This window comes from Cucumis melo, chromosome 6 (genome assembly GCF_025177605.1).
Source record: "Cucumis melo cultivar AY chromosome 6, USDA_Cmelo_AY_1.0, whole genome shotgun sequence".
NCBI lineage: Eukaryota > Viridiplantae > Streptophyta > Magnoliopsida > Cucurbitales > Cucurbitaceae > Cucumis > Cucumis melo.
In genome coordinates, this window is record NC_066862.1 from 9,002,386 (window position 1) to 9,130,569 (window position 128,184).

Genomic DNA, 128,184 nt, shown 5'->3' on the forward strand with positions numbered 1-128,184 from the left:
TCCATCCTCCCTTCTCAAACCAAATACCATTTGTATTCTCTAATTCCATAAAATTTAAAGAAAAATATATGTAATTATAGGTTTAATTTATTGATAGACTAGTTATTGATTACTACGTATTTCACGTGTTATATATACAGCTTCGAAAGAAAGAACTAAATTATATATACAGCTTCTAATGAATATAATTTTCAAATTTTGAGCTTGTCCTTTTATTTATTAGTTTTGATTTTATATTCTTTTAATGTATAATATTTACAATCAATGCCTTCATTTTCAGATCAAAACCTTGTTTATTTTCTTCTATATGCTTAGCAAAAAATTGACCATTACCTCTGCATTCAAATCTCACGTATATGTCTAATATAATAGAAAATATATTTCATATATCATCTGATATGTAAGACAATATATTATATAAATGATCAAATATATCATTTTTTTTTATAAAATCAAATGCATAACGATATTTATATCAATTAATGCCTTTCAACAAGTGGGGGTGTAGCTCATATGGTAGAGCGCTCGCTTCGCATGCGAGAGGCACGGGGTTCGATTCCCCGCACCTCCATTTTCCTCTTTTTTTTTAGATTCCCAAATTTTTTTCCTTCAAACGCACCGTTTAAGTAAGATTCTTTCGCTGGACCGCCGATTTTCTACACTTTTGGACCGGACCGAACTCTGAGTCGTGGACTCGGCCCTCTTTTGCTTTTTTTTTTCTTCTCCAAAATCATTTTTTGCATCAAACTTTTCAAACCCCAATAAGCTTAAGGTTAAAATTAATTGTATTTATTACAAATGTATTTATATATATATATATATATATTTTTTTTTTTTTGGCAACACTCGCACCCGTGTGAAATTGAGTTGACTGTGGATTTCATGTCTAAGAAAAACAATAAAATGAAAATATAAATGGAAGATAAATCGGTATATAAATTTACATGATTCACTAATAATAGTAGTGTGCTAGCTATATTTATAGATAGAGAAATATCAAATTTTATTAGAGAGAAAATATGATAACATAGATTCAAAAGGTGATTTCATGCATTACAATACCTAAGTAATTAATACACAAAATCTTCGATTGGAGAGAATTGCTTACCCTGTTAAGACCGCTAGATTAGTTTTCTTTATGTTCACTTGTGATATACATGCAATATTGACAATGTTAGGATATATGTATCCACCATGTGACCAAATGATAGAACAAGAACACAAAGTTCAATATTAAAATAATATTCCAAAAGTTTTAATTACCTTGACTAGTTCCATTATGACCTTGATCAATAAGAGAATTTTTGTTACCACATATTTAAAAAGAAAAAAAAAAGCGTCCATCAATGGAAATTTCCAAACCAATAATTTTGAAAGTTAAATATTCAATCTATCTTTTTTCTTTTTCTTTTTAAACCTTTAATATTAATTATTCGTATAATTCCATATACCAACACCATACATTCATACATATATATTATTGAAAAGTAAGACGAGACTAGGAATTGCATGGCCATTGTCAGCTCATCTTGTCAGGTGTTTGGTCAAGTCCTAAAATGACCAAAACCTTCGTTTTAGGGGGAAATCCAATCCTTCATCTTCATCTTCTAGTAAAGAATGTCAAACCAACTATTATTTAGTTATATTCATTATGATATATAATTATATATTAATCTATATATTATCACACATATTTGTATATATATTAACCAATCATTGATACATTACCCCAATTAATTTCGTACTCAACAATTCAAATACATCTCATTTGTTCCATCATCGTCTTTTATTCCCATTTGTATCATAATAAAATTGGTCATTTTTTAGTTTCTCACTACCATAAATAATTATGTATCACATATGAAAATACTTTTAAATTTTTGAGGTAAAATAAAAGATAGTAAAAACTACTTTTTTTTTCTTTTTATAGATATGTTTGTAAATATAGCAAAAATAAACTAACTTATTTACAAATATAACAAAACTTTAATCTCTATATGTGATAAAAAATATGTAGCTACAAAATAAAAATTTTATTATATTTATAAATATTATTTTTAAAATAATTTGTCATTTAAAACTATTTTCTTTTTATAGAGAAAAAACCCGAAGTTTATTTAAAAACTAATAAGAAGATGGTTTTTGAGACCAGCTTAAAAAGGATAGGAGGTATATTATGATAATAATTAATAAGATTATGATTGTATTTGGGAGATTTTATGATTGAGAATATATGGTTGGAATTGGAAAAAGATCAAAAAAGAAAGAGAAAAATGTGTGGCAAATCATGTGGATGAAATTGGTGAATTTGGTTGTTTGTCCCCCAACACAAAGAACCAATCACATGCTCATTAATATCTCTCTAATTTCCTTTAATTTATGGAGCTCTCTTTCCCAATCCTAACATGGCCCTTTACTATATACTAATTATATATATATATATTTTCTCTCTTTTTAAAGTCAAACTTCCTGTCTTTTAATTATTATTATTTTTCTCCATATGTTTCTTTGACTTTGGAACAATGGATATATATATATATATATATATTTCATTTTCAATTAAGTAAATTGCTTTCACAATTTGTTTTCAATGAAAGGTTTTAATAATAGTGTATGGTTGTCATAATTAAACATGTTTCAATTTACACTCTGAAATTCTATTTTTTTTATGTTTTAAAAGGTAATGTTTTGGAATCTTTTTTTTTTCTGAATTATTTTTTTTTAAATTGAAGCCAATTTTATATATTTGTTAGTAATTTATACCATTATATAAATTTAACCTTTCAATTTTAATTAATATTTGTATATGTTTAAGGATATAATAGCAAATATAACCGTATTTTATTAGTTTTAGGAGTGATTTTATTGCCAGTTTTTCCTAATTTTTTAATAGAAAAGTCTAGGAGTTTAAAATTTTAAGGAAATTAGTTTGAATTTACAATCTTGCTTTTTTTTTTTAATTTAAAATTTAAATTAATTTAAATTAATTGAATAGTGGCAAATGTAGCAATTAAATTTAGAATATTAGTATATATAGCAACATTTTCAAGAAAATAAAGTATATATATAGGTATTAAATTCAAATTTTCAAAATTTATATTTATAATTTTTTAAAATTATTGATATATATTTAATTATTATTCCTAAAATTATTACCAATTATTTGCTTTAACTTTTTCTAAATTTATTTTTAAAAAGGAAGCAGTTAATATAATGATTAGGTTAAAAATTACTCTTCAACTATTTGCTTAACTTTAATTTTGGTTTAGTTTATGGTTAAAGGTTTCTGTTATTACAAATGAAGATAACTTAAAGATATCTGAATTAGTAAAAAATAATTTAGAACAATTTGGGTGGAGTTTTGTTTTTAGAAGATCAAATTTATAAATTATTCTACCTATTCTAAAATTATGTTGGTAATTTCTAAGGATTAGAAACAAGTTGTGTCATAAAAAATTTAACTAATAAAAACTAAAAAGACAGATTTAATTTCAAAATTGTTGATTTCCTTATTCAATTCATAAACCATACCTAAGTTTTATGGAATAAGGTTATGTCATTGATGTGTTTAAATGAGGTAGAAACCAGCTATATTTTGAGTTGTTATTACTTTGATATTAACCAAGTTAATTAAGAAGCATGACATTAAGGAAATGTAACGACCCAACTCTTTATACTAAGTCCAACTTCTTATACTAAGCTGAGTTCATTACTAATTAAAAGATAAATAAATTTTTTTAAATGAATTATAGAAAATAAAACAAAACCTCAAATTATTTATTAAAATCATAAACAAATGTATGTAGAAATAAATTTAAATAAAATCTTAACTTAGGCCCTATATAGTTTTAAAAGGAGAAAATTAATAAAAACAAATACTGAAATAGTGAAATCTGAATAGATAACATAAGGCGGAAGCAAAAGTATTCCTTATGGCTTGTCACAGTTATTTCTTGTCATTCGTCAGCTTCCCTCTGCCCCTTACCTCTACCTCCGCCTGTAGAATTAAACAAAAAAGAGTGAGTATAAAAATATACTCAGTAAGAGACCCACTACTAGTCCCGCTAGGTGTCTGTTAACTTCCTATTAGAGTTCTGTAAAGTGGTACCCCTAAACTGACACGTTCCTGAACACGTGCGATCTGTGATCCTATAGAAACATCTCTGGTATTCAGTGAACCCAAAGGAACACTTAGGACAAACTGGTCTTTAGTATACGCGGGGAAAATACTAAGACAATCGGGCTGTGAGTGACCCCGTTGAATCATTCATAATCATGTCTATGTCATACTAGACTGGTGATCCCGTCGGACTACACAGTCATAAAAAGGTGGTGATCCTGAGGGACACCCATGTGGGTACGACTCTAATAGTTAAGGCTAACAGTACAACATATCCATAGCATGTAATATAACATACATCAGTATAAACATGGTATAAGTATCGATCATATCATTCTTAATCAAACATCGTCATCAAAGACATAACACAGTCGTCATCATTGATATACTACCAGTTATAAACATAATATCAGCCATCATCATCAATCACCCATGTAATGATAGTCATTATCAATAGCATCAAGTTATACATTTTAGCTACCATCAATGCATAATCATAATTACATGCGGTCTCTTAAATTTAGTTTGAATATCTAGTAGGAGAATCTCTTACCTAGAGATTAGTTAAAACCAAAATTATCCTAACCGTCATGGTCAAGCTTTCCAACAGTAAAGTCCTATTCAACAAGGGAACCCGATAACTAAAGTAAATAAATTAATTAATAGTTGTTTAAGGATTAAAAATTTCAATTATTTCAACTTATCCAAAGTTGAGGTCGAATCCGACTTACCTATAGTTTAGGAAAATTCTTCAACTTAGACTTCCCGTTAAAATCTAACCAATTTAATCCAAAATTAAATTAGTCAGAATCCAAAAATAAATTAATTAGAGTCTAAAAATTAATATTTGTTGGGTATGACCGAAACACAATCAAACTTACCAAAGCTTACCAAAAAATAGGTCAAATAGGGTTAAAAACAAGCTTGACAACTCAAACGGCTAGACTAAAGGGGTAAAATTGGCTAGCGGCTTGGCTGAGGGAAGGAACCCGGCTGGTCGACTCAACGACTTGTGCAGGCGCGGCTCGCTGAGGCTGGAAGTGGCTTGCGGGTTAGCGGCTCGGGTCGCGGCGGCTTGAATGGAGTTACACGTAGTTCGGGAAATTGTGAAACCGACGACCCACGATCGATGAAGCTCGTCGACGACTGCTGAACGTAGCGACGCGACGAACGACGAAGGAGACACAGACAAGAGTGTGGCTGACGGAACGACGACGTGTGTGACACGTGAATCGCAACTTCACGTGCGCGGCTTGCAAAAACGGTCGGCTAACGACGCGACTGAAAAAATGCAAACGATAATGATGGAGGAGATCAGACAGAGACAACTGTTTGACGGAGGAAACACGACGACACGGGACGTAGGTGAGCGATAACGATGGTGGCGCAAGGGGATAGCTATGGTTTTGCTACGTGGAACTAAGATTTTTTTTAATGAAGGAGATGAAACAACTCTCCATGCTAAATTTAAACAAAATAATAATAATAATAATAATAATAATTTATTTTTAATTTTATCCTTTTTCTTTTTCTTCCTTTTCCAAATGATCCCATATTTTCTTTCACTCCATTTAAAACCTAACAAATCCATATTTTAAATCAAATATTATCTTTTTTTTCCAATCACATCAGTTTTATCTTCTCAAACTATAATAACCTTAAATAATTACATTATCTTTATAAAATAATAGTTTTATCGTCAATTCAATTAATTATATATCCAACATATAATTTATTAAAAAATTTTCAAAGAATAACATATATCCTTATTTCACAGTCAATTAATTATACAATCAAATGTACAATTAATCAAATTTCCACAAATACAACAATTGGATATTTTTTTCAAAATATCCAACAAGTTCTAATTTCTACCAATCAAATATTTCAACGATTAAATAACAATAAAAAATTCAAAAATTAAACTTAAGATAATTACAAATAAATTACTCTAAATTTGGGACGTTACTGAAAAAATCAAAACCAATGTTAATGATACCTTAGCAACCATAAACCCAATGTTTTATGCCCAATAACTAAACATATACAAGTCCATAAACAAGAAATGAAAGTAGAATAATAATATTGAAAAACAATGTCATACGTACGGGTACCACGTACAATATCCACAAAAGGTGTAAACAATATTCAAAACCTATGCATGAACAAGCTCATTATCAATTATATTACGCCCTAGAACACAAACAAGTGTAGTAGCTCATTGTTGTTCAAAAATGTTAGCCAAAGCCTTGATTTGCAGTTTGCACATCAGGAGGGAGGAACAAACAAGCACTCTCTTTGCTTTTTGACCTCTGCTTTAACTTGTATATATCCAAAACACGTTTTAGGTCTACAAAATATAATTCATGCTTTCAATGAAGTCACAAAGATTATCCATTATATTCTCTACCCTAAACTTTATTTCAACTTTTCAATAAGACAAAAGAAAAAGTAAAATGTGTTTATATCCAAAGTAATTCATATTTTCAAAGTGACCTTTGACTTTTACCACTAGGAATAAGCATAATCAAGAAAAAAAATATATATATAATTCTTTTTGTTTAAAAACAAGGGTTTAGACAAAATCAAAATTAAGCTTAATTATTAAAGCACAATTAACACTTAAGCTTTTATCATAATTAAAAATATCATCAACCAAAACCCTATTTCCCTTATTCATGGTCCATAACAACAAACTCAAATTCTTCATAATTAAATTCATAACCCTATCTATCAAGCTAACTGTATTGATATTCTTCCCAAAAAAAAAAAAAAAAAAAAAAAAAAAAGAGAGAAAAAAAGAAAAAAATCTTGGTCTTGGATCTTATCAACAATAATGTTGCTACTTGCCATCTGTCATATTTTCTCCACAAATATAATCTACAACAAATATAGGTCCCTTATTTTTATTTATTGAGAAAATACAATAAATATAGGTCCAACACCTTCACTCAATTATGCAACAATCAATATGTTTAGAATGAATATGTTACATCATCATACCCCAAACAAAGAAAACAAGCTAATATTAGGATGGCCCAATCAACAATGTTCATACGCCATAAAACCGCGTTATGTTAGAATTATTCGATGACTATTTCAAACTTTATTCAATAAATATTGGATTTATGAGTCTTTAGTTTTTTAAATTCAAAATTCTAATCTCATTTTCAACATTCAACTACTTTGTTACGTTTATGATTTTCTTTCGACGTAGTTAAAACCAAATCATATTTTTAAAAAGAAGAATGACTTGATTTTTACAAGTTTGTTGTCTTCTTGAGGAGCTTGAGCTAAATTAAACATATCAATTACGGACCACTTGCATAAATGACATTTAATTAAGTAAAAAAAATTAATAGAATATATTGTACAAGAATAAAATAATTGCATATATGACACAAAAATTAATAAAAGATTAAAAAACCAAGAAGCACCCACTATTGTTTAGGCACTTCTTCCCGAATTTCTCAAATTTAAATCTATCACATATAGCAATTATAATGGATAGATGTTATCACTAATAGTAAGTTACCAATTACTATCATCGATAGTTGTTATGGGTGATAACTTTCCATTTGTTTCCATTATAAATGCTTCTTTCTGATTTTCTCAAATAGAAAGTTATCATTGATATATAACATGATAATAGCTATTAGTGGTGAGCATGATACATACAAAAACCCGGCCGATTGACCAAAACCAATCAAACCGAAGACACAGTCGGTCAAAGATAAGGATAGGTTCGATCAGTTTCAGTTTGGAAAAAAATCCAAATGACAACAATTTTTTAAATTACAAAGGCATAAAATCGAAAGATTGACTGGCCAACGATGGGTTTGTACTCCTCATGGTTGGAGTTGTTTGAACATTATTTACTAAGTTGAGCATAGTTGGTTCAGTGTGATTAGTTTTATCGAAAAACCAACTCCGACCAATCGATGCTCACTCTTAGCTTCTATCAATAATTGTTATTGAAAGACAAAATTGAAATTGAATATTTTTTTTTTATTTGTTAACTAGTCAACGTAACGGTTGCTATATTTACAAATATTTTATCATTCAATTCTATTTTAGTTTATTTCTTAAATTATGATACTGGGTGGAATTTGACATTAAATATTTAGAAGTATGATATGTTAAACCATTTTCTTAAATAATTCTAGGCAAGCTAGCTTGAGCTTTCTAAAACCCTTTTAAATAAGATCATCTAAATTTACAAATTATATTTTAGTTTCATTATTTTCTTTCCAATGTGTTGTGTTACTTTTGTTCAATAACCTTTTATTAACACTCAATAGTCAATAGTATTATTACACTCACACAAAAAATATATATATATATATATTTGTTAGCTATTAAGCTCAACTCTGGAGATATTAATTAGAGGTAGATGGGTTAATAATAAAATAAAACCACATTTTAGTCTGTTGAATTATGATAAAGATAAATTATAAAAGAACAATATTTACATTTTCTTCGTTTTATTTTGAATACTAAAAAGTTATATTGATAGGGGAGAAATAAATAAATAAATAAATGTTTAGTTTTATATTAAAAAAAAAAATGTAAATGGAAAAGATAATTAACAATATTCGATTTGGATGAGAGTGTCGGTGGATTCCTTTTTGGACCCAACCTTTTTTTTTTTTCTTTTCTAACTTTGGTGTGTGACCAATATATTTCATCATTCTTTACTAATCAAACACTCGATTAAATGCAAACTCTAAAGTTTCGTTTTTTAAAAAAAAAAACAAAAAATAAACACTTAATTAATACAAAATATTTAACCTACCTACCTCTACTTCGTTTTATTCATTTATCCATCTCTTTACAATTAACTCCATTCTAATTTTAAACACTAACAATTTTCAAATATATTCAATTCAATTCGTCTGATTTAATTTAGTATGTCAGAAATAATTTAACCTAATTTTAAAGTGTCAGATATATTTTTCAATCACTTTCTCTTTTTTTTTTTCTTTTTCTTTTGCATTTAATTAAATGTAGTATCAAAGTGTGCTATAATTGTTTTTTCCAAAGACAAGCAAGCAATAAATTATTGAAATTTCCCCCATCTTTTATTGTTATTAATTTAGCCTAAGAAGTTTAGACTTAGATATATATATATATATATATATATATATATATATGAGAAATGGAGTTATGGTTTTTTTTTCTTGCCACCTATATATACTTCAAATTGATGACATGCTTTTATTTGTCTTTTTTTTTTTTTCTTATGGTGAGTTATGATATAATATATATATATATATATATATATATATATATATATATATATATAGATTATTCTTCACCTTATAGACTTTATTCTAAAGTAAGAGAATCTATATATATATATATCTATATATGTTATTTTATAAATGGAACAATATCCTTTGACGACAAAGAATGTCATTTTTCATTTTTATATTTATTACAATTTCACTCTTCTTAATTATTTTTTACTTTTTAATTCTTTAAAACAATGTTTTGAACTTTTTTTAAAATTATGTAAATATGTTTTTATTCCATTAACAATGTTCCTTATTATTCTAATCTCAATTATTTGCATTTTCTAGGCCCAAACTTACAAAGATTACTTCATCATCACATGAATACTTTTAGATGATTGACCTATAGGCTATATCCATAGAATTAAGCTTCCCATTTCGGAATTAAATTATTCAATTATAAAACTTTTATTAAATATTTTAAATTTTTGTCAATAAAAGTTTAGTTCAGTTTTTATTAATAAGAGTTTAACTCAATTGACACCTATTTATACCTAAAAACAAAAGGTTTCAAGTTTAAATTCCTTACCTCCAATCCTACCATACATTCATAATCATAATATAAATACTAAGTTTATCGAAGATGTGAATAGTAAATATAATTTGTATTTAGTTGTTTATGCTAACCTATTACTCTATTTGAATCTATATATGTAGGGTAAGTTAAAAGTACGGAAAGTATTATTTTGAATTTTGCGTAAATAAGTATTATATCAATACCGATCCATCCTTTTCATTTTACTATGTTTGAAACTACGCCTTAAATAAACTTATACAAACTAACCTTTCCAATCTTTTGGTACAATCATCTCAATTAAATACCCACCTAAATATTTGACAAATAAAAATAATAATTAAAAAGGTACATAAGAAAGGAAAATTTATAAAAGAGTGAATGAGAAAGAAAGAGAACAAAAGCAAGAATATATATTGTTGATGTCTTTCAATAGAAAAAAAAAAAAAAAACAAAGTAGGCATGATGAAATGGCATTATATATCACACAATGACATTTTGAGTTGGAATATAATTTTAATTTTGGATGGTTTGGAAACAATATATACATAAGAAGTTTCTTTGCCATTAAGCTTCTCATATCAAAGTAGAATCCAAAAGTTAATTTAAGAGACCTTTTTTGGACTTTGCCTCAAAACAATTGGACATGTATTCTCTCTCAGCTCTAGAATTAAGTGGAAATTTGAAGAAAACACCCCTTTATAAATTCATATAAATAATTCCATGCCAATATTCAAATTTATAATTAAACTTTAACACTCTAAAGTCTACTTTCTTTGATTCCCACTAATATATCAAAATCCTCTCTCTCTTTCTTCTTGTCAAAGTAAAACCATCATCTTGAGATGAGAATACCAAATATAACAAACACCAAAGAAGAAAAGTGAATTAGTGATATGAAGTGGAATAAAAAGTACAAGCTGAAAAGGGAGGGAATAAAAAAGAGGGTGGAAGGTGCTTCAAAAGCGTACTACTTTTAGATCAAAAATTGGTAATTCTTGTTCAATAAATCAATCATTTGAATATAATACCAATCATCCTGATCTTATTTTAATTTATTTATATTTTTAGAAATACATACCTAAAAAACTACAAGGATTGCATCATACTCATACTCATAAAGAGAATCATTCAGATCAGTAATGGGAGAAAAGTATAGAATAAAAACTCGCCCTTTCAAATCTCTTCTTCTAAAGATGTGAGCCATGAGATTCAGAAATACAGATATATATATATATATATATATATATATATATATATATATATATATATATATATTCTGATAACCTACGTTATGACTTTAGCCTCATAATTAGAGAAAGAGCCTACAGTTATATCAACATTGTTGAAGGTTGCCAAAAAAAAGGTCCAAATTACTGGATTGATCCTAGGAGGAGGCATAGGAAATTTTGCACCCCAAAAAGGAGAAATCAGTGTCTAAGGGTTTGGGGGTACCAACTAATATAGTAAATGTATATACCAATATATCATCAAATAATTTAGTTGTACCCTCAATTTGGCACACTACAACCTCAAGCGTCGAAAACAGCCAAACATCGTTTGCAGCCACTCATAACTATACACTTGTGTGCTAAGATGAACTATACACTTCATGTACTAATTTAGACAACAGAGTGTGGTAGGCTTAACACTTAACTGTTGTGAGAATATCTTGCATAAATTAGCTCGAAAGCAAGAGCAAACTTGGAAAAGCGAGTCAAAAGTCAAGTCCAAGAAGAAGCCACAATGACAAAGAATGCGGACAAGATCTAAGGTCCAACAAGTCCATGCCACTTAATTAGCAACTTAACCACTTCCAAGCAGTCATATATTCGACTCTAATATGACGTAAATTGATAGACAAAGCCTCGTCAAATCCTTCACATATAACTTGTGCCTCGAAGGTCATGACTTCCTTATAACTAGGAACGTATCGTAGATTGATAATACGAAACACGCACCAAATGATCCAAATTCTCTGATTTAAACTCCAAAAATGAGTAGCAAGATTCCAAGGGTATGTATCACAACCACATCCTCTTAACTAGGGGTGAGCATTGGTCGGTTAGTGTCAGTTTTTCAACCAAACCGATACCAAACTAACTATGACTGATTTAGTAAATGTTCAAACCGACTCCAACCATGAATGGGTACGAATTGACCATTGATCGGTTGTTCAGTCGGTTTAGGTCAATATATATATATATATATCAATTGGTTGGCTTAGGTCTATTTAAGCCTTTAATTCTTTTTAAAAAATGTCGCTTTGTATTTTTCTAAATCAACACTGATCGAACTTCTCATTATCACCGACTGACCACCTTCGATTCGATTAGTTTTGATTGGTCGACTTGGTTTTTCAAAACTTATATCATACTCACACCTAGTCTCAATAACTTGTAAGTTGTGGTTTATTTAATATAACGTTTCTTTTGTACTTTTTTGTTTAAATAAAAATATATTAATATCAATCGATCTTGAGATGATATGGCCTTCTAATTTAGATGCATGTATTAACTTCTAAGAATTGAAAATATTAAAAACCAATAAATTATATATTTAGGTATCTTCTCTACATCATTAATGAAAACGTGGCCTTCATAAATTATTCCCAACCAATTCCAATTTGCCTTTAATTGAGAACCTTAATGATTGTTGATTAAGCAATGAGTAAATATACAACACATTTATTTCATTTATTCCCAATAATTTTGCATTCATTCATGTGATCAACTCATTATATTATTTTATCTTATTGGAAATTATAACAAGGGTAAATATTAATAATTATTAAAATTGGGGGCTACTTTCCAAAATTATGGATTAAATTTAAAAAAAAAAAAAAAAGGTTCTTTTCTTTTCTTAATTTCTAGAAAAAGAACATAAAAATGGTAAAACTAGGGGGAAAAGACACCTTTTATATGTATAAATGATTTCCTTTGATATATGAAAGCATTGTTTTAGCTTTCCAAATATGTTGATTTGATACTAAGAACAAAGTGTGCTTAGCTTTGTTAAAGGCTTCACTTTTAATATCTTCCAAATATGCTCCAATAATGTCATTAAAACACCTAAGTTCGAACATATGTCAATTTATTCAATATTTAGTGATGAAAGGGAGTTTAATCGGACTTTTATCCTTGTTATTAACAGTTAAAAATATAAGATTGTTTAATGTTAAAGTTGGCTAATAATAATTAATATACATCATGCATGTTTAGTAAGAATAATAAGATTGTTTGTTAATTAAGGTACACAAGTTATATATATATATATATATATATATATATATATATATATATATATATATATATATATATATATATATATATATATATATTTCCTATTGTAGGCCAAAGCAAAAATTAGGTGCTTAATCCACTATCTAAAATTTCCCATTTGCAAGATGGTGTAGGAGCACTAGTAAAAGGGAAATTAAAGGTCTCTATCAATTATCCATTACAAAGTTGGAATAGGCATTCATTATTTGAAGACGAATTATATATATTCAAGAATCATAAATATTAAATGGCAATTTGGTAACCATTAAATAAAATTTGAAAACAAAACAAACCAGTATGTTACGTTATGGATTGCGTCTTTATACCTATAAATTTGTTAAAAATGAGTTTAGTTTAACAATAAATAAAGTATTTTTCTTTCCCAAATATTGAAGATTTGATTTCTTATTTTTCTGTTGTTGTATTAAAAAATACAAAAATCTGATTGTATAGTTTCATAATTTAATATTAATGTCAACTTTAAATCTTTATTTGAAAGGAATATTACATAGGAGAAATTGATATGAATTCATGGGACTGATATAAAGCCTTGAAAAGTGTATTTGGATTTAAAAACATACCAATCAAGTTGAAAGGGATAATTGTTTGAACATTATGATAGTTTGGAATATAAACATTTCTCAAAAGTGGCAATTAGCTAATAAATAGTGTGATGTTTGAAATTTAGAAAAAAAATATGTATTAATTCACACGAGAATCAATCGTTATCATAAGTTCTATCGTTGAACTTGATTTTCGGTTTGCTTTTTCTTACATAGTTTTGCTTTTTATGTTAATTTAAAATGAAAGATCTTTACACCGATGTAATGTTGACCGTGCAACATTTCGATGCCTAAATTATTATGAGTGTATAGTTTAGCTGAACGTAAAAAAAAAAAAGAAAAAGAAAAAAAAAGATCATACTCTAAAATTATAGCTTATTCTTCACTTTTACACCATGGAATGAGACTATTTATTATACTCTTTTTTCCTGTAATAGCGTTCGAAGTAGCAAGTATTAGGATACCAAATACTGACCCAACCAGTCAGCCTATAATCAAAAGATTTTGACTTTTTATTTTTGAAATGTGTCTTCCCTTTGTAGCTTCTAATTATCTTGAGTTTAGAGCAACTCATGGATTTTGAGGCTTATTTAGAGCAAGCTTTTAATAGAACAACATAAGGTGGATTGAGTTAGGTTGAGAGAGGAAGTAATTTGTATTTTGATGGTTTAGTTTTAGCTAAAATAAAAAGTGATTAAAGAATAAACTAACATACTAATAATCAATGGGGTACTTGAGAAACATAAGTAGCAGCCAGCTATTTTGTTCATCATCCCTTCTAAAGTTGACTGACTCATCACTCTCACTCTCACAATTCACAAACTCACACCCACCACTTTCTCTCTCATTCCATATATATTTACTCAAAATCTTCCCTTCATCCCCATCTCCACCGCCCATCACCACTCCCCCTTCTCTATCTCCTCTCCATCTTCATCATGGGCTACGGCAGGCTCAACGAAACCGACCCCGGCGGCCCTTCCGACTCTTCCTCCGTCGCCTCTGCCTTCCAACTCTCCGCCCACCACCCCACTCCCAATCGGAGCACCACACGCCTTCTCCTTATTTCCTTCCTCTCTCTCCTTCTCATCGTCGCCGCCGCCGTCTCAGCTACCTTCCTCATCGGACTACGAACCGCCTCCCCTGCTCGATCCGACCCAAATCTCCCTCGTAAACCCACTCAGGCAATTTCCAAAGCTTGTAGCCGAACTCGCTTCCCCACTCTCTGTGTCAACTCGCTCCTCGATTTCCCTGGCTCTCTCAACGCCAACGAACAAGATCTCGTTCACATTTCCTTCAATATCACTCTCCAACATCTCAACAAAGCCCTCTATTCATCCTCTGAGATTTCCTCTCTTCAAATGGATCTCCGTGTTCGTTCCGCTTACGATGCTTGTCTCGAACTCCTCGACGACTCCATCGACGCTGTTTCTCGTTCCTTGCAATCCGTCGCACCGTCTTCCTCATCCTCCACTCCGCAGCGGCTCGGCTCATCTGAAGATATCATTACCTGGCTTAGCGCTGCCCTAACTAATCAAGACACATGTACGGATGGATTCTCTGAACTCTCCGGTACTGTGAAAAACCAAATGGCAGATAAACTTCACAATCTGTCTGAACTTGTTAGTAATTGCTTGGCGCTGTTTTCCGGAAGCGAAACGAGCGATTTCGCCGGAGTGCCGATTCAGAACAAACGACGGTTGATGAAGGAGGAAGGAGAGAATGAGGATAGTTCCGGTAACTTCCCGAGATGGATGAGGGGGAGAGAGAGGAGGTTACTGACGTTGCCGGTGGGAGTGTTACAAGCGGATATTGTGGTTTCTCAGAACGGTAACGGAACGGTGAAGACGATCGCGGAAGCGATAAAAAAGGCGCCGCAGTACAGTAATAGAAGGACGATCATTTACGTGATGGCAGGAAGGTAATATTGAATTTCTTCCTCATGACTTAGGTGTCACGATCGGTGAACTGTTTTCACATGGCATGCCGGTTAATTTACGGAAATGCCCTTGGCGGTCGTCTTTTCCTGTAGGTACGAAGAGAAAAACTTGAAGGTTGGGAGGAAGAAAACTAACCTCATGTTTGTTGGAGATGGGAAGGGTAAAACTGTCATTTCGGGTTCTAAAAGTATCTTCGATAATGTGACAACTTTTCACACCGCATCCTTTGGTAATGTATCTATTTTATTCATTTCTTACTTTCCATTATTTTTATTACTCTTACTCTTACTCTTACTCTTACCTTTTTTTTTTTTTTTTTAGTACCGAATAATTTAGGAGGTTAGAATAATTCCTTCCTTTTTATTTAAAAGAAAAAAAAAACAACAACCCACGTGTTTGCAGCCTTGAATGTACTCTCACGTGCCGTCTCATAATCCCTACTTCTTCTTCTTGTCGGATTTTCCTAATTAGACCAAATTATCCTTCCATTATTTATTGCCTCTATTATAATCAAGCTTTCAACCCTTGAAATCACACACACAATAATGATAATATTAATAATAACAACACCAACAACAATAATTTTTTAAGGTCTTCATTTTACGAAATATTGGTCAAAAAGTTGATTTTGATATATATATATATATATATTTTTTTTTTCTAGAAAAATTAAAAAAAAAAAAAAAGAATATTTTTAAATATAACAACTAAAAAATTTATAAAATATAACAAAACAAATAATAATTGATATTGTATGAGAATAGACATTATCAATGAGAATTCGTAATTTTACTGTATTTTTTTTTATAAATATTTGGAATTTCTTACCAATTTGCAATAATTTCTTTTAATAAGTGTTTTATAAACTTTGAATAATTGAACATGGCTATTATATTGTATTTATCGTTTTCTTGCTTATTTTATGTTTTGTAAAATTTGTACAAATATTGATATTGATGGGAAAGTATGTTTATGACCGAAAATTTACTATCTTTTGATAAAAATAAACCCTCTATGTCTATGGGCAAGAAGTGGAGGTTCAGAATCACATGGGACAATTTCCGACAATATTTTACAATAATTTCTCTAATTAAATTATCTAAGTAATCATATATCAACAATATAATAACCCCCACTTAAATTAATAATCCATTGGTCTATAATTCATTCTCATCCCGTTTTGTTTCTCATCTTCACAGCGGCCACCGGCGCCGGAATAATCTTGAGGGACATGACATTCGAGAATTGGGCTGGACCGGGACGGCATCAAGCAGTTGCGCTTCGAGTCGGCGCCGACCATGCAGTGGTCTACCGCTGCAACATAATCGGGTATCAAGACACTCTCTACGTCCATTCGAACCGTCAATTTTACAGAGAATGCGACATTTACGGGACAGTGGATTTCATCTTCGGCAACGCGGCAGTGGTGTTTCAGAACTGCAGCATTTACGCTCGCAAGGCAATGGCACTCCAAAAGAACACGATCACCGCCCAAAACCGGAAAGATCCGAATCAAAACACCGGAATTTCAATACACGCCTGCCGAATATTGGCGACCTCCGATCTACAATCGTCCAACACCTCTAACCCGACGTATCTGGGGCGTCCGTGGAAACTATACTCAAGAGTCGTGTTTATGTTATCGTACATAGGGGGACACGTGCACCCACGCGGTTGGTTGGAGTGGAACGCCACGTTTGCATTGGACACGCTGTATTACGGTGAGTATATGAATTATGGACCGGGGGGGGCGGTGGGACAGAGGGTGACGTGGCCGGGGTATCGAGTGATAACGTCGACGGTGGAAGCGAGTAAGTTCACGGTGGCTCAGTTTATTTACGGCTCCTCGTGGTTGCCGTCCACCGGAGTTGCATTTCTGGGAGGGCTAAACGTGTAATTTCGCTAATTGTATTATATATTAAGGTGGGAATAAAGAAATATGGAGAAAGAAAGAAGAAAAAAGAAAAGAAAAAAGAGTTGGTAAATGGACGATAAGGGGAAAAGGTGGGTAAAAGGTGTCGGCATAAAACAACGTATAATTAATAGTGAAGATATTTATATATATATATTTATTTTTTTCATTTTTGGTCAATGTATGGATAGTAATTTTAATTTATGTTCCATTCTTTTTTTTTTTTTTATAATATTTTTCTCTTAATTGTATTGTAAGTGTAACTGATAATTATTATCTGATTTTTTATAAATGTTATTAATAACGCCTTACAATGTCAATATATTTTGTAAATTTAATTCCTGTTTTTATTTCTTATTTCTTTTTCTTTTTTTCTTGTCTTCAGTTTCTTCTTTGTTTTTGGATTAAAAGTCGCGCTCTTTGGAAATTTAATTTATCGATTAAAAGAGTTTAAAACTAATAAAGTAAAAGAGTTATAATTTGAGTGATTCCATGTTCTGAGTTCATATATTTCCTCTTTTCTAAATTCTTTTTAACATTATTGTCTTAATAAAATAGAATGGAGATAGGAAGATAAAGAAATAGGAGAAAAAAATTAAAAAGGGAAGCAGGAGAACACACAAATAGTTTCATTTTAGAGGACCTCATGCAAATATGTAAACAGTACAAATTGTGAGGGAACAAAAGAAAAATATGTTTTATTTTAGAATGGGAAGTTTAGAAAGTTATGTTAGTTGTGTTTAAGCTAAGTATAGGGTAGTCGAAATATATTGTAAAATCACGAGGGAGGAGGTGCATGTAAGGAAAAGAGTAGTAGGGGGTGGGATGTAATTGGTTGAAATAGTTATGACTAAAATGAGAAATTTGAGATGAAAGAGGCAAAGGGGTGTGTGTGTGTGTGTGTGTGTGTGTGTGTGTGTCGGTGACCATAATTCCAATCCCTAAATTAAATGTCCCTTTTGAAAGAGAGAGAAAAAGAAACACAAACCCCTAATAACTCTTCTATTTATTTACTCCAACCTAAACCCCCCCCCTCTCTTCCTCTACCTATCACATCAATATTTATTCCATTTTTACTCACTCCTAATTGTGTTACACTACGTACTCCAACCATTTTTGACCCATTGATCTCATTTTGTTTCCAACGCATACATTTTTGTTGCCATACACATGTTTAATAATTCTCCTACCATATTTCCATTCTTTTTCTCCTCATACATCTTTACGCCCTTTTTTTTTCACTTCCCAAATTTCATAACTTCTTGATTTTTTAGTTTCTTTCAATTTAATCACATGTTTCTAATCTTACCCTCTTAACTTTCATCTCTCAATTTTGTTCCAATTTAGAGCTTTTAGATTTCAAGATTGATAGATTTGGTCTTGATTTTATACTAAATACTCACTTTTTGTTTTTAGCATCGGGTTTCTTAATTAATTTAGAAGAATTATATTTAATTGACTTTTCATTTCTTTTTTTACATTATTATTAAAATTATTTTAAATTTTTACTTCATAGTTATTTAGATTAATTAATAATAGTAACATAAAAAAAATTAGTACAAAAATAAATGTAAAAAAGTATTAATTTTGAAATCTATATATTAAACTGAAACTATAACATTTTTGGAACTTAAAAACTAAATTGAAAACGAACTCCAAAACATTTTATCAAAACCTATAAATTAGACCTACAAATTAGGGAGGTAAAAGGTCTTTTTCTTCAACCTTAAGCTTTTGATTAGAAAAAGCCAATTTTGATTTCCAAAAATTGAAACCACACAAAGTTCATGTTTTTTCTACCTTTAGTGTTTATCGTTTTCCTCATTTTTGTAATAAGCTTGCTAAAAAATTTGTAACAATTTGATCGAGCAGATTTGGTCATTTAAATTATGGTTAAATAATTTAACTGAAACACTCCACAAAAATTAATTAGTTTAGTTGTGAGTTTAGGTCGAACATAGAAAGCACAAATAATTTTTCAAAAAAATAGTTTTCAATTCAAGAATAACTAACTGCACAATTTGTAAATGATTTTGATTGCAAAAAAATGTGAATGGTAAGGAAAAGTAAATTGGAATGAACATGAATAGGTTAAAGCAATCTAGCTTAGACTTTTGAGTTATTTCTCTTATCAAAGTCTAGGTCATAGGAAAATCAATTTATTCTTACATATATATCCATTACCCTTAGCATTATGTCCTTGAAAAGCTTGGATTGTACTTGTCCCAATTATGTAATTAAAGCTAGATGAAAAACACCCAAACTAAGATTTAGGAACATGCTAAATTAAACATTCAATTGGAAAAGCAAAATTAAATATTCAAGTCAACTAATTAAACAATATTTGTTAAAATCACAACCACAACCCAATTTAGCCTATTTCTATTTTGATTATTCATGCAAATAAATGTCAAGACATATAAGAAAATGTAGATATCCACCCTACATCATAAGCTGCAAAGTCTAATCAAATTCTCATTCAAACATGAGAAAAGTTATAATGAAAATACAAGAATCCAAAACAAAGATGTTATCCTCACAAGATGTAAAATGGGGAATCAACTTGATGCCTAAGCTAGAAAAGATTACCTTAGCTCCTCGTCGATATGTTGATTGAATGGGGAAATACAAAAGTGCATGAGTTGAATTAGAAAGATGTGAAAGATAGAGAAAAAAGTGTCAATGGTTTGGTATAATAAACCAGGACTATAATAACCAACATCTAGAACAAAAATTATTATAATAATCAAACTATAATAAACTAAGACTATAATAGCCAATTCGAAAGAAAGAAAGAGACAGATTATGCTAATCAAATTCATGCCTTTCATTGATTTTAATTGCGGTAGGCAAGAAGATGATTCAAAATGCAAGACTTTGTCTTTATTTAAATTTAGGGATTTGGACTTAAAAGACCATCACCATCCACTTTTCATTTTAACTTTTTGTTGTTTTTGTTCCATTGATTGTGTTTAAATTAAAAAAAAAAAAAGAAAAAGTGGCATGACTATGAAAAAAAGAATCCAAATGTAGAATTTAATATCACTCCATTAATGTTTAACCACATTTATAAATTGAATGTGAGTACATTTATTAATTAATTTTGTGGTACTCCTCTTACAAACTTTTCTCACCATTAAATTCTCCAGCTGTCTATCAATCTCATCTCTTTCTTTCACACATAAATAAATAAATATATATATATATAAAAGATTTGATGTTTAAATTGTTGAGTCAATGGATGATGATGACCAAAGTTAAAGTTTTGTAAACATTATATTTCAAGAAATTTCATGTATTTTGCAAGTTAAAACATTGGTAGTAATGTCTTCTTTTTATGGTGTATACAAAACTAATTAGTTTTTGTGGATAATTATGAAAATTAGATCTTTTTATGTATAAATTTTGTGGCTCTCCCTCTCCCTCTCCCTCTCTCATTGTCATAACACATTGGTAGGCTTAGCCTATATTATTTCTTTCATTATCTCTCTTAAATTGTGTAAACATTTGGTTTACATGAAATTGACATATTTGTGATTCCCATCCATTATTACACTAGATTTAACGTGTTCCTAAATGGATTATAAATTAGTTTATGTTCTTCTCTTTTAGGAGAATGTATCTCATACCAAATTGATTTTGAATAGAATATTAATTTAATGTTCGAAGTGACTATAGTTATTTTTTTCTAAGAAGAAAAGGCGAAATTAGGAAATACATTTTTTTTTTTTCAAAACATAGTTGAAAGCCTAAATTTGATGGGAATAGAAAATGAAAAGGGGAAAAAGCTTGTAAGAGTACCAATGTAATATCTATAATCGATACATATTTGTCTGTTTGAAATAAAAAGAATTCAAATATGTATATAAAATATTTTGTCATACTATAAAGAAATTGATGTAAGTAAGGAATAAGAAATGTTTGGTACTTCTACCACAATAATTTTTGCTTTACTCTCCTTTTCTGCCCACCACCTCTCTTTTTGTCCAGTTTCATTGTCTTTTTGGTCTTAAAAGGTGAATCTCATTAACACAAAAGGAAATTTCTTTGCATTTTACTACACCAACACAAAACAAAAAACACACGAGATTTTCAAAAGTATCATTATTGCTTTTGAAATTGGCCTAAAAATTTTTGTTCTTTTCAAATTTTAAATTACATTAAATCTATGAGACATTTTGCTATATCTATAATTGTTTGTAAATGTTGTTATACACCAAATTATTAATTCTAAAAGTGCTACAAATGTAATTACTATTTTTTTTCAGTTCACACTTTAGAAAATGTAGTACAAAAAACTAATATAAGTTCATCTCAACTAACATCTATATCTAATTAATAAGATACCAGATTCAAATTTTCCGATTGTAATTAATAAAACCTTTTAAAAAAAGAGAGTAGAAACAGAGAATCAAATTTTATTTTCTACTTGTACACAAATATTAATGGGTAGTTTGGTTAAAGCATTTTGTTTTAGTACAACAAAGGTTAGATATCAAGATTTTAAACTCTAATTTTGAAAGAAATCATTTAGTATTGAGCTATGTTCTATATTCATTACGTAACGTTTGAAGATGATCAATATACATGTAGAATTAAAATATCATAAGTTGATTTAAGCCCATTCATAAACATCATAATCTATTAGACCGTTGTCCAACAAAATAGGATTTGTGGGATCTCTTCTAGTTTCTTTAATTCTTGTTGTACTTGTATTTATTTCATATCATGAATTAGATGTATATACATCATTATTTGTCAACAGTATTATGTATTAAAAAATGGCCTCAAAGTTCAAACTATTAAGTTATTGTATACTTCGAACTCATGAATATATAAACTCTTGATAGTAAAACAGCCTAAATCAAAGTTTCAACACTTTTATGCACATAATGAAACTCTAGAGATTATCTACAATGAATAACTCAGATCTTCCCAAACATGGGGTTTGGCTTGCCAACATACATTTCAGAGAATACCTAATTCTATTGTTGCAAAACCACATCATTTGGATTGGGCCCGAACGACCGACAATTCTGTTAGCAATTGGCTTCTGGAAAACAGATGGACTATTGGAGCAAAATGACTAGAGTTCACCAATTGACACTTCTTTAAAGTGAGCGATCTATGGATCTTTCGATCGTCTTTGGAGGCATTCTTGGTTGAACCACGAAAACTTGTTGGATTGATGAAAGTCTACTAAATATCTGAATCTTCAACTTCTGTACTTGCAACAAAACTTGGGAATGCCATGGTTATATCCCTGAATCCATGGAAGTGGTGTTAAAGAATTGCAAGAGAGCATAATGGCTAAACAAGCAAACTCAACACTACGTACTTTAGATATGGTAATGTCATGTTCTTGATCAATGATGGATACTTCATCACAAACTCCCTCCACTCTTCTTGATCAATCTTTCCATCACCGTTCGTGTCTGCTTCATTAAATGTCTGCAGTAGAAGACCAGAATTAGATGATGATTTTTTCACTCTAAATAAAACAGGAAAAGTATGAGAGGCAGTACAGCATTGGGTGATGAAGACCTTTTCCACAATTGTTTCAATAACATCATCTGAGAGAGTCAACTCCGATTCATGAAGAAGTGCCAAAACCATTTCCTTCAACTGTGAGAACAAAAAATGAGACCATAAGTTGGAGGTATGTATAGAGTAAATATCCTGTTGACGTTGAAGTTGAAGTTTGGTCCAAATTTCATTAGTTAGCCATGCAGAATGTTTGTCTCACTCAAGGATTTGAAATATATAGAAGACCCAACAAGTGGAAATCAATAATAAATGGGGAAGAAATAACCTACTTTGTTGACCAAAGTTTATAGTTTAATAAAAATAATCTAGAAAAAAAATGTGAAAAGCAAGGCTTAAACCAAAGTCGAGAAGGGGCTGAGAGACAGTACCACCGGACCAACTTCTAATAATACCCTTTATGTATCTTATATAAAGAGAACAAAGTACAGGGCGGAGTCAAGGCCCCCGGGGCTATACAAAATCTATCGGTGTCTATGGTTTGAACACAATACTTTTTGAACCATTTGGTCTAATATAATTTTAAATAATTGATTGACCCAAAAACTTAAGTTGATAGATGAAGTGACAAATTTAATATTACATCATATAACATAATGAAATGATAGCTAAGACGAAGCAAAACGTTGTTGAAAATGATCCAACAGAAATTATTGCTTTAAACAAAAGGATTCTGCATACATAAACTTAAAAGAAGTAAAAGGGTCACCTCTTCTTGCTCTATAAATCCTGTCTGCCTCAAATCATATAGCCTAAAAGCAACTGCAAACATAATGATCAGCAAGTCATTGGTTTAAGAACATAAATAACGAAAATAGGTGATGTACAGTACAAAAGCTCAGCAATAAATCTCACAAGTAATTTTGTCTTTAATAGATGCGTTTGGATGAAAGATGCCTAATGATCTGACAAACTCCCCAAATTCAATAACCCCATTGCGCTTCACGTCAAATAAATCAAAAATCTACATTTAAGGAAAAAAAACAATAGTTTCTTCAGCAACTAAGACAAAAGACAGAGGTAAATGAAGATTTGAAGCATAGAGGGTGTTAAAGAAGGAAGCTACATACTCTATCTGCAAATAGGTTTTTCATATTTCTATTTCTGAACAACGCAAGCTGGAATTCTTCCTGTGCATTCGATACATATGTTAGTATAGAATGTCAATAATACAACCACCAATGATAAAGAAAGACAACTCAAGGTGTTACATTGGTATTTGCCTCAACTTTTTAGATCTTTTGGAAAGGGAAGTATTAGAAATAACTAGTAAACAATTAGCTAATACAACGTACCCTATGAATCAACCCATCATTAATAATTGAGCTGCTCAGTTTCTTGAAAAGCTCATACAATGCCTCTACCTCGCTCACTGTAACTGCATCCAAAATACAGAAAATTTTGATAAGGCCACCATAGTTAATAAACTAGTTTTTGGCAAGCAATAGAGTTGTATTCAAAATCATTAGACGACGAAGATTCAGGTTCAACTGTGAGATGTTTTAACTGAGGTACTAAGCTTCCTGGCAGAATTGTTGTAAGACACTTTCTATCTTATCTACCTTCAAATAAAACACAAATTTAATCTACAAATTTTTGTGAACCTGAAAGGAAGTCCTTGAGGACCTCCCTATGAGTGGAGAGTGTTGGGGTGAACAAAAGCTATCCAAGATTAACAGAGATGGACCATGTTCATTATGCAATGAATGAAGTTCTTGACACTCTGATTCTAAAATAGAATACAGAAGCGTAATACTCAGAGAAAACACTCAAAATTCAAACATAACTAAAAGAATTCCTTATGCCACTGTTATATGGTAGAAACAAAATGAAAAGTCTTGAGACTCTAAACAATAAAGAACGACACGAGATTTATGTAGTTTATTAACAATGTGTTAGTTATATCCGCATGCAGAGTGAGAGCAATTTTATCATTTGAGGGAAGAAAAATACCAATACAGTTGCACCACTGAGATTAGAGGGTCTATATATAACACTCGATAAATCCTGGGCTCTACATGGTAAATTAGATATAATCTATAAACAATAAAAGTTTTGGGAGCATTCAAGACCCCAGATAACAATCAAGTCATTCCAACAGACACAAATACTGAAGCAATCCCATTGAAAAATGAAGATCGTTTCATGGCAGAGGCAGAGAAGTTCTGTTCATTAGATAAAAGTAGAAAAAAAAAAAAAAAGAGGCTTATTTTGATACTTACAAGGTGTTTCTGCAGCAAGAACAGTAGGATCCTCGTACCCTTGAGTTTTAGGTTTCTTTGAATGATAGCATCCCATGACAAACCAGAACAGCATAAAGCAGTTGGAAACTTCCAGTCAGCAAGCAGAAGAAATCTTCCACGTACTAATCAATAGAAAGCAGCTCGTTTTCATGCCTATATTTGTGCAAGATTTGAACAAATTAACTGTCTTAGTGAGAAGACAAAAGTGAGTAAAACATGCAGCAATGTGCATACCAATAAAACCCCAAAATCTAAAATTCAAACCACTACCGACAAAAGAACATTGAACGAGCAGTTCATCTGCAAAAGTCTCCATAAAAGCAGGTTTGATTTCCCTTCCCCACAAAAGTCCACCCATTAAAGCTGTCTCCAAGCATGTTGAAAGAGAAAGAAATGGAAGGACACAACTTCTAAATAAACAAATCTACAACTTAATGTTTTTTTATTTCTGCAGAAAGTGTTAAACTAATCATAGTTGATTCTGGATCGCATCATATGACCAACCCTTCATCCTTTTTTTCTTTTTTTAAATGATCAACCTTTTACTTTTCCCTTTGTCATGTAGCTCAATTGAATGAAATCCACATTTACATTTTAAGACCCCACTTAGCTTCCATTTAGACCCCATTTGGTACCATTTTGTTTTTTTGTTTTTGGTTTTTGAAGATTAAGCTTATTTCCTAGTATTTTGTTACATTAGTTTGTATATTTTCTAAGTACAAGAGTTGAAAACTTGACCAAATTTTAAAAACAAAAACTATTTCTTTTAGTTTTCAAAATTTGGCTTGGTTTTGAAAATATAGGTAAAAAGTAGATAAGAAATCAAGAAATTTAAAGTTAAAGTGATGTTTATAGGCTTAATCTTCAAAAACTAATAACAAAAAACCAAATGATTACCGAACAAGACCTTAATTTTTGGTTCCTTCTTTTAGAAAACTTAGTCTATAAACATTCGTTTCACTATTTTTTTTCGTTTATCAATGTTTTCAAAAACCTAACCAAACTAAATAAAAAAAAACTAAAGAAACTAAAAACTAGTTTCAACTCTTGTAAAGAAATATGTCAAAGCCTAAGAGAAAACAAACTTAATTTTCATTAAACAAAACCAAAAACGAAATGGTTACCCGTGGGTAAATTAAGGAGAAGGGGAAGTGAACATCATGAATGATGAAATCTAGAAACAAAACTTTGCATAATAGGGAAATGCCTCTTTTTTCCTCACAAATCTCACAGAAGAATACAAATGTTGTTTTTACAAGCGGGAAAACCCCCAAAAGAGATAATATATTTTTATATCAGGGGACCATTAAATCCTGATGTAAGCGGATATTTTCAAGGAAACAAGACCGAAAAAAAAATTATAATAAACTTCCTTTTAGTTATCTCCAAGCAACTCACAAGAAACTCCACAAATGCAGAAAAATAGAAAGGAAAATAAGGCAATCCCAGTATTTGTTCGTAGTTTAGATCAAACAGAAGAGAAATAATTAGGGGTCAAACAAAGAAAAGAAACTTGCATTTCAATGGAGAATAGCATAAAAGAAACAAGAACCCCGTTGGAGAAAGAAGAAAATAAAACAGAAACAATACCGAAATCCTATTAGAGAGATTGTGAAGAAGCTCCGGCGACCATTTGAAAGCTTGATTTGGTGTTGATAATGGGTTGAAAGTTTGGAGAGTCCCTTTCTTCAAATTTATAGGCTCCGTCCACTTGATCTGCTCCCCCATCTTCATCAATCGCTCTACCTTTGTTATTTCAAGTCAAAGTATTAAATTACCCTCTCTTTCTCTCTCTCTTTCTCTTTCTCTCATTTTTTTACTTTTTATGTACTATATATTTAATGCTATTGATTAATGATTTTTATGAATTTTTGTCTCTTTAAATTACCATTTTAACTTTATGATTCTCAATTACTTTAATTTTAGTCCACATGATTTTTCTAAAGGGAAAGGGTTAAAATTGACTAAATGAACAAAGCATTTATACTTTTTTTTGTTATTATAGTCATTTTTTACTACGAATAAAATGTTTGTTTTTCAAAACCCCTTTCTTAACTTTCTATTTTGTTTATTTTTTTTAATCAAATTATCAAAATGATCGATTTTGGTTATAAATAGTAGACCATGCCAAAAATATTTACATAATATAAAAAAATTTAGATTATATCATTTTGGTAGATTTGAAAATGTTCAAATAAAGAGAGTATAATTGTATACAAAATTATATTAATATTAAAAAAAATGTATGTCTTTATGGTACGATGGTCGATAGTGAGAGATTTGAACAAGTTTATAGAAGAATATACTTTTTTTCCCCTGTTTTTGAATTTACTTTTTGTTTTGTTTTTAAGTTTCAAAATTTTAAATTTTAAGTTTGATTTCATTTTATAAAGAAAATGTTATTGTTCGCATATGGTTTGTTTTGTGAAATTGAGTTTGTGTTTATATTGATTTGATATAATGTGGTTTAATTTTTAGTATTTGATCATTTGATTCGGAGCATGACCAACTGTGTCTTCTTGTTGTTGGGTTGATTCTCTTTGTGTTTTGAAATTTGAAAATTTCATTATTATTCTCAAGTGGGTTTTATGGCATCGGACTTGGTTGGCTCATGGATCATACCCCTAGTCCAATTAGTTGGATTTGGACATTATTAGCATTTGAGCTAAAGTAACCCTACTTTCGAGCCCAATTGGACTTTAGTTCAAATAATAATATTTAATAGTTAGTTTGATCCAACCAAAATATTTGGGACACATGTCAACCTTTAAGTGTTCCCAAATTCAATAATTTGTGATTTTTCCAAAATTTCTGTTAAAATTAATCGATTTTAATGTCAACACCGAAAGTGGGTATTTAATAAACAGTTTTTTTAAAAAAAATAGAACAAAACGCAAAAATATTTATATCGTATAGAGAAATAACAAAAATACCTCATGATTAATCGACTACACACTTGCACGAAAGGTTTCTAATTTAAGTGATCATATAATCTAAAAGATCATTTAGATATTTGTATACGATTATTTAGATATTGATAAACGATTATTCGAACCTATCACTTGTCAATCTTGTATAAAAATCATTTAGATATTGGTAAATGATCTCGTACGAAGATCGTTTAGATATTGGTACACGATTGCTTGCCAAGCATTAAACGATATTTTCATCTTTTGTTCTAGGGATATAAATTAACCTTTGATAAAAATAAAAGTCGAAAGAAATTTTAAAATTTAAGGAACCAATTTCTCGAAAGTCAATCTAAACAAACGAGAGGTTAAAATAGCATGAAAAGGTATAAAATTTTTATACGAATGCATAAATATATTTTCAAATCTTCGTGAATCTCATTGGTCAAAATGATTAGGTCTATGAGTTGATTTTGAGCAAACCATCATCATTATAAGGGACGAATTTATATATGAAGAAAATTTTGTACAATGTAACATAAATAACGAAAAAAATATTACTAACGTAAATATAATATTAATTAATACGAAATTTTAAATTAAAAAGATTTTTAAATATAATAAAATGAATTAAAATATTTATAGAACATTAAAGTCCGAATACGATGAATCAATAGATCAAGTTAGAGTACTATGCGTGTCTAATTTATATAATGATACAATAGTAGTCTATATCAATCTATCATAATCTAATCGATTGTGATATTTTGTTATATTTGTAAATACTTTCAAGAAGTTTCTCATCATTTAAAATAATTTTCTTTTAAACTTAAAAAAGAAGATATTTTATTTGTGATTTAACTTTTTATATAAAAAATTAGCGAGAGTTTCATTGGTAGTGGATTGTCGAAAAAAAGCTTTCTTTTTTAGGCTTGAATAACTAGCATCACCATTTTAAAGTGTTAATGCTATACTTAGCTAGTCATTTAAACTTCCAACCTCTAAAGATTCTATATGTTGGCATTGACGACGTATATAGAGTATGTTATGCCATTGCCCATGTCTAACATTAGTGGAATTTTTGCCAATATTAATGCGATATAAAAATCAACATATACACTTGCAATGTCATGTTATATATGATAATTATGGAGGTTGGATTTGTTGATGATCATAGTGTCAACAAAAGGGTTTTCCCCCAATGTTACGAAAAGCTTCAACATAAGTTTGCCTTGTCGAGGTGTTGCGTACTACATTAATGGAGGTTAGATATATTGATGACCGTACATAACTTCTACGTATAGAAATTGAAAACTATCTATAATTTCGTCAATTGTCACTCTTGTTATGAAATAAAGAATAATGAAACAAACAAAGAGAAGAATAGAGAAGAGAGAGAGAGAAGATAATACAATTGAACTCAATTGTGTTGTGTCTTACAAAGGCACCACACTCCTCTATTTATAGGACATGGTAGGAAAATTGGAACATATACTGCATAATCAAAAATTCGTAAATGAGAAATATTTGGTTCCTAGCCATAAGCTAATTGTGTTGGGGAATACTTATGATAAGATGTCGGTCTTATGCGTATAAGTGACGCTGCATGCAAAATAGCATGACCCCATATAGATAATGGAAGTTTTGCTCTCATAAGTAATGGTCTGGCAATTAATTGTAAACGCTTGATAAATGATTCTACCAAACCATTTTGTGTATGAATATGAGCTACAGAATGTTCAATATTTATCCTAGTTGACATGCAATAATTATTAAATGCTTGGGATGTAAATTCACCAACATTATCAAGTTGAATGTTTTTTTATTGTATAATCTGAAAACTGTGCTATTAATTTGATTATTTGAGCAAGTAATCGTGCAAATGCAAGGTTTCGACTTGATAATAAACACACATGTGACCATCTACTTGATGTGTCAATTAAAACCATGAAATATCTAAATGGTCCACTTGGTGGATTGATTGGTCCACATATGTCACCATGTATTCGTTCTAAAAAATGTAGGTGACTCAACTCCCACTTTGGCTGGTGATGGTCTAATAATTAATTTTTCTTCAGAGCAAGCAATACGTGATAATTCATTGGATTAAAGAATCTTCTGGTTCTTTAGTGGATGTCCGTGAGAATTTTCAATAATTCTTCTCATCATTATTGACCCAGGATGACCCAATCGATCATGCCAAACAGTAAACATATTTGAATTCATGAACTTCTAGTTTATGGTGGCATATGTTTCAATTACTCGTATATGAGTATAATATAATCCAGAAGAAAAGGTAGGCAATGTTTCCAATATACGCTTCTCATGTGAAACAATAAATGTAATATAAAGATATTCTATATTATTTTTATTGTTAGTTTCAACATGATAACCATTTTGACGTATATTTTTGAAACTCAATAAGTTTCTTTTTGACTTACTAGAGAACAAAACATTACTAATTGCAAATTTTATTCCTCTAGGCAAAATAAGGTTTTCTCTACCAAAACCTTCAATCAAGTTTGTAGAACCTGATCTTGTATTGACATTTGCTTCAAGCATTGTCAATGTAGAAAAATATTTTTTACTTTTAAGTATTGTGTGCGTAGTTGCACTATCTGTCAAACATAAGTCTTCATTATTCATCTTTGAATCAGCCAAAATATGAAAAACGTCCATAACTCTTCATTAAAAAAAAACGATTACAATAAGTCTCTTGGTAAAAAGGAAAAAAAAACTAACCTTGAAATGTAAATAATGTAAATAAACTGGTAAATGTTAAATACAGAAAACATAATGCAAATATTAGTTTTGGACATTATCATAATTAAAGGAAGTATTTGTTACTCCTTCATTAACATCATTTTTCTCTTCAGGAGACTCAAAGAAGTTCGTAAACATCTAAATGGGTCATGTTGGAAGGGTCAAATATATCATCTTGATAGACAAAGTTTACTTCCACATTCTTCCCTTTTTTCTTCAATGAGGCTTGATAGAGGTCGACTAAGTGCTTGGATGTACGACAAGTACGAGTCCAATGACCATTCATACCACAATGGAAGCATTGATTTTCACCACTTTTAATTTTCTTATTTTGTAGAGTCTTCCTTCTATGATCATCATTTGTGGTTTTCTTGAAATCTAAATGATTATTACCACGTAAAGTATAATTACTTCTTCCTCTACCACGGTCACGACCTCCGCCACGATTACGACCACGACCTCGACCTCGACCATTAATATTATTTTAAAATACAACATTCGCTTCAGGGAATGGTGTTGCTCCAGTTGGTCGAGATTCATGGTTTTTCATTAATAACTCATTATTTTGTTCAGCCACAAGAAGACATGATATAAGTTCGGAATACTTTTTAAAACCTCTTTCTCGATATTGCTGCTACAGGAGCATATTCGAAACATGAAATGTTGAAAAGGTTTTCTCTAACATATCTTCATCAGTAACTTTTTCTCCACATAATAATAATTTTGAACAAATTTTAAATAATGCGGAATTATAATCACTTACTGATTTAAAATCTTGCAACCTTAAGTGCATCCAATCATATCGAGCTTTAGGAAGAATCACACCTTTTTTATGATCATATCTTTCTTTTAAACTTTGTCATAGTTCATAGGGATCTTTTATCGTAAGATATTCAATCTTTAGTCCCTCATGAAGATGATGTCGAAGGAAAATCATGGCCTTCGCCTTTTCTTGACTTGAAGTCGTGTTTCCTTCTTTAATCGTTTCTCCAAGATTCATGGCATCCAAATGAATTTCAGCATCAAGCATCCATAATAAATAATTATCATCATTGCTATCAAGAGCTAGAAATTTTAATTTGGTAAGACTTGACATGGTAAACAAAGAACAAATAAACTAACTTATATTAGAAATTTAATAAACGTGTCAAACATGCATTCTAAGACAACTTAGATAAGTATCATATTATGCACATGATACAAAAATCAATGGAACCCATATATAATTCAAAACATGCATGTTAATGTACAATAATTAAAATTACAAATAAAAATTACATATATATATTATGGAAAATTAACAACAATACACATAGATCTTACAACATACTTAAGTAAATTGATAAAAACATTTAGATCTAAAAACAATTACAAAACTTATACTAATAGAAAGTAAACAACTAAATTATAAAGAACTCATAAACTATACATAGATCTTAAAATAATTGATATAAGAACCAAACATAAACGATCATATAAATCATAAAAAAAATTAAAGATGAACTAAATCATAATCTTATCATGAACTAAAAATATTTTTTAACAAACAATAACAATGTAAACGTAATATGTAAAATTACAACATGCAATAGGTATAAAATATTACATTTTCAAACTCAAACATTTAAATTATACATGATGTATACATGGATTGTTTCATGCAATATTCACAAATACAAAAAAAAAAACTAATATTATAACCTACCTTTTACAAATAATATAATTGTAGAGTGTCGTGTTGATAACGTGTTATGAAATAAAGAATAACGAAACAAACAAAGAGAAGAATAGAAGAGAGGGAGAGAAGAATAAAATTGAACTCAATTGTGGTGTGTCTTACAAAGGCACCACACTCCTCTATTTATAGGACATTGTATAGATTACATTATGGAATTCAATAGGATGAATGTTACAATATGAAATTGAATGTGAGAGTTATATGAAAATTGTAACCTATGTAAGTTATGGATATCTACATTTATAATATATCATTATATTTACAATAACTCTCAATTTCCACGTCATTATATTTTGTATTTCAAAAGCCACCTAAATTAATTTTCTACAAATAATAATATAATTTTAATTTTATATATCAAGCCAAACTTTTTCTTACAATTTAGTCTTTCAACTTAAATTTTGTGTTTAGTATTTATTGATCGGAAGTTTGAGCTCAAAATTAAAATAAGATTACATCATTAGTTTCACATATCATCATAATCTCGATAAACTACAAGGCACTATTCTATGTATAATCATGAAAGTGAAATACTAAACTCATAAACATGTAAACATTTACAACAAATTTTAACAAATGTGACCTTTCATAACTAATTAAGTTGGCATGTAAGAACATGCACACAAGAACTAAATTTAACTAAAAGTACTTTACAAAGCTAATGGGTTCTAAAACTCTAAAACGTGAACATATATAAGCAGCCTAACTTAAACAAATTTATCATGAAAATGTGAATAAGCATAACAACAAAATTTAACTAATTTGTCGAATCTTAAATTTAGTTGAACGATTTGTTTATTGTTGATTTTTTTTTAAAAAAAATGTTTTCTAGGGAAATTGTTAAAAATGACAAATTTGACGTAATGTTTACATGATATAGCAAATTTTTATATTATTGATAGACGTTGATAGAGATTGATATGTTTCTATCAGTCATATTGATAGACATTGATAGACTTCTATTACTGATATTTAAATTGATAGAATCTAAAATTTTGTTATATATTGTAAATATTTTAATTTATTTTACTATATTTAAAAATATTCAATTTTTTATATATTAAAATTATCACACAAAAATTAACATATTTTGATAATATATTTCATCAGTTTAAATACTATTTCAATCCATATACTTTGTGAGTGTTCATTTTATACTTCTCACACTTTCAAATAATTTTGGATCATTTTGGTCCTTGTACTTTCAAATCATTGTTCATTTTGGTTCTTGCACTCTCAACTTCGATTCACTTTAGTCTAGTAAACTTTAAGAAGTTGACCATTTTAATCCTTAAAAACGAAATGATGAAAATTAGGGACAAAAATGAACACTTTTTTAAAGTATACGGGACTAAACTGAAGATTTAATATTACAATAACAAAAAAGAACCAAAATTAAAAGTATGGGAACTAAAATGAAGTAAACCCGAGAGCATAAAGACCAAAGTATTACTTAAACTTTATCGTTATTATTGCTATTATTATTGTTTAGTTTGCTAATTTCGGTAAAAGGAATTAAAATTTAAAGAAGGAATCATAAGATATAAATGAAAAAGGATTAAAATAAGAGATTTTAAATTATATAAACTAAAATTAACGAATAGAAATAGGAAACAAATAATAAGAAAGTAAAAAGATGAGGATTATATTCTCGTAGCATGATTTTAGGTAGAGATGGGAAAGATAATTGGACTCCAAACAAAAGATAGCATTCAAATTGGCCAAAGTGAGTGTGTAATTTCACAATAAGAATTTTCTTTTTTTTTTTTTCCATTTTTAAGAAAAGAAAAGATATTTAATAATAATAATAATAATAATAATAATAATAATAATAATAATAATAATAATAATAATAATAATAATAATAATAATAATAATAATAATAATAATAATAATAATAATAATAATAATAATAATAATAATAATAATAATAATAATAATAATAATAATAATAATAATAATAATAATAATAATAATAATAATAATAATAATAATAATAATAATAATAATAATAATAATAATAATAATAATAATAATAATAATAATAATAATAATAATAATAATAATAATAATAATAATAATAATAATAATAATAATAATAATAATAATAATAATAATAATAATAATAATAATAATAATAATAATAATAATAATAATAATAATAATAATAATAATAATAATAATAATAATAATAATAATAATAATAATAATAATAATAATAATAATAATAATAATAATAATAATAATAATAATAATAATAATAATAATAATAATAATAATAATAATAATAATAATAATAATAATAATAATAATAATAATAATAATAATAATAATAATAATAATAATAATAATAATAATAATAATAATAATAATAATAATAATAATAATAATAATAATAATAATAATAATAATAATAATAATAATAATAATAATAATAATAATAATAATAATAATAATAATAATAATAATAATAATAATAATAATAATAATAATAATAATAATAATAATAATAATAATAATAATAATAATAATAATAATAATAATAATAATAATAATAATAATAATAATAATAATAATAATAATAATAATAATAATAATAATAATAATAATAATAATAATAATAATAATAATAATATATAGTCGGCAGAACTGACTTCATTTATTGGACTTCCAATCAGTCCATTTATTTGTTTTCCAAGTTTACTCTCTGTCTCCAAATGTCCTTACACTACATTCCATTCAAAGGTATTACAATAAAAAAAAATTAGTGCAAATTTGTAAAAATCATCTCTCAAACCATAATTACACTTTCAAACTCTAATAATAATATAATAATTCGATTTCTAAACTTGTAAAAGCGTTATAATTGAGCTCTCAAACCTACAATAAGTACAGAAAAAAAAAATCATCTTATATAATGAGTATGATTTATACAATTATGTAAATTTTGAGAGTTCAATAATATTAATGTTTGGATAAGTTTGAGAACTTAATTTTAAATTTTGAAAGTTTTGTAAGGATGTAATTACAACTATTATTATACTTAAGGATGATTTTTGTAATTTGTCTAAAAAATTATATATACACATAATTGTAAAGGCATTTTCAAATATAATAAAAATTTAAAACTACTTACAAAATATAACAAAAACTATCAAATTTTATAGTCTATTTAAGTTTTTCTTGGGATGTTTCGTAAAATAGTTTCAATTTTTTTTTGCTATGGATAAGGATTTATCTTTTTTTATAATATAACATTAAGATAATTAGAATTTTAAACTTAAGTACAAAAATGTTATAAATGTCTATTGTATATCCTTTTTATTTACCGGTCAAAATTACATTTTACATAACTTAGGTTGCTTGGTGCAAGAAATTCACAAGAGTCTTGCTTGTTATCTATCAACTTGATCCTATGATCTATTGATCTGTGCAAGAGTACTTGCTTTAGTGCGGTGTGTCAAGTTGACTATTGAGATGGCTAAGATAGTGTAGAGAATGTATTGTTTAGCATAACACAAATCGTAAGGTTAGAGTTCTTATTTGGATCTTACATATTTCTTCCACTTTTGATTGTTGAGTGAACCTATTTATAATTATCCCTTTCTATGATGTTCGTTTGTAACATGTAACATCAACAATGTGCAGGAAGGTTGTGACCGGACTTAAGGTTATAGAGCGTCAAGGTCAACCTCAACTTGGTTATTTCTAGATTAGTACGTATAATTCTTTTGGCTTGCCTGGTTGACTTGGAACTTAAATATCTAACTTTTTCCATTTGAGATATGTGTTTTCCCATGCCTCCTCCCAATTCCCTTGAACTTGGATCCACCTGGAGGTTTTAATTTACTTAGGATGACCCTCAACAAAGTCTATTATTATTAAGATTTCCTTCAATAACGACTTTTCTATGTTTTATCTCTTTAAAATATTAATAATAATAAGAATGTTATTTAAATTACCAAGACTAAATCGTTATTCATTCTAAAACGTACATATGGATTAAATCATTATTTACTAGAGTTCATGAACTAACTTCTTGAAGATGTGAAATATAAGTCTAAATCGTTATTTATTGAAGTTTAAAGACTAAATTACAAAAATACTTTTTAACCTAAAAAGAATCTAATCATAGGAAGGAATAGGGAGAAAAAGAAAATTGAGGGTATAAATTTTCTATAAACATAGGGAAGAAGGAAGGACGTACCGAATAGTAGAGTAGAGTGTAAATTCCCCAATCTTGTCCATCATAGATAAAACCACAACTTCAATCAAGCTCTAACTTTTTACGGCATAAATAATAATAGAGATAATACTAAACACATCCCTTTCCTCATCCACAAGCTTATAATATGGGCTTTTATATTAGGAAAACTTCAACTTCTTTCTCTTTTCTTAACTTTTGGTCACCAAGGTGTTGGAAATGAAAGTCATGCATGGAGCTCAGCCTAACTATTTTCGATGAGATCCAAGTTTTGTAATTCGATTATGTCACTTGTGGTATGAAGATGTGATTGCTTCTCTGAATGACATTATTGATTATGACTTGTCGAGGATCAAAAGTGTTGTTAGTAATGTTCTTGAACATTGTCGGCTCTTTAGGTGATATTAATTTTGTTAAGTGGCTCGCGTTCTAGTAACTTAGTCTCACACCAGCTTGCTAGTTGCTAGAGCACTTTTCCTCTGTTCTTGTTTAGGTTTGCTTGTGTGGTTGTATTTAGTTTTTTCTTTAAATGAATTCTATTCAAGGAAAAAAAAAAATTGGTTGTCTTCTTTTGAAAAATCTCATGGAATAATAGGTAGGAATTAGGATAGAGCACCGTTGTCTTATTATTGGGAAAAAGGTTTCCAATTATCATCATAGTAATAAATTGAGAAATTAAAAGAAAGCTACACAACTAGTAAACATGATAAGTTACTGAAAAACTCTCCATTTAATTTGAAGAAAAATAATGACCCACAAAAAACAAAAAAAAAAAAAAACAAATCAATGTGTGAAAATTTGTTATAACCGTAAAAGAGAACGCTCTCTATCCCAATTATACTCTCTCCCATTAGTAGATTTAGTATAGGTTGACCCCCTAAATTTTATGATCTTTATTATATATAAAATATCAATACCACAAGGTAGTTTTGTAGTAAAATTGTTTTTCCACACTCCCTAAACCCAGGTTTTGTTGAAATTTGTGTCATAAAACTCGTACTTTGTTATTTGATTCAATAAATACAATTATTGAATGCTATAATCTTAAAACGAATAAATTAAGGTCCCGAGGCTATTTTACTGAGTTTGTCAAATACACTTGAACTTTATGTAGAGACATAAATATGGATTAAGTTCAAGTTAATACCCCAAATAGTCTATAGTGTATGGATAAGATTGGGCACCTTATTCTGGATAAACACTATGGATGTGGTCTGCTTCATAGTTAGTACAAACGATGTAATCCTGAATCGTTCATTTAAGACATGGGAGTGGGGGCATCATATGTAAATGGTTTGCATAAGACTGGAACCACGAAATAGTCACTTTTAGTTATAACACCGTAAACTATAAATTGACTATTTCATTTATGATGATCTAGGTAACTTGATCTTAATCTTGAGCTAACTATGAACTTCTGTTCATTCAGTAGTATCCTTAGATCTGCATAGGTGAGGGCAGCTCATCATCGCTGGCTCAATAAACCTCCCATTTCAGGGATAAGACCGAGTGGATAGCTAGGGACATAGGGTGCAAGACAGAATTCACTCCTACCCATTTCTAGGAGAGTAGATAGGTTGTTTCCTTAAGGACTGAATCCAAGTTTTGAACAAGGGGTCCCACCTTCTCATTGGCCCGAGAAGGATTCAGGTTTATAGGTTGGACCTTAAACCAATTGTTCAATAGTGGATCAGTGGGTTTTAAGGAGCAAGATGTAATCTCGGGGTAAAACGGTATTTTGACCCAGCCAAGATTACGAACAACCTGTGAAGGATCAACTTACTCATCAAGTTATATCAGGTGGACAGAAATATATCTATAGTGAGGGGAGTGCAACTATGAGTCTATAGTGGAATGACTCATAGTTGACGAATGTTGATTAAGCTTGGCCTAAAAGAGATTAGCCAGTTAATCTCGATTCGTTGGAGCCCATGATTTATAGGTCCATTAGGTTCCCCAACTAGCTCATATGGATTCAACTAAGAAAAAAATGTTGAAGTAACTCGAATTGTTCGAATTAAGAAAAAAAAATAAACCGACAAATATATAAGATATAAGTCGGTAGAAATAAACTTTAAGCTTTGTGTTTAAATATGATTTAAATAAATATGAATATAGATTCATATTTAAAAGCTTGAAAAGTTTTGAAACGGTCAAAGTTGTAAAAGTCAACTTGTTGACTTTTAACTTTGAGAAACAAAACTTTGACCGGATTTATATTCAAATATGATTTGAATTTTAAGAAAATGAATGCGGATTTATACTCGGGAGGTTAGAATTAGGCAAGACGAAAAAAATAGTAAAAAATAAAAGGTTGACTTTTGACTATGAAAAGTCAAAGTTTGACTTTGACTTAATTGGTCAAATGACCAAAACGCTCCTTTGACCAATTACTTTATTAATTAACAGTCAATGGGAAATGTGGCAGATTATTGTGAATTTGAAGCCACTAATTCCATTAAGAATTAATGGATTAATTAGGTGTTGAGAATGTATGAAATAATTTGCATGCAATTTGCATGTAAATTTCGTATAAAATTTTTCTCATTATAGAATGAGAGAGGATGCTGTTTTTCTGAAAAACTAGCTAAACGATACACTACCTCCCTTCTCTTAAAAGTTTTACTTCACAAACCGAGTCCCACAACTCCGTTCTTGGTCCTGAGCTTAGTAGGTCAATTTAGTGGTTGTCCTTGCTCGTGATATTCAGGCAGAGAAGAAAAAAGGATTGAAGAAGAAGTTCAGAACAATAAAAGGTAAGTTCATCGTTTACCTTTTAGGCTCTTTGTTTAGGTCCATCGCATAGCACATGCATGTCTAGCAATGCATATAGAGTAAAGCTTGATCCTTTATTTCCGCTGCAGCATGTCTCTTGATATTTTTTCCATCAAGTTTAAGCCTCACTCCTTACATTTTTCTGTCCCTCTTAAAGTTTTTGTACTACTCACACCATTTTTTTCTCTTCGAACTACAAAATACATAAAGGAAATTAAACTAAAATTAGCATGCCTGATTAAAGTATTTCTAACAATAAAAGTCGTAAGCTTTTTTTAAAATATAATATTAAAGTAGGCAAAATATTTACCCTTTATAAAAAAAATCAAAATGAGCAGATTTTTGTCTTTTTGTGGTTTCTAAATAGTTTTTTTAATTAGTATTTTAGTTTAAAAAAAACCTTAATAATAATGAAAGCCTAGTAAATCTTATATATATATATATATATATATAAAAGAGAACTAAATGATTATAAAAATGTAATATAACTGCTTAAAATAAATCAATATCCAATAAATTTCAGATAATAATTAACCTAGAAATAAACACAAGGTTAGATTTCTTATCTTAAAAAATGTTTCATTCTATAGGGAGAAAAAACATTTTTAAAAAGTGAAAGTGATTTTCAAAAAAAAAAAGGAGCTATTTATCACATTTATGGTCTCCTCTCTTCTTTATTATCTTTATTATTTCCCCTTCATTTCTTTCATAAAGGCTCAAAAGTAAGGAAACCTCCATTATGGAAAAGATCACATCTTTAATGCTATCTATTCTCTCATCTTTTTCTTTTTCTTTTTTTTACCAAAAGTCATCATCCACATTGAGCAAAACACAAAAATCAAAATAAGGTCACAATCCATTATCAAAATAACACTCTCTTCAACCAAGCCACAAATCCTCTTCCTAAGTCACTCTTACTAATTTTACACAATAATTATATAAACAAAAAGGTTAAAAAAACAAAAAAGAACGGTTACAAATATAGTTATTAGCTATTCAAAACATCATCATATATATCATCATCTTTAAAACAATTACAAATATAACAAAATTTATCAAAGTTAGATCATAACCATGTTGTAAATATTGATCTATTACTAATAGATTATAGTAAAAGTTTATCATTAAATAGATTTTGTTATATCTATACTTTTTAAAAAATATTATTATATACTTGATTATTATTATTTTTAAAATTTGTTATCCATTATAATTATTATATATATATATATATATATATATATATATTCTTTAATGTACATTCTAATAATATTGTTTTAAATAATAAAATGTATAAACATTAAAATTAATCTAAAGCGGCTTTGAAATTCTATCAGGACAATCCTAGGTCAACAACTCCTCTAAAATATACATCATTATAACTCCTAGAAAGACTCCCTAACTTTTACATATTCTTTCACTCTTTGACTTATGTATCAATAATATATATATGTGACAAGCACCATATACTAATATGTAAGTTTTCTTTTTTCTAAATCACGTTTTTTTCCTTTTCAAACAAATTTACTATTAGTTGTAACTTTGTATGCAAGATGTATTATTTACTCTGCTCGAATTTATGCATTAACAACCATTACATCCTCATTAGTTTATTTTTTTCACAAAATTTTTTATCTCTACTCATTTGACATTATTTTTGGCATTTGATATTTTGTATCATTATCAAGGAGATTGTTGATTTCTACTATAATGCATGATTTTTTTCTTACAAGAGGATATGGTAGTTTTCAATAAATTAAAAAAAAAAAAAAAAAAACTTGATCTCCAACATATATTTTCCCTTTGAATCTACCTAGACCTTTTAATTAAGAATTCAACTAAAAAGTAATTTGATTGACCGTTTATAAACATTTTTTTGCCCCTTGTAAAAACTGATTTAAACCCTTAGTAAGTTGATTCAAACAAGTGTGCTAACAAATGATAAGAAAAATTACTTGTTCTGTTAGCATCCAACTTCGAATGAGAACAAAAAGACTTAAGATACATATAAGAACATTAATATTCTATCTTAATTAATTATATAGTACCTAAGATAATGTTATCTTAGTTGGAAAGATTAAAGGAAGGAAGGAGAGAATACTTGAACAAGTAATTCCTCCCTCTCATATATAATATACATCCTATATAAACCACACACACAATTCAATCCGATTTTCTACATAAAAGCAAAATTAATAGTAAAAAACGACTATATCGTGACTTTATAATTCAAGAAAACGTGTTGTGCAACAAAGAGATTAATTTGAATATTGATGTGACATGAAGACAGGACCTTTTGTCGATTGAAAATTTGGTCAAATAAACTCACTACCACTAAGAGTAAATTTAAAGTTATATTAAAGAAGGAAAATGAACTTACCTTATACTAGACTTCTATGCTCTATCAAATTTATATTGTACATCAAAAGAAAAGGCTTGTCCTTGGTCTTGGTTGAAGCCAAGATCTTCTTTTTCGATGAAGAGTCACGTTCCGTCCCCCACGCATCCTTAACCATGCTATACGAAACGGAATGCAACTAGAAACTTTGACCTTTAAACAATTAAGCAATTTAAAACCAAACTTAAGCAACAGAACCATAGTAATTTTAATATCACAAACCACTTCTCATAACTTAAAACCATGAAGTCTACAAATATCTCTTTCCAAACTTCCTTACTACTTGAAATATAACGAATAAACTTAAACGTCTTGCTTGGCTTCCTCGTCTAGAAATCCATCTCATCCTTCCTTGCTTGGTTTTAAAGCCTGATCATTCGAGGAGGGAAAACTTAAATCAGAAGTCGATGACTTAGTGAGTGATACTTTGAAAACCTTTTGAGAAAATACATAAATCATTTTCACTTTACAAATACAGGCTCAACGTCTAATTTCATAAAACATATAAATACACATTAGTCCTATACTATTCCTTTCGCAAAAAACATGAATCCCTCCCACGTATAGAATACTATGATGACTGCATCATCATCAGTAACTCTTGGAATTTCACTGATTCACTTCTTGTTGCTCATGCCACTAACACAATCGCATTGGTTAGTCTATCACTGTGCATGTGGTCAGCTCACCCCATAGTTGTCTTGACTCATTATGTGCACATAATTAGCTAGCTCATTGATAGAAATGTGACTAATGGTTTACTCTTAAGCGAAACATACAATACAAACAAATAATTCATCTTTAGGAAACATTCAAGCTTTCATTAAGATCAAATCATTCAGAACTTTATTAAAGACATTAACAAAGTATAACACAAGCTTCTTTTAATCATTAACAAAGTAATACATGCTTCAAGATTAGCATAACAACATAGAAAACAGAAAGAAAGATTTTAAATCTTTGAACAGTCTTTTGAAAGTTCACTACTAGGTATCCTTTCTTTCTCTGAACACCTAACCCAAAAGTTTTCTTCTCCTCTGAGAGCTTCTCGGTAACACAATAATCCTTAAGTATTTTCTTGACAAAAACTCATAATAATACTCATTTTCTTCTGTCTTAACTCTTATTAACCCTAAATTGGATTACTCATCTCTTAATTTTCCAAAACTCGTCAGCTCATGCTTGGTCTCAAAATGCATGTAATATGCTTAAGACACCTGGATTCTCGGCCAAGATCGATTCGAGATCCACCGAGATCATCAACTAAACACTTCCCTATCACCAGTCCTTGACCGACATAACCTTGAGATAGCCTAGAGATCCTTCAAATTCCTCTTTTACCTTCAATCTCGACCAGCCTCGTGTACGAGATTCCTTAATAATTTCCTTTCTGCTTCTAGTCTCGATCGAGTAATACCCTGAGATGGCTTGAGACCCACTCTAAAACCCTCATATTTTTCATCTTGGTAGTCCTGCACCGAGATGCCCCTGACATACCACCGGGATTTGCTATTTGCTTTCTATCTTGCCTGAGATTACTCAAGGTTGCCTCGAGATTCCGTTTCAACTTTTTTAAGCTCGGGTCACAGAAGAGCATGCTCCATTCATCAAATAGAGAGGATTGACCTTGATTGAGGTCGAAGTTGAGTAGGTTAGTTTAGACTTTTAACATAACCATCTTTTTATGCTTCATTTGGCATATGGGATGTGGGTTTCTAGCTCTGAGTTTTACACTTTCTTAATTTAATGAACTCCACAAAGTCAATCCTGCCTTTTAGTCCAAATCTACCTATAATAATTACTGTATTTTAAAAAAAAAATAAGGAAAATATTAATTTGTGAAGTGCTTCATTGTATTAGCTCACCTACACTAAACCCTTCTACCTCTAAAGAGTGTTTGGGGAAGGAAAGAATAAAGGGAGAAAAGAATAAAGAAAAGGGAGGATTATGAAAAGAAAGGATTATAGTAATTCTTATTTGAAGAAAGGAATAAGTGGAAATATTAAGAGAGATTATTTCTAATATTTGTTTGGGGAAATGAATATGACAAAAAAATTATTATTTCATTTTTAAAATTAGTACAAATATATTTTTTAAAAAAATTCATATCGTAAATCAAATACACAAATATTCGTATTTTATTTACCAAAATTTGAATTTTTTATCGGAAAACATGTTCCATTAGCTTTCGTAAATACGATGTCAATTTTAAACATTTTATACACAAATTTTCCATGCCAAAAAATTAATTTATGCATTACATGTGAAAAAAATTACATGTATTTTTTTAAATTGATGTTGTAAGTGCAATATCGGGAAATTGCATACCGTTAACAATTAATTTAAAAAAATTATTATTTCTTTTTTTTTTTTAAATTTGTACAAAAGTATATTTTTTAAATTCGTGATGTAAATCCAATACATAAATATTCATATTTTACTTACCAACATTTGAAATTTTTATTGAAAAATGTGTTTCATTAACTTTTGTAAGTACGGTGTTAATTTTGAACGTTTTCTACGCAAGCTTTTCGTGTCAAAAAATTAATTGATGTGCTACGTGTGAAAGAAATTATATGTATTTTCTTTAAATTGATGTTGTAAGTGCAATATCGGGAAATTGTGTATCATTAACAATTGATTTTAAAAAATTTATTAATTTTTTAATTCGTACAAATGTATTTTTTTTTTATTCGTATTGTAAATCCAATATATAAATATTCACATTTTATTTACCGAAATTCAGAATTTTTATTGGAAAACATGTTTCATTAGCTTTTGTAAATACAATGTTAATTTTGAACGTTTTATACGCAAGCTTTCTGTGTTAAAAAAATCAATTGATGCATTACGTGCAAAATAAGTAATATGTATTTTCTTTAAATTGATGTTGTAAGTATAATATTGGAAAATTACATATCGCTAACAATTGATTTAAAAAAACAACGACCAATATAATGGCATTGAAATGAAATGAAATATGGGAAACAAATGTTTTTTTTTTTCCGAATGCAGTTAAATGACGATATCGTAGAACTATATTTTAAAATATAATATTAAAATAATAAAAATATTAATAATAATAATAATAAATTTATTAATTTAATAAAAATAAATTTCTTAATTTAAAATAATAATAATAATAATAATAATAATAATAATAATAATAATAATAATAATAATAATAATAATAATAATAATAATATAATATAATATTACATCTTTTGAAAGAAAAAAGAGAATGATCAAGAAGGAATAAGAAGGGATTGAGTGGAAGAAAGAGAAAAATTAAAAAGAAATTGAGAGGAAGAAAGAGAAGGATTAAAGGATTAAATATATTTCTCTCTCCCCTTATTCCTTGTCCCATACATAGAAAAAACTATATAATCATTTTCTTTCCTTCTTCCAAGTACAGCAAAAAAGATTTAGTTCCCGTTTAATAATCATTTTATTTTTAAAAATTTTAAGTCTATTTCCTTCCCAAATCTGATGTTGATTTGAATATTTCTTAAATATAATGATTGAATTCTTAGTAAAAATTTAAAAATAAAAACAATTTTTTTTTTGGAAGTTAGCACATTTTTTATTTTCTAAAATTTGGTATTTTTAAATGATTAGTAGAATATAGACAATAGAAAAAGAAATTTTAAAAAACTAAATGATTATCTAACTAGTTTGGTAAAAAAAGAAAAAACCATTAAATGTTTTGTTTTTGTTTTTAAAATAACATTTGTTCGTTTGTTTTACATAAAACAAAATCCTACAAATAAATTCTAACTGCAATCTGATTCCCATCAAAATAATTATGAAAGAAAGAAGATTGGAATTGGAAAAAAAAAAAGGAGAAATTATTCACCAGAAATATTTACAGAATTGGGAAATTAACATTTAAAATGATTTTGCAAATTTGTTAGTTTGTAAATATTTCAATAAATTTGTCTTTCAAAACAACTTATTAATTAATACTTTTTAATATTGAATAAAACCCTTCTAAAATGAATACCTTTTGAATTACACATTAGATATATAATTACAGGATGATTATTTGCAACTTCTTAACATTTGATAGAAATTGGTATTAGATAATTCTTCATAGCTTCATTTTCTCTCTCTTTTTGCACTCTTTCGAAAAACTCTCTTGATCTAACTCTTTATTCCTTTTTACTCCAAAATTAATTTAGTGCTTCAAATATTATAATTATATCTAGATTTAATAAATCTACTTATAATTAAGGATGGGAAAATATGCATTAACCATCAATTTGCAAAGCCATGTTCTTATTATTTTTAAATTTTTATAGGGAAAATTAAAGTCAATAGTCAACAATGTTTTTGCTCTCTAAGATTTAAAGTTAATTAGATATATGTTTCTCTAAAAAAAATTGCATTAAATTGAACATGGGAAAAACTTTAGCCACAAGAAAGGTTCACCTTTTACATGATTTTAGACCCAACAATATAATCGAACTAGAGAGAAGCAACAACCAAGAAATAACAAAGCTCGAGTAAATATAGTTATATATCTTAGGCCCATTTTGGTTTGGTTTAGAGGAGTGAGTTTAATTATTTCGTGTTAAATTCCAAACCAAAAATGTACTCGAACTTGGTCAAGACCAAGATGGAGCTTAGCGCGATTGCTAAGGAGGGGGCATTTTCGTTCAATTATAATCTTGGAAGAATTTAGATTACGGAAAAGGAAATTATTTTGATGATAATTAATTGTTCTTGATTTCGAGATTTTCCAAATTGCATGCAAGGGTATATCTTAAATAACTTAGCGTTAGTTATAATTTAAGTGAAAAATGTTAATATAGATTAGAAGAAAAATTACCTTGTTCTATTATTAGCATGCAACTTTGAGTGAGAAGGAAAAGATATATATATATAGATAAAAGAAGATTAATCACTATATCTTTAATTAATTGTATATGTATGTGTGCTCTATGCCAAGATATATATAATCTTATTTTTTAAAAAAAAAGATTAATTAAAGAAAAGATTAAGGTTTCTCTACAAATGCATAAAGAGCAAATAGATTATTATTCCTCCCCCATATATTCCAAGAATATTAATTAGAACTTGTATGTATATAGGGATTTTAAATCATATCAAGAAAATTTTCAAGTCAATTGACCAGAGGCATGTATTTAGCGTTTTCCTCGAATGGGGAGGTTTGACCTTGATTCTCGTTAAAGTTGAGGAGGTTACTTTATATTTGTTGGACTACCTTAAATATGTTTGTATGATGCTTTGAAAGAAAGACAATCAAGTACATGTAAAATTTGTGTCTTAACATATTTAATTATTTACAATAATGCATTACATTTATGACTCTAGGATTTAGAGAAGTACATTATTCTGTAATCCGTAAAACTTTTTCTTTATTTATCTCATTATCATAGCTAACATAATCCTCATAAATTTGTGTACCAATTCTTATCTACTTTACGTTTTTGTATATTCTACCTTTGACAAGACTTTTGGCTCAAACTTTCCTCTTTCGTTGGAGCAGTATGCTTCATTCATAAAATGGGGAGAGTCAGCTTTGACTAACGCTGAAGTCGAATTGGTCAATTTAAACTTTAGCCAAACTATATCATCTTTTCATGCATTTTAAGTGTCATAACAGTTGTCAATATGCAAGAAATTACAGATAGAACTGCCATAAGATATAAAGTAACGATATTCATTATTTATCAATACTAATGGATATGTGACATTTATTTTTCTTCATGACAATTTTTTTAATCTGTCATAGATAATCATAGTTTTACTCCAACAAACGATGCAATGACAGCAAAAAAACGTAACTATCAAGAGTTTTAAATCTCACAATTTTTAAATGGAGTGGTAGGCCTTTTTTTTTTTTTTTTTTTTGTTTGTAGTGCACCGTACGGTTGAAAAGATAAAAGAGAGGAGGAATGAGAAGAGACAGAGGAGAAGAAATGACGTTGAAGAATGGGAAGAGACTATGCATGAGAGAAAAATAAAACATCGATGATGAGAACTAAATTGTAAATAGCCACCAACATGGGTGTGGTATGGTCCTCTTTCTAAGACCCTTTATGTAGAAACCCTATCTTTCTTTTTCTTTTTTTTTTTTTCTTTTTATCTAATCAAATCAAATTAGAAGGATGTAAATAGTGCATGTCGTCTTCCTTTCTTTTTTATTCTTTTTAATCTCTTTTCATTTATTTTCTTTTGAGAAATGCCTAAAGCAAAACTGTAATATGTAAAAGGAGATGAAAAAGAAAATCATGAGGATTGGGTGTTAAAAAAATTTGGTTCATGAAGTAGATTGATTTAATTTTATAGGGAAAAGTCTGTGTCTCAACAGATTTTGATTCCCTTTTAAAAGATCAAGAAGGTACACTCTTTTTGTTTCTCCAATCTCAGCTCATGTATTCTTCAAACTTGCTGAAATTAGGTGCCAAAAATTGGTTCTTCCAATGGACTGATCATGTAATATTTTCTAGTGGAGTCTTTGTCTATGATTCCCTTTCAAACATTGTTTGTACACCTTTCTTTCTCCAATCTCTCATCTGCCTAAATAGATAAATAAATCCACTCATCTCTTCTGCACTCCTAACCCTATTTACCCTTTTTTTTTAACTAATATTTACTCCTTGTCAAAATATAATTTTAAGAAAGAAATATATCTTTTTTACTTTTAGTTAGAGGGAAGCATGCAAATAGCTACCCGTATATATGTATATGTGTACGTATATATATACTTAGAAATGGTTTAGATTCTTACCCTCACTTGAGGCCTCGCTTAGAGGTTCGTCCAATATTTTTTGATTCATGTAAAAGGTTGAACAAAGTTCAATTGACAAAAAAAAAAAAAAAAAAGGAAAACTTTTAAATGTTAAAATTAATTTATAGTTTGAACTAATAATTATAAGAAATCAAATCTTTATAATTTTATCTAAATATATTAGTTTTACGCACTCCATTACATTTCATTTGAAAGTACCTTACGTTAGGCTTACAATTATATCGATTAAACTCATAAACGTTCACAAATGAATCAAATATTTAGATTTTTAAACAAAATTTCCTTTAAATTTTGTTTATGTATGTACTCACTCTAGTAATCCATTTTATTAAATCGACATTCGAAAAAATCTACATATATTTGAGTATTCATGCATGAATGATACTCAAAGTTATTCATAACAAATGAACTAAATTATTGTTTAACATATAAAAGCAACATGATATTGATCAATCGAAATCATAAGAAAAGTATAAATTTTAACAAAAGTTTAGAATTTAAATTAATAAAATTATTAGCTTGAGATTATAATGTTCTGTCAACATCTAAATAATATATACACTAATAGTAAATAAAAGTACCAATGAGTTATATATACATATTAAGAAGGTTGAAGAGAAGTTAACTTATGAAACTCAATAAAATGAAAGTTAATTTTTGTATATATAGTCTAAAATGTAAATAAATAGATTTTATTCATCAATCTTATCCCAAAGTTGACGTACTGAAAGTGAAATGAAGAATAGAAAGGTAGATTTTATATTTGGCGTTGAGACAAAATTGGACATTAATTGTTATGTCATGAAAATGATAATAATACAACAAAGTTGACATTTCCTTTCATTCATTTATAATATTGGTACTGTTTTTTGGAAGAAAATATTTTAAATGCCTCTTTGTTTCAATTAGTAGGCCATTCCATTTGTGAATAATTAACATTTTAATTCATTTAACCTTTTATTTTGTCCATTTGTTGAATAATTGACATCTTTTCTTTCTTTTTTTTCTAAATGTAATAATTACGATATCTTCCTATCAAATTTAATGAGTTATGAACTTAGTTGGTCAAATAAAATATCCAAATTTGATGATACTATAGTATTCTACTATAACCCATTCGTAGAAAAATTCAAATAAGCCATTAGTTGATAACTAAATATCCAAATTTGCTCTGTACAGTTACATTTAATTTTATTCATCTACAATGCAGCAAGTGTTGTAACACATGTCTGATTTATAGTAATTCCCGGTTCCCCAAATAGCCCTTAGTTATAAACAATGAAGTCTAGGCATGCTTTTTACTTTATACTGTTTCTAATATATTGTTTTTAGCGAGACAAAATGTAAAATTGGAGGCACATTCATCAAACCTTTTGACTTTCATCTGCCCAAACCTATATATTTCTTGGTCAATATAAAAAATATTATTCTTAGTCTTCTAAGCTTAGGCAAATATTATTATTAGGGTAAACTTAAAATGTACACTAATTATCTCTCTCTTTCATATGTACCCATCTCATTTTTTTAATGCAACGATTTGAATCATTTTCATTCTTTTTCAATTTAAATTCTACTATATCAATTGGAAAAATAGTGTAATTTCAAATAAAATAAAAATTAAGAAAAATAGGTTATTTTAAAACAAATTAAGTTTAGGGTTATTTCTTCTTTCTTCCTCCGAACACATTTTATTTCTTCTCCCTTTTTCTTTTTTTTTTTTCTTTTTATGCTTTTTTTAATAGGACATTGTTGAAAAAAAAAAACCCTTTTTTTATATTATTTAACTTTTTATCAAATTTATTTTAATTTTTTTAAAAAAACTAAATTTTAGAATTAGGGTAGATTTGAAATACATTTTAATTTAAAAATTAATTTATTTAAAACAAAATAAGGGCATATGATAACCACTAAGAATAGCGTTTTAGGGTATATTTTAAATTATTATTAAAAAAATTAAATTAAAACAGTCTAGTGGGTAAAATGGATAATCAATTATAATTAAGCTGTGGAATACTCTTTTTAGTTACACATTAGTAAAGTTCAATTTGGGTGACTTACGAAATTTCATATTTAATGTTTTTAGTTTTTTTTAGTTTATATTAGTCAAATCAAACTAATTTCTTTTGTAGTTTAGTGGCTAAAATGAATAATTAATTCAAATATAAAGTACATTTCATCAATTATGGACTAAAACAAAATTGTTTTTATTTCAAATATATTATGATTTAGATAAAAACTCAAAATAGTAGATGTGATATGAAACATCTCAGGAAAAAAAAACAGTAAATGATTTTGAAATTTTGTAAAAGAAAAAAAAAAGGATTGAATTTGATAAACAAAGTATTACCCAAATTATAGAAAAGCACGTTCACAAAAATTAAGAAAAAACTTTATTTTAAACATTAATTATAAATTTTGTTTTTTAAAAAATTAAAATAAATTTGATTGAAAAATATAAATAATATAGAAAACGTTAAAAGAAAAAAGAGGAAAAAATAAAATGTATTTGGAAATAAGTTAAAAATAAATTAATTAATTAAATAAAAACTAAACTAAAAGAAGAATGACAAAATAGAAGATAACAACAAAGAACAAAGAAAAATAGAGTGTTAGAGATACTTTGTATCAACGTGAGCTTAGTTCAATTGACAATATGTATGTTTTCGAAAATAAGGAATCACGAGTTCAAATAAAAGAAATTCTATTTGTCTAATTTGTTTTTTTTTTTCTTTTTAATAATCTTTTCCTCCTAATTTTTGTTTTCAAAATCATAGCATTTGTTTTATTCTATCCCTTAAACTTTGAAAAGGACAAATATCCGAGTCAAAATTAAGTTACTGACTTGTGAGGATTTGAAAGAATTAACTACACCCAATGGCCAATACAATACTGTATGGTTAGTATAAATCTCTACGACAACCTTTTTATTTAATGTAATCACTTTTGGAAATCAAAACACCATATTCTCACGTTTCTTTAAATGTTTTTTTGGAAAAACTATTTTTATAAAAGAAACAAAAGTCAACATTTTGAAATTCATAGTCCTTATTAATTAACAATTGTAGACTTTACCCTTTGAAATTCTTTGCTTTCTTACACTGCTTAAATGGAAGCGCTTTTTGTTTGAGACTCTCTATTGTTAATCATCAAAACTTTGTCCCCCTACCTAATCAATTTAACTTTTAAGCATTTTAATCATGCTTCAATTCAATGACATGACACTACTCAAAAATATAATTAAGAAAATAGTTTAATCAAATTATATTTAAGTTTGACTACATAACTATGTGGTTCGCTTTGATGTTCATTTAGATTCGTTGCTAGAACTCACCTTCATAGGTGTATTCATACTAGTGCGGTGTTGTTGAGTCGAGTACACTTAAGTGTCTAAGTTAGTAAATAGAGTATTTAGTTCAGTCAAGCACGAAAAAAAATTTACTTAGTTTAAGATTGTTTGTGTGAGAATTTATAAGATTCTTCCTTTAACGCCTACTTGAGTATATATCCAATGTCAATATTGTCGAAGTAGGTGTAGTCCTTGAGGTTGTAGAATGTCAGAATAATTTTTTTTTTTTTTTTTGTAAAACTCCATTAGTTGGATTGCTCAACTCAAAACTCTAGAAATTGAGTTTCCCTTTTGGAATACGCCTTGGAGCAATCCTAAACAAACAAACACATCATTTAGTTAAGTAAGTATATATTTATTTCTAGTAATGATCACTTTCGAAATGTAACGTTTCAAATAGGGCACGGGCTTTGTATGAAATGGGTACATGGGCCACCAATGTGGGCTTTTCAAAATCTCGATTATTTGGGGCTTGAAGAAAATAATGGAAGCGAATGAATATCGACGTGTCGACTTTTCGGAGACGATTAGTCGATAAAAAAATAAATTAATAATAAAAGCCTTCTATTATTTCTCTAGTTCTAAACCCTCTCTTAATAACCCTATCGTCACCCCTAAAGGGCCAAAACCCCTAATTCCTCACCGTGTCTCTATCTTCCGGTGAAGCTTATCAATGGCATTATCGAAGCCGGCCTTCTTCACGCACCTCAAAACCCTAACCGGTTCCCACCATTTACTACAGCGCCAAGCTCCAGCACCACTTCCCATCGTCACCTTCCGATTTCTCTCTTTTGCTTCGGCCGAGGAAGCTGATGCTGAACGACGCCGTCGTAAGCGCCGCCTCCGCATCGAACCTCCGCTCTCTTCTTCCTCTGCCGCTCGTCCACAATCGCAGCCTTCTAGATCTCAAACCCCACAAAACCCTAATACCCCGAAAGTTCCTGAGCACATCTCTGCTCTCTCTGGCAATCGTCTTAACCTCCACAATCGCATTCTCACTCTCATTCGGGAAAATGATCTTGAAGAAGCCGCGCTTTTCACTCGTCATTCAATTTATTCCAATTGTCGTCCCACCATCTTCACTGTCAATGCGGTTCTCAATGCACAGCTTCGTCAATCGAAATATGCCGATTTGCTTTCACTTCATCGTTTTATTACACAGGCTGGTGTCGTCCCTAATATAATCACTCACAATTTGATTTTTCAGACGTATTTGGATTGCCGTAAGCCTGATACTGCAATGGAACATTACAAGCAGTTGATCAATGATGCGCCTTTCAACCCCTCGCCGACGACTTATAGGATCTTGATTAAAGGGTTGGTAGATAATAAAAAGTTGGAGAGGGCAATGGAGCTTAAAGAGGAAATGATTGTGAAAGGTTTCGCTCCTGACCCTCTTATTTATCATTATCTGATGGCCGGATGTGTGAGAAGTTCAGATCCTGATGGAGTTTTTAAGCTTTTTGAAGAGTTGAAAGAAAAGTTGGGAGGGACTGTGGAAGATGGAGTTGTTTATGGGAACTTGATGAAAGGGTATTTTATGAAAGAAATGGAAGAGGAAGCAATGAAGTGTTATGAGGAGACTGTGGGTGATAATCCAGTGGTGAAGATGAGTGCCATTGCATACAATTCAGTGCTTGATGCATTATGCAAGCATGGGAAGTTTAGTGAGGCTTTGACATTGTTTGATAGGATGACAAAGGAGCATCGTCCACCCAGGCATCTGGCAGTGAACTTGGGAACCTTTAATGTAATGGTTGATGGGTACTGCATCAAAGGGAGGTTCAAAGAGGCCATTGGAGTATTTGAGGAGATGGGTGATTATAGGTGTAGCCCAGATACATTATCATTCAATAATTTGATCGAACAATTATGTAATAATGGAATGTTGGCTGAAGCTGAGATGCTTTACGGAACAATGGGTGAGAAGGGAGTAAACCCGGATGAGTTTACTTACGGTTTGTTGATGCATTCTTGCTTTCAAAAAAACAGGGCAGATGATGCAGCTGCATATTTTAGAAAAATGGTAGATTCTGGACTCAGACCCAATATAGCAGTTTATAACATATTAGTGGGTGAGTTGGTTAAATTAGGGAAGGTCGACGAAGCGAAGTCTTTCTTCGATTTGATGGTGAAGAAGCTCAAAATGGACGCCTCGAACTATCAATTTATAATGAAAGCGTTGAGTGAATCAGGAAAAATGGACGAAGTACTAAATGTGGTTGATACCCTTCTCGATGATGATGGGATTGAATTTTCGGAAGAACTGCAGGAGTTCGTGAGAGGTGAGCTGAGGAAGGAAGACAGGGAAGAAGATCTAGCTAAACTTGTGGAAGAGAAAGAAAGACTGAAAGCTGAAGCTAAGGCAAAGGAGGCTGAAGCAGCAGAGGCACAGAAGAGAAGTGCTAAAGCTGCTGTTTCTTCTTTACTGTCATCCAAGTTGTTTGCGAACAAGGAAGGTGAGAAAGAATCTGTAGTGAACGAAATGCAATCTGGTCAACAAGAAGACGACGGTGGTAAAACTGAACTTGCGGAATCAAATCCTTGAAGAAGTTGCATAGTGGAGGGGAAAGTACTGAAGAGCGAGAATTGAACTGTTTAGATAGGAAGAACAGGTGAAATTTACATCAGATTTTCTATTATTTGTTGCTTCTATCTACATGGGAATGTGATCTGTTTTCCTCCGTTTCTGTCAACTTAAATGTGATCCGATTTCTGGTTCTCTTAACCAATTAGGCAAAGAGAAATCTGTACGACAAAAAGAAAATTGATAAAGATTTTTTGACCTTGCACTTTTGCTTATAATGTTAATGTAGTCGGTAATTGTTTCCACTTCTATCGTTTTTAGTAGATTCAAATCACAGTCCTAGATTAACCCCTTGTACTTTACTCCTGAAGTTCCAAGCAAGGATGCACGAAAATCTACTTATAAGTTAGTGAACGTTACAACTTTGGCACCATTATAGATTGGAAGATCAAGAATTCTCAAGTATATACAATTAAAAAATATCACCCGTTACAATATATGAGAATAGGTACAAAGCAAAATACTGTCAAAAACACAAAGAAAGGCGGGCATTAAGTAAACACTTCAATTTTAGCTACAAAGGTTTGGTATGCAAACACCAGCTTCCGGGTTTTGTTCCTTCCATATCCTTCCCGTAACCCTCAGCTTCAGTTCCTTTCTGTCCCCACCAGAGAAGAAAAGAGCCATATTTCTTTGGATAATTAATCCGTCATGGCTGTCCCTAACTTTTCGATGACTATCTCTAATACTTCGTGGTGTACCCTCCCATATCAGTTTTCGCCCATATCCACCAACCTCGAGACTGTAGCTGTACGTTCGGGCGTCATTCTCATCGCCCATGAAACGGAGGAAAGCCATGTACACTGGAGCCATGCCAAGCTGAAAAGCCTCAAAGTGAAGGCAGAAATATTGACCAAAACAATGAAAAACCTGCAAAATGTGAGAAGCGGAAGCCACAAGAGACATGATTAATCTAAAATATGGGATAAGACCAACGGAATATCCTCATGCTCCAAGGCCTCATTTTGATCAAACACATAAATACCCATATTTCAGTTGCTGGTAGTTTTGGCATCCCGTGACCAAACTAGCCGCTTCATTTATAGAGATTTGAGAAGAACACTTGAACCAGAAATGCAAAAGTCCATCACTTTGATAAAAGGAATCTTGAAAAAATATCCATAAAAACATGTACCCTTAAACCTTAGATATCCAAATCATACTGCTATCTTATTGCATCAGATCAAGTTACCTCTAAGGGAACAAACAAAATCAAGGCCAAAGTTTCATAAAATAAAAGAAAAAGATAGGTGAACAAGCTTATAATCAACTTGTCACAGTTCCTTCTACGCATCATCAACAAAATTTATTTAGCTGTATGTATGGTGTCGTAGAGTGTGGTTAAAGAGAAACCACGGGAGGTTTAGAAGGTTGGGGAGAACCAAGGAAGATCGGTAGACTCTTAGTGACTTCAGTTAAGTTTTCGGTTTTATTCAGCTTGATTAGAGCCTTTCTTTTTAGTTTGGCTTGTTTTGTTCAGGTTAGCGACACTTCATCAAGGAAGAAGACAAGAAAAGGAAAAAAAAAAAGATGGGAATATGAAAAAACGGAAAGACAAACACAAATTTCCAGCGTGCTTATATTAGTGGACTTTCATCATCCTTAGAGGTGTTTGGGAGTGGTCCTGAAAGGACTAAAATCATTTTTGTCATTTCAAAAATTATTTTAAAAACATGCTTTCAATCCTTCAAAACCAATTCAATGAAAATTGTATTAAAAAAAAATGATTTGCGTGATAAAATACATGTTTTATAGTGATTTTAAACATAATAAGAATAATTTGAATGATTTTGAAATCACTCTCAAACATGTCTTCTTTAAAAGAAAAAAAAAAAAAAGAAAAAAAAGAAACATTCCCAAACATGTCTTTAGTCTGTTTTCAACTGGTTGGAGTCCTCTAATCTCCTGAGTTTCATAATTGGGTTTGAAACCCTTGTCCTCCTCTTACCTTAATAGATACCGAGTGAAATAACTGATACATACATACATATTTACCTAAGCATACATACACAAGCGTGCATATAATGTATCATAAGTATCAATTCAAGAAGCAAGTGCTATGAAAAAGGAGAGAACGAGAATCATTTGAGAGTTAAGGTAAAAAATATCAAACTTACAGTAAGCATCCAAGTGGCATTCTCCACTTCCCTTGGATTGGACTTAACATAGCGATGGTTAAATGTGCAGCCAGTGTGCATGTCCACCTTATGATCGTCCCTCAGATGTGCAACAAGCAAAGGAATGTCCCCAATAGCAGAGCATTCTGACCCAGCATATGGACAACTATAGGGTCTGTAGTTGCACAAACCCTCATGCTTAAGTTTACTGTAGTATGGAAATATCTCAGTGCAACCCAATGAATAATACTTGCAAGGCAATTCAAGTGACTCTGCCACCTTCTCCAGTGCCAAGCACCTAATATCTCCAAGCTCTTGTCTACAAGTTGGGCACCGGTTATGAACTCTCGTTTTACATGTGGAACATAAGGTATGTCCATTGTGGCACTGCAACATTTTAGTTGGTCATAAGGTTAACCGACATTTACATACTAACATTGAAAATGTCTATCCAACAAGACTTGTACACACCCTAACTATTCTAACCCTACAGCAATGGGTCGTCGTAGGAACTGACAGGATATTAAATTGTAGGTAGGTAGGTGGGGTCAAAACCACTCCCTTCTAAATCCTCTGTTACACTTACGGCAAACAATATTATGTTCTAAGAGGATTATTGGAATACAGCATGCAATATGCATATTCTCAACTGTATATAAAGGTAAGCTCAAATCATACATGAAGTAGAAGAAAATCTACGAGGATGGAAAATGATATCCCAAAGGAAGAAAGGTGAAAGGTAAAATTTCATCAGTCTTCCAAAGTAACGTTTATAAGTAAACCAAATGAAATTTCCTTAGCAAATTGGTAGAAACTACAAGCATCTTATGCTAGAATTTAAAATATAAGCTTTTAGGAACGGGACGAGTAACCTACTCTCTTTATACAATTTAAAGCTAGAAAACCTTCATAAGAGAGAGAGAGAGAGATTGATGGTTTATGACTGATGCAACAACATAAAACAGTTTTATTAAAACTACCAAAAACCAAGATATTTTCTAGCTTACGAGAAGAAAATACAGTTCTGAAACCAGTATACCACAATGCCAAATTTTCTAAGACCAAAGTTCAATGAACTTCACCACATACATACATCAAACACTATAGAAGGAGCCTATGCCTTTGCTTTCAAATTGTAGGGGCCTATGTCTTTGGTTTCCAGTTGTCTCTAATTTGTAACACTCAAGTTTAGATGTGTTAACTCTAGTTAAATATTTTATTTTGTATTCTCAAGTTTAAGGGTGTGAGTAGTACAAAAACTTTGAGAAAATGTAAATGTCATCAGGATTGGGAGAGAGAGCATTGTTTTGTGTGATTGTAATAATTTTTCGCTGGTGTGGAGTTTCTCTACTTAGTTTCATTGCTTTCTTTTAGTTTCTCTATTATTTTTCCACTAATTAAATATGCACTCCAATCTTGCCTTACATCTCCGGTTTGATGCAGTACTCCATATGTGATATAAAACATATGAAGAAAAGAAAAACAAGACATCTTCTGAGCAGTTTCAAGCAAACCACTAGTTCAACCCCAGCCCAACAATTGATCAATAAACCATAATCCAAATCCCCATCAGAGAAAAATTAATGAGAACCCCTTTTTCATACCCAAATAAAAAGTCCAATTATGGGGTTTGCAGGGCCAATTCAAACAATCTCCATTATGTAAGTAATTAGAAGTAAGAAGACAAACCTGATGGATGGGAGGGTACATAGAATTAGTACACACAGGGCATTCCAGCAATTCATGAACGTTAGTTGCCGGCGCAGTTGCAGTGGGACCACCGTTCACAGCGGTATTATTGTTTCCATAACGAGGCTTAGATGCGGACAACTCGGGATGATGATGAGATTGGGAATAAGGATGAAGGGTGTGGTGCAGATGAATCTCATCCTCATCGAGACCATCAGAAGACGATACACACTCAATACTATCCAAATCCATTTACAGAAAAAGAAACCCTATAGAACTGAAAACAAGAACCCACTTATCCAAATCTAGAATCGATCGAGACCTCAGAAAAATTTCTGGGTTTGGCAGAGTAGGAAAGAAGCAAAGAATGAAAAGGGAAAAAAAGGATGATTGATTTGATGGATACCCAGAAGGGAATAAGCCCTTTTAACCCGAAAAAAGAGGTTCTTTACTTGGTTCCTCTAACCCCTTTGTGTTGTTCCTCTCTTGTTCTGAGGTCTTTGAAGTGTGTGTGAGAAAGAGAGAAAGAGAGTAAGAGAGAGAGCGTGAGCTAATAATGGCACCGTTGATTCGGTTCTTTGATGAGTAAAAATTGATATGCCAAGGCCAAGATATTGGTTTGGACAACTATAGACATATGTAATCATTATAATTTTAATGTTCTTTTTCTTTTAAAAGATGTTCTTTTTTACTTTCTTTTTTTTCTTTTCTTCTCTTTATTTAAATGGAATACTTTTCAAATGGGATATATATGATTAAGATACCTTCTTATGATATTTGAATAATTTATAGTTTCTTTCATCATGGTTGATATTTTTTCTTTTCCCTCCATAAACCTTGCGAATGATCTTTGTTCTTCTCGGTTTTTTTTCTATTGTTTTCTTGTTGACTATCATCTAAATCAGGTTTATTAATTCGTAATAAAAATTGGTGTTTTTCGAATGAAATTTCGTGATGGATTGTTTGTAATGAATCTCAATCTCAAACGTAATTGGATTTTTTTTAATCGTGTTTACTTATAATTACAAATCTATCATATTTTACTTGATCCATAATTCTCAATGAGAATGTTTGTAATAATAATGATAAAGGTTATAGGCTTCAAGTAATTTCTAAGCACAATCAAATTGAGCATCATGTATGTTTTGATTATAAATTTGAAAGTGAACTCCACAGTTTCATTACAATTATAGAACATAAGCTAACAAAAACAAACGTAATCATTCGACATCCACTAAGATTATAATCAAGATTATTAATTGATTATGTTTTACTTGTGATAAACGTGACATTAATGATGAATGATCGAAGTGGTGCATAAATGGATACAAAAGATTGTCTTTGTATCTACGAGAGTGTTGAGATCAATTTACTAATATTACGAAACGACTTATTTAATCCTACTACAATTAGGTAGCAAAAAAACTCGTAAGATAATGTCTTAAATAGATGATCAATATAAATTGAACCCATCTTCCCCTACCCCTTTATCAAACCCAATAACCTTCATTTACCATTAGGTTAGTTGTTAATTATCAAGATCAGGAGGCTGGGAAAGAATATGCACAAGGCAATCGTGTTGATATTCCACTTCTCTATAAAGTTACAAAGCAAACATCCATTACAACTTCAAAAAACATACTTCTTTGGAAGATTAATAATTATCAATATGACTACTATTTAACAAATCATCCATTACAATATACCAGGAAAGGTAAAGAGAGAATAGGTACAAAGCACAGTAGCTCCAAAACACACAGAACCGTAGGCCCTTGAGAAAGAGAATACTTGTCTTTCTTTAGCTACACAGGTTTGGTATGCATACTCCAGCATCTGGGTTTTGTTCCTTCCATATCCTTCCTGTAACTCTAAGTTTCAATTCCTTCCTGTCCCCACCAGAGAAGAAAAGAGCCATATTTCGTTGAATGATTAGTCCATCATGGCTGTCCCTCACTTTTCGATGACTATCTCTAATACTTCGTGGGGTGCCCTCCCATATTAGTTTCCGCCCGTATCCACCGACCTCAAGACTGTAACTGTATGTCCGTGCATCATTCTCATCGCCCATGAAACGAAGGAAAGCCATATACACCGGGGCCATGCCAAGCTGAAAGGCTTCAAAGTGAAGGCAGAAATATTGACCAAAACAATGGAACACCTGCAAAATGTGACAGAGCAAACAAGAAACAGAATCAAACTAATATTTGGAGTAAACCCAAGGAATGTCTAGAACCTCTCAGTGTGAAGTCATTTGATTATACACAAAACGAGCCATTTACAGGTAGCAGTTCAGCATCCAGTGACCAATCTTTCAATGAAATGGAAATGGACAGATCTTTCAATGGAACGGAAAATGCGATAAACTTTACAAAAAAATAATAAAATTAAAATCCAAGCTGTCAGAAAGCACACTAGAACAGGAAATTGAAAACATTAAATAAAAAGGATTATCTTGATCCCTTGATATTTCAACCAAACTTTTATTTCATTGCATCACATCCATTTAGCACTGGAAAAAGGTAAATAGTAAATCAGTTAAGGTCTGTGTTATATCAAATAAAAGAAAATGATTGATTACCAAACTTGTCACTAACTTGCAGCTATACCCATTTCACACGATGAGAAAAACTTCTGAAGCATCTTCAATAGTTTATAAATCATAAACTTGTAGCAGGCCATCTAATATCAATGATGTTGTTCATCATACATATGTGTTGATCTGTAGGAATCTTTCTAATCTACCTAGTGGCTTAATTGGGTGTGTAATCCTAGCCTCCGTAGATACAAAGGCACATATGACATATGCTCACATGAATTTGTAATTATATCACATGTAAGATGTGTAATTGTGTCTGATAAAACAAGATCTACCTAAGAAAAAAAAATCATATAAGAATTAAGGTCAAATACATAAGACTTACAGTAAGCATCCAAGTGGCATTCTCCACTTCCCTTGGATTGGATTTCACATAGCGATGGTTAAATGTGCAGCCAGTGTGCATGTCCACCTTATGGTCATCCCTGAGATGGGCAACAAGGAAAGGAATGTCCCCAACAGCAGAGCATTCCGACCCAGCATAAGGGCAACTATAGGGTCTGTAGTTGCACAATGCCTCATGCTTAAGCTTACTGTAGTATGGGAATATCTCAGTGCACCCCAATGAATAATACTTGCAAGGCAATTCAAGTGATTCTGCCACCTTCTCCAATGCTAAGCACCTAATATCTCCAAGCTCTTGTCTACAAGTAGGGCAACGATTATGAACCCGTGTTTTACATGTAGAACATAAGGTATGTCCATTGTGGCACTGCACCATTTTAGTCGGTCATACAGTTAACCCTCATATACATTCTTTGGATATATATCAACAACCAAATATACATCTTATGAAAAGTATTAAATGTTTTAAGACAATATATTGGAATAAAACAATCATCTTCTTAAATCTTAACCGTAGTCATCATCCTTAGGGTACCAACTCAAATGCTGCCAATGATACAGGAAGAAAGATAAAGATAAATGCAATGACAGGAAATGGTATTCTATTCTGAGAAAGTAATGGAAAATAAAATTTCATCAGCCAGATAGCATCATGTTTATAACAAAACCCAAGAGATCCCCTTGGAGAGTAGTTTAAAAGAACCAGCATCTTATGCTAGAAAAAATGCTTTCAAGCAGAAATAGGACAAGTACTAATCTCTTAATTATACAGTCTAAAGTTAGAAAACCTTAAGAAGTAAAAGAGATATGATGGCTAATGCTCAATGGTTACAATATGATACAACACATCTAACCAAAGATTTGCCATATCTCAATATAATCTAGTTCTAGACTTTACATCTCACAATTTTAGTACTCAATAACAAGTTCCCATTTGACACATCCATCCAAAACAATTCATATCCCCAAACTTCCAGCCGACATCGAATGATCGACGATCAGCCCAAAATAAAAACAAAAACCCAGCAGGGAAGATAAATCAAAGGAAATTATGTAATAAAAAAAGAGCCATCCCCCACCCCTCCACCCTAGTAAATTGAAAATCAAATCAGCCCTCTACATTCTGAAAGTAACTAGGGCAACAAAGACAAACCTGATGGATGGGGGGGTACATAGAATTGGTACAAACAGGGCACTCAAGCAATTCATGAACGCTAGTAGCAGGTGCAGTCGCAGTGGGGACTGCTATACCGCTATTATTGCTTCCATTACGAGGCTTGGTCGCTGACAACTCTGGATGATGGTGAGAAAGAGAATAAGGATGAAGAGTATGATGCAGATGGATCTCATCTTCATCAAGACCATCTGAAGATGAAACACACTCAATACTATCCAAATCCATTCACAAAAAACACAAAATCTGTAGAAATTAAGACAAACCCACTAAGCCAAAACAAAGAACCGATCAAGATTTTAGAACCCTCTTGTTAATTCCCACAAGGGATTCGTAAAGAAGGCAGAAAAGAGGAAAAGGGGTAGATCAATGGAAGGGAAAGAACCCTTTTTTACCCGAAAGATGAGGTTCTTTTCTTCGTCGTCTCTACCCCCTTGTGCTGTTCCTCTCTTTGCCAGGTCTCTGAAGTGAGAGGAGAGAGAGAGAGAGAGAGAGAGAAGGGAGAAAGAGAGTAATGGCACCGTTGATGTGGCGATGGGGAAGAGTAAAAACAGGGGATCATACGGCTAGAAGATTGGTTAAGAAGAAAACTTTGGGATATGTGATCATCACAGTTTCATTACTAACAAAAGCCCACCACGTGTTTTTATCTCCTTTTTCTTCTTCAATTAATACTTCACCTTATTATTTTATATCTTTCGATTTCAAATTCTCTTCATTTATCTATATTTTTAATTATCTCAAAATAAATTAAAATATTTATAAAATATAATAAAAAGTTTCGATTTTTAGCTATAGATATCCATAAAATCTAAAATTTAGTTATATGTTGTAAATATTTTTACTTTTTTATAATTTATAATAATTTCTCTTTACTCATCTATTTTACCGTTTTTTTAAGAGTGGTTTGAAATTACAACTTTCTATTTTAATGATTTTTTTTCTTCTACAGTAATTGTTATCATGATTCATAATATCTATTTAAGATCTATGATTATGATAGTTTGGATGTATCATTATCATTCTTTTCTACTTTTTGATTTGGGAGAAATTAGTATTAAGAGTGTTATCCACAAATCAAAGAGAGGTTCAATTTGTAAAACTAAGATGACCATTTCATTAGGAGATAGTTTGTTTTGAGAGAATTGAAGGATTAGAGATTTTTGGACATTATAGAATATGTTTGAAGGGTATTTTGAAAGGTTTTGTAATTAAAATACACATTTTCAGCATTGCTTTTTTCTTTTTTTCTTTTTTTTGTTATATAGTAGTTGTTTATCTTTTTATAAAGAGATCAAAAAGAAATTCGACTACATGTAATAGATATAATACATATTTTATGGCTTATTGATTTTATAATATGTAGCGTTTTATAGTAAATGGAAATATAGTTCTTTATTCTAATAAAAAAAATAAATTAAAAAATACCGCCTGTAATAGAGTTATTTATTAGAAAAATATTACTTTTTAGTTAAAAATTAAATAAAATATATGTTTGTGTCAGATTAAAATTAGTGATTTAACAACAAAAGAGATTTTTCTCCATAAATTTAATATCTATTTATTTTTAAAATGTTAGAATATTTTGCTACCAAGTTTAATTAAAACATTATTAGTATATTAGTTAGATTTAAATTACGTTCACATAAACTATATGATATCAACAATTAAAGTATAATATATCATATGGCCTAAAAAAGCATTAACATAATATACATTAAAAAATGGTATTATATTATAAAAATATATATAATGAATCGAGATAAATTTTAAAGTAAATACTTAAGTATATTATGTAAAAATTAATAAAAATATATTTTTATTTTGATTCTTATAAATTAAAATGGACGTAGTAAGAACTAGTTTGTACTAAACGAGGATTTCATACATAATATCTTAGTAATATGAAGTAATTATATGTTAACGTGAACTTAGCTTTAGACTAATGCAATTGATATCATGAGTATATTTTAACTTGACATATTTTAAAAATGTTCTCAAAACATTCTCCATTAATCAAATATATTTGATTTTTCCAAGAATAAATGACAACCAATGAAGTACATTAATGAGTGTATGACCTATTGAAGAACCTCAAAAAGTGTACTAAAAATCATACTTTTCCAGAAAAACAGAAACCTACACCCTAATGGGAGTTTGAATTTCTAATCTCCCAAGAAAATTCTATCTACAAGCCAAATATTCCCTAATTAAGGGTTGCAAACATGTTTACTTAAGAAAGGACAATTATATATATAGTTTATAGTGATTTGTAGGCTTTTGCCATCCCTAGACGGAGTGAACATCCAATCTGAATTGAAAATGTTTAATATCAATTGAACAAAGCACATTCTTAGAAATAGCAAATTTGAAGAAACACCTCACAAAAATTCATCTTATAAGGTAAGAATTGTTGTATATATTACCTTTATTCATTGTTTACCGATAATAAGTGTGAAGTTCATGAAATAAAACATATATCATACAACATGTACGAAAGTAAACCTAACTAAACACTGATTAGCATAAAAACTTGAGCTTTGGGTTTTTATGTGAATAGAGAAGTTGGGGTTTGGAAGAGTCATAAAATGATATGGCTGAAAGTGCTTGTGAAGCTACAAAATGATATTGGAAGTCATAACTATGTAAATTCTAGCTTTCCCCACCTATTCTTCCACTATGTAAGGTGCAAAAATACCTTCCCCACCCTACATTATGGAATATTAACGTTTTCCCTTCTTTTCTGTGGGGGAGTAAAAATTCATGGAGCATAAAAAAATCCAGAAGAATTAAAACAACTGTTGGAGATAATTCATAAACAAAATACATTGTTGCCTATAAGCCTAATAAAAGATGTGGGCTTTCAATGTATTGGAGGACTTTGAAAACGAAAGAACACTTTTTTTTTAAGAGAAACAGTTAATCTTTATAACAATAATTTTCCACTTGAATTATTAATAAATATAGACTAGTAATATGTACAACATTACAGGTATAACACATAAACTTCCACAAATTCTTGGTTACATGCCGCTGGCAACAACAGAAGGAAGATCTGTTTCGCCTTCAGGTTCTGGCTCTCTTTCTGAATCCTGACTTGTTGCCTGCAAAGTGAATTTCATATTGTTACTATCTTAAGAAGAAGGATATATAAACTTAATGGGGTCGATAAAAATTCTATAGCTGGATTAAAACCTTTCTATCTTCTACCTTTTGTCCTGAAAGATAGCGATCCAATGCACCCTTTCCGTAAAGAATTTTGGCGCCAAAACCGGGGCTGTCTGACCCAACTGATTCTTCGTCAACAACGACAGCATCAATTATATCTTTACCTGTTCTAATATCAGGAATCTGCAATAGCGGTATGATAGGTTAAAGCATCAGACACTGCTGCTTGTCAAGTTACTTAATGCACTGGAAAAACAGAACCAAGTTGATTTAAAGTAGATGCAGCTTATTTTGGGTGTCTAATGGCTTCCAAAGTAAGAAAAAGAAAACTGTTGTTTCAATACTCCTCTTGAATGCACAACTGTCATTTCTGCACGTGTCATAATCTTTTCAAAGCTGTCTCATCTTTACTAATTTGATTTTAGTTTAAATACTATTTTGGTCCTTGTACTTCTACTTTTTGTTCATTTTGGTCCATGTACTTTCAAAACGTTTATTTTAGTCCCTATACTTTTAAAATATTCATTTTAGTCCTTTCACTTTTCTTTTTAAATCATTTTCAATGGATCAAAATGGTCACTTTTAAAGTTCAAAGACCAAAATGAATATTTTGAAAGTATTGGGATCAAAATGAACATTTTAAAAGTTAGGAACCAAAATGAACTAAAGTAAAAGTACACAGACTAAAATAGTATATAAACCTGTAATTTTCTACTTGGACTTTTTTTTGGGTTAATTTTAATCTTGTGGAGACCTATGGAAAAGGCCCAAATTCCAAAAACATCTTTTATTCCTAGAAAGGGGCATTTTTCTCTAGGGTAGAAGTTGGTTTTGAGAAGATGAGAAATTTCTAGTAGAAGTCGTGACTCATAACAAGGTGGGAATTGTGTGGGCCAGGCATGGGAAATTTGGGGCTTCCTCATCGGCCTTATTACCAAAATGGTTGCAGCGTTTCTATTTGGAGGCGAATTGCTTTCTAAAATCTTATTGTGACTTGTGAGAAAAGGGTTCTCACCTTTTTGGGAGGGTCTTGAATTTTGTGGGGGAAAAAGGCGTTGCTACCTTTACTTTTTTCTTCTTTTTCTTTTTTAATTCGAAACAACTTTCACCAAGAATGAATGAAATAATACAAGATCATACAAACAAAAAAGAAAGGAAACCCTCCTAAAGGAAAGGGCTCCCGTTGGAATTACTGCCTTTACTTAGAAGCAAGCTCATCTTCTTTCCCTTTCTTTATATTTGATAAATCTTCAGTTGGGACTCAAGTACTTAAGTATTGGTTGGGCTGGGCGATAGTCCCGTTCCCCATATTATTTGATTCCTCGTTTCCTCCTGCTCTTTAAAATATGAAATTTCTTTATTTCTTAGTTCTCTTTTCTTTGTTTGGTCCAGTTTCATTGTCGTCGTTGGATTATGGGAATCCATTCATAGACCACAACTGATGTAATAATAATTTGGTCAATCTTGGGTAATGCCTGATTAATTACATTTTAGATTCCTAATTAGTTTTTAGTTCCCTTTTAGTTATCCTTTTAGCATCCTATCTTCCCTTTTAGTTATCCTTTTAGAATCCTATCTTACATTTAATTTTCTATAAATATAGGACTAATACTTAGGCTACATCAACGACTCTTCCAAAGGGTTTCCTTCAAGGTTTTTCCTTCTATTCTGTATGACTTTAAACCTTTCTGGACATTTTTTTATTCTTGGTATGGGAAGATTAGAATCCCATGAATGTAAAACTTTCCTTATTAGCTAGCCTTCCCAAGAGAATTAACAATAATGATCCAGTCCATTGGCATTCTACTTTGTAGAATGTTCATGAGGAATTCAATCATATATTCAGGAAACTGCAGTACATAATTTCAATTTATTGCATTTTTAAGATCTTTCTGGGGTGTGTTAGTTGGTAACTGAGAGTTTCCTGATGATGGATGACAATGGATATTTAATGCCACCTTGACCACCAAATCAATTTCCATCTTTTAATTTGAAACGAGTTTAAAGTTAAAGTGATATTTTTCTAGAACAAATTCAAAAGCTTAAAAAGCAATTTTCCAAAGTTTTAAAAAAGGTTAATAATATTACTATCATATTAAAATCAAAATTATTAAAATTTAAATGACAAAAACTTATAGGCCAAGTACAATATATAAAGTTTAAAGTTTAAACAAAAATTTTGAAAGCCTCAATAGTATAAATAAATCTGAATTTAATTAATTAAAATAGCATTTAAACATTCTTAGTCCGATTTTCATTTTTTATCTTTACGCTCAAGGTGATCTCATGCTCACCAAGAAGCCATAAATTGCCTTTAACCCAATACTCTCATGACATATCATGAATAAAATTCCTTCAACTTATGTAACAATGATCTTTTTTTTATCATTAATTATTGTTTTTCATACAAAAGAAAATATTGTTATTTGAGTTATTTTCTTTTTAGCATTTATGTTTGTTGACCCTTCCTATGTCCAGTTCCCTGTACACCAATTAGCGGCTCACGATAGTGAAAAACCCAGTTTGAAGTGAAATTTATTAAATGAACATACTGGTTAACCATTTGATGAAATCAATTGAAAAAAAATATGCATTTCATGTACGGTATATATGTATGCAAAAACAGAGTAGTGAAAAACCCAGATTATAATAGTTTTCATCCCAAACACAGATTATAATAAAACAGACTATAATAATCTGCACCCTAAAGACGACTATAATAGTCTGCACCCCAAATGCAGACTATTATAATTCCCAGACTATTATAAGTCACTCTTTGGTCCAAAAGCCTCCTAAAATTTTAAATGTTATTTTAGGAGGCTTTAGGGAAAGCTTAGTCTTTGCCAAGTTCAATGCCTCAAAAAGGAAATGTTCTAAGATTTTGTCATTTTTGTTTTGGCATCATTCATATTATGCTATCCTTTCTTCGGCAGTTGTATTCTTTTAAGTTCATATGGAAAAATAAGGAACGACATACCTCATACATAGAATCCATCAATAGATTCTCCAATATTGATCGCAAACCCCGTGCTCCAGTGTTCTTTGACATTGCCTTTCTTGCTATTAATCTCAGGGCATTTTCTGTGAAGTGAAGCTTGACCTGGTGACACGTTATCCCGGGATATCAGTGTTTAAGTCGAGCAGAAATGGTAACTCCTCCAACGAAACAGGAGGAAGCATGGTACACATTGATTCTATAGGTATAAAAGCTCCAATTTTCCCTTGGAATCCAAGAAGAAATCAAGCATAAAAATAACTTTTTTTTAATAAAAAGAAAAAACTTACATCATTCATTTGGAACATCTTCCTATACTGCTTTCCTAATGCATTTTTTGGCTCTGTCAAGACCTGCAAATGCCAGTATTGAAGTTATGTTGAGTTGGACAGATAAAATTCATAGTAATTAACATCAATAAACCTTGAGAGCATAGAGAGATAATCAACTTATATATGAAAAAACATTATTTTACTAACCAAATATCAGAGAACAGATCTTTTCCAAATGTAGACGCATCTTATAAATTCCACATATCTTGCGAGTATAAGATTAAGAGAATGTGGATTGAAACTACAATAAATTTGTGCAGCTAAAAGAATGTAAACTGAAACTACAATCAACTTGTGCAGGTAGCCTTTGTCATGCAATCAGTGAATCTTGAATTTTACTCTTTAAAAACAAATTCACATGACCCGACACTGGAAATATATTGTGAGTGGGCATCTTGTAAAACAAATGGTTACAAGAATAACAAAATACAAATATACCTGAACAAGTTGGTTTTCTGTTAGGGCTGACAAACTGACAAGGATTGGGAATCGGCCAACAAACTCGGGTATCAACCCATATGCAATGAGATCACTACTTTCAACCTGCCAAAATATAAATCCTCGATTAAAAAGAAAAAGAGAGTAGAGAATGATAAAAACAAGCCACAAACATGGGTTGTTAGTGTTACTTATAAGTTATAAACTGAAAGTGGCATGCACTTACGGTCTCCAACAGAGAAGAGGTAACCATGGCGTCTGTAACACCGCCAGCCCTCATGTTTGCACGAACCGGGGCCCCAAACCCTAAAGAAGAATCTTGCCGCCTGAAATAAGGAAAGACTTCTCTCCAGTTAAAAAGTTGTGTATATAACTAGAGCTGTAAGGGGTAAATGTAGTAGCTATTACATGGAGATAACCTTTCTGAGATTGTTTTTTCCAAGTCAATGAAGGCACCCCCGCAAATGAAAAGAATATCTTTAGTGTCAATCTGCAGTGCACCATTTCACAAAGATTATGTAAGACACCAGGACCTCTGGCATTTTACTAGTCAAGAACTACATAAAATAAGTACTGCGATCATGTAACTAAACATGCAAGTCATTTATTTTCCTGTATCATTATATTAAAGAGAAATGGTTATTTCCTGAGGAAGAGAAACACATCTAGAAGCCTAGCGTTCTGTTTCTTCCTTGCTATGGAAGCAAATTTCTTAAAGGGTACGGCATTACCTGGATATTTTCACCCCTGGGATGCTTCCGTGCACCCTTCTCAGGCACATTGACAATCTAGTTCAGAAAAAAAAAAAATATATGTATCACATATGAGCTCACCATGAACAACTAGAGAACCAAAAATACAAACAACAAAGATCTCTAATCAAAGTTGAGAATTCCTGATTTTCAGTCTCACCATCTCATAAGTCATTGTGAATGCAGCACATTATCATAGAACTTCACCTACAATGAAATGCAAAACTTACCGTTCCTTCTAGCATTTTCAATAATGCCTGCTGCACGCCCTCTCCTGACACATCTCTGCTAATGTTAAGGCTCTCTGCCTGGCTCATGAAAATGAAGTGAAGTTATCAGGTAAAGAAAATCCACACCAGTCCTTCCACAAAGGGGGGAAGGGAGAGATGAATAAAAGAACCGAGGAGAACCTTCTTGGTAATTTTATCAACTTCATCAATGTAAACAATGCCCTGCTGTGCAGCTGCCACATTATAATCAGCAACCTGGTATTTAAATACAATTGGGAAAAAAACAAGAGAGAAGAATGCTGATGAGCAAAAAAGTTACAGTTTCTGAATTAAGTATTGAGAAACATTGAGAAAGAGGTATTTGGGGATATTCAGGTATAAAAAGGGTCGTAAGGATTGACAAAATTGACAATTTTAAGTTGGATGGTCCGCTTGACAATGGCTTTATTGAGGAGAAGTTTAGCTTAAAAAGGAGCCTTGAAGAAGTGATTAGAAAGACTGATGTGAGCTGGCTTCAAAAGTGTAACATGAAGTGGGCCAAGGGAGGGGATTGTAATACAGGTTTCTTCCATAGGATGGTTAACAGAAGAAGAAACAAGAATCATAGGGGAGGAAATTGAGGAGGAAATTTTAAAGTTTTTCTCTACTCTCTATAGCCTTGAGGTGTCGAAGAAGCTGTTTGTGGAGGGTATTGATTGGAGCACTATTTCGCCTAGGAGGACGAGGAGTTAGTGGTCCTTTTTGCGATTGAGGAGATCGAGAAGATTGTTTTTAGTTGCGATGGAAACAAAGCTCCTGGAGCTGACAAGTTTTCTATGGCCTTCTTTCAGGAGAATTGGGATCTAATCAAAGGCGACTTGAGGGAGTCTTTAAGGAATTTTTGAAGGAGGGATGATCTTGAACAGATTGGTAGTCAAAACCTTTGTTTGTTTGATTCCTAAAAAGGGGAATGCAAATAAGGTGAAAGAATTTCGGTCTATTAGTCTCATTACCGGTGTTTATAAGATTTTGGCTAAAGTTCTTGCTAATCGACTATTTCTGAAACTCAGGGGCTTTTTTGTCTGGAAGACAGATATTGGACCTAGCTTTGATTGCAAATGAAGCTATTGAGGAATATAGATTGAAGAAGCTGGAGGGTGTTATGTTAAAGCTTGACTTTGAGAAAGTGTAGGATCACGTGGACTGGGACTTTTTGGATAGAGTGATGATGAAGAAAGGTTTTGGTTACAAATGGAGAATGTGGATGTGGGGATGGGTTAAAAATGTTAAGTATTTTATTCTCATCAATGGAGCCCCAAAAGCGGCGATTCAAGCTTCTAGGGGTCTTAGACAGGATGATCCTTTGTCTCCATTTTTGTTCTTATTGGTTGTGGATGTTCAAAGCCGGTTGATAAGTAAAGGTGTTGAAGGCAATATTATTGAGCCTTTAAAGATTGGTAGAGATGAAGTGGCCTTATCGCACCTTTAATTTGCTGATGATACTTTGCTCTTTCGTTCCGAAAAAGAGGTGTTTTTCCACACTCAATTTTACGGTCGGATTCTTTTAAGAGATGTCGGATCTGAAAATCAATAGAAACAAGTGCACTATCTATGGTATTAATTCTAACCAAGTTAAATTGTAAAGGTGGGCGAAAGCGTTTGATTGTGAGGTTGGCTCTTTCCCTTCTTGTTACCTTGGTCTTCCGTTGGGGGTAATTCTATAGCTGTCTCTTTTTGGAATCCAATATGTGAGAAAATTCGGAAGAGATTGGCGACGTGAAAGAAAGGGTTCTTTTCTAAAGCTGGCAGACTTACTCTGATCAAGTTGGTCTTGAGTGGCATCCCAATGTATTATCTTCCGTTGTTTAGGGCCCCTAGCAGGGTGTGTAAGAGGATTGAAAAATACATGAGAGACTTTTTGTTGGAGGGGGTGGACGAGGGTCATGACTCCCATTTAGTTGGTTGGTAGGCGGTGGGGAACTCTGTGCTTGGGGGGATTAATGATTGGTAATCTTAGAACCCGTAACAGAGCTCTATTGGCAAAGTGGCTTTGGTGCGTCCATCTTGAGCCTGATTCTCTTTGGCACAGGATCATTGTGAGGAAGCATGGTTCCAATACTTTTGAGTGGATTACAAGAGGGGTTAAAGGCACTTTTTGAAATCCTTGGAAGGATCTTTCGTTCGAGCTCCCTACTTTTTCTCGGTTTGTTTCTTGTTTTGTGGGAGATGGTAAGGACATCTTTTTCTGGGAGGATAGATGGGTGGGGGAGGCCTCCCTTTGTTCTGCTTTTCCACATCCGTATCATCTTTCCTCGTCCAAAAACTGTACTATCTCGGATTTTCTAGTGAGTTCTTAGAATTCTGTGTCTTTCTCTTTTGAGTTCCGTCGTAACTTGACCAATAGGAAAACGATAGATGTGGCCTCTCTTCTTTCCTTACTTGAGGGCTTCACTGTTAGAGAGGAGAGGAGGGCTACCCGTGTTTGGATTCCTAATCATAGTCGAGATTTTCTAGTAATTTTCTTTTTGGTCTATTGTTGGATCTCGCTCCCCCAAAGGAGTCGATCTTCGATGTGGTTTGGAGGATTAAGATTCCTAAGAAAGATCTTTATCTCGCAAGTCTTGCTTGGTCAGGTTAATACTGTTGATAGGCTTTTCAGGAGTAGGACTTTGCTTGTCGAGCCATTTTGTTGTTTGATGTGTCAGACGGCGGAGGAAGATCTTCATCACCTATTTTGGATTGCCAGATTGCGATAGCTGTTTGATGCTCTTTCCTTCAAGATTTTGGTGTCAGCTATGCCGGCTGGAGGAGTGTTAGAGCGACGATCGAGGAGTTCCTTCTCCATCCACCTTTTAGTAATAACGGAGGCTTTTGGTATGCTGGTGTGTGCGTTGTTATTTGGGATATTTGGGGCGAAAGGGTGTTTAGGGGTAGAGAGAGAGGGCATAGTGAGAGTCTTTAGTTAGATATCATGTGTCTCTTTGGGTTTTGGTTTTGAAGAACTTTTGTAACTATTCTATAGGCAAGATTTTGCTTTCCCTTTCTTTTAATGGGGTGGTTTCGTGGGCTGGTTTTTCTTTTTTGGTGCCTTGTGTTCTTTCATTCTTTCTCAATGAAAGTCTTTTTTTCATTAAAAAAAAATGTATTGAGAAACATAAATAAACCGAATGAAAAAGAATCTGCTCCACAATAAATGGTACAAGCAGAAGAAAGAAAGGAATGAAAGGGAAATTTATTAATTGATATATTGGATATGGAGTGAAAAGTCCAGCTGTACTCAGGTACATACCATCAGAAGTTTGTATAATATAGACTCCACATCCTCTCCAACATATCCTGCCTATACAGACCAACAATAAGTATCAAACTAAAATATTATAATTTCAACCAGAAAATAAAAAGGAGTATCCATGACAGCAAAGATTACTTGTCCCAGAAAAACACACAACTTCGACTAATATGCACATACCCCCCCCCCCCCCCCCCCCCACACACACACACAACAAACAAAAACACTGGAGCAAGTATTCATTAATTTACCTGTGTTAAGGTAGTTGCATCCGCAATAACAAATGGAACATTAACAAACCGTGCCAAGGTTTTGGCGAGTAGTGTTTTCCCTGTCCTTGAAACAACATTAAAGTAGAATAAGAAAAAATCATACAAAGGTTCACAATAATTGGCGGCAATATTAGACAGCAAAAAGATCTATTCGAACTGCGTTTTATCAAGTGGAAATTAGTTAGGTTTCAGAAAAGTATCATACTTTTTTCAGGCTGATAGCAATAATGAGACAAACTCTTGGAATAGGACTCCCCACGGGGTTTCTATGGGGTGGAAGAATGCCATTACAATAAGAAAGCCGAACTCCTACTGGAGTTCTCTCCAGCATGCCAACTTATTACATGTCTACTAATCCAAATCCCTCTAAAGCATACAGACTCGGGAAAAAAACATGAGGCTACCTTCACGCTAGAGTAGGCATCGATTCTGGGAGTAATATTTAGTTGGAGGGCAGAAAAGCCACTATCCAGTTAATAAGGAGAGAGGCCTTGGCATTGGAAATCTTAAGAAAAATATTGCTCATAATGAATTTGGATAGATCTTTGCTAGAAATTATGAGTAATGAAAAATTAAATTTCAAAAGCCGTGGTTATCATTGAGCTTCACCAAAATCAAACACTCTACAAACATGAATTGAAATGCACAATGGAAACACAGTAATTACCTGAGCCTGTTGGCCCCATCAGAAGGATGTTACTTTTCTCAAGTTCCACTTTATCATCATCAGCGGCATCAGCTTTGTTATTAAATGCATCTCCTGTTGGCCTAGCTCGCACAAGCAAAACAAAACATATAAAGGTTCTTGATATCTTCATGTCATTAAAAGAAAAACTCAAATATTTGATACATATTGAAAAGATAGATGCAAAACAGACGCTCAAAAAGAGAGCAAAACTTCTTGAAGAATTATGATGGAACTGGACTTCTGACTTAACGTTTAGCTCATGGTTTTCAGTTCCCAATACAACCATCCAATAAAGTGTATCCTTTCTTGGATTAATAACAAGCCAGATGCCTAAAACTAGGCTATGCAGGATTTAGACGACAAAAATGCCATGATTCAAGTACAGGCATTAGGAAGTGTGTCTGTGTTTGGGGAGTTACCTTAAGAGTCTGATGATTATGTTAGCCACCTAATTATCAGTTTATCACAACCAAACTTCGCAAGAGAGAACAAGTAATGAAGAAAACTAGGACCAAAGATACATTATTGTGACTTCTAATTCCCAAGTAAAACCATTGACCTCATCTAAAGCCACCCCTACCAACAATGCCATACTTAAGTCAAATATCCGTCGTCATAGACAGGAAGTATCTAACATTCAAATTCACAACCTTTGTAGCGATTCATGATAGATGCGCTTGTAATGATTGTAAACACCCACAGAGAGCACCTGCAGAAGAGGGAACAAAAATAACACACTTTCTTCAGACAACAAAACGAATGTAGCTAAATGAATCGACAATGTCCAGCCACAAACAAGTTACTACCTTCTTAGCTCTGTCCTGACCAATCACAAACTTATCAAGCCCCTTAGCGATTTCCTTTGGAGTAGGGAAATTAGGTCCCAGACTAGAGCCACCCCAACACCCATCATTGGAGTTCGAGCCAAACCCACCACCAGAACCGGGATTGGAACTACCACCGTCACCTCCACGACCATTCAAGCTTGAGTTACTCCCACGAATCACAATCCCATCACCAGACCACACCTCCGGCGGGTCTCCATAAGTACTCATAAAACAACCCTTCTTGCTCAACCTGTGATTCAAGCTCTTAGTAGAATTTTGGTAAATCCTCCGATGATCGAGAGGTTGAGTCCCGCTGTCAAAGAAGTCGCCTCTGAGTGAGACGGGCTTGAAAGAGACCAAGTGGTAAGGTGAGTTGAGAAAGCAGTCGTTGGATTTTTTGGGACTGAAAGCAGCGTGAATAGAATTGGAAATACAGTGTCTACAACGAGAAAGGGTTAAGGTAGCAACTTCCTTGGAAGACCTGGACCTGAGAGCAGCGGCCGCGGCCATGGGGAAAAATGATTAAGGGGGAAATGGAAGGGAAGGGAAGAGGAAAGAGCTAAATGATTTGGGTCATGGAGAAATGAAATTGAAATCAAAGAGAAAGAACTGGGATTGACATGGAAGGGGGAAGAAGAAGAAGAAGAAGAAGAAGAAGAAGAAGAAGAAGAGGAGGAGGATTGAAGAAGAAACAGAGTAGTAGACGGCAAAACCGCAGAGAAAATCACGGAGCAAGGTGAAGTTGTGAGTTGCGAGCGAGAGAGGCTTCAAGAATATCTACTTTGGAGTATTCTAACGAAAACGACGTCATTTTACTTGGATGCACAACAAAGTCCAAATAAAAAAACAAATATCTTTTTTTATGTATATTAAACAAATGGCATGTAAAATTAATTAAAATATTCACAAACTATAGCAAAATTCAAATTCATCGATAATAAACTATTTAGGAAGATAGTGTAAAAATATATAGTATGAGGTGTTGGTTGAGAAGATAGTGTAATATTGACCAAAGAAAAGGTATAATATGACTTCATTTATCGTTCTAATATGTTTTCGATTTGAAAATTCTTACATGCTAGACATTTTTGTAGTGTCTTGAATATGCAAGGTAAAATTCCTCGACATTGTTTCATTTCAGAACTTTTTATTGAAAATGTGTTATAGATATTATGATATTTTTATAGATTGTGTTGATGTACTAACTCTTCTCATGGGGCCCATTCTCTTGAATTGTATGTGTTTTTTTTCTCCTATTTTGTTTGGTTTTTGTTTTTGCTTGTTTCATTCTTTTAAGTGTTGGTTTATGGTTTGACTAGTAGTTGTGAGGCTTCTATCTCTCTTTAGCAATTTAATGTTTTTACAAAAGAAAAAATATTTATATATCTTTTAACAAACAAAATAAAACATGAGAGTGATAGTTTTTATATTCATTATATCAATCCTATATTCAATCAACAATCACTATATTGGTAACTTAATTAACCAATCTATGTTTTTGTTTTCTTAAACAATTGAACATCAACCATATAGATTATTATATTAAAAAAACAAATAAGAGTATAGAACCCTAAAAGAAGCATGAGAGATTTCAACATATGACAAATTATTATAATTCAACAATTAAATGAAATATTTAAATATAGATATGCCTTAACGTATACTTAGAAACATTTATCATGTTTCACAATCTATCTATATCTAATATTTTGTTATATTTTATAAATATTTCAATTTATTTTCTTATATTTGAAAATAACTCTATTAAAAATTATCCAATTAATACTCTGTTTTCCTTTCTATTATATTTTAAAAAATCCAAATTTGAATACATGATTCTGGAAATAAATAAATATATATAAAAGAAAGGCCACTCACTATTATTTTTCATTGGTCGTTTCTTAAAAATGTGTTTCTTCTTCACTTTGTCTCGGCTGAGCTTATAAAATTATGACCAAAATTCAAATCTACAAACACTTGGATCGAGTTAGCCAAAAAGTCGTGATAGAAATGTATTGAGATACTCAACTTCGATTAATGAATAATCCACATCACCTATAAGAGAATTTCTATTTTCTTTTAAGTGAATTATGTTGATAATGTTCATAACAAGAGAATATTTTCTAAGAGCGGCAGTAAAAAGAAATGTTTTTATACATGGAAAACTATGAGTGCTCTAATTCTTCCTCATTTTGTTATATCAATACAAACATCAATTTACTTAAGATCACTGTCATGTAAGGGATAACCAAACATGAAATCAAAGATTATTAATTCCTACAAAGTGATATACCGATATCTAATCCAAAGTATAGATAACAAAACCAATATCCCCATGCATGAGAAACCAGCAAGAAACCAACCATCTATAGTTGTCGGGACCAAGTAAAAAAAACAAGAACATATCAGTTGTCTTGCTTTTTCTTCTCTTCTTCCTTCATCTTCTTCTCCCACCTGCGCTTCTTGTATTGAAGTAACATATCTGGCATTTTCTCCATCAACCTGGCAGTGTTTTCCCGTTTCTCTGCCGCAATACGATCGCATTTGTGCCCTTTCCTCTTGGTTCTCATCTCTTTCCTCTCTGGATCATATGGCCAATCCTGCCCAGCAAGAAGTACTTCCTTGCGAAGCCTGGCTCGATGACGTGCACTTATGCCCAGGTGCTTCCATGCCCCTAGTTCCCAGTAACCCCAAACCCCTTTCGATAGCTCATTCTTGTATTTTGCCAACTTCTCCTGCCATGGATACTGATACTCGCTGATGGCCTTCGCCACAGATTTGGCAGCCTTGCCTGCCATTCTTTCTTGGGAAATGTTTCTGTACGTAAGATACCCAATGAGAGATCAAATAATCTAGTTATCCAGCAGAAGAACAAAGGCATAGAGAACAAATGTAGAAATTTTGGTTGAACAGAGTGGAAAAACATCAAATTGTGAATTTTAACGGTTTAGCAAGCATAGAGGCATCAAATTCCTAAATAATTAACCATTTCCATGTGTACTAAAACTAAGCAACAGACGCACAGAAGGGACACCACAAACCCTTTAAGGAGGATTAGAGCTAAACTTTATCGCTTGAGTTTGATGAAATAATAAGTGTGTCTTCACCTATCAGCTTAAAATTAAGGGTGTCTTCACCTATCAGCTTAAAATTTTGGATAAATCAGTGATTTAACATAGTATCAAAATAAATGGTCTAGGAGGTACCTCGTCGAAAGCAAATCCTATAACAATATTTTCTCTACAATTAATATTGATTTCCACAAAGAGAGAGAATGTTAGATGATTTAACATTAAATTTACTTTCACCCATCAACTAATATAACATGAAGTTGGGAACTTGAGAAGCATGAACACTGACACGCAACATGACGATTCGCCCAATTTCTAGAAAAGTAGGACACGACATGTTAGAATTTCTTTTTTTAAATAATTTATGTGATAGTACTTATAGAAAAATTACTCATATATGTTAGAACATAACAATACTTCTTTAAAACATAAATAAAAGGAACAATAGTTGTCTGAGTTCATTAAAAAGTTCCAAACTACAATACAAATACAAAATCCTAAATAAAAATTACACTTTCATCCAAAACAAAATGGAAGAAATCGAATAGCACAGATTGCAATCCGATGAATCAACACCCCCTCTCTAAACCGTAACCTTATCTCTCAAGAGTTCACAGAATAGAACTTCTTCAAATGAAAACTAACTTTTCTCTCTCTCTTCTCTATTTATACTCCCTCAGTGTGGTCCCCCCTTTCCTTTACAGTTATATTTGTTTTTTCACAATTAGTTACATTCTCCTCCAAAAATTCATAGTTTCAAGATTGTTGAGCAAGCACAACCTTCTGCATCCGTCCAGCTGTCGTCAAAGCACACTATGCCTCCGCCGAAGCCAACTCCACCACCACTGAAATCAAACAAACCAACCCCAATCCCTAGTAGTGAAGGCTACCCACAATCCAAAAGGGAGGCCATGGTTGTGATCCAAAGATCTGGACTCTGCAACTCTCTGGCAGTAAGGTGCACAGGTCAACCCCTTTTGTGAAGATAAGGCTCTCCTATATACGTATGATCCTCTTATCGCACAAACCTACTAACAACCACTAATTGGCACAAAGTTGAAGAACACCACATTAAGTTTCTGGATGCTACGAAGTTAACATCTTTTCAATCATTATACATAGCCTTTTGGCAGATGGATTGATATTTATAACCATCTTCCTCCACTTTGGAAAGACGAGATTTTTCAATTTATTAGGAACCAATGTGGCGTTTATCTCTGACCAATCTGATCGTGGCATCAAGCTCATGGCAGCTCGATTGAAGATTAAGCCAAATACTCATGGCCTCATTCCAAAACAGCTCACCTTGCTCGCTAATTAGTGTGTCATGGTCTGTATTGTGGATATTAGGGACGTATCTACTGGAAAATTGAACAAGTAATTGAAAGTCTCCAACCAGCTGACTGTCACTAATCAACCAAAGACATCTGCACCGATAGACCCTCAACAATCGACGGTGACATCAAACCCGACTGTTCTTACCTGGCCACTTCACCAACCAGCAGCATCATCAAATCCAACAGTTACAACTAGGTCTCCCGAACTCCCTCCAATTCCATCAGAATCAATTCCGACATTAATGCCAATAAATTGTGACAATATCCCACCAAGAAAGAAGCAAATAAAATTGAGCTAGTCAACCCTCATGGAACCTAAACCAACTAATTTGCATCCCTCTCTTCAATTTACTAAAGTTTTTCCTGATTTTGTGGGACAGATCACGTCGCCCACATCTGAGCAACTCCCTCCTTTAAACTTTTCATTTTTAACTCCAGTCCCCCACATCACCACCTTCATAATTGTTTTCACACACTACCTCTAATGTTGTCACTTCCCAAGATGGGCCCACGAACCTTCAAACAGCCACTGCCCATTTCACCAGCTTGTATAGCCCGACCCATTTTGCCTCAGATTCTGAAACTTACCTTACTAGCCCAAATCCTGATTTTTGAGACTCAATCTCTTGATGTTGCCATTTTTGGAGAAGATCCTACTGAAGCCCATCAACTCCTTTTGATTCTTCCACCTATTCCCAAAGATCTTAATCGGTTGGTTCATAGCTCTCCAACTCCACTAACGTCAACTTCCTCGCAAACAATAAATGTTCCACATCCTCCAGCAAACTCTTTAAACCTTCAAGGTTTGCCGCAATCCTTGCTCCACATGGACTTAGTATTATGGTTGTTCCTCCTCTTCCCCGGGCAAAAAAATAAGAGGATGGCCTCCACTGCCAGTAAACGTGCTAAATTACAGAGAGAACTTCAAAATCTTCATTGCTCAATCAACTATGACAAATCAGCAACCCTTGCCATATCTGAGGGAGATTATGGTGATCAATGAAAGTTATCTCTTGGAATGTTTGCGAACTTAATTCCTGGAGAAAACGAGCCTTGGTTAAATAGTTGATTCAACTTTACAACCCTAATTTTGTTCTTTTGCAGGAAACCAAGTTATCTAGCAACTCTTACGATTAAATCCATTAGGAGCCCTACCTTTATTGGTTGGATAAATCTTGACGCGATTGACTCTTCGGGTGGCATTCTTATCCTTTGACCGGCTCGTGATTACCCTATACAGGAGGTCGATCGAGGAAAATACATTTGTCTCCATTCATGTTACCTTGGTAGATGGTTTCTCTTCATGGATCTCTACTGTGTATAGGCCTTTTGTTCATGATTTTCATGTTGATTATTGGAAAGAACCCTATGATTTGGCTGATATGGATCGTGACTCATGGATCATTGGTGGTGACTTCAATGAAACTAGACGGTCTTGGGAATAATCACAATATTACACTATCTATCACGGTATGCAAACCTTCAATCAATGGATTAATTACGAGATATTCCATTAAGCAATGGTACTTAAACTTGGTCTAAGAACGGACACTTACAATCTTCCTCCCTTCTTGATAGAATCCTTATTATCGATGCAGTTCTTGACAAGCTTCTAAAACTCAGTGTCTCAACCGTGTTACTTCAGACCATTTTTCTTTGGCACTTATATCGGCCAATTGACTGGGGTCCTTGTCCATTTCGTTCTGAAAATTCTTGGCTCCAAGTCAAGGATTTTCATCATTTGGTGGACTGCTGGTGGTCGAATACACATGTATCTAGTTGTCCTGGACATAGTCTTATGATAAAGCTCAACAACTTAAGATCTTTCTTCGTTCTTGGGCTAAAACACAGCAGCCCATCGTATCCCAACTATCAAAGTTGTTTTTTTATCTTTGTAATTTGGATACCTTAATGGATCTTGGTCAGTTCACAAATGATCAAATATCTTATAAGCATGAGATTTGAGAACATATTGAGAGTTTAAATGCTCAATATGATATTCAATGGCATCAGCGATGTAAGCTTCAATGGTTGACCGAGGGAGATGAAAACTCTAAATTCTTTCACCATATTGTGGCAGCCTGTAAGCGTAAGAATAGAATAACTGAAATTCTCTCGCCATCATTGCAGTCTATTGACTATTACATTACAGACATTGAATCTGAATGTTGTATTTCTATACAAATTTATTTAAAAGGAGAAGTAGAGCTTTATTCCAATGACTGTTCACTGGAGCCCTATCAGTGGTGAACAATCTGCTAACCTTGAGTGGCCTTTCTCTGAATATGAAGTCCACAGTGCTATTTTCTCTTAGGGTGTGAGTAAATCCCTTGGTCCCAGTGGTTTCCCTGCTAATCTTTTTAAGTTTTTCTGAATCACTTTGAAGCTTGACATCATGAACATGATTTCTGATTTCCATTCGAATGGCATTATCAAATGTTTCATAACATTGAATGAAATCTACCTCTGTCTCATCCCTAAGAAAGTCGATGCCACAAGTGTCTGGGATTATGGGCCATCGGCCTCATTTTGTGTGCTTATAAAATTATTGCTCGTGTTGTATCTAATCGTCTAAAGAAGGTTTTTCCTAATACTATTGCCCCAAATCAGCTTGCATTTGTTGAAAATAGATAGATTACAGATGCCTCCCTTATGGCCAATGAACTGATTGATGATTGGTCACGAAAGGGGAAGGATGATGTGGTTCTTAAATTGGACTTGGAAAAAGCGTTTGATACAATGGATTGGGACTTTCTTGATGTTGTTCTTGAAATCAAAGGCTTTGGACCTATTTGGCTGTCTTGTACTTGTGGGTGCATCTCCAGTGCCACTTTTTCCATCATTATTAATGGTCGACCTTAGGGTAAGATTATCCCATCGCGTGGCAACAAACAGGTGATCCTCTTTCACCATTTTTATTCATCTTAGTTGCTAATTTTGTTAGCCGTCTTATGGATCATAGTTCATCCAAGGGCCTCATGGCAATTATGATTTTGTTCTTAGCTGTTTACAGTTTGCTGATGACACTTTAATCTTTTTCGCTGCAAGCCCAATTTCTCTTCAGCATCTTTTTGAGGAGATATATATCTTTTTTGTCCCTTAATCTTTCTAAGAGTGAGCTTCTTAGCATTTAATTTGGATGCTTCTACCATGGACTCTTTGGCTCGTTCGTTTGGTTGTAAGCTTGGTCAATGGCCATCTACCTACCTTAGTTTGACTTTAGGTGGTAATTCCACATCTACTGCTTTTTGGCAATCCATTGTTGAACGTATGCATCATAAACTACACAATTGGAAATATGCCTACATATCTAAATAAAAGGGGACGCATATGCTGATTCATAAACTACACAATTGGAAATTTGCCAACTTATTATTTATCTCTCTATCATGCTCCATCTGTTGTTATCCAAACTTTGGAGAAGTTGATTCGCAACTTTTTCTTAGAGGGTGAAGGCATGGAGGATATGCACAACGTTAATTTGGAGACTACTCAGTGTGCTCGTCTGATGGGTGATTTGGGTATTGGTAATTTGCGTGCTTGCAATCGCTCCCTCCTTGCAAAATGGGCCTGCTGGTTTTTGCATGAATCTACTGCCTTGTGGAGACGGCTCATAGTGGCCAAATACTATTCCAATACTTGTATTTGGCCTTCAACTATTCAGGGATCTTCCAGATCTCCTCTCCTTGGAGCCTGGAGGTTCATTTGTCATACAATATATGGCGGCCAATCGCACCCGACATCATCTTGGCAATGGTTCGTCCATCTCTTTTTGGAAGGACCTCTGGCTCAATTGTGGTACTCTATTCTCTTCTTTCCCTTGCCTTTTTTGTTTGGCTTGCTATTCGGATATTAAGGTGGCTCGTGTTTGGGTGCAGGATGTTGCTGCTTGGAATTTGCACCTTTGCTACAATCTCGAATGGATGGTCTTATCACAGCATTTACAGTCTGTCAATTTTCGTGCCGCTGCTGATTCTTGGATTTGGACGATCGACCCCTCATCTTCCTCCTCTGTCAAGTCTCTTATCGATGATTTGGTGGGAGCTGATAATAACCATGTTGTGAATGTTTATTCGGCTATTTGGTTGGATCGTTTTCCAAAGAAAATTAAAAATTTTCTGTGGGAGTTTAGTCTAAATACTGCTGACCGCCTTCAACATCGTATGCCATACATGGTCCTCTCTCCCTCTTGGTGTCTTATGTCTCACATTGATTCAGAATCTGCTGCCCATCTTTTTATTCACTGCTTCTTTTGCATCCTGTTTTTGGCATTACATCCTTAATTCTTTTGGTTGGTTGTTGGTTCTTTCACAAAATATGTTTGACAATTTGTCTTCTCTTTTGGTTGGTCACCCATTTACTGGATGCAAGAAAACCCTCTGGCTGGCGATTATTCGTGCAATAAGCACCCTTTTAAACTCTTAAGTCGTTCTTATCTTCATTTGCATCTTTTGTTCGTAATCACCTATGGGTGTTTGGGCTTTACCACTTATTTCATTCTATCAATGAAATGTCCTCTTTTCTTTTAAAAAAGAAAACTATTTTTACAATGCACCACAAAAGCCCAAGGCCTAAACCATGTTTCAGATAAATTTCAACATCTCTGTTGGGACTATATATATGTGAGTGTGTGTTCTGTCAAACCAGTTGAAACATTCCTCAAACATTGATACACAAAAAGGAAAAAGCAAAAAAAAGGGGGAATAGGGAAAAACCTTTAAACCGAGACAGCAAGTAAACAAAACGGAGGGCCAACGCGGCTGGTCAGATCGGAGTTGCAGTCGCCGGCGCCGTCTGATCGGAGGGGATGGGCGGACGTCGAAGATTGGGGAAGACCGGAGGAGAGTGAAGAGTGTTTAGGGCTTGATTTTGACGAAAGGGGCTGAACGGTCAACAATGAAAACCAAAGGTGAGTTTTATTTGGGAAATTAACAAAAAATAAGACAAAAAATTATAAGTTTTACGTTTTGAGATTTTCTTCTCCTTTAAATCCTATTTTCGTTTCCTCTACTTTATTTTTATTTTATTCGATTCTATTTTTAACACTTGAAAATATTTATTTTGATACTTGATCTTAAAAAAAAAAAAAAAGTTTATTTTGGTAATTCTCGTTAAAATTTTATTTAATTATTTAAGATAAGGTGACTTCCATATTTAGATCCATAAACTATATATTCATCCTATTAATTAAGGGTTCCTACACATTGAAAAAGAAACCTTCTCCTACTAGGGCTTCCTTTTCGTTTGCTCGAGATCTTATTTAAATTTTATAATAACAAATAAAAACTCATATGGGCGAGTGATGTACAGAGGTTTGTTTGTACTATTTATCTCTCCCTTCTTTGTTTTCTTGTAGAGCTTTTGATAGAATGGTAGTAAATATGGGTTATAATCGGTCGGGTTGGTCGATTTTTGTACAAAAATCAAGGCCAAAAATTGACCTAGTCGGTTTATACTAAGGGAAACTGAAAACTTGTCAATGTTTAGTGGGTCGGTTTCGATCGATTTTTCGAAACATTTTAATTAAACCAATCATCGACCCTAATTTTAATAAAACCGATTATCGGGTGTCGGTTTAGTCGATTTCGATCATTCGAATTGATTTTTAGGTATCCATGTTCACCCCTAGTAAACATAGTCTCGTTTTGCACTCCTTTATAGTTGTTTCGCGCCTTCGCACCTCATCAACTAACACTTCCCGATTTCTATTATGATAAGACAATTCCAAAGTAAGATGACTTCGGGTGAAATGTGCACTACTTGTTGATTTATGAGAAAGCTACCTGTCACTTATCATACAGAGTAATGAGACTCGAGAGAGGCCATTCCAGAATAGACTCTGCTAACCAAACTCATCCACTAACCTCGTAACAGTCGGGGCATAACAAAAAAAACTTATTATGAGCAATCGAAAACGGAAAGCAACCACTTAAAAACGATTTAAAAAATATATATACAAATCAAATAGCCATTTTTGAAAACAATAAATTGCCTATTGTAAAATATAATGATATATTATAAATGTAGATATCCATAACCTACATAGATTACAATTTTCATATAACTCTCACATTCAATTCCATATTGTAACATTCATCCCATTGAATTTCATAATGTAACATATACCATAATATGTCCTATAAATAGAGGAGTGTGGTATCTTTGTAAGACACATCACAATTGAGTTCAATTGTCTTATATTCTTCCTCTCTTCTCTATTCTTCTCTTTGTTTGTTTTATTATTCTTTATTTCACAACACGTTAATTTCATAACACGTTATCAGCACGACACTCTACAATTTTATTATTTGCAAAAGGTAGGTTATAATATTAGTTTGTTTTTATGGTATTTGTGAATATTACATGAAACAATCCATGTATACATCATGCATAGTTTAAATGTTTGAGAATGTAATATTTTATACCTATTGCATGTTGTAATTTTACATATTACGTTTACATGGTGATTGTTTGTTAAAAAATATTTTTAGTTCATGATAAGATTATGATTTAGTTTATCTTTAATTTTTTTATGATTTATGTGATTGTTTATGTTTGATTCTTATATTAATTATTTTAAGATCTACGTATAGTTTATGGGTTCTTTATAATTTGTGTTTATAATTTAGTTGTTTACTTTCCATTAGTATAAGTTTTGTAATTGTTTTTATGATCGAAATGCTTTTATCAATTTACTTAAATATGTTGTTTTAACATATTATGTATAAGTATGTTGTAAAATTAACATTTTTGGTGTGTATTGTTGTTAATTTTCCATAATATGTATATGTAATTTTTATTTGTAATTTTAATTATTGTACATTAACATACATGTTTTGAATTATTATATATGGGTTCTATTGATTTTTGTATCATGTGCATAATATGACATTTATCTAAGTTGTCTTATAATGCATGTTTGACATGTTTATTAAATTTATAATATAAGTTAGTTTCTTTGTTGTTTGTTATAGTTTTACCATGTCAATTCTTACCAAATTAGAATTTCTAGCTCTTGATATCAATGTTGATAATTATTTATCATGGGTGCTTGATGCTGAAATTCATTTGGATGTCATGAATCTTGGAGAAATGATTAAAGAAGGAAACACGACTTCAAGTCAAGAAAAGGCGAAAACCATGATTTTCCTTCGACATCATCTTCACGAGGGACTAAAAATTGAATATCTTATGATAAAAGATCCCTATGAACTATGGTAAAGTTTAAAAGAAATGTATGATCTTCAAAAAAATGTGATTCTTCCTAAAGCTCGATATGATTGGATGCACTTAAGGTTGCAAGATTTCAAATCAGTAAGTGATTATAATTCCGTATTATTTAAAATTTGTTCAAAATTATTGTTATGCGGAGAAAAAGTTACTGGTGAAAATATGTTAGAGAAAACCTTTTCAACATTACATGTCTCGAATATGCTCCTACAGCAGTATTCCGAACTCATATCATGTCTTCTTGTGGCTGAACAAAATAATAAGTTATTAATGAAAAACCATGAATCTCGACCAACTGAAGCAATACCATTCCCTGAAGCGAATGTTGTATGTTTAAATAATATTAATGGTCGAAGTCGTGACCAAGGTCGTGACCGTGGTAGAGGAAGAAGTAATTATACTTTACGTGGTAATAATCATTTAGATTTCAAGAAAACCACAAATAATGATCATAGAAGGAAGACTCCACAAAATAAGAAAATTAAAAGTGGTGAAAATCAATGCTTCCGTTGTGGTATGAGTGGTCATTGGATTCGTACTTGTCGTACATCCAAGCACTTAGTTGACCTCTATCAAGCCTCATTGAAGGAAAAAGGAAAGAATGTGGAAGTAAACTTTGCCTATATATAAAGATGATGTATTTGACCCTTCCAACATGACCCATTTGGATGTGGCAGACTTCTTTGAGTCTCCTGAAGAGAAAAATGATGTTAATAACAGAGTAGCAAATACTTCATTTAATTATAATAATGTCCAAAACTAATATTTGCATTATGTTTTCTCTATTTAACATTTACCAATTTATTTACATTATTTACATTTCAAGGTTAGTTTTTTTTTCTTTTTACCAAGAGACTTATTGTAATCGTTTTTTTTAATGAAGAGTTATGGACATTTCTCATATTTTGGCTGACTCAAAGATGAATAATGAAGACTTATGTTTGGCAGATAGTGCAATTACGCACACAATACTTAAAAGTAAAAAAATATTTTTCTACATTGACAATGCTTGAAGCAAATGTCAATACAATATCAGGTTCTACAAACTTGATTGAAGGTTTTGGTATAGCAAACGTTATTTTGTCTAGAGGAACAAAATTCACAATTAGTAATGCTTTGTTCTCTAGTAAGTAAAAAAAAAAAAACTTATTGAGTTTCAAAGATATACTTCAAAATGGTTATCATGTTGAAACTAACAATAAAAATAATATAGAATATCTTTATATTACATTTATTGTTTCACATGAGAAGCGTATACTAAAAACATTGTCTGCTTTTTCTTCTGGATTATATTATACTCATATACGAGTAATTGAAACATATGCCACCATGAACCCGAAGTTCATAAATTTAAATATGTTTACTGTTTGGCATGACCGCGATTAGGTCATCCAGGGTCAATAATGATAAGAATAATTATTGAAAATTCTCATGGACATCCACTAAAGAACCAGAAGATTCTTCAATCCAATAAATTATCATGCATTGCTTGCTCTCAAGGAAAATTAATTATTACGCCATCACCAGCCAAAGTGGAAGTTGAGTCACCTACATTTTTAGAACGAATTCATGGTGACATATGTGGACCAATCAATCCACCAAGTGGACCATTTAGATATTTCATGGTTTTAATTGACGCATCAAGTAGATGGTCACATGTGTGTTTATTATCAAGTCGAAACATTGCACTTGCACGATTACTTACTCAAATAATCAAATTAAGAGCACAGTTTTCGGATTATACAATAAAAAACATTCGACTTGATAATGCTGGTGAATTTACATCCCAAGAATTTAATAATTATTGGATGTCAACTGGGATAAATATTGAACATCCTATAGCTCATGTTCATACACAAAATGGTTTGGCAGAATCATTTATCAAGCGTTTACAATTTGATTGTCAGACCATTACTTATGAGAGCAAAACTTCCATTATCTATATGAGGTCATGTTATTCTGCATGCAACGTCACTTATACATATAAGACCGACATTTTATCATAAGTATTCCCCAACACAATTAGCTTATGGTCAGGAATCAAATATTTCTCATTTGCGAATTTTGGTTGTGCAGTATATGTTCCAATTTTCTCACCACAATGTACTAAAATGGGACCTCAAAGAATGTTAGGAATATATGTCGGATTTGAATCCCTATTAATTATTAGATATCTTGAGCCCTTGACGGGGATGTATTTACTGCACGATTCGCTGATTGTCATTTTAATGAGACAAATTTTCAACATTAGGGGGAGGAATTAAGACGTTGGAAAATGAAATTGTCTGGAATGTATCGTTATTGTCTCATTTAGATCCTCGTACAAAACAATGTGAGCTAGAAGTTCAAAAGATAATTCATTTACAAAGTGTAGCAAACTAAATGCTAGATGCATTTACAGATACTAAGAAAGTGACCAAGTCATATATTCCAGCTGCAAATGCTCCATCTAGAATTGAAATCCCAACTTAGCAAGTTGATACAATTAATGAATCAGCGTTGCGCCAAAAGCGTGGTAGACCGATGGGTTCAAAGGATAAAAGTCCTCGAAAAAGAAAAGTGACCAATAGTCGAAATGACTTAATTGACAATAGAAACATTCAAGAAAAAGTCATGGACACGACTAGTGGTAAAAATGTTGAAGAGACTCAAGTATAAGAAGATAACAATGAGATCTCGATAAATTATACCATGACAGGAAAAAGGTGGAATAGAATTAATGTAGTTGTGGACAACATTTTTGCGTATAATGTTGCATATAATATCATTCATGAAAATGAGGATTATGAACCTAACTGTTGACGAATGTCGTAATAGAAAGGATTGGCCCAAGTGGAAAGAAGTCATCCAAGTATAACTAAACTCACTCGCGAAACATGAATTTTTTGGACCTGCAGTCCATACACCTAAAGGTGTAAAATCTGTGGGATTTAAATGGGTATTTGTGCGTAAATGAAATGAAAATAATGAGGCCACTAGATATAAAGCACGACTTGTTGCACAAGGATTTTCTCAAAGACTAAGCATTGATTATGAGAAAACATATTCTTTTGTGGTGGATGCTATTACATTAAGATATTTAATTAGTCTGATTGTATGTGAAAATCTTGATATGCATCTTATGGATGTAGTTACAGCATACTCGTATGGATCCTTGGAAAATGAAATCTATATGAAAGTCCCCGAAGGATTTAAGATACATGAATCATATAATTCAAACTCTAGAGAACTATGTTCAATCAAATTACAAAAATCATTATATGGATTGAAACAATCATGACAAATGTGGTACAATCGCTTAAATGAATATTTATTGAAAGAAGGTTATCAAAATATAATTCAATTTGTCCATGTGTTTTTATTAAGAAATCACAGTCAGGATTTGCGATTATAGCTGTATATGTTGATGATTTAAATATAATTAGAACTTCTGAAGAGCTTTCAAAGACAATAGAATATCTCAAAAAGGAATTTGAAATGAAATATCTTGGTAAGACAAAATTTTGCCTTGGCTTACAAATCGAGCATTTAGCCGATGGAATTTTTATTCATCAATCGACATATACAGAAAAAAATTTAAAAAGATTCTACATGGACAAAGCACACCCATTGAAAATTTCAATGGTGGTTCGATCATTAGATGTAAAAAATGATATCTTTCGACCTCGAGAAGATAATGAAGAATTACTTGGTCCTGAAGTATCGTACCTTAGTGCAATAGGTGCACCAATGTATCTTGCTAATAACACAAGACCAAATATAACATTTTCAGTAAATTTGTTAGCAAGATATAGTTCTTCTCCAAAAAAAAGACATTGGAATGAAGTTAAGCATGTACTTCGTTATCTTCGAGGGACAATTGATATGAGTTTGTTTTATTCAAATAAATCAAACTTTGATTTAGTTGGTTATGCAGATGTTGGATATTTATCTGATCCACACAAAACAAGATCTCAAACAGGTTATCTGTTTACATGTGGAGGAACTGTTATATCTTGGCGGTCTGTAAAGCAAACCATGGCGGCCACTTCATCGAATCATGTAGAAATTCTTGCAATTCATGAAACTAGTAGAGAATGTGTATGGTTGAGGTCAATGACTCATCATATTCGAGAAACATGTGGTTTGTCTTTCAATAAAAATTTACCAACAATATTATTTGAAGATAATATCACATGTATAGCACAAATCAAAGGAGGGTATATAAAAGGAGATAGAACAAAGCATATCTCACCAAAACTCTTCTATACGCATGACCTTGAAGAAAATGGTGACATTAGTGTTCAACAAATTTCTTCAAAAGACAACTTGACAGACTTATTCACAAAAGCATTACCCACATCAACATTTGAAAAGCTAGTGCACAACATTGGAATGCGACGACTCAGAGAACTTAAGTGATGTATCCATAAGGGGGAGTAGAAATATTGTCCTCAAGGAATAGAAGTACTGCACTTTTTTCCTTGACTATGATTTTTCTCATTGAATTTTCCTAGCAAGGTTTTTAATGAGGCAATTATTAATGTATAAAAATGATGGACTCTTTTTCCTTCACTAGGATTTTTTTCCATCGGGTTTTTTCCTAATAAGGTTTTAACGAGGCATTTAATTTTATATAATATGGATATCTAAGGGGGAGTATTGTAAATATAATGATATATTATAAATGTAAATATCCATAACCTACATAGGTTACAATTTTCATATAACTCTCACATTCAATTCCATATTGTAACATCCATCCCATTGAATTCCATACTGTTACCTATACCATAATATGTCATATAATTAGAGGAGTGCGGTGCCTTTGTAAGACACACTACAATGGAGTTCAATTGTCTTCTCTTCTTCCTCTCTTTTCTATTCTTCTCTTTGTTTGTTTCATTATTCTTTATTTCATAACATGTTAATTTCATAACATTGTCAATTTTATTTGTTTTCACAAATCGTGAACATGAGATATCCTATTGCACTCTCAAATCCACAACCAAACACAAATTTTGAATTTTGAATCAAAATTTCAAAATTTTAAATTGAAACCATAGTGTTTTCGAATCCAGGGAAAAATAAGATTTTTTTTTTTGTTTTCTACAAAATTCTTTGTTTTTCAAAATAATTTTCGAATCACGATGGGACTTAAATCTAGATAACTCTTATCCCTTCCCCAACTCCCACCATCTATTTATTTGTTTTTTCAAATTGGAACCTTAAAGCAAATCACAATAATGACATCGAGTAGATTAAAAAAATAAAATAGAATTGACACATCTATATTAATATCTATGATAAGAATAAATTAGAAAATTAAAGCAATTACAACACATGTATAAAATAAACTTTACGAAATTGGAGATAAATATTTTCGCACTAATCATGGACATAAAAAAAAAGAAATTGGAAAGAACAAAAAAACAACTAAATGAATAACAAAATATCCCAAATTTAAGGCACTAAAAAATTTATAAGTTGATGAATTACATCTAGCATATGAGTTGAAAAGTGGAGTAAAATGAAAATGGGCCAAAACAGTGACAATTAAAATCTTGAAATCTTTTTTGAGTTTTTCAATAAAACATCAATTTATCATCCAACCTTCAATTAAAAATTAAAATTCTAGATTATCAAGAGTGATTATCTTATCTAGCAGCCTAGTTACCAAAATATAAAACTCATCATTTCATTAATGATTTAATAAAATCTAAACAGGAACTAAAATATGTTATTTTTAAAGTTTAGAGGCTAAATAGACAGTTTGCAAAGGTTAAAAGGACCAAAATAAAACAATGATAGTTTAGGAATCAAAATATGATTTAAACTTTTCTTCTTATCAAAAAGCTTCAAAATACATTGATTAGAAGAACCCCATTCTTGGGCTGACTTGTTCGTTGATTTAATTTTGAGAAGGCTCAATCCAATATAAGTTGCCGTAGGTTATAGGTGGGAGACCTGACGATCAACCTATTCTTGCAACTGAAAGAGCATAAACTCGGATTTCGCCCCCTGCTTTATCGAGTTTGAATCCAGCTTCTCTCATGGGAGAATGAACTCCTTCAAGTCTGACCTTTTCATCCAACGGTTACGAGAAAATGGGAGATGGAAATATGAGGTTTAGCCTAAAAAATCTAACATAGAATACAATTCCAAATCCTCCCCCACACTTCATGGAAGCAAAACTAGCTAAAGTGTGAGCTACTTTTGGGGACAAATAGACATATAAATTGTCTAAATTGCCCCTTAGAAAGAAAAGGCCCTTCAAATCGATCTTTGATAATTGAGACCTCCCCTCACGTGCAACTGATGCTGCATCGTACATTGTTCAACGCTTACTTCCATCGACGGCAGCACCACGATCTGACAACGGTGCACCATCAGCCGATGGGCGTTGGTACACCATCGACCAATACTCTGCTGATTATTGTTTTTTTCTTTCTTTAGTTTTCTAATTGGGGTTTTCTGGATAAACAAATCTCAACTGCGGAAAGGTAAGAATTGAGTTTATCTTGGCTTCATTTCTGGGAAGTATTGTTGTTGGTTAGCTTTATTTTTTCTAAAATAAAAGGTGCTCACATTTATTTATTCATCTGGGAAGAAAAAATTGTTTTGTTGGTTATGTTTTGTAAGGAAGTTTTGGATTTGGTCTGATGGAACTGTATTTTGGATATTGGTTTGAAGTAGGGTTGGTAATAGGATTCGGCCAGCGCGGGGCACTACTTCCCATCTCATCCCTCCTTTTGGGTGAAAAAAATTTCATCTCTTATTATAATAATAATAATAATAATAATAATAATTTAAAATTTAGTTAAAAAATATGTGTCAACTTAATTATTAAACGAAAATTTTTAAATAATAAAAGAACTAAGAAATCGTAAAAAAATAATTTAAATACAAACAATAATAAAATAAAAAGTATTTGGGGGTGGGGTCGGGACGAAGAAACTGGGAACCTGATTGGTGTATGGGCGGGGCGGGTACCTGCATGGATTTTTGTCTATCTTTGGTTTAAAATGTTGGATACAATATACATTGCTCTTTCTTGGGCTTTCACAAAAAGTAGTGGGATCTCCTTTTAATTCTACTTTTCTCACTTTGTGATTCAACTAATTCCTTTAATTAATAACTTACCGGTCGCTGTATTTTCGGTGGTTTTAAAGCCTATTCTAATTTTCAAATGTCTAATCTTAAATCAATTATATATTCTTTTACGTGATTCATGGAAGTTTCAAACTTGTTTTAGATACTAATAATCTTTTTATCTCATAAATATCTAGCGGACATCTCCTAAACATCTTGCAACTTCCAAACTTGAAATACCCAATTGATTTGGAGTTAAAAATTTCACATTTGGACATTGTGAGATAAAAAATAGGTAAAATAACACCTCAAATATGTTGTTAAATCACCCTAAATCACACAAACACAAATATACAATTGATTTGGAGTTTGGTATTTCACATTTGAACATTACGAGATATTTCACACTATGTCCTAACAAGAATAGTAGCAACAGCGCAAATAACAAAAATGTAGACCATAAAAACACACAAGAGTTGGTTACCTAGTTCAACGGTCAATATAACAACACCTATGTTTAAGGGACTAAATGTTAAGGAAAGATAATCCACTAATATCAATGAGTTGAACAATTACAACAATATATTTATATGTAAACTCAAGATTACAGAATGGTCGTGAGCTAATTCATTCGACACCCAAGCTCCTCCCATATGTAAAATTTCTTTTCTTTGAAACTTAAACTCCCTGAGTAGTAGATATTAGTGAGTATGAACTTAGATTCCCCATAAGTGAATAAAACTTCTTTTGTCTTTCTATATCTTTTCTTGTCGCATGTGAGCTACCTTCACGAACGTGACTTAGGCTTCCCCTAAGTTGATGAGAACTTTCTTTTCTATATTAAGCTTTAGGTCCTCCTAAAGCAAATCAACATTTCGTATTTGTGTAACTCGTCAACAAATCAAACACACGAACAAATAACCACACGCACCAATGAGAACAAATGCTTGCATAACCTTCTTGAATCTCAAGGATGAATAACACACAAAATCATATGCGGCAACCCTAGTACAAAAACGTTCTTGAGCTTAAATAAGAGGACATAGATAATGAAGGAAACCTCAGAAGGAATCGACATGAAAAAGAAAAGAAAAGAAGCCTCAGAAGGAATCGACATGAAAAAGAAAAGAAAAGAAGCTTAGCGAAGTCAATCTGTAGAATGTTATAAATATGAAAAGAAATAAACTATAGGGTCCGCAACTTCTAGTACTACAGCCGAAATAAGATCATCCTGAAACAACAGCCCAAGCAAATGGACTAGAAGACTTAAAAAGTATATTTAGCCAATAATAGTGGCAGTAACATTCAATGTTGAATGACATCGATTGTGCTAATTGTAGACCATCAGATCTTCGTTGCCTACTGCCCACAACAAATAGGTGATAAACTAGGAGTTGAAACAGACACTAAATTCGTTAGAAATGTGTTAATAAACTAAATTTCAAACCCTGCTTTTCCTTTATGAATTTGTAATAAAACTGAACTTCAAAGTTTTGTTACTTTGTAACATCATTTATATTCAGCAAACGACGGTTAGACATTATTGAGTTGCAATTGCAAAACAACGGTTAAGGCATATACTCTCGAGCTTGGCTGAGATTTGAACTTTGAATCCAGGGTCGAAGTAAACATACAGAATACATCCACCATTCTGTCATACAGATAAATAGCCCATAAAACAGGAAGGCAATAGAGCAAAGCAAGAGAGATAGAGGATGAAAGAAATGGCAACCATCATAGAGCTGTCAAAGGAAGCGTGATACACAACACAAACTTGGTATTGCAAAATATTCCCATTTCCTTCAACCCCCTGAAGAAGCTATCACCTATCCAACGCTGATGCATATCATACAACAAAACAATTCCATCATGTGAAATGTGACCGACAACAACAAGCATCGACCCTGAAACTTCCAAAACATTTAGCCATTCCTTCGATGATTGGTCAATTCCCTGTCCGGAATCATCTATCGGCTGGTCTCCCCATTGCAACTGGAGTTTGTGGCTGCCAGTATGTAAGAAATGACTTAAATACAAGTTAGAAAACTGAAGAATACATGACAGTGGCCACATTGAACTAACCGACTTTGTAAAATACTCATACAAGTTCAAAAGAGATAATAATAGCACATTCAAGACAAAGACAGTTGGTGACGGTTTGTTTAGAACACAGTTCATTCTTGATTTTCAACTAACTCATTCAACAGTTTAATGACGGCCATGTCACATGAACAAGATTCCGGTACAAGCAAGCAAAAAGGAAAGTAAATGATGCCAAAGAAAATCAAAAGACAGAAGCTAGGTTGTTGTAAATTAAGGTTAAATGCAAAGGCCATTTTTCATAGTTTGTGTCATGTTTGTTAGTTAGATTGGTGCTTACCCGAGCAGCAGCTTCTGCTAGAAACTGCACAAACTCTGCCTTCTTTTTTTCGAAGTTGAGCTTCAAGCTATCTAGCAGCGCCCGTTCTCTCCTCATATCTTCGAGCATTTTTTCCTTTTTCCATTTCATTTCTTTCATTTGTCTTTCAGATTCCATGTAATGGTCAGGTAGGCTCGAATTTGTTGAGGTCTTAGAAAAGGTCGCCTTCATGTCGCCCCTAAAACAGTTAGCCGGCATAAAGTAAATACACCATAAACAGAGAAAGCCAAGTGTTTGGACAAGGACCACAACCCCACAGGTAGAGATTTGAATCCATAACCGACTAATCATTGAGGTTGTCAAGAACTGCTTCGTACCTATTGCCAAGACAAAACAATCCACTCCTCTTGATAATCCCACCATCCAAAGAAAGCGCTCCGTCGGTTATGCAAGGAACAGCTTGCAACATTTCTGTCCTAGTTTTATAGATTTGCAGGCAGAAAAATAGAGAATAAAATAGAGTCTCTCTAAGACCATATCCACTAGCTGTGAGGAAAAACAAGTGTGTTCTGTCTATGTTAATCATATTAACAGCATAACCAAGAAAACCAGCTGGACAGTCCCCATTAGGCAATCTTGGCTTTGGAATATCAAGCCTTCTCTGCGGATCATCGGCCACAAATTCACCAGAATATGGTCTGCAGGCAAAAGAAACCAAAAGAGTGTGTTGAGTACTCAGTAAGAGAAGGGTTCCACAACATTTATGTGCTAGAATGTCCAAACAACCGCTCCATGTCAGAAAGAAAAATGAATACCTTAAAGTTTCGAGAGAGATGACATTGAATCGTCCCTCTAAAGTTTTCCCGAGTGAAGTGCCAAATCCGTGAAGCCCGGATGTTTTATTTATGCCTCCATCCGTGTCATACTTTTCCAGAGATTTGACTCCATTGTATGTCTTGCAGACAATAGCCGACATGGTCTCTGTTCCTAGGTACTCCGATAAGAGGCTGTAACCCAAACCAGAAACCCAAAAAGAAAGAACATGTAGATCAAATTATAGAATGGTCACATTCTGTGTTAACTATCTTCAAATATGAGTTATTCTCCTAAAGAACACTAAAATGAACAAAATCCAATATCCATCTCTCGTTAAACGGTCTATATCTACAAATCTATTGCTAAGAACAACCCAAAATCTTGTGTTATGAAACACCTATCTTTAAGCTCAAATTCAACTTGTGACCTTACCAGATGATAGTGGCAAAATGTTAGTAACAATATCAAGGTTACACAACTGCAGAACAGGTGGTTCACGCAAAGTTTTCAAATTTGCCCCCTATAGTTTGGTTAAGTTCATGTAACACCTTGTTAATAATTTTCTAGGACATGGTATACTAAGTACTGAATATTAGAGCTTATTCTCTCACTACCACATCCAAAAGCACGTCGCAAATATTGTAATTTCTAGTGATGATGGACATTTCGAGGGATTTTACCAAGACGACAGGACAAGTAATCAATACTTCCAATACTCTTTCAACAAAAACCATAAACTAAAACGATAACATAACCTAAAACGAATTAGCTAGTATGTTCAGATCTCACGTTTGCTTCTACATTCAAGCACCCTAGACGATCCCACCCCCAAGGCTAATGGCATTGTCACTGACCTTCACTTTCGAAGAAAAAAAATTATGCATGAAGTTTTTATTGCTCCCGTCTTGCTGCCTAATGTACCAGGTAAAATCTCTAAGTTGATTTCTCTACTCTTTATGTTTTCTAATTTCTTTGTTTGTCGATTTCAAAACAATGCATATCAGTGAAAATTGACATGAGACTAGATGATTACTTGAAAGATGAGAAGCAAAAGAGACCTGCTAAGGGTATCGTCCTCCACATGTCCTAGTTCAGCAACAACACCAAGCACATCTTCACTCATTGTAGGGTCAGAAGCCAGCATCTTTGGATTAGTTTTCAAGTGGCACAAGATGCTAGCAGCACTATTTTCCTGTTGTAATATCGCTTTCTGATATGATGGCTTATCTTCACTTTGAGTATCAGAACCATCCTTGTTCTCAATCTTAGGTGAATTAGAAGCATGATACTTTCCTAGTATAACTGCAATAGAAACTTGTCTAAGCAATGGAAATGACATAAAAATGTCTTGAAGATCTATTTGTTCAAGAAAGAAAAGAAAAAAACAGAATACCCTGTAGATCAATGATGGAATCAACTAATTTGTCTTTCAAAGTCCTCAGAAACCTTATGTTGTCCTCATGCAGCTGGATTTTCATCCCCATTGTTTGCAAATCATCTTGAAGTTTCTAAATAGAACCAAATGAACACAACAAGTTTATAACTTCTCTCATTAAACTCAGAATCTAACAAACAAGTTAAAGTAACTCGTGAGACCTTGGAATGAAGATTAATAGGATCTTCATGAGAGAGCTCTACATCTTGCATTTCATCCTTAGGTACTTTAAAATTGTCAAACTCCTCCAGTTTCATCAGAACAGAATACAAATCTGAAAATAAGAGGAGAGTGTTGAGAAAAATGCAAAGTTCTCTTTTTTCTTCTTCTTCACATGTTTTCAGTAAAGATCCTTTTTCTTAGTTGCAAAACCCCAAAAAGAAACTCTTCCCATGTTTGGTTTCTTCAACTTTTGAGTTCTAAAATAGAGATGATGCTGCAAATCTTGAAAGTTTTCTTTTTTCATATGAATATATGATAATTTTATAACAAAAGATTATGGTTGAATGAAAGAGAGAAAGAAGAACCTGATGTGGGTTCGTTGCGGAATCTCTCAGTCCGTTCTCTGTTGTGAAATCCAACACAATGGAAATGAAAATTTACAACTTTTTCTAAAAAATATAGTGAAAAGAAAACAAACCCACTAGTCCACTATTCTCTGCATTTCCTTTTTTGAGGATTTTGAAATGTCGTCAATGTCCTTTTTCCTTGGGCTTGGCGTAATAAATTCCTCACAAATACATCCATATTTGAAAGAAACACAATGAGTTAATCCACTAAAATATTCTACCAGATATTTACAAAATAAGAGAGTATTTAGATGGGAAAGTATGCGTTAAATAACTAACTTTACTATTAAAGTTTACAAATTTATTGATTTTTTTTCTCTTTCTCTATTTTCACATTTAGACATCCGTTGAGTTTGGATATAATATCTAAAGTTCATCTTCTTGCATTTGAGATGTTTAATTGAATTCCTATGCAGAATATCCCATACTGTTTTTTTTTTTTTAATATAAATAGTTTGTTTTTATGGTAATTATTTTCATTTGAAAAACTTTCTTATTTAAGAATGATACATATATTTTTTATAATAAGTTATGAACTGCATTTTGTTTCATTGTTTTGTTGAGTATGCACATCAGTCTTATTTACGTAGGTAACATTTGTAGTAGAGTTAGATAAATTTTATTTTACAACTTCTGTAACCGGTCTTTAAACACAAACTTTTTAGCTCTCACACTTAAACTCTAAATTTCATAATTCAACTTAGTGCCTCCAATAACTCCTTAAAAAATGTCGATAAATATTACATAAATAATAATTTTATTTATTTTTATAATTTTAAAAAAATATTTATCGATATTTATACTTTATCGAGTTTATTGATAAATTTGTCACAGAAGAAGAGAGTATTCTCTGTATTTCCCAAAAGGCATCATTTTTTTTGTACCAAAGTGAGATAGGATTTAGTGACCAAACAAATTGTAACGCCCTTTTGGTGCGATTGATTTGGGTAAGTTTCCACTTTTTAAGTACATTTGAAATAAATTTGAAAATATCTATTTTAGAAAGTCAATCTAACATTTTATATATATACATAACTTGCAGGTGAATGTATATAGTGCAATGAATAAAAAAAAAAAAAAAAAGTTAGATTTGAGTTTGATAACTTTGAAATTTGAGCTTCACATGAAGATGATATTTTCAATAAATTTCTTTTTATTGATTTATTTTTTCAATAGAAAATTTATCTTAACCAATATTTGTTGATGTTATCTAAATACAAATAAGGATACAGTGGATTAGTTTGTCTTTTTGGTTTTTCGATTTTTTAATTCTTTTGGTGTACTCTTCGAGTTGTGTTACATTTGGTTTCTATATTCCAAAATTTTTATTTATAGTTTTTTTAATTAAATTTAATTTTATTAGTGATGAAAAACAACAAAAGTACTTAATTCATTATAGTTCTTTTAATTGTTTTGGAATCATTACCGTATATTATCATCAAATGACGAAAAATGAAATTTTGATGAAAAATTGGGATTAAAAGTGTAAATCTTGAAACCTAAAAACTAAATTGAAATAAAACGTAAATGTGCCAAAAATATAATTACAATTTTTTAAACTTAAAAACTGACTAGATGGGAACTTTGTATTTCATATAACAAATGTATCGGATTAGTTATTGTTCATAAATCATAGCGTATGTTAAATAGTCACATGGAATAAGTCATTGACAAAGAAGTATTTCAATGTGACAAAATGCAACTTTGTCAAAAAGAAAAAAAAAAAAAGGTGTCAAATGGTATTCTTCTATTTTCTAATGTATTATGTGTTTTTCTAATCCGTGTGTGTTTAGGTTTAAAATAAATTTGGAATATCCTTGTTCGATTTAAAAGCCTAAAGGAAGTGGCCCAACATAACATTGTTCCATCCTTGTTCTTAGTATAACTACTAAAATGTTGTTTAATCATCACAAAGTTCGGTCTTTGAAATGTAGAGTTGTTTAATCCTTAATTATGAAATATAAGTTTGGTGTGTAGAGTTAGATTAGAAAGGGAAGAGTGTGATAAAGTGGAATTTTTTAACCTAAAATTGTTCGATTTTATGGAGATTAATTAATTTTATTTACTTAACTTTTTTATTTATCCGCCTTCAATTGATCACAAATTTTCTCATATATTATTCACATGTAACCATTATAGTTAGATAAACAAATTTCATACGAACAATAAAATTAAATTACAATGTACTTTCACATTAATGAATATACCAAGTGTTCGACACATATTTGGAGTTGTTGATCTAAGCATGTCCTCGAAGCACTACGCCAAATAACCCCCACAATGATGGTCGTTGTCGAAGTTAAGCATTGGAGGTGATCATCGAGTCACCTGACATGGTCATTGGAGCAATGTCGTCAAATTTTGTTGCCGATGGTGACTAACAAGTGGAGTTAATAGAAATATTGAATAGAGATCAAAGAAAGATGAAAGCATGGAGTTTCTCAACAAATGTCTAAACTTTCAATTGTAAACATGGTTGAATCTATACTTTTTAGTGGTTTTTTATTTTTTAATGTTAAAAATATTAGTTAAATACAAATGATTTAAAAAACAACAATTTAATTGTCATCAACGTCCAAAATGGAAAATTCAAAATCCTACTTTTACACTCAAAACGTCAAACAAAATTGAAAAGGAACCGAACTCCACACCTGATTTTAAAAGAGTGATGATTTTAACTACAATAATCTCAAAATTAATCTCTTAATGATATATATTCTCAGCAGGTCTATTCTTAAAGCTCAAATTTTAAGCTTACATATAACTATTTTTTTTTTCTCTCTTTTAACAAAAGACTAGATAAGATAAATAAAATAAAATAAAAAAAGAAGAAGAAGAAGAAAAGAAAAAGAAGAAGAAGAAGGTACGATATATCTCAAAGTTAGTTTTGATTTATTTGTAGAACATTAGATTTGACGCCGTTAATTTTTGTATATTAGATTTTTTTTATAAATTTGACACGTCAATAGTTATGATCGGACACTTAAATTTATTTACCTAATTAAGATGATTGTAGCTTGAGATACAATGATCAATCTTATAAAAACAAATTAAACAATAATAGTAAGAAATGACATTTCTCCCTCAAAATGAACCAAGGACGACCACATCCCAACCTACGATTAGTGGATGTAACTGAACTAATTAGGTGATGGATTAAGGTTTAAGATAAAAAGAGAGAAATTTTGTTTATTCCCCAGTTGCTTGTAAGATAAACAAGGGTTTTTTAGTCTTACATTTAAATGGACTTCAATTGGTGGAACATATATACAAAATAAATATATAACTATAAAATTGTTGAAATATCTCTATTTTATTATATATATATATATATATATATATATATATATATATATATATATATATATATATATATATATATATATATATATATAGATCCACCAAACTAAAAACCCAAATCTTTATTAACTTAACTACATTGGTATCACTCGTCTCTTCCAAGGTAGGTTAAGAGAGGGTTGGCCAAAGCCCATTTCAATGCCTCTGGCTGTGGCCCAAAGCCACGAATGCATTTCGAACTGATCAGGTCTTAGATCAGATGTCAGATTTTTATCAAACAAAAAATGTATCAATGTATTTATTTGTAATGTGAGAAAGAGAGAACCTAAAAAAAAAAAAAGAAGAAATGACTCACACAGAGTTTACCTTTTCCTCTTAAAACAAGAGTGTGGGATAGCTCTTTCCTAATCCTAACAAGTTAGGTTACATCCAATTACATAATTCTACCTTATCTTATATTTTATCTTCCATTATTTTTTTTCCAACATTTGATCTATTTCTTCATGTTTAGATTTACCAACTTGGTTTTTCTCGTGTCGAATGGTTCGATAAGCCCTTTAATTTTTCCTAGATAGAATGACTTTAAGAAATATAAGTTACTTATTAGTATTTGAGTTTTATAATTCTTCATTTTATTCGTTAATTTTTTTCTAGGATTTCTTGTATTTCAAAATATATAAATGTCAGTTGAACTAAATTCATGATAGCTACACATCTTATTATTCTCAATATAAAGATAAACAAAAATCAACACAAACATAATGAAAGTTTTATGAGATACGAATCAAGTTAAATTCACGAAGAAGTTTGAAAATCTTACCACACTCCTCTTCTTAATAAAAACAATAATATATCATAGATTGATGAAGAAAACATATGATAATTGCAATTATTAATTAATTCCTTTTTAAAATTCTTTCATTTATAAATCCTATGTTTATATCAATGATTATTACCATTGCATAATTTTGGTCAAAAAGTTGATTGGCATGATTAAGTACATTATTGCAAAATAGGTGTGTGTTTATAGGGCTATATTATCTATCATGGTTGATTTTACTAATCTAACCTATAATTGTTTTTAAGTAACAACTCCATACAAACACGAGAAAACTTACCTAAATTGAGTCAATTATTTAAGAGTATAGTTACATATACATACATTTTCTTCAATCACATAAAGTAAAACAAATATTATTTTAATAAAGAAAATATTTACTATGTAACAACTTGTGATTGGTCAGTTGAATGGGATGCACCCAAATATTTTTCTCTACTTGTTGTATCAAGGTTTGAGTTCAAATTTATCCCCCACGTAATATATATGTTTTTGGTCCAACTATATTAGCTCTAGCTATTAATTTGGTTTTTCAAAACTATTTCCATTCTAGAGGGAAAAAATCTAAACCCTAATTATTAGGAACATGTTTTGATTGAATAGAGAAAGAAGTGTTTAATTTTTAAAAAAGTTGTCATTGTTATAATTTGAACTCTTTTGATAAAACCGTTTTTTTTTTAAGTTTAAAAGTAGTTAAAATTTATTTTTAAAGATTTTTTGATTTGTAAAATAACTTATTTTCAAGTTTATGAAAAATTAAACCAAACACATTCTTAAATATCATGGGATTATTTGCAAACATCAGTTATCAATATTCTTAACCCTTACTTTTCTTTTAACATTTTAGTCTAGAGTTATTTTAAAAAATTATTGAATAAATGTCACAATGTAATTTAAGAGGAATAAATGTACTCTATAATAACAACTAAATAAAAACTCGAGCATGAAAACTAGAAAGCATATGTGTGTTTATATAATAATATACAATATATATATATATATATATATATATATATATATATATATATATATAAAACAAAATGTCACTTACCGATTTCTCTCTTGAGAGTTTCGTTGACCTTGTTGAGGCTATTGTTATATACAAGGTTATGTCCAAAGTTTTAAAAGTTAGTTTTCATCTTCTCTTTATATTGAAATTAATTCTTGAATGAGATAGGCTTAGGTTTTTGTTGATTCTCTCTGAATATTTTAAAAACTTCTTTTAAATCAACTAAAAGAGTATTACGAGTTTGATCTTCACAACTTAGTTTACCGTACTAAAAAATTTAATTATTTTTCAACAATATAATCTAGCCCGAAGACCACCTCTCTATATAGATGGTTGGTTTCTTAAGTTGGTTGATTGTTTGTCTATGCACCGTTGTTGATAACATATGTATGTATATGTGTGTGTGCATTTATGTGTTGTGTGTTTGACATTAAAAGCATCCACCAACTATAAGTGGGAAAAGTGTCGTGTTGTTCACGTATATATATATATATATCTATATATGAGAGAAAAAGAAAGAAACCCCCAACTATGTGTTAATTTTTTCTCATCTCGTGATTCCCTTTAACATTAAACCGCTCTTTCTCTCTTTAATTCAGCTACCACACTTCTCTTCTTCTTCTTCTTCTTTCTTCTTCTTCTTCTTCTTTCTTCTTCTTCTTCTTCTTCTTCTTCTTCCTTATTTTTCCAAATTCCAAACATTTCCCAACAATATGCTCTAATCCCAACCTCAATCTCTCTCTCTCTCTCTCTCTCTCTCTCTTATTTTTTTTAATTATTAAGGTCATAATCTCTCTAATTAAATTTTTTATTCATCTGTTTCAATCCTTATTGTTCAAGTAATAATTCAATTTAATTGAAGTTTTTTCTTGAAGGGGTGTGAGAGTTAAATGGGGAAGAAAGGAACTGGCTGGTTCTCCACTGTGAAGAAAGTCTTCAAATCCAACAATAATACTCCTTCCAAGGACTACTCACCTCACTCATTGCTCAACAAGGTTTCTTTTTTCTCCCTCTCTCTCTCTCTCTCATTATTTTCTTATAAATTATTTGTTAACTATGTATCTCCATTTTATTCCTCGTATTAATTAATTAATTAAAACTCCAACATACTTAGACATCACTTCTGTTGATTCATCTACATGTTAAGAAAAAATAAGTTGTTGTACAATAAACTTTTTCTTTTTAATCATAGATAGAAATACGCATAGAGATTAGTGTAGTTCGAGTAGTACGTACTGGTTAGTTTAAATTAATTAATACATAAAGATTTATGTTGGTCCTACACTAGTTAATAGGTAATTGTATTGGGAAATTTGGTAGCAATTTCAACCTTGGGATTTGTATTTTAGAGCTCAATTACTCTATTTTCATGATTCACTAGAGTGATAGATAAACATATAGGTTTGAAATTTATGAAATAATTTACTAATTAATTATATCTCCATCATCCAACTAAAAAGTTTTTAAAAACATACATATATAGTATGTATGTATGTGGGGTATGTACGTAGTAGCAAATAACTTTTTTGAGAGTGTTTTTTAGTAGTTGGGTTTGTGCTTTTCTTTTGCTTGAAGAAAAAGATGAAAACTTGATTGTTGATGAAGAAAAAGCCATTTTGAGAATAAAGGGGTTAGGGGAGAAAGGGCAATGGGAATAGAGAATATATATATAATAAATTAATCGATTGGTTGATTTATTTTATTTTGAAATTTACAGCCATGCATGAATAAGAAAGAAGGGAAGAAAAAGAAAATAAAGGTAGTGTGTTTTTGGTCCCCCATTGGGTAAGAAGAACTTAATTAGAAGGACCAAAATTAATAGTGAAGAACCCTAAAATGTAAATCATATATAATATTTATATTGTGTTGTGTCTCATAAATCTTATAAGCTTTATACATCTATCACTATCATTTATCTTCACCCATCATGTGCATGTTGGTGCTAGATCTCCATCATCTTTCATACACATTTTGTCCCTTTTCTTTCAAGCAATTTTGTGTTAATATATATATATATATATATACACACACACACAAGTGTATATATATGATGATGATGTTCCTTTTTTTCTTTTTCTCCCTTTTCATTTTCATAATTTGTTTTCTTTAATGAAGTTTGGGAAAAAAAAAAAAAAAGAAACTATTGGGAAAATATGGAGAATATTTGCAACTAGAATATAAGAAGCTTTAATTTTTCAAAAGGAATGTTCCTCATTTTCTATAACAAAAATTTATATTAATTATTATTTTAATCAATTTGTGCATAGTTTAATTGAGATAAAATATTTAAACTTTTTATCCAAACGTTTTAGAAGTTTATGATTCCTACACCCTATATATTGAAATAGAAACAACACTAACTAAATCTAGAAGGTTCTTGAACTAGTATCTCCATTATGACATAAATGTGTAAACTAAGTTTTTCTTTAGAATTACGTTGAAATATGTAAATTATGAATAAGTATCTAAATCTAGAAGTGTTCTGAAATTAAATTTTAACCATTATTCTAAGAGAATTTCTTTAGGTAAAATATAATCCGTAAAAACATTTAATTAGAATAATGTTTATAAAATTCAAGAAGAACGTAAGCTTGAAAAAATATATTTATTTAAGGTACCTTTATGAATAGAAATGGTAGCAAACAAAGCAAGAAAGACAAACTTCTCAAGTGAAAAGTGAGTAGTGAGTGAGGTTGGAGAGTGGAAAAAGTACATATTCTCTTTAAAGTATCCATAATTATCTTATCCTTTATCTTAGTGCATTCTAATTAATAAAAATTATTTTCTTCTAACTAATTCTCTTTCTTTCTTTTGTTTAAATTTCCCCAACATAGATGTGTGCGTGTGCGGTCATGTACTCATGTTCCTTTTAAAATGTATGTTTAAATAAATTTAATAATTTATATTTTTTTCGATGTCTTTTATCATATTAATGTAACGGAACCATAAGTGTCTATGATATTTCAATTAAAATTCTTTCATTTCGGTCTAGAAGTGTAACCTATATCTATTTGAACAAAATTTTGCAGAAGGAAAGTGCGAATGTGGAAAAATGGCAGCACAATGCTCCAGATGTTATATCATTTGAACAATTTCCAATAGAAAATTCGACAGAAATAACGAACAACGAAAGTGTTCAATCGACGCCAAGGATTGAAGGTCGAGATCATGCCATTGTTGTTGCTGCTGCGACTGCGGCAGCTGCAGAAGCTGCAGTTGCAGCTGCTGAGGCAGCAGCAAAAGTAGTTCGCTTGGCTGGCTATGGATGGAAATCTAGAGAAGATAGAGCAGCAACTCTTATTCAAGCTTATTATAGAGGCTACTTGGTAAGTAAGTGTGATGATGGGATTTTTTCAATTTAATTTCAACTTTATAATTAAGAAACGATCGGTTAATTACTTGATAACATAAAAAATTTATATTTATCTTTTAAGAGATGAAATTTACTAGCTATGAAGTAAGAATCCGTAGTAATTTAATTGGTTATGACTTATACTCTTTTAAACTTTAAATGCGTTAAAAGTTCAAATTTCTCTTACAATCTCATGCAAATATGTGTTATATGTTGTTGGTTATAGGCTCGACGAGCTCTTCGTGCTTTAAAGGGGCTAGTAAGATTGCAAGCATTGGTCCGAGGCCACAATGTTCGAAAGCAAGCACAAATGACAATGCGTTGCATGCAAGCTTTGGTGCGGGTGCAAGCAAGAGTTCGTGCTCGTAGGTTGCAATTGGCCAACCAAAATTATAATAAAAGAATTGCAGAACAAGAAAATGATGAAGATGAAGACGATGAAGAAGAAAAGTTATTGAAAAACAAATTAAAGAAATATGAGATGGAAAGTTGGGATGGTAGGGTTTTAAGTGTAGAGAAAATCAAAGAAAATTCTTCGAGAAAACGTGATGCCTTAATGAAAAGGGAAAGAGCTCTTGCTTACGCATATTCATATCAGGTTTGTCTCCAGACATATATATAGGTTTTTTTTTTTTTTCATTTGAACTTTTGATATCTTGAAAATGTTATATTCTTATAGCAACAACATCAAAGAAGACAAGATGAAGAAAGAATTTTACAATTGGGTGAAGATGTGAATGATTTAGGGTTTAGGCATGACAAGGGTGAATATGGTTGGAATTGGCTTGAGCATTGGATGTCTTCTCAACCATATAACAATGTTCGTCAATCCACAACACGTGAGTCTTATATCACACCTACCACCGCCACCACAGCCACAGATGACATGTCGGAAAAGACAGTTGAAATGGACCCAATTGCTTTGGCCCGACTAAATTTGGACCCTATCGACATAGGACGATCAGTAAGTGGTCCATACTCGTCTCGACAACCGATTTCAAAAAATATTCCAAGTTACATGGCCTCAACCCAATCTGCTAAGGCCAAGGTAAGAAACCAAGGCATGGTCAAACATCAAGGACCAAATTGGAACAAATCAATGAGAAGAAGATCAGTTTTCGGCTCGGGTTGTGACTCTTCGAGTTCGGGTGGAGGAACGATGGCCTACCAAGGTCAAAGAAGCCCAATCCTAATGAACAATGGGCCTCGCTTGTCTCCTATACACATAATGGGCTGTGGCCCAGACTACCCAGGAGGTGAAGATTGGGCCCTTCCACCCCTTGGTGTCAATAGTTGGAGAGCTGGTTTTGCTTGAATCACTTCATTTCTCATCTCTTGTATGTTTAATAAAGTGAATTATCAAACTTTGCCTGTTCATACTTTTCTATTTATTAACTTCAGAATTTGTGTTAAATTCACCTTATATACTTCAAAAAAAAATGTTCCCAATAACTTTATCATTTTTCAATTTTCAGGGATAGAAAATTAAACTCCTAATTTCGAAGTTGATAATTCAATATTATATCAATCGAGCTATATTGAACTTAAAATTAAAAGATTATTAAGATAATTGACAAATACATTTTGTGAATATTGAAAAATTTTGAAATTTGTGTAATATAATGTTCAATTTTAGATCATTTATGAAGAAACCCCTACTAACTTTTGACTTTAAAGTTGATAACATAATTGCAATGGCCAAAATATTTTTCAATTTCATTTACTTTAATTTTTTGTCTTGAAGTGGGGAACCAATTAGAAAAAAAAAAAATGAAAATCTTAGTTATTGATTTATTTTGAAAAATACCTCATAACAAACCACTTTTCCTTAAACTTTCCACATGTGAATCTGACACATGTCATATCAAAGGTATTTACTAAATCAGTTAATAGACATAAATAATGTGAGAAGAAAATATGAGAAGTTATTTGGGAAATAATTTTGAAATTTATTATAATTCTAACATAGGGTGAGAGTTTTGTATATAGATATTATTGTTATTATTATTGGTAAACTGGGCCAGGAGCAACGACATGTTGGTGGGTCCAGTTCTAAACCCACATGTTGATGGGCCGACATGGGCCATAATCCGACAAAAGGTAGCCCAAAACGTTGAAAGGCGTCCTCAGTTAAGGTCCCTCCATCGTCCATCCCTTTATAGTGTCGCTGAGCTGTAACGGGACACTTTCCAAACTCCAATCCGACATGTAGTTTCAATACCAACAAAGTTTAACTACTACAACTCGACACTGTGTTCGAGGGCTTGAGAGCAATAGAGTTGGAGGTGGAATCTGATGCGTCGGAGGTTGTTCAACTTTTCAATAGAGAGGAAATCTCTTCGACTAAAATTTAGGTTTTCGTTGAAAATATTATCTCTTTTCTGTTGAAAACATAGTTTGTATTTATCATGTATCAACTCATATTAACGATATGTCTATCAGTAATATACTTTGAAAAGTGAACTTAAATTTGGATATATTTACAAATACTTTTACATTTTACTATAAAATTAACACTTTAGTGGCTCTAATATTAATTGCTCTTTGTTTCCCTTGTTAGGACAAGTATTTTTAAGAGGAATCAAGTATTCCTTTTCTGTGAAGCCAAATATATATATATACATCTTTTATAAAAACTTCAGTATAAAAGTTGACTTTTCCTTTTTCCCCCAACATTAGTGGGTATTTGAGTTGTTTGTTGTGTTGTGTGTGCAACTTTGTTGATATAAATGCTGCCTTTTTAATCACTTTGTGGTATTTTTATACAATTTTCTTTATAATTGGTACGGTAATTTGCACATGTTTTAATAAATTAAACATCCTCTAAGATCCTATGTTCAATTATTCCTTAGGTTAATATAGTTTAATTGGTTTAAAACATATATTTTCAAGTCTTGATTAAGAAGTTAGAAGATCAAACAATTTCTAACTCTCACATGTTCCCAAACTAAGAAAAAAGAATTCAATTCTCTGTCTCCTTTGTGTTAATAGAAAAGGAAGATTTTTTAAGTTTAAAATAACATTTAAACTTAAAGTCGTTATTGTTTGAGTTTGACAATTATGAGATAAATAATTGAACCTTCAACATTTTAACACAATAACTAATACCTAATTTACTCAACTTTTTTTCTCTTCTCATTTTTAAGTAACTAAAGCAGACTACAACATCTCTAATCCTACAAAGCCTTTAGGCCATATAACACACCAAAGCATTATGACAACAACGAACATAAGGAGTCAACTCCTAATTTACAACCTCATACCTTAACCTCACCAATGAAAAAAGAGACTTTCTCCAACCAAGAAGCCAGTTGATTCAATTGCAAAATTCAAGTATAGATAGATGGAAAAAAATATTCACATGACATATGGTGAACACATACTTATTTCCTACCAAAAAGAGAAAAAGAAAGAACCTATGGTACATTTAATACCTGTGGTGCATTTTTCAACGCACAATTTAATACAAATACTCTAAAATATGATACTGATATTTCCAAAAGCAGTTTATAGATGTCGGTAAATTTGGTATTGGATGTAAGTTAGTTGAGAAATAAGAATTTGAGATGTGGTGGATAAGTATTTTGAGGCCAGTTTTTAAATATATTGTTTCGATCCAATATTGAATGAGACCATTCCAATTTGCAATTGTGTGAGTGTGATTGATTGATGAGTTGGTTGAGTATCTTAAAAAACTGTCATAAATATAAATTTATAGTCTCAATTATCACTACTCAGTAGACTAAAAAGGAAAAAAGGAAAAAAGGAAAGGAAAATCTGAAATCCAATTCATGAAGATTTTTTTTGTGTTTCAGTAAGAACCCAATTGAAAAAAATTGAAAATTGAAGTCGATGAACATCAAAAGCAACAAAATTTGATCAAATTCAAACCCCACAAAGGCCAATTTATGAGCAGAAACTCAAAAGGGTTTTTTGTTTTTCCATTTCCTTTTTTATTAACTAAGATTAGAAGAAGCAGAATGTCAGTACAGCGCAGTTCAAGTGGGTCACATGAACGACTCAATAATTTATTCTTTAGTACGCTTTCTCTGCCTTCAATTTCATAAGAATCTGTGACCCAATTATATTTTTTCCCTCTTTCGCTTCCATTTTTTCATCTCTGGAAAATTCATGATGAGGTTGCTTTGAAATCAATCAAAGAGTGGGTCGCTACCAGACCCATTTCAAATCCCGCATTGCCGAGTTTCGGATTACGAGGGCCGATCTTCAAACTTTTTAGGATTATAAAATGCTCGTGGTAATTGGGATTCTTGGGGAGTTTTCGTTTTAAAATTTTACTTCTGATTTTATCAATTTCTGTGCTCTTTCTTATGCTGGTTTTTGCTTTACAGGTCGAACCTAAGGAAGAAGAAACTCAAACAGTCAATTTCTTCTGGACCCACCAAGGGATTCTTGACTGAGTTGCTTCATTATTTTGCGTATGAACTGAAACTGATACAATTTATTGCTTCTCTATGAACAAGAAGATGCTCCAACCTCTGAAAGGTATTTGATGATATCATGGAGAAAGAGGAGTTGCTTTTTTTTGTTTTTTTGTTTTTTTTTTTGTTTTGTTTTTTTTGTTTTTTTTTTTTTTTTTTATGGTTTTTAGTTCTGAATTATGAAATGGGTTTTGGTGGGTATCTTTCATCTGGGTTTTGTGATTGTTTATTGCTGCCATTGTGCATTGCTAGCAACCCTTTTGTTTTCTGCTTCAAAAGGTACGAAGTTAAAAGACATAATCATCTTGTAAGAACTGAAAGTAAGTTGGAGATGCAGCCTTTTGGAATAGTTCTCTCATTATGCCTTGAAAAGGAACAATATATGGTGTAGTTCTATGCTGGCTGGCAGACCACTGTGGAAAAGAATAGTATTATAGAGTACTTCTTTTATGCATAAAAGTTGCCTTTTCTCTCTTCAGTGTTTACATGTAGTTGTCACTAAGAGCCAGAAAACCTTATGTTTGCTTTATCAATGGGTCATGACTTGCGATAGAGAAAATTGGAGGAGATGGGGTTGGGGGCGATGGAAAAGGGGAAAGGCAAGTGGGGTTGATTGCACTCTGTCCTTTCCCCGAAAACCAGGGACAATTCTCTCTTTTTTTCTTTTTCCTTTTTTCTTTTCTATGACTTGTATTTTGTTTAAGTTTGGCTTCTTACATGTTCTTCAGACTCAAGCACATGTAAAAGCAGCTATGGTTTTGGAATTTCATGGTCTTGTTGATAAGCTTATAGCCTTCATCCATCTTGCATATCACAATTCTATGATTTTGTGATCTGATACTTCATGATTTCCTGTAAGAATTGCTGCCCTTGGTTTGTTGTTTTCCCCCCATCGTAACTGATGACTTCAGTTTTTCAAATTTGATGTTCCCTCAGACTGTCTCACTTTCTTCTGTAAGATTTTATGTGCTGTTTCTGTAAGATTTTTTATATGTGCCAGTGGGATTGAACCGATTCCATCTATCATTATCTGATTGGTCTTTGTTCAATTTCTTACTTTCACTTCCTTGAAAATCTTTTTTCAGCCTTTCAGTTTTGTCTCTTATGTATATGTGAAATGTTGACGTTTTGTTTCCGTTCTCATATATGGGATGGTTTTTAACTTACTGACCGTTATTTCTTGTGTCATAGAGTATTCCAAGAAGAAGAACCATAGTCTTGAATGATGGATGAGAAAGAGGTTTCCAATTTACGAACATTCATCTCTGAAGAGAAAATTGATAGTTTATCTCCTATGTATTTCGGTGTCTCTTGCGCATTCTTTGCTCTTCGACTCTTGTCAACCTCCGACTGCAAAGATGAGAAATGGTCTGAAGTTCGGGAAAAGATGCTTCAAGGAAGCGCCCAACTCTTGGGATTGCTAATATGGAGTGCTCAGAGGGAGGTGGATAGGCAAAAGCCCAATCTTCATCATAAGCTTGAGGCTGCTGAGAGAGAGATAGGAGAGTTGAAAAGGATCAGACATGAAGATGCTAAAGCTAATGAAAAAGTTGTTTGCATTTTTGCTGCTCAGGAGCAACGGTGGTTGATTGAAAGGAAGAAACTTCGCCAACACATTGGAGGTTTAATGAACGATGCAAGACTACTCGAAAAGAAGGAAGGAGTTATCTCTGAACTGAATGAAAAGTTGAAGGAGATGGAGATGACACTAGAGTCTAAGGAAAAACAGTTGGAGGAAGAGATTAAAAAGGGAAGTGACTTAGAAGAAAGACTGTCGAAGGCCGAAAATGTAGTAGAAGAATTGAGAGAAACTGCTAAACGTGAGGCCCAAGAGCATTCCTCTGAACTCTGGAAGCACAAAACAGCCTTCATCGAGCTGGTCTCAAACCAAAGGCAACTGGAAGCTGAGATGGCCCGAGCAGTTAGGCAAGTTGAAGCCTCAAAAGGAGAGCTTGATTCAGTTTTAGAGCAAAAGGAGGAGTCCGTAATGTTGGTTCAGAAACTATCAGCCGAGATTGTTAAAATGCGCAAGGATTTAGAACAGAAAGACAAGATCTTGTCGGCAATGCTGAGAAAATCCAAGCTGGATACAGCACAGAAGCAAATGCTCCTTAAGGAGGTTAAGCTATCCAAAGCTAGGAGGAAGCAAGCAGAACTAGAAGCTGAAAGGTGGAAGACAATTTCAGAATCAAGACATGAAAGACAGTCGTTGAGAAGTATGTTATCCAATCAGGCCAATTCAGGAAACGATGTTCCTACAATTGCTGAGAACAAGCTTTCAAATACAAGCGCCTTCTCAAATACTGGGAAGACGATATCGAAGCCAACTGATATTTATATAGATTACAATCGTCCTGAATCCATTGAGTCGAAGAATTTCCCTCCCCTTGCTGAATCAGAATGCCTTTCCCCTGAAAGAAATGATGACTCAGGTAAGAAACTTAAGTTTCCTATTAGAGCAAAATGCATTAATATATAGTTGATTATAACCAACATTGGTCATGTCTAATGGTTGTAATTTCCAACTATCGTATCAGGCATTACTCAATACTTTCATATGTTTAGCTTAACAACAATGTGTACTTCAAGGTCTGTCTGACTTGATGAATTTATTTTATCCTTTCCGGGTTCTTCTATGGATTTTACTTCTGAAGGGAGAATGATTGATGTGAAGCAGATGGAAGAGTTGGTATGCTCTGAGGCAGAAAAATATGTATTAATGCTTCAGCAAAGGCATGACCTAGAAATAGATGCGTTTGCAGAGCAAATGGGGGTGAAAGATGAAAAATTAGAAGTTTTTCACTGGCAGATGCTCAACTTGGAACTCGAGTCAAAACGGCTACAGTCACATCTTTCTGGGCAGAATCAAGAGATTTTGCAGCTTAGGCATGAGAATATGAAATTAAAAGCTCTGTCAATGGAGAGAGAGGAGGAATTAGCTTCCTTGAAAGACCAACTGGCATCACAGTTCAACGCTCAAAGGTACCAATCTCCAAAATGGGTGCCAGATGAAAACAATGGCACGTGGTCTGAAGTCAAGATTATAAAGATAAAACCAGGAGAAGAGCAACAAAGAAATAAAGATTCTGTTGGAACAATAAGGGAGGATGCTGTTGAGAGAGAAGAGACTGCTCCCTCAAACCCCGTTGAGGACAGAAATCCATCTATACAATCTCCAGGTACAGAATTTGAAGATGAAAAAGAAATTCCTTGTCACAGTCCTATTCAAGAAGCAAGCCCAAACATTCCACAGGGAGTTGATAATGCCGAATCGTTGGCATCGATCGGGCAGCAGTTTGGAAGAACTTACAGTGCTCAATGGAGGATGGATATTCATGCTCTAGGAGTGTCTTACAAAATCAAAAGACTGAAGCAGCAATTTCTTCTACTTGAGAGGCTCGTTGGAAAACAAGAAACTGCTCGGAATTCCGAAAATGAGGATAATGGACAAGTTGGCATTAGAGAATTTCTTTTGTTTCTGACACTGCTGAATAAACAAGTGGGCAGATATAATTCTCTGCAGGAGAAAACTGATGAACTCTGCCAAAGGATGGTATGTTCATATTTACAGTCTTTTTCTGTAAATTCTTTCTTCATTTGCTCTATGTCCAAGTATTCGAGTCTCTTATGAAGCCAGTTGCAACTCATTTTCTGATACTCTTTTTGTGATACGCAGCATGATTATGAAGCAAGTGTAAAATGTGGAGAGTCTAAAGTAGTTAGAACGAAAGGGAAAACCAAAGCGCTAGAGAACTTCCTTGAACAGACATTTCAACTACAAAGATACGTCGTCTTAACAGGCCAAAAATGGATGGAAATTCAATCCAAGATTAGCCTGGAGTTCGCCAAGGTTTCTGATGAACTTCAAAAGTCCGGTAGCTTTGATGTCACGCGCTTTGCCAGTAGTATTAGAACTCTCTTCCAAGAAGTTCAAAGAGGTCTAGAAGTTCGAATAACTCGAATTATCGGAGATTTAGAAGGAACCTTGGCGTGCGAGGGTATGATTTGTCTAAGTAGATAGTTGTGAAACCTTACTCAACAAAATTGAATAATCATGTATGATTCTGTGTGTCCTATTTCTTGATTTGTATAGAGAAATTAGTAAGAATGGCCCTCGAGTGTAATGAAATTTCCATAAGTTTGTTGACATTTCCTCAAATCAACCTGAAATGATAACCATGTGAGAAAATCCTACTCCCATTTTAAATTCCTATCCTACTCCCATTTTAAATTTCTCAGGAAAGCTAATGAGTTTGTGGTGATGAATGCTTAAAGTGGGCGATACTGATTGTTCATATATAGCCATCAACATCATCATCCACCACTGGTTTTGTTGGTCTGAGCAATCTGTTTACTTTCTTATTCCCAAAGCCAGCTAAAACAAGTTGCTTTTTGTAAATTGGAAATTCTGCGCGGCTGCTCTTTTTCCTTTTTTTCTTTTTGAAAACAGTGTTAATATGACATTTCGGTAACGTCATGGACAACGAAGTTACAGATTTTTTCATATTTCCCTCTTTCTTTTTTACTCTTGCCTTCTTCTTTGGCGCAACCACAACTTCATCGACGGACCAGCTTTGGTGAAACTCTTTTTTTCTGTCTTTTCTCCTTCTTCTTCTCCGACGCCATGAACTTGGATAAAATCATGCAACAGCTTCAGCTGTGAGAGAGGAGAGCAGATTCAACCAACTTTAGCAAAACCATAGTGGCGAGAGAACAAAAGAGTGATAAAGAATGGGAGTGTAAGCGAGAGAGGGAGAAAGACCGAGTGAGTCAGAGAGGAGAGTGATCTATGAGCTAGAGGATGAGATAGAAATTTTCTGCATGCACGAGTTTGTTTAGGTAATTTCACCCGAATTTTAACGAAAGCAAAGGGAAAAAAACAAATTGGTGCAGGACAAATTTAACTTTCCCCAAAATTTTGAGTCATCTACAAAACCCAGTGTAAACTGGGCCTCAATATTTCTTCTACAATATTTGAAGAAAAGAATAAAAATATTGAGGTTAAACTGATGTATTGATTCAAGAACAAAAGAGAAAAAAATCCAACACAACCACTTCATGAATTTCACTCTGTTTTTCTTTTTGAGATGACTTGGCAACCATGAACAAGTAATGGTCCGACAGACCACATCTCATGAGCCATTTAAAACCACCCCTGTTTTTGCTCCATTATTTTGTCTAAGCATCAAAAAGCCTATCTTTTCTCAACCGTTTTCCCAGAAGTGGAAAAATCAGTATGACTTTTCAAACAAAACCCAAGTGACAAAAGTAAGACCGTTGATGGATCATTCATTAATCCGTCAAAATCAGAGACACAAAATTTCCAATTTGTGGGACCTTCTAATATATACATAATTAAATGTAAGATTGAGATTTAATAATGTAAAGTAAGAAAATTTCTGGCATTTTCTCGTGAAGACGAAGCGCTAGGAGCGTTTTTGCAGTTACCCCTCACAATTCGCATCCACTTGAACTAACTCTGTTTCCACTTTTTTCTCTCTCTCTCTATAAAAATTCTCCTAGCTCTACAGTAACTGATCATTCACTTCAACTGAGGTTTCTTCTAATCGATCAATTGCAAATGGGTTTCTGAATTTTTGCCAGAATGAGGTTTGTAACAGGGGAAAATCCGAGTTCCACTCCGCCAAAACTGTCTCTGTTTTCTTTGCCAAGACAGCCGCCGGAGCCACCGGGGATGGTAACGCCGCCACTGCACGCGTCAATTTCTGTGCCGTTTCAGTGGGAGGAGGCGCCGGGGAAACCGAGACCGTTTGGGATTATTGAACCGAATTCAAAGCCCAAAAGTGCAAGATCATTGGATCTGCCGCCGAGGCTGTTTGCCGACGCTAAAGTGGCTCACTTTGCCTCTCCGACGACCGCCGTGGACGAACCCATTTTCGGTCGAGACCTGTCTTCCAGTTTGTCGTTTAGGTTCCCCGACACTTGGGCAGAGACGGTGAGGGCGACGGCGACGGCGACAGCCACAGGTACGAGAGAGGGGAAGGATGGTAAATATGTCGGGTCTAGACGGTGGATGAGCTTCAGGAAGAATAAGGAGATTCCGAAGAGTGGGTCTGAAATTGCTGTCACGGGCGGCGGCGACCGTAATGTTGGGAGTAGCGACGGAGAAACAAGGGTGAAGATCACAAGGTTTAGGAGTAGAAGAAGCTTTTTTAGGAAACCGAATTCAAAGTCGCACTTTATTGTAAGTCTTTCTATAATTGCTAATTTTTCTTTTTCTTTCACAATTTTTAATTAAATCTCTCTTTTGAGTTCCTTGATCAAACAAAGTCAAAATCATAATATCTATGAAATGATGACAGGCAAATATTTATGGGAGCTTGAAGCAAGCTATTTCTTGGAGACGCAAAGGAGATGAAATGGAAAACATTTCACCATCATCATATAAGAACAAAATACAAGTCTAGATATAACTCATTATTATATTACTTGACTTTCTAGGTACTAGGTAGGCCATGATATTATAATTTTTCCATTTTAAAAACGTTACTTCACAACTATGTCACTTTATACTACTTCTATCTTCTATCGGTTTACATTGTAAATATCTTTATCTAATACAATTTTAGTGTGTCTTCCCCTTGTAATCAATCTTCAATCAAAATTTGAAGTTTGAATTAAATACTTAGCTTCTATTCGTTGCACAAATTACGATTTCAAAAAAGTAAAGATTTTGTTTTTGCAAGGAAGGACTATTTATTTATATTCTTGATAGTTTTTTGGTTGCAATAATAAAGGGATATATGTGTTATATTGTTCAGTAACGACTAGAGAAGTAATTAATGGTTAGTGATGAAGAGAAGCAATATTATTGGACCTAAGTCTTCTGTTTTTCTTGTAATTGGCTTTGAAGCAAGCTTGCCTTAGCCTTTTGACTGTGTGGGTGAGGTCCATATTTGGCATTTCCTCCAGTAGCCTCTTGTGCTCCTCTAACCCTTTTACCTCATTTGTTAACCCCATTTCCTGCCAAACAAATAACATTCATCAACATTTACATCTACTTTTCTTAAGTATGTATAATAAAAGTTCATGGAAAGGAAAGGTTTTATTCGAAAACTATTTTTTATTTTAAAAATTATTAGTAAAGAGTAGATAGTAAGTCAAAAAAGTCGGATGTAGATCAGTGAGTACTTATAGGTTTTCCAAAAACTGAGAACCAAATTTTTATCCAACAACATCCAACGTGGATGGCAACTTATAAATGATACACATACCTTCACATTTTGGATGAGAGAATTCAAGCTCTTATGTTTTCTATGAGGCCATCTCATGATATTAAGTTGTCTACATCTTCTTTTAAGCACTGTCAACCCAACATTCATCTCTTTTGCTGCTTTTGATATTGGTATATGAAAGTACTTTCGAATCTCTTCCAATCCCAACACAAAACTACCTTTTCTCCTCTTATTCCCATTATTATTTCCCATTAATCTCAACCTCTTTTCACCTTCTTCTTCTTCTTCTTCTTCTTCTTCTTTCCAAGTTGATGAAAACCCATTTCTTTCGATTTCAACCATCTCCAACTCCCTCGACAAAAATTCACTGTCAAACTCCAAAACATCATTATCGTCCAAATGGAATGGTAATAATGAACGTGAATTCACATCCAAAAGCTCATCGTTATCTAAAGGTGGAAGCTCATCTAATTCACTGTGAAAGAAAACAAAGAAAAAAAACAAAATTTAGCAAAACCCCATTTGTGAGATCGATCTAAAGTTTTCTCCAATTCTCTAAATAAACATATAGTTTGTTTTTTTTTTGTTTTTTTTTTTTTTTTTGTTCTTACTTGTGGAGTGGGAAAAGATCTTCGTGTAGCCATTCAAAGTCGAACTGTGGAATAATGTTGTGAAGGGTTTGAGGATTGGAGTCCATTGGAGAAGAGATTATCATCGGAGAAGTATGAAAAAAGACATTACTTTACATATATATTTATATAAAAGAATGATGATTTAGTAGTTCGTGCAAAAATTAATTGGGAGTTACAATTTCAAAGAGAGTACTGGAATAATAAATATGTTATTAAATCGTTGAAACAATTACCAATTGATAAAAGAAGGGATGCATGCATGAATGCATTATCTTCTTTTCTTATCAATATGATCTCTATTATCTCTAAATCTCTTCATGCCTTTTCAAAAAAATAAAAATAGAAATTTAAAATAAATTATTATTAATCTGAGTGTGATTTTAAAGGTAGATGAGAGAGGAGAGGGGAAGAAATTTGTAAATACATTATATAATTTCTAAAAGCTAAAGATAAAATGTTATGAAAGTATAACCTTTTTTTTTTAATTTTTTTGGTGTAAAATATAGTAATTTTTATTTCACTATTCTACCGATTTTTTTCGTATGGGTTCTTTTTCCATTCTTCTTTTCTTTAATCATAAACTTATATTTGGTCCCAAAATTATTTTAATGTGGCTTTTCTTTTTCTTAAAAACAAGTTTGAAAAGAGTCTCTAAAACTATTTATTTCTAATTTAAAATTTTTATATGTCTCTGTTCACACGAGATTTCAGGAGAAATTTAATTCGTGGAATCGAACTTTGTATTGATTTATGTATTGCGGATACAATCTCTAATATTTACTCCTTTGATTCTTTCTCTCGGATACAAAAAGTAAAATTTAAAACTTAGTGGTCTTCTATTTCAAAAAGTTGTAACTACAAGTCAATTCAAGCTTCAATCTTCTGGAATTCAAGGAAATTTTGATCTTCCAAGTCTTCGATCTTTCAGAAGGTTGATTTCGAGGTTGATGATAACTTGCACGTCTTGAGAGTCTTCAGAAGCTTTTGTCTTCAATTCTTCAGAGCTTCGATTCTTCTCTTCAATCAAAGGTCTCCCTGAATGAATGGTAGATGTCTCTATTTATAGAGAAATTTTATGGATTTTAAGTGGGCTTGGGCTTATTTGTTTGTTAGGCTTGGGCCTATCTATCTGTTGGACTTAGGCTTGGCCCATTTGTTTATTGGGTTTGGGCTTGAGCCCACCTGACACTCTGGGCTTGGGCCCATTTGCTTGTTGGGTTCGTGTCCGGGCCCAATTGTTTGACGGGCTTGGTCAATTATTTCTTGCCTTAATTTATATTTAGGGCTTAATTAGATCAGGTACAAGAAAACTTAATTATCCAAACCCAATCAAATTATGATTATCATAATATTTATTGTGATGACGTGGTGGAATTTAATTGGCCAAAATTTATTACTTAACAAATGCCCCCTTCTCGAGATTCGTACATCTGCGGATGAATTTCGAAAACAATAATCTGAGATAAAAAATACAAGCGATTTGTTCTTGATTTTGGATCCCATCAAAAATGTCAAATTAATCCCTATGCATTTAGATATGAGTGATTAAAACACTATGTGGAATTTAATTAATTAATTAATTAATTATTATTATTTTTAAATAGTAATTGGAAGATTGACGCTTAAAAGTAATAAAATTGGAATATTGCCAATTCATGGATGTAAGTTGTTTATTATTATTATTATTATTGTTGTTGACTCTAATGTTAATTTTTTTTTAGTGTAAAAGAGAAATGGGAAGGTAAAATTAGTACTTATTTATTTATTTATTTTATTATATTTTCTACATATTTAGAAAAAAAAAGAGAAAATAATAATAATAATAATAATAATAATAATAATAATAATAATAATAATAATAATAATAATAATAATAATAATAATAATAATAATAATAATAATAATAATAATAATAATAATAATAATAATAATAATAATAATAATAATAATAATAATAATAATAATAATAATAATAATAATAATAATAATAATAATAATAATAATAATAATAATAATAATAATAATAATAATAATAATAATAATAATAATAATAATAATAATAATAATAATAATAATAATAATAATAATAATAATAATAATAATAATAATAATAATAATAATAATAATAATAATAATAATAATAATAATAATAATAATAATAATAAGAAAGATAAAAATGTGTATATGAATGACGATCATTCTTTTTTTTTTTAATTTAATATATATGTATATATCTTCCTCTTTTGAATTATTATTATTTGTATAGAATATATAGATACATATTTTCCAGAAAACGGAAGAAAAAGAAGAAAAAGATAAATAAATAAATAAATAAAATCTCAAACTTCTCCAAGATTTAAAAAAAAAACTTTTTTAAGATTTAGATGAAGATCTCAACAATTTAAATGTTTTAGATGAAGATCTCAACCATTTAAATGTTAAATCTCACCAATTTAAATATTAAATCTCAACAATTTAAATGTTAAATCTGAACAATTCTAGATATGATTTATTTTTAGTCCCTATAAATACGTGAGGCTATGGTGCAAAGAGCCACAACATTCACATTATTTATTGTCAAAGAGGAAGGAAGAAGAAAAAGGTTTTTCTTTGTTTCTTATTTTATTTTTTTTTGCCGGCTGCACGCCTCTGTTAGTCCGCATCGCCGTTCATTTTTTTTTTAATTTTTAGAGTAAGTTGAAAGAAGGAGAGAAAAAGAATGGGATGCAAAGAAGAGAGTGAAGAAAAAATACAAGAGGGATGTAGAGGAGAATGAAGAAAAAAGAAAAGAGGAAAGGAGAAAGAAAGAGAGGAAGAGAAGAAAAAAAAAGAGAAGAAAAAAAATAGAAAAAGGGGGAAGAAGAAGTGGGGAGAGAAAAAAAAAAAGAAAGAGAGGGAAGAGAAGAAGGGGGCGGCGGCGGCATTCTTTCTTTCTTTCTTTTTTTTTAATAATATTTATTTATAATTATTTTTCCTTTCTTTTTTTGAATTTTTTTTATACATTTTTCTTTTTTTACCATTTCTAAAAGAAAGATTTTTCTCTCTCTCTTTTTTCTGTTAATCTCTCTTTTTTTATATATGATTTCTATAATTTTCTTTTCTTTTTTAATTCTTATTTTTTCATAAATGTTTATTGCTATTATTATCATTATTGTTTTAAAATTAGTTTATTCCCCCTTTTTTTGTTAACTTTCCACTTGGTTTGCTATATTTTTTTTAGTCTATTATTTATTTATTTATAATTCTTTTTCTTTTCTTTTCTTTTTATTTTTATTTATTTTTTATTTTTTTGTTTTCTACATATATATATATATATATATATATTTTTACCTTTTCTAAAAGAAAGATTTTTTTCCTTTATTTAATTTTTTTCACCAATCTGAAGCTCTATCAAAGGTTGGTTCTATTTTTTTTTTGTTTACTAATAACGAATTTTTTTTCTTCTTCTCTTTTTTTTTAAAGAAAGAAAAAAAATTGGAGATCCCGTGTGAGTATATATGAAGTTACGATCTAATGCCCTGCTTCTATGACTGTCAACTTTTGGGGTTTGTTCATGATAGACGATGCAACTCTATCATGACGCCCTGTTGCTTCCTCGACGCCTAGGGTTTGTTCGTGATAGACGATGCAACTCTATCATGACGCCCTACTGCTTCTTCGACGCCTAGGGTTTGTTCGTGATAGACGATGCAACTCTATCATGACGCCCTACTGATTCCTCGACGCTTGGGGTTTGTTCGTGATAGACGATGCAACTCTATCATGACGCCCTGCTGCTTCCTCGACGCCTGGGGTTTGTTCGTGATAAACGATGCAACTCTATCATGACGCCCTACTGATTCCTCGACGTCTGGGGTTTGTTCGTGATAGACGATGCAACTCTATCGTGACGCTCTGCTGCTTCCTCGACGCCTGGGGTTTGTTCGTGATAGACGATGCAACTCTATCATGACGCTCTACTGATTCATCAACTCCTGGGGTTTGTTCATGATAGACGATGTAACTCTATCATGACGCCCTGGTGCTTCCTTGACGCCTAGGGTTTGTTCGTGATAAACGATGCAACTCTATCATGACGCCCTGGTGCTTCCTTGACGTCTGGGGTTTGTTTGTGATAGACGATGCAACTCTATCATGACGCCCTACTGATTCGTCAACTTCTGGGGTTTGTTCATGATAGACGATGCAACTCTATCATGACGTCCTGCTGCTTCCTTGACACCTGGGGTTTGTTCGTGATAGATGATGCAACTCTATCATGACGCCCTGGTGCTTCCTTGACGCCTGGGGTTTGTTCGTGATAGACGATGCAACTCTATCATGACGCCCGATTCGTCAACTTCTGGGGTTTGTTCATGATAGACGATGCAACTCTATCATGACGCCCTGCTGCTTCCTTGATGCCTAGGGTTTGTTCGTGATAGACGATGCAACTCTATCATGACGCCCTACTGATTCCTCGACGTCTGGGTTTGTTCGTGATAGACGATGCAACTCTATCATGACGCCCTGCTGATTCATCAACTTTTTTTTCATATACTCTTTGCTCCAAGACAATGTCATCGACACTAACTTGCTTGTGATGATTTTCTTTTACAGACGATGGTTTACTTCACGGAACGATTCTTGTCTAGAGTTCGACATCTCGTAATACTTTCTGACAGAAATCAACCCAGAGAAGATGGACTTAGTCTCATTATGGAGAAGCCATGGGCTGGCGCTTTTGCAGACCATTGGCCACGCTTAGACAACAACTCAGTTCTTCCCAGATTATCCGTGGAGATACCTTTGTCTGAAGGAAAAAGCGCATGGATCTTGCAATCTTCTATCCACAATGAGGCTCCTAATTCTGGCAGAGCTCTTACTCTTGGACAACGTTTAATTGAAGGTCAAACACGTTGGGGTACTATGACCAAGGTCCCTGGAGAGTTTTGCTTTACTGACTGTTATTGGGAGTGGTTGGAGCTTGTAGTTGGTCGAAATACACGACTTCTTTATAGTACTCGTTTATATGGCACCGTAACAGCTTCTTTGTACACTTATGATCGCAACAGTGATGTTGTTCGAGCATTTTCTGAAGCATGGTGTCCTTCGACTAATACTCTTCATACTATGGCGGGCGAGTTATCCATTTCTTTGTGGGACTTATGGTTCTTTGAGGGTCTTCCCATTAAGGGAGATTTCTACGAGGAAAGGATCCCTTCTTTTAAAGAATTAACCTCCACATCGCGGGACAAGACGAAGTGTCTTCCGACGACCTGCCAATATCTTTTCCAGGCGTATTACTCAATAGTTTGTACGCAGAGGAATGATCGCTCGGCATCTTCTAAGAATGACTCCCAAGTAACTATTGGCTCTTGGATTTCGTTCTGGTATCTTGGATCTAGGAGCTATGATAAGCCAACAACACGAAAGCAAAAGAAGGCGTCGCGCTCCAAATCTACTAAAAACCCTGATGGTTCGAAGATCCAAGTTCGTGAGTGGTCTTCTAGGGAGAGCATGTTATTTGCAGAACTTGGAATCAAGGATGATTTGAAGGATGAAACGTATTTAGCTGCCTTCTTATCTTGCTGGTTGTGTCTTTTCGTATTTTCTCAGAAAGGATCGTTTCTTCGTCCTGGAGTATTTAGGGCTGCAAGCCTAATGGCCGCTGGCACTATTTATAGTCTTGCAGTTCCAGTTTTGGCGAACATATACCATGGGCTAGGTTTGATAACCAAAGCCTCAAATCCGATAGGACGCATGGATTTTCACTTTCCCATGCATTACGTCCATGGCTGGTTAGCCCATTATTTTGGTACACATTATCCACTTTCCACGGAAGTTCGAGGTCCCAAGATGACTAACTTTTCAGGCGGAGGCGGGTCTATTTATTTTGGCGAATATGAGGCACGCGAATTGATCCATAATGGTGCGAGAATTCAGTGGCACGCTAACCTCCAGAACAGAAGTAAACATGAACGCATGGTTGATACCCATGATTCATCGTTTCTGCAAATGTCATATTTCGTAAGCATGCGTTCTTGCTACTTGTCCTCTCGTTGCGAAAATACCTGGATCGTAACATCATACAGTCCATATCGATTTGGACGACAGTTTGGCTTTTACCAGGACCTTCCTAATGATATAGGGGGTATGCCACCTGCGATCACGCTGGATAATATATTATATCACTGGAGAATATGTACGAGGCGTAACACTTTATCCGAGCTATACTTGCCCACCCGTTCATTAGAGCCTTGCAAGCATGTGACTCAGCAATTTACAGACTGGTGGACCACGAAGCACGGGACCTATTTTGAGGATAACAGACACCATTTGGTGACTAGTGTCATTCCTCCCCCTTCACAGCCTAGACTACCGAAGAACCGAGGGAGCAACCTAGGTGGTAAAGAAATTCGATTGGTTGAGGCGATGGCTCCTAATCTTGAGGAGGAGGTAAAGGAGCATAAAGATGAGAGCAATAGCAGCAAAAGTGATCGTCATTGGAAGAGACCTTTGAAGAAAGCGAAGGTATCAAGTGATCATCCCAACGAAAGGGGTTTAAGTGCTTTGGAAGTTCCTGATGTTCCACCACTGGTTTGCACGTTTTCCCTTCTAAATTTTTTTTTGTTTTGTCCATCTTCTTCGTAAGTGACTTATTAATTGTTTACTTCTGCAGTCCCCATTGAACGATCATCTTGAAGGACTTATAGAACCAGACAGTGATAAATCTTTGACGGGACCTCACGCAGTTGATTCAGCCTTTGAGGAAGTTGGTACCTCGAAAACTCCCGTCAATAAACCGGTTGAACAATCCTTACATCCATCTGCTCTTCTCGAGGAGATTCGTCGAGGCAAGATGACAGTGGGGGAAAAAACCTTGAGAGCCCTTCATCCAAAGAAGGTGTCTGTCTTAAAGCATCTTTACAAAAAGTTAGCTCAGCACATGCTCCCCTTTCTGAATTACCATTAGGCGCTTTTAATAAACAGATTGCGAGAAGCCCTGAACCTTCTCAGTGGGTTGGTGAAAAGGTGGTTTCAAACTTTTTCCAGAAAACGGCCTTATGTATGTGGGAGGATATTCAAGATAAGATCATGCGAACTCCTTTTGAATATATCCCAAGACTTAGGCCAGAAATAGCGACGGTTCTCTCAGGGATTGAGAAGATCCATGCGGATGGCCTGACTTCTCTTGAAGAGTATCTAAATAGTTACCTTAAGAGGGTAGACAATTTTAACGATGTGCAATCTTCATATTCTGCACAGTTGTTGTCGACGGACAAAGCTCGTCAATTAAATGAGAAGACATCTGCCATCAAGGAAGCTTTGACTTTGGTGAAACAACTACGAGGAGATGTCAAAGTTATTCAGGAAAGAACCGCAGAGTTATCTTTAGAAAGGAAGGAACTGGAGAAGAGACTTCGGAGCATAAATGCTGAGTCTGAACAACTGTCGATTTGATCTTGTAAAAAAGCGGAGGCCATAGACCAACAAAAACTAGAAGTTGCCAAGCTCCAGGATGAAGTTAATACCCTTGAAAGCACCCCTGCTATTACTGAGGAAGCGATCGAGGCACTAGCTACGGTTCGCCAGAGCATGGAAGCTGCACGAGAAGAATTTAAGAACTTCAAGTGGAGGCTTTGATTTATGCCCCCTTTGACCTTTTTTTTTCTGTGAACCTTGTAGAAGTGAAGATTTTTGTTGAATTATAATGCAGAAGGATTTTTTTTTATTTATATATATAT

At 32.1% G+C, this 128,184-nt stretch overlaps 12 protein-coding genes and 1 non-coding gene across 19 annotated transcripts; 6 read left to right on the forward strand and 7 right to left on the reverse strand.

Annotated features, from left to right (window-relative positions):
• Nucleotides 1-498: 498 nt before the first annotated feature.
• TRNAA-CGC (transfer RNA alanine (anticodon CGC)) lies at nucleotides 499-571 on the forward strand. Its single transcript has one exon. It is a non-coding gene; the product is annotated as a tRNA-Ala (tRNA).
• A 13,901-nt stretch (nucleotides 572-14,472) lies between these two features.
• On the forward strand, nucleotides 14,473-17,944 carry LOC103503123 (probable pectinesterase/pectinesterase inhibitor 34). The gene is made up of 3 exons (XM_051086874.1): nucleotides 14,473-15,693; nucleotides 15,805-15,941; nucleotides 16,912-17,944. The coding sequence occupies exons 1-3, from the start codon at nucleotides 14,711-14,713 to the stop codon at nucleotides 17,607-17,609; spliced, it is 1,818 nt and encodes a 605-aa protein (XP_050942831.1). The 5' UTR covers nucleotides 14,473-14,710; the 3' UTR covers nucleotides 17,610-17,944.
• Nucleotides 17,945-22,417: 4,473 nt separating this feature from the next.
• Nucleotides 22,418-27,245, reverse strand: LOC103504134 (calcineurin B-like protein 4). 3 transcript variants are annotated; one of them, XM_008468596.3, is made up of 9 exons: nucleotides 27,002-27,245; nucleotides 25,391-25,564; nucleotides 24,464-24,546; nucleotides 24,239-24,298; nucleotides 24,024-24,132; nucleotides 23,878-23,930; nucleotides 23,169-23,249; nucleotides 22,963-23,075; nucleotides 22,418-22,887 (listed from the first exon to the last, which is right to left on the reverse strand). In XM_008468596.3, the coding sequence occupies exons 2-9, from the start codon at nucleotides 25,482-25,484 to the stop codon at nucleotides 22,824-22,826; spliced, it is 657 nt and encodes a 218-aa protein (XP_008466818.1). In that variant the 5' UTR covers nucleotides 25,485-25,564; nucleotides 27,002-27,245; the 3' UTR covers nucleotides 22,418-22,823. The 3 variants fall into 3 exon arrangements, 2 of the variants coding, with proteins under 2 accessions (XP_008466818.1, XP_008466819.1); XM_008468597.3 differs by lacking the exon at nucleotides 27,002-27,245 and adding an exon at nucleotides 25,682-26,934; XR_007822035.1 differs by having other exon boundaries at nucleotides 22,851-22,887; nucleotides 23,150-23,249; nucleotides 27,002-27,170.
• A 25,656-nt stretch (nucleotides 27,246-52,901) lies between these two features.
• LOC103504137 (pentatricopeptide repeat-containing protein At3g49240, mitochondrial) lies at nucleotides 52,902-55,127 on the forward strand. The gene has a single exon (XM_008468603.3). The coding sequence runs from the start codon at nucleotides 52,996-52,998 to the stop codon at nucleotides 54,868-54,870; it is 1,875 nt and encodes a 624-aa protein (XP_008466825.1). The 5' UTR covers nucleotides 52,902-52,995; the 3' UTR covers nucleotides 54,871-55,127.
• Nucleotides 55,128-55,289: 162 nt separating this feature from the next.
• LOC103504135 (E3 ubiquitin-protein ligase SINAT5) lies at nucleotides 55,290-59,326 on the reverse strand. The gene is made up of 3 exons (XM_008468600.3): nucleotides 58,716-59,326; nucleotides 57,027-57,413; nucleotides 55,290-55,779 (listed from the first exon to the last, which is right to left on the reverse strand). The coding sequence occupies exons 1-3, from the start codon at nucleotides 58,965-58,967 to the stop codon at nucleotides 55,420-55,422; spliced, it is 999 nt and encodes a 332-aa protein (XP_008466822.1). The 5' UTR covers nucleotides 58,968-59,326; the 3' UTR covers nucleotides 55,290-55,419.
• Nucleotides 59,327-60,265: 939 nt separating this feature from the next.
• Nucleotides 60,266-63,455, reverse strand: LOC107990291 (E3 ubiquitin-protein ligase SINAT5). 2 transcript variants are annotated; one of them, XM_051086875.1, is made up of 4 exons: nucleotides 63,226-63,385; nucleotides 62,810-63,021; nucleotides 61,637-62,023; nucleotides 60,266-60,873 (listed from the first exon to the last, which is right to left on the reverse strand). In XM_051086875.1, exons 2-4 carry the CDS (start codon nucleotides 62,828-62,830, stop codon nucleotides 60,514-60,516), a joined length of 768 nt encoding a protein of 255 aa, XP_050942832.1. In that variant the 5' UTR covers nucleotides 62,831-63,021; nucleotides 63,226-63,385; the 3' UTR covers nucleotides 60,266-60,513. The 2 variants fall into 2 exon arrangements, with proteins under 2 accessions (XP_050942832.1, XP_008466823.1); XM_008468601.3 differs by having other exon boundaries at nucleotides 62,810-63,455.
• Nucleotides 63,456-65,710: 2,255 nt separating this feature from the next.
• LOC103504138 (CLP protease regulatory subunit CLPX1, mitochondrial) lies at nucleotides 65,711-76,567 on the reverse strand. 2 transcript variants are annotated; one of them, XM_008468605.3, is made up of 15 exons: nucleotides 75,780-76,567; nucleotides 75,624-75,682; nucleotides 74,953-75,053; nucleotides 74,265-74,344; nucleotides 74,014-74,064; nucleotides 70,926-71,000; nucleotides 70,746-70,823; nucleotides 70,495-70,551; nucleotides 70,183-70,253; nucleotides 69,990-70,089; nucleotides 69,764-69,868; nucleotides 69,284-69,346; nucleotides 68,976-69,098; nucleotides 66,041-66,181; nucleotides 65,711-65,934 (listed from the first exon to the last, which is right to left on the reverse strand). In XM_008468605.3, the coding sequence occupies exons 1-15, from the start codon at nucleotides 76,308-76,310 to the stop codon at nucleotides 65,854-65,856; spliced, it is 1,716 nt and encodes a 571-aa protein (XP_008466827.1). In that variant the 5' UTR covers nucleotides 76,311-76,567; the 3' UTR covers nucleotides 65,711-65,853. The 2 variants fall into 2 exon arrangements, with proteins under 2 accessions (XP_008466827.1, XP_008466826.1); XM_008468604.3 differs by having other exon boundaries at nucleotides 66,026-66,181.
• Nucleotides 76,568-77,936: 1,369 nt separating this feature from the next.
• LOC103504139 (uncharacterized) lies at nucleotides 77,937-85,170 on the reverse strand. The gene is made up of 2 exons (XM_008468606.3): nucleotides 84,924-85,170; nucleotides 77,937-78,617 (listed from the first exon to the last, which is right to left on the reverse strand). The coding sequence occupies exon 2, from the start codon at nucleotides 78,596-78,598 to the stop codon at nucleotides 78,206-78,208; it is 393 nt and encodes a 130-aa protein (XP_008466828.1). The 5' UTR covers nucleotides 78,599-78,617; nucleotides 84,924-85,170; the 3' UTR covers nucleotides 77,937-78,205.
• Nucleotides 85,171-96,077: 10,907 nt separating this feature from the next.
• On the reverse strand, nucleotides 96,078-99,856 carry LOC103504141 (protein DEFECTIVE IN MERISTEM SILENCING 3). 2 transcript variants are annotated; one of them, XM_008468607.3, is made up of 8 exons: nucleotides 99,647-99,853; nucleotides 99,281-99,393; nucleotides 99,078-99,192; nucleotides 98,743-98,986; nucleotides 97,684-97,875; nucleotides 97,246-97,566; nucleotides 96,890-97,106; nucleotides 96,078-96,514 (listed from the first exon to the last, which is right to left on the reverse strand). In XM_008468607.3, exons 2-8 carry the CDS (start codon nucleotides 99,374-99,376, stop codon nucleotides 96,473-96,475), a joined length of 1,227 nt encoding a protein of 408 aa, XP_008466829.1. In that variant the 5' UTR covers nucleotides 99,377-99,393; nucleotides 99,647-99,853; the 3' UTR covers nucleotides 96,078-96,472. The 2 variants fall into 2 exon arrangements, with proteins under 2 accessions (XP_008466829.1, XP_050942833.1); XM_051086876.1 differs by lacking the exon at nucleotides 96,890-97,106 and having other exon boundaries at nucleotides 99,647-99,856.
• A 5,498-nt stretch (nucleotides 99,857-105,354) lies between these two features.
• Nucleotides 105,355-109,661, forward strand: LOC103504142 (protein IQ-DOMAIN 21). Its single transcript, XM_008468608.3, has 5 exons — nucleotides 105,355-105,618; nucleotides 105,711-105,830; nucleotides 107,865-108,161; nucleotides 108,414-108,785; nucleotides 108,867-109,661. Exons 2-5 carry the CDS (start codon nucleotides 105,726-105,728, stop codon nucleotides 109,500-109,502), a joined length of 1,410 nt encoding a protein of 469 aa, XP_008466830.1. The 5' UTR covers nucleotides 105,355-105,618; nucleotides 105,711-105,725; the 3' UTR covers nucleotides 109,503-109,661.
• Nucleotides 109,662-111,916: 2,255 nt separating this feature from the next.
• Nucleotides 111,917-116,836, forward strand: LOC103504143 (uncharacterized). Of its 2 annotated transcripts, none has more exons than XM_008468612.3 (5): nucleotides 111,917-112,445; nucleotides 112,540-112,693; nucleotides 113,821-115,061; nucleotides 115,284-116,182; nucleotides 116,306-116,836. In XM_008468612.3, exons 3-5 carry the CDS (start codon nucleotides 113,852-113,854, stop codon nucleotides 116,648-116,650), a joined length of 2,454 nt encoding a protein of 817 aa, XP_008466834.1. In that variant the 5' UTR covers nucleotides 111,917-112,445; nucleotides 112,540-112,693; nucleotides 113,821-113,851; the 3' UTR covers nucleotides 116,651-116,836. The 2 variants fall into 2 exon arrangements, with proteins under 2 accessions (XP_008466834.1, XP_050942834.1); XM_051086877.1 differs by having other exon boundaries at nucleotides 111,917-112,225.
• Nucleotides 116,837-117,670: 834 nt separating this feature from the next.
• Nucleotides 117,671-119,272, forward strand: LOC103504144 (uncharacterized). Its single transcript, XM_008468615.3, has 2 exons — nucleotides 117,671-118,834; nucleotides 118,953-119,272. Exons 1-2 carry the CDS (start codon nucleotides 118,235-118,237, stop codon nucleotides 119,055-119,057), a joined length of 705 nt encoding a protein of 234 aa, XP_008466837.1. The 5' UTR covers nucleotides 117,671-118,234; the 3' UTR covers nucleotides 119,058-119,272.
• A 164-nt stretch (nucleotides 119,273-119,436) lies between these two features.
• Nucleotides 119,437-120,522, reverse strand: LOC103504148 (protein RKD4). The gene is made up of 3 exons (XM_008468620.3): nucleotides 120,437-120,522; nucleotides 119,865-120,300; nucleotides 119,437-119,613 (listed from the first exon to the last, which is right to left on the reverse strand). The coding sequence occupies exons 1-3, from the start codon at nucleotides 120,520-120,522 to the stop codon at nucleotides 119,437-119,439; spliced, it is 699 nt and encodes a 232-aa protein (XP_008466842.2).
• Nucleotides 120,523-128,184: the final 7,662 nt, after the last annotated feature.

Excerpts from the sequence above, each read along its gene's own strand:
- LOC103504137 (XM_008468603.3), top strand. The coding sequence starts at position 52,996 with ATGGCATTATCGAAGCCGGCCTTCTTCACGCACCTCAAAACCCTAACC.
- LOC103504138 (XM_008468604.3), bottom strand. The coding sequence starts at position 76,310 with ATGGCCGCGGCCGCTGCTCTCAGGTCCAGGTCTTCCAAGGAAGTTGCT. Across the intron at positions 71,001-74,013 it reads TATTATACAAACTTCTGATG|GTTGCTGATTATAATGTGGC; the intron begins GTATGTACCTGA and ends TTTAAATACCAG. Across the intron at positions 70,824-70,925 it reads TTGATAAAATTACCAAGAAG|GCAGAGAGCCTTAACATTAG; the intron begins GTTCTCCTCGGT and ends TTCATGAGCCAG.
- LOC103504139 (XM_008468606.3), bottom strand. The coding sequence starts at position 78,598 with ATGGCAGGCAAGGCTGCCAAATCTGTGGCGAAGGCCATCAGCGAGTAT.
- LOC103504143 (XM_008468612.3), top strand. The coding sequence starts at position 113,852 with ATGATGGATGAGAAAGAGGTTTCCAATTTACGAACATTCATCTCTGAA. Across the intron at positions 115,062-115,283 it reads TGAAAGAAATGATGACTCAG|GGAGAATGATTGATGTGAAG; the intron begins GTAAGAAACTTA and ends TTACTTCTGAAG. Across the intron at positions 116,183-116,305 it reads ATGAACTCTGCCAAAGGATG|CATGATTATGAAGCAAGTGT; the intron begins GTATGTTCATAT and ends TGTGATACGCAG.
- LOC103504142 (XM_008468608.3), top strand. The coding sequence starts at position 105,726 with ATGGGGAAGAAAGGAACTGGCTGGTTCTCCACTGTGAAGAAAGTCTTC. Across the intron at positions 105,831-107,864 it reads CTCACTCATTGCTCAACAAG|AAGGAAAGTGCGAATGTGGA; the intron begins GTTTCTTTTTTC and ends AAAATTTTGCAG. Across the intron at positions 108,786-108,866 it reads CTTACGCATATTCATATCAG|CAACAACATCAAAGAAGACA; the intron begins GTTTGTCTCCAG and ends ATATTCTTATAG.
- LOC103504141 (XM_051086876.1), bottom strand. The coding sequence starts at position 99,376 with ATGAAACTGGAGGAGTTTGACAATTTTAAAGTACCTAAGGATGAAATG. Across the intron at positions 99,193-99,280 it reads CTATTAATCTTCATTCCAAG|AAACTTCAAGATGATTTGCA; the intron begins GTCTCACGAGTT and ends GGTTCTATTTAG. Across the intron at positions 97,876-98,742 it reads GAGGACGATACCCTTAGCAG|CCTCTTATCGGAGTACCTAG; the intron begins GTCTCTTTTGCT and ends TTTGGGTTACAG.
- LOC107990291 (XM_008468601.3), bottom strand. The coding sequence starts at position 63,058 with ATGGATTTGGATAGTATTGAGTGTGTTTCATCTTCAGATGGTCTTGAT. Across the intron at positions 62,024-62,809 it reads TGTACCCCCCCATCCATCAG|TGCCACAATGGACATACCTT; the intron begins GTTTGTCTTTGT and ends AAAATGGTGCAG. Across the intron at positions 60,874-61,636 it reads ATGCCACTTGGATGCTTACT|GTGTTCCATTGTTTTGGTCA; the intron begins GTAAGTCTTATG and ends CACATTTTGCAG.
- LOC103503123 (XM_051086874.1), top strand. The coding sequence starts at position 14,711 with ATGGGCTACGGCAGGCTCAACGAAACCGACCCCGGCGGCCCTTCCGAC. Across the intron at positions 15,694-15,804 it reads ATTTACGTGATGGCAGGAAG|GTACGAAGAGAAAAACTTGA; the intron begins GTAATATTGAAT and ends CTTTTCCTGTAG. Across the intron at positions 15,942-16,911 it reads TTTTCACACCGCATCCTTTG|CGGCCACCGGCGCCGGAATA; the intron begins GTAATGTATCTA and ends TCATCTTCACAG.
- LOC103504144 (XM_008468615.3), top strand. The coding sequence starts at position 118,235 with ATGAGGTTTGTAACAGGGGAAAATCCGAGTTCCACTCCGCCAAAACTG. Across the intron at positions 118,835-118,952 it reads ATTCAAAGTCGCACTTTATT|GCAAATATTTATGGGAGCTT; the intron begins GTAAGTCTTTCT and ends AAATGATGACAG.
- LOC103504135 (XM_008468600.3), bottom strand. The coding sequence starts at position 58,967 with ATGGATTTGGATAGTATTGAGTGTGTATCGTCTTCTGATGGTCTCGAT. Across the intron at positions 57,414-58,715 it reads TGTACCCTCCCATCCATCAG|TGCCACAATGGACATACCTT; the intron begins GTTTGTCTTCTT and ends AAAATGTTGCAG. Across the intron at positions 55,780-57,026 it reads ATGCCACTTGGATGCTTACT|GTTTTTCATTGTTTTGGTCA; the intron begins GTAAGTTTGATA and ends CACATTTTGCAG.
- LOC103504148 (XM_008468620.3), bottom strand. The coding sequence starts at position 120,522 with ATGGACTCCAATCCTCAAACCCTTCACAACATTATTCCACAGTTCGAC. Across the intron at positions 120,301-120,436 it reads GATCTTTTCCCACTCCACAA|TGAATTAGATGAGCTTCCAC; the intron begins GTAAGAACAAAA and ends TTTCTTTCACAG. Across the intron at positions 119,614-119,864 it reads CTCTCATCCAAAATGTGAAG|GAAATGGGGTTAACAAATGA; the intron begins GTATGTGTATCA and ends TTTGTTTGGCAG.
- LOC103504134 (XM_008468596.3), bottom strand. The coding sequence starts at position 25,484 with ATGCTGTTCTGGTTTGTCATGGGATGCTATCATTCAAAGAAACCTAAA. Across the intron at positions 24,299-24,463 it reads ATGATGGGTTGATTCATAGG|GAAGAATTCCAGCTTGCGTT; the intron begins GTACGTTGTATT and ends TCGAATGCACAG. Across the intron at positions 23,250-23,877 it reads GATTTATAGAGCAAGAAGAG|TTGAAGGAAATGGTTTTGGC; the intron begins GTGACCCTTTTA and ends TTGTTCTCACAG.